Source organism: Coloeus monedula (assembly GCF_965178545.1).
Source record: "Coloeus monedula genome assembly, chromosome: 7".
Taxonomy (NCBI): domain Eukaryota; kingdom Metazoa; phylum Chordata; class Aves; order Passeriformes; family Corvidae; genus Coloeus; species Coloeus monedula.
This window is the reverse complement of record NC_138787.1, coordinates 28,119,389-28,242,434: the sequence shown is the minus strand read 5'-3', so window position 1 is coordinate 28,242,434 and position 123,046 is coordinate 28,119,389. Positions and strand designations below refer to the sequence as shown.

The following is a 123,046-nucleotide window of genomic DNA, read 5'->3' as shown; positions in this document are numbered from 1 at the left end:
CAGGAGCCCATCGCCCCTTTAACGGGGCGGAGCCCGGTGGAGAAGGGGCGCCCCCCGGCCCGTGCCAGGTGGTTTCGCCCGGCGGAGGGGCCGCCGCAGGGGGTGGGGGGGCGCGGCGCGGACCACGTGCTGCCCGGGGGGGGCCGCCGCGCGGCGGGGAGTGGGGGCGATGGGGTGGCCCCGGGGGATGGGGCACCCCTGGGGATGGAGCCTTCAGAACGTGTTTCAGATTATTTCCTAGAAGTTCTGGAGTTTTTGCTAATGCAGCGTGGAGGTTTCCCCTCAGCGGTTCGGCCAGGACTGTGACCAGTCCTCGGCTGCCCAGCGGGAACTGGAACCTTCAGGCAAACGCGCGCTTAAACCATTAAATTTATAAGAAAATTCTATATTTAAACACTGCCTGTAGCAGTGTATTAAATAAAGCAGAGCCGTCTACAAACGAACACTGTTAGTATTTATACACTGAACTAAGGCTGCGACTACAAAATGCAGTTTGTATTTTAAAGTCCTTCAAAGCCAGACGCGCAGCCTGTGCCGGGGCTCCGCGCTTCCATCTCTTTTCTTACGTGTTACTCCAGCCCCGGGGCACAAGCCCCGCTCCTTGGCAGCAATTAGAGGGCGGCACTTCACTGTGTTATTTCTTATTACATAAATATTTGTGTCCAAGCCAGTACTCGAGGAAAACCTCAAAAAAAAACTTCAGGAAAGGCAATATAAATTCTCAGTGCGTAGTGCCAGCTAAGAGTGGCAAAGCTCTGAGTAAAGGAGCTCCAGACCCCTTTAAAATCCCAGGATAACTGGGAATCCAGCCTACCTAATAGTCTGGGAAAGCAGATACTTGGGCTAAAGATAACACAGCATTTTCTATGCTCAGGTCTGAATCGCGGGCTGAGACACCCGGTCAGTCCCTGGCAGGTAGAGGAAGTGGCATAATGAAACCCATATTAACAGCTCAATATATATCGAGTTACCGTGATGTCATTTATTGAAACGGGGGGGGGGAGTATCAAAAAGCTGCCAGGTAATTGCCCACTATTTGTTGACGAAGCAAGAGGCTGATTTTACTAAATGTCTGTGTTGACAACAGAGCACTCTCCTGCCGCTGGGAGGAGCAGGGCGAGTTCTGAGGAAAGGTGAGATTCAGAAAGGTGAATCACAAAACGGGGGGGAATTTAGATACTTTTTATCCGAGGAGCAGGGACTATGCTTGCTCTCAGTCGGCTGTCATGAAATACCTGTGGGAGCTTGCAATAAAGTTCCCAAAGAAACCATACAAAATCTTAACTGTATTAACGTGGAAAAATAATTTATCTTGAGTATATGCAGATACCTGATGATTCTCAGTGCAGATCAACTAACTAATCGTTTGTATATCAAAGATGCTTAGTTTGTAGTGGAGATCTGTCAGGTAAATAGGAGTCTCCTTGCTATTAAGTCTACACCAATTCACATTCTCCTATAAGACCAAGAATTCTGGGGAATTCCCTGATTCTTGGACATTGTCCCTAAATTTTCTAACCATCTTCAACTATTCCTCAAATTGAGTTTCTTTCCACTCTGTCATTCACAAGCTCCCATGCTGGTACCAAGATTATTTCCTTCCTGTAGCTTCAGTGACACAAAAACTTAGTTGCTCATTTTTGCAATTTCTGCTTCACACCACCCTCTTGCTACTCTTCCTGTAATTACAGTCTACTCTTTCCTCACTCTTTGCTACTCAGATACAGTCCAAGTATGTACTCATTCAACTGTGTTATCTGTCACTTGTCTTATACCCAATCTTTCTATTCCAGTTTTAAACAAATCTCCTCCTAGTGGAATGCCTCTTCTTACGTCTGTTGTTATCCTTAAAGTGCTTTCCCGCTAGTTTATCTTTTTGTACTTCAAATCCAAACACCTTGTCCTCTCTTTAAAGTCCTGTATTAATCAGTGGAATTAAGAACATACCGGGGTCTCAGACTCTCATCCCTCCTGAGATTTTTGTCTTGCCTTCTGAGTCCTTTGATCATCTTTACCCACTTTTGTTTTGAACATCCCCTCACTTTTTGGCAGCAACCATTTCATCACGAGCTTCCATCTGGAATTTTTGTTCTTTACATCAGTATTTATCATACCCTCATCTTTTTGATCAGATTATAATCTCTACTGAACATTATCTCCAATACACTCCCTGTATACAAGACAATTTAGAAGTTATTATTCCATTATAGCAAATCTTGCAGCATTTAGATATTTTCAGGCAAAAACTTGGGCTGATGCTTTAACCAAGCAATTTAAATCCTGATAATTTAGCATCCTCTTCTAGTGCACAATCCATAGGGGTATATTTATGTCATACAATGTCAAGAAGGAAAATACAAGGTGAACATTATCTGGCATTGGACACATGTAAATGTGGCACAGCAAAACCATGTGTACAGTAGCAAGAAAATCACAAAAAAAATTTAAACTTTAAATTACTAAAGCACATCTTTATTTTGCAATTAAACAATTAAGATCCACAAGTAAACTATATATATATTTTCAAGTCTGTACCTAGACAACTATTTGTCAACTGAAATTAAATATATCCACAAAATATGCATAACAGCATTTTTTCACATAATAGAATGAAATTTTACTTAAGACTAAAACAAGACTTGTTAAATGTTAATTAGCATATTTATCCTGGGAACTGCTGGTTTTCGGTAGAAGTTAGTGTATAATTTTAATGGCAAGAAATTTCATTTTATCAAAATGAGGACAAATACATAAGGCCCTTTAAAGCATACAGTAGCTGCAGTGACAAAAGCTAATTTATTTTCACATTGTCCAGTGTTGACCAATTTCAAGTTTCCATCGTCTCCCATCAACCGCTGCTTAGCCAAGATGGAGCATTTAGGTTGTTGGTTTGTTTTTTTTTTTCCCTCCCCCTCATGTGCTTTTAAACAAATTTATAGGCAGAAGTCTACTTATGGGAAGAGCCTTTGCACCCCCCCAATATTAATAAAGATACACAAGAGTTAGAACAACAAAAGAGCTATTTAACTCTGAGACGATTTACTCCACACTTGCAGTCCGTCATTCAGCAGTATGAAACTGAGATGAAATTTGACAACTGAAAGCCACAGCTGGAAATGCAAATTAATTACCAGAAGTAGCTGGCAAAAATATTGCCACCATCTGTTAATCTTGTTAATAATGATCTAAATAATACTCTTCCCTTTGTATTTACACATAGTATAGCACCTGTTACATAAAAAAAACCCCCAAACCTTACACAAACAGCCCTGCCAAACTGACTGGTTAAAATGGGATCACTGGTAAATGAAGCAAACCAAATGGAAAACAAATCTGGATACACTGGATAAGATAAAACCTTCACTCTCTTACCTTAATTTTCCTGTAAGATTATTCTGGGTTGTTACTGTGGTGCCACAACGTACTGAGATAATTGCACTGGATCATTTAAAGTCTAGTCCTTGTGGATATATTCTAGTTAAAGAACAAAACAGCTTAACATAAACTGTTTAACCCTTTCACTCAGGTCTCGGGCCCCTGGCCTAGGTGCAAAAGGGTGACAACTTCCTTAAACTTTGTTGTGCATTATCTTATCAAAATTCAAATAAGTTAAGTAAAAAAAAAAAAAAAAGAATACTGATTTCCAGGTAATTTATCTAATGTTAAAAAAAATGCTTAGCAGAAACATTTACAGTAAACATAGCTCATTTGCAGCTAGCTCAGAGAGATCACAGAGATAAATTTACAAGTACCCTGTAAGTTTCTATTTGCACCTTTTTTTTTTTCCTTTTTTTTTTTGTGTTCCCCCCCCCCCCCCAAATGCAGGCTTCATATTCATTTTAAGACAGGAAAATTGAGATGATAGAATTATCTTATTAATAGCTATTTTCTGAAAATCCCTCAGAAACACATGAACAATCAACAAGAAATGGTTAGAACAACAGAAAGCATTCATACCAGGGTGTAATCCAAGTCATCTCTGTACAGAAACCCATTAAGCATCTCTCCAAACCCAATTTATTTTGTCCAAACGTTCAGTCAGTAGTAAGCATGAGATAAAGTGCTACTATTTAAACATCAAAATACTTTGAAAAAAATTATCCTTTAAAAGCTTGCTAAATACAAAATACCACAACCAACAAGCTGCCAGCCAGTCCGTGACCCATAGTTCATGCTACAGCAGACTAGAGTCAGATATTTTAGTGGTTTTTAAAAATAAGGCTACTAATCAAAATGTCTAAATTTTTAAACTTGAATATTTCACTGTATTTTTAAAGTAAGTCATTTATCTCTCCTTTAATACCATTGAGATCTCAATGAGCAAAACACACCAAAGCCAATAGCCAGAACTTACAGCCTGTGTACCAGATCAAAACTTGTAGCTGGAGAAGCCCTATGAAAAGATAGACACTTGTGGGAGTAACAAGCACAGAGGTAAAATCCAGTGATAAGGAACTGGCCTTCCTTGCAGACTTCTAAACAAACAAGTGAGTTTCAATGTCTAAGTGCAGTGGGATAACAGAGACCAGACAGAACAGTTAAACTGAAACAAATCAACCATTTCCTCCTTCTAACAGCTTCCCAATCACCACTAATTGTAAATCCCTGCACATTCATGCAAGATCCACCGTTAATCAATGAATATTTTTTTACCAGATCTTAATACTGGATCCTAGCACTAGAAGTAGCAACGGGAAAGAACTTCTTCAGTCTCAAGACAAAAGATGGGTACTAAAATGGGCAAATACACCCAACCCAGCTAACTGGGGACCTGAGATGTAAGTGACAAAAAGACTGCAACCAGCATTAGAGGACACCATTCCTGTCCTTGGTGGAAGTCCAAGTATGTGAAATTTTCATGTGGACCATAATCAAATCACTCCCTTTATCCTCAGGCCTGAGGGGCTTGCTGATTGACTGCAAAGTGGCTTTACAGTCAAAACTACAGCACATGTACTGGACAACCTTGCTTTTGCTTGGAAATTGGTGGATCTGTAGAGCTTTTCATGCTCATGCTAATTCCCTGAGCCATCAAACATCACCCACACACCTGCACAGACACTGCATAAGCATAAAAATATCACATAATTCAGCTCCACAGCATACCTGGAGCTCCAACATCTCTATGCCAGACCTTCCCTTCTTCCTGTTTCCCTGGGCAGTGCAACTGCAGCACATCCGCTGCATTTTGGCCCTTCCACGGGTACTAAGAAGCTTTTTGGAAGGTCTCCACGGAAAGTTGCCAGCTACACAAGTTCTGTAACAAACTCCTCATGTTCCTTAATGTCCCAACTGCTTTCTCACACTTTCTTTAATAGATGGTGTGCCACACTGTAATCAGATATTCTAGAAGAAGTGTTATTGCTTCATCTATATGGCGTATAAGCTTTCAAGATTTAACAGAGAAATGTGGAAGAAATGTCAGCTAGCATTAAATCTAGTGAGAAAAAATATCAGGCATTCTCTTTTTCATAACTGGGAGAGAATAATAAAAATAAAACACATAAAAGCAGTATTTTACTGCTTAAGACCTACAGGTGACTGAAAATACCAAATGCTTCCAAATTCAGGATAAATGAACTTTTTAGTTCTCAGTTATGTGGGATATTTAACGCAGTATTTCTCAAAGTGGACTGGCTGACAATCTGTAGGTGCTTTATTAAACAATACCTGCATCTTATTTCATATTTAGCAAAACCAAAAAAAGCTCTCAAAAACACTCAAAGCCCCCACTAGAGCCCCATGTCTTTCTACTTTGTATTAAAAAAACCCCTTCGGATCCATTTTAAACAAGAGATGGTAATGGTAGTTTTCAATCTGAACCTAAAAGTAAAAACGAAAGTCTTAACATTTTACATTGGCACAAAATTGTAATAATATTGCTCTTATTTACAATGAAATTTACTTTTTTTTTTCTTAGCTGGATTTATATCATGGAAGTGTTACAAACATACTCTTTCCCACACCCACCCAACATTTTTCCTAATCAAATGGTATGAAAATAATTATTCATAAAATCCAACAGTCGTAACACCAATCACATATAAGTCTATAAGTCATTATGTCTGAAAGATACATTCATGTTTTGTACAGCATGAAACATACAAAAACTTCTTTAAAAAACTCTTAAGGATGATACAGATCTTCATAACCCAAAGTAAAATATTAAGCAGTTTTGCTTTTTTTGGCCGTATAAAAATATTTTAAAGGCCATTTATACCACAACAGGTAGAAAAATTTAAATGACTGACTTATGGTGCAGAAAGGATTCAGTGCTATCTCTTTCCCAAGCAGTTTTTGGTTACCTTTATCCTGGCTTTGAAGAAGTCAAAAGCCACTTGAGTTGCTGATGGCCAATTAACTAAGAATATGTACTTTGTTCCATTTTTTTCCCCAGTGCAACTAGTTAATAAACTACAAGTCAGTGCAGAGGAAAATTTTGCAGAGACCTATTTTTCTTGCCTGTGTTTGTAATCAAAACAGCAATGACAGATGACCAATACATATCCCACACTTAATTGTGGTATAAATGGGACTTTTGAACTCGAACTGCTTTGGCAATTTTACATAAGAATATTTAAATATGTGACAAAGCAACAATATATAATGCTGCTATAACCTCAGTTTCTGATTTCCCTCAGAATAACAGGACAAACGATATTTTTGTTTACAACTTAACTATGAAGAAAATTTCTTTCAGTATAATGGATGAATTATTTTACTTTTTGGACATTAAGTGCTGAGTTCAATATAACCTTCTAACTAGCCAGCAACTCAGCTAATAACCTCATCACGTGGAAGTTAAAGAATTATAAAAAAGAATTTTTATTTGTTGCAAATGGCTTACAATAGAACTGAGATTAAAGCTACCATATTACTCTTCCTCAGTTCAGTTCAGATCCAGAGATTCTTGTAAAATTTATTTTTCACTGAGGGATAATATTGACTTAAGCATCAAATCTAGAAATATAAGTAACAGGGCCACAGCCCTCCTAATATTATTTTATTTTCTAAAAATATTTAAAACTCTATCTTCCATTTGGCATTGTGGTTCATGTTCATTACTAAGTCATAAGCCAGGATTTCATGTTGCCTGAATCCCTTTTCATTTAATAGTTCATAGCTGATCTGTTTCAAATGTCCATAGAACACAGTATATTATACAATATAATTCTTCAATAGTTAAAAATTATTTAGCATAGAACTTTCCATTTTAATTCTATGCTATATATATAGCTTACAACAAAATTTAATGGATAAACATTTTCAGGAAACCAATACAATAAATTAAAACTTTTAAATAGAGGGCACAAAGTTATGCTGTCACAGGGCAGTCAAAGAAGTGACTGTTTTTTTCTTACAGTATATTACACTGGGTACCTTGCTTCTGACTTGGTTTCTCCTACGCTAGAAAAATACTAAAAAATTGGGACATTTATGCATCTTTAGAATGAGCTCAGATACTGTATCAGACAGACATTTCTTACAAATCTTCTACCTACTTAAATAAGAAGCAACCCATACCAAGTGGAACAATTTTGCACAAGCATAACAGAAGGCGACTGGGGTCATTACAAAAGTAAAATTAATTTCTGGGATAACTTCATAGTGTTCTCTTCCCTTCTCCCCTCCAAACAAATAAAAGAAAACAAAAGGCAGACCTGTACGAACATGGCTTGAAATCAACTATGAGAACATAACAAGTTAGTTAGAAGGTAAGGGAATTAAATCACAACTGATTGTAAGTTCAACTTAATTATCAGTGCTATTAAAGAGTTACGTCTAATTGAGTAAAACAGCTATTCTCAATAAAAGGATAAAACAAAGTATCAGCTTCTAATGACCTACCAGCATTTCATAGTCAGATGCTAGTAAGTTACTGGTTGGAAGGAATGTGCCAGATTTTTCACATAATTACAACACAGCAGCATACAATGCTCATTCATTAAATTGGCAGAGGTGCTTTGCCTACAGAGAGTAGCACACAGGTACTTGTAAAAGGAAAGAGGGAATGGTATTTCCATGACCCCTTGTGTTAACACATTCTAAGCACCAAGGGCCGTTTTTAAAATCTGAACCCATTAAGATAAATATGACAGGACAATACCACCCCCATGGAATCATGAGTGCCTTTCACTGGATGTACACTGTAAGTCTCAAGGCACTTAAGGGGTTAAGACATAATGCATGCACTAGTTCCCATCACATTAATCTGAAGTCACATGAATCAGAATACACCAGTGTATGACACACAAGCTGTGTCAAAGAAATGCTGCTTATTTTTATGTTGGTTTTTAAAAATGTTTATTGTTATTATTTTGTACAAGATGCTGGTAAGTGGGCATTATGCAGCTACTGCTGGGTTAACAGATGCCAGCTCTCCTCTAACAACCAGCTGGTCTCTAGTAAGGGTGTAGGACAAAGTGGGCTGCATCAGTAGGCAGTGTGTATCTATCTAGTATTGGCAATATTGCTAATGTTGTAAAAAACAAAACTGTGAGAGTCTGTACATAGTAAATAAACCTAGCACTGGAAAAAGACCATGGCTTAGTGTGTTTTTCATTTGTTTTTAATTTTAAGAGACATGGGTGTAAAACAGGGTGAAATAATTCCAAGCCTTGTTTGTAGCAATTCAACCAGAAGCGCAGTATATGGCACTACAATGAAATATCGTAGATTACCCTGAACACAATTAGTTCTTACAGTTTATGGTTTGTTCGGAGCAAATCACGAAAATAAAGTCTTCAAACAGATGAAGGTTAGAAGAGTTTCAGAGACTGATTTTGTTTCAACGTAAAGTGCAACAGTGCTGAAGTTTTCAAAGTCCTTTGTCAATTCTTTGCTGTACTTCACTATCATTTCCTGCAAGCAGTATTATGGCACAAAGAACGTTGCCAGTTCATTATAGAGGACAGGATTCCTCAATCGATATCATAGGTTTTTTGCTCTTTACTTATGCAGTGATGCTTGTAAAGGTTTAATAAATCCTTCTTCATACACCTTCAAAATAGCTTCACATACAAATCTGTACTGACTCTGAAAAGGAAAGTAGATTCAGTAAATTGAAAAGAAATGTAATTGAAAAATGTCATTTGGAAGCAGAAAAGGCCTCTAAGATTTCCCCATCCCATTCTCTTCACAGGCCAAGAACTGTGCTTCAAAGTTAGTTTAGGGAACCCAACACAAAAGGAACTTCAGATGAGAGCATTTTGCTTCTCAACAGAAGAATAGGATGAAGGGTACTTTGAAATACATGCCAAAAGTCATACCTACAAACCCAGTATTATTATTGTTACAACATCACCTATTTAGTAATTTTCTGCTCTTTATTTCCTTGATGAAATTCACTGACCTGATGTTTCCACGCCCTTAGATTTAGAAGTCATAGTTTCAAAGCACTTTTTCATACTTACATTAACTCTGGCATGTAACTGGCATCTCCCTCTCAGAATCTGATACAAAAGAAAACTGTTTCATGTTTGAAAAACCCAGAACTCCTGTTTCTTAACACTATATAATGTCTAACTCCTCAATGAATCCAGGTCTAGCACCTGCATACACAGAGGCCACTAAAGGTTTGTTTTAAACAAATCATAGTTAAAAACCCCGACAGTAATCAAATTAGAATATAATGAAAACAAACCGAAATAATTGCAAAGCACCACAACTCCCGTTGCATCCTGCACAATGTGTCTATGCTGGTTAGAACTCCAGCACACCTGCACTGTCAGGGTCGTGGAACGGCCCTCTCTGTGCAGTAGAGTTAGTGATGTCAGATCTTAAAAGGGAACGTTGACATATCCAGCACTAGAATCATTATTTACTGTCCTGTGGCGTGTATATGGAGCAGTTCCGTTTCTCCCCATCTGGGTAAAATCTGTGTTTTCCCCGCGCTCCCGAGGGCGCCTGAGCTGGCCGCGCACAGCGCCCCCCGGCGGACAGCCAGTGAATCCCTCGGGACACACGACCCCAGCACCAGGCTGCCAAAGGAGAAACGGGAACAGCTGATGCTCATGAAACCTTAAAAAACCCAATTCCTTTATTAGACCTTCTCCCTCTCATGCACTAAACACCTGCTTTTCACTGAATCTTGAAAATTTTGGTTTTCTAAAAAAAATAAGGAGACCAGATGATATTTAGCACATAATGTGAAAAAATACAGTTAAAACCCTTACCACTGCAACTCCTACCTTTACTAATAACATTTCTTCCCCTCTACATATGGTAGAGAGACAGCTATTCATCCTGTAGAACTGTCACAAACAGCAAGAGCCATCCTTTGCTATTTTTCATGTATCATCACCTTTCTCATCCTTCCTGTGCTACCTGAATAATACAACTTTTTAGTGAAATATGAATACTGGAACATGAATTCAGCTGCACCGAATGACTGATGACCTAGAAATGGAGACACATACATACTTTTGGTCAGTCTTAGTACTCTCTGAATAACACAAAAGGTTTACTCAGATTTGATCAGAGGAACGGCAGCAGGGACATGAAAATTACTATAGCAAGTAATAACCTTCAGGTAATTGTGATTTGATATTGGATCTAGTGCCTTTTCTCCTTCAAGATACTTTCTCTAAATGCTGTATACTAGGAGTAAAACTATATCAATTTGATTACTCCTTCAAAAAAATAAAAAACTTGGAACTATCCAAAGTCTGGAACAACCGAAAGCCCAAGTTGGTTTTTTTTTCTTTCTGAAAGACAACACAACTCAACCTTTTCACCCTTTACAGGTACTTTCTAAAAACGTAAACCCAAACTGCTCTTACAGATAAGCAATACCTGACTGATATAATAACAAGTTTCTAAATCTGTTCTGAAACACTTACAAGTCTGAAATACACATGAATTATCTCACAAAACTCAAACATTACAGGTGCATGAAAAGTTCTGGTATCTTAAGGTACATCAGATGTCATGAAAGCCCCAAAAGAATCCTTGTACTGAGTTACCTTCTTAGACTAAATGTACTTATGATTGCTTTGATGCATTTTGCATCAGATTTAATAACACTGATTTTTAAAACTATTATTTTTCTGTAATTTCCCTTTAAGTCACTACAGGGCATAGTAAAGGCTTGCTTCCATTACAACTAAGGCAACATAAAATCACTGAATTTCATCACTGAAGTTTTTTCTTGCATGTCTTGATTCTTTCTGTCTTTATGTTTTATACTACTCCCATTCCTAACACCTGGAATCAGGCTTCTGCTTTCTCCTCTGAGTGATTTTTACATTGCTGAAAATTGACCCTTTTTGTCATTATTTGCCAAGTATCCTTCAAACAGCTGCTGCTTTTTTTTCAAGTTTTCTCTGTAGAAATTTAAAGAATTGCTCTTTCCAACAGCCTTAGGAATTTATTCTTGCCTGGAGCCAAGGCTACAGCTACACTGGGTAAAGGTGATCTCTGCAATATGATCAACAAGTATATTAAAAATGCATCCAATGTGACTAGATCATACAAAATTACTGTTCTGCAACACAGAACAGCAGGGATGATACTCACAGGTGTTTGGATCATCATGGCTCTTTGATCTCTCATAGTTCTTACAATATCTAGTGGATAAACAGGCTGATTGCACTCAATGAGACACATCGCTGTCTCCATCGTGATCAGAACCCCTGTCCGTCCAATCCCAGCACTGAAACAGCAAAAAAAAAAAAAAAAAGTGGAAAATGAAATCAAGTGTCTGGAGTACAGTTCATTCTTAAAGACCTTCCTTCTCATGGATTCTCAGGGCTGATCATGACTCCCATACTGCTGGGGCAGGGGTTAGACTGGTTGTGTCTGCGTCTGGAAGCAGCCTCTGTCCTGCCTGAACAGGGCAGTACAGAACTGCCATTCCTTGGAAGAGGAACTGCCTCACCTAGCCATTCCCCTGAGCAGAACTTAGAGAGATGTTTATTAAGATCACCTTATAAACCACACTAACATCTAGAGGATAACAAAACATGAGCATATGCTGGGCACGTTGCGCCAGTTTGAGCATTACTGAAATGATGTTTTCTGCAATGTTGGGCCAATAAAATAATAATCATGTCCTTCATGTGATCCATACCTTCTTATATCCAAATAAGGAAAAGAACAATTACTAGAAGCCTCTGTAAGATGACAATAAGGATTGTTTTCTTGTTATTAAAAAGTACAATCTAGATCTAGATTGCATAGATTGAAAAGGAATATATAATAGCAATCCCTTTGAAGACAACGAAGTACCATAACATACACATCTCCGAATGCAAGATTATCAAGAGAGCTTACAGACAAACATTTTTTTCCCTTAAAAATAAAACAAATCTGAAGATTTATCTACTTTGTTTTATATACACATATGCTTTTCCAGAAGTAGCAAGCCTTAAGGATTGAATATTTAACCATGAATTTGATGATCAGTTTCAAATTTTTCAATTAATGCTGCACTTTTGAAATAGAAAACAAATGTTTCCCCATATTGGAATATAGGGCCAAATACATATTTTGAAATGCCAGCATTATCCCAACTCATACAATAAATCAAAATATTTGTAGCTAAAGTGATTAATATAAACATTTCAAACTCTGAAAGTTACTTGTTCTGATTTTAAAGAGTAACTTCAAATTAAGTCTGGCTAAACAACTATTTAAATCTTTGTCCAGGAGGTGGCATTAAAGCTACTCTATGTTTCAGTGATGTCATAAGAATTTTAGGACAAGATGTAAATGTGCTGGTTATATAAAATGATTCAGTAGTATTTCATATTTCTATAATTTATACATATAGAATTTAAATGCAGAATGCTTTACCAAGCAGGAACAAACAGTAACTGTCAAAGAACCTAATGACTCATTTCACAACTTCAAAAGATTCGGAGAAGGACAAGAACGATGGAAAATGTGATAATTTCCCTATGATAAACATAAGGTAGGATACGACTCTTCAGCTTGGAAAAAGAAATCACTGACTGATGGAGCAGAGCACTGAAACATGAGGGCATGAAAATCATGAAGGGCACGGACAGGATGGGTGGTTCATCATGTCATGGTGAATTTACAGAATTAGAAACTGTTCAACAAAACCAGTAAGACCTTATAAAGATAAAAATAACCACAAGACACAATATCAGAAACGAGTGGCTTGTGAAGCTCAATATAACAAAAACCTTTCCAATTCTTTAAGGTCTTTGTTGCCTTATAATCTCTGTGGGTTTGGACCATTTTGTTTTTAAATTATTATTGTACAAAATACAATAATTTTCTACTAGCTACTTGGAGTCCTCGCACTAAAGCTGGTAGCTTAGTCCTGAAAACAAATTTTGTTACACTGATGCCCTGCCCTATTATACTGAAGAGATGTTAAAAATAGAGTGCATGCACCATATGGAGGAACACCTGGGCTCCTTCTGCTTGACACCCTGATGGAATTTGGTCATACTTCCCAACAGCCACCAAGTTGGGCCAATGAAGTAAATTATGTTCAACTGTGATATCCCATCTCTTTTCTTCTGTGAAACCTAAATTTTTCATACAAGTTTCAATTACACATGGAAATTATCAGTTTGGAGCTGAATTGATGCCTCCTTGAGATAAATGAAACTGTTCCTACTCTCCAACGTTGTTGCAATGTTTCTGTAGACTTGCATGCTTTATATCATAGAGATTGTATATGGCTGCCATTTTCACCATTTTTTCACAATGATATTAACCAGAAGTACATCAATAATGGGAGCTGAAAAACAGTATCAATTAAGACACTGACATTCTGGTACTAGTTTCACTAGTCACTAAGATTCACCCTGACCTGCATAAAACAGAACTTGAGAGCAGAACTAACAAAATACAATTTCTGATACACAAGGTGGGTTTTTCTTTTTCTTTCATCTCCTTCAATAAATGTCTAGTTTACCTGTAGTCTTTATTTTATCCCTTACACTTCCCAGCTTCTTTCTGAAAGGAACAATACATGCCTGACTCAGGAACAGTAACTGTCTGGGGAGTATTCAGGAACTGAGAGGTAAAATATTATTCACAGAACTGTTCTCCAAGACTTGTGATAGCACATGTTCCTTTGAAAACAACTGACATTATTCTAGTTTGCTAATTAGTTATTCTAAAATGATTAAGATTTTGAAATTCACTACAGGAATGTAGAATGCTATTAAAAAAGTACTGCACAAGAAAAAAACCACGTTTCACGTGTACATAAAGATCTAAACAACAGTTATTTTAATTCATGACGAAGGTAAATTGTTGAGAAAACTGTCTTACCTTAATGTATGTATCATAATATCATGTACTGTAAGACTGCAGATTTGAGAAAAAATGTCTTTTAATCAATCTTTCCATAAACCACCCACATTCTCCACTATGGATCATTTATACAGCTATTCTAGAGCTTGGTAGAATAGGAACCTGCTCCTCATGGTTACCAAGTATCTTTTGCCATTTCCCTGAATTATTATGTATATTGTTAAGCATTTAAACTGTAAACAAAACACTCCAGCAAAATCCCTGCACAGATCAACACATGTTGCTATCCAAAATTTTGCTTACTGAAATGTGATTACCATGTTAAATATTTGTTTTATTTCAATGTTGAGTTTTCCTGTCATCCCCTAAGCAGATACAATTAAATATTTATTTCAAGAACAAAGCACAGAACAGCTATTTGATGATAAAAAGTTCACTTTAATGATTTACTAAAGTTGGAAAAAAAATTGATACCTGCAGTGAACAACAACAGGTTCTTCTCTGCCAGCCCTCTTCTTTCGCACAAGACACACAAAATCTAGGAAATCGCTGGAATCATCAGGAACCCCATGATCAGGCCATGCTATGTACTGGATTTGTGTCAGCTGGCGGCTTTCCTCTTTCTAATCAGAAACATTAATCAAGGGTAATTCAGGTCCCATTAAAAAACCCCCCAAAAATAGTAATTAAAAAAATCGATAGTACATTTATAGCAACTTGTACCCATAATCAAAGTGGCTTCAGGCAACTAGCAGTGCTTTATTAGTGTTAACCATTGGTCATCCTGGATTTTATAATTACTTTTGGGTTTTTTTGCTTAAAAGGAAAAAGGAAATCCACAAATGCCTACATCTTCAACAGGTTAAAAAAATTACACAGCCCATAATAGCAAAGGATAGTTCAAGGATACCAACAATCTAACTGAACACTAGATGTACAAGAAGGTGGCCATATTCTTAGCAAACCAAATTTAACAGAATGAGATAGTATCTTACAAGATCAAATACCAGAACTAGGGTAGGGAGGGGAGATCAGACATAAAAGCTTTCCTTCAGACCCTGTGTGAACAGCAGCATTGTTTTGCCTTCATCTCCACTTCCTACACCTACAATGCACAATGACTTTGTTTCCCACTCCCTCCTGGCCCTTGCTCTGATATCACAAATATAATCAATTGGCCTCTGCTTAGGGCAGGGGACAGCCCGGGCAACCAGAGTCACATTTCAAAAGAAAAGGAGCTACTGCACTTTAAATAGCCTTTAGGCATTGAATCGTTTACAGAGATTCCACGGCTGATAGCAGATGAGCAATTGTCTCAACAGGACACAGGGTAGGAATTTTAACTACACATTGACTAAAAGGCAGCTCTATAAAACTGGCTTTTCATCTGGTTACCCAAGCAATGAGAAATAAATATGTGAACTAAATTCCAGGTACTCATTTCCAAACATTTCCGAGATTGAAATGCTGGTTGGGGAGGCTCTGAAAACTACCCATGCCCTGAAAATCATGCAATGCATGTTAAAAAAGGTCCTTGCTTGCATGTAGTCACCACTCCAGATTCATCCTTCTCTCAGCAGGATTTATGTTCTGTCTTCTTGCACATATTGTTCAAGATGGAATTATTAAGAACTGTTTGCCTCTACAATACTTTCAGTTGTGATGATGAAACACCTCTAACACCTCATGTTCTGAAAACATCAAGGGAATAACAAGTTTCTCAACTTCTTTTATTACTTTTTTCTTTGGCCAGGTTATGAAAGACACCAGTAAAAACTTTTAGGATAAATAATGTATCTTTCATGTGATCCAATTAATAGGATTATGAAAATTAAATCTCTGTGATATTTTTGCTTATGAAAGATTTGTTATCATTCTATGGACAAAATCTCTCCTAGGTAAGTACATGACAATATGAGTAGTTTTCTAGAGGGTTCTAGAAATAAATAGTTCCATTTATATGGCTATGCCACCAAGTTGAAAAGAAAGTCTAAGTACGTTTTAGGTAGTATCCAAGGATTCTGCAGGTTAATACGTGAAAACATATTATGATTTTACCTCCAGATTAGTCAATGTCATTTCTCGAAAGACATAAGCAGGATTTCCTTCTTCTGAATGGCAGGTAATCTGGAAATTCCCATAGGATGAGCTTCCTGACGGCTCTGGCCAGTACTGATGGCATTTAACCTAAGGCCAACACATTTTTAAAGATGCCTGTGTTTAAATTCAGAGTATTATTTTCATTTTCTCTAGTCTTTAAACCTTTGTTTGTTACAGATTATTTTGATCATTTTGTAATCACTATTAATTTACTTACCAAGTAGACTTTGTTACCTAATTACTGTTTATAAAATAAGGTATCACAGAGATTTCCTGTTTCTCTTTTCAAGAGGACACATGCACCAGCTCTTGCAGTTAGTTTAACTGAAGATGGATGCCTTTAACTTCCATTACAATTTTTTTAAGAGCTTATCTACAAATATTCCATCTTAACACTTGAGTGACAAAGATGCTGCTTTATAAACATTTCTGACCTCCAAGATCCTAATGTGACCTTCTCAAAGTACATTTATATGGGAAAAGAACAAATGAAAAAAAAAAAAGGAGATAAGCAACAAAAAAAGTTGCTATGCTAATGCAGAAAATAGGGGGATGAAGATGGTGGACTTCAAAGACTCCCAATCAAGTCCTCAAACGTGAATGAAAACTTCAAACACTATGACTTCTGATGTATGGCTTAAATGCCTAATTACAGAGGTCATTTCAGCTCAAGTGTACTTTTGCATTTCCAACCCACCTGGCATTCTTTAAGAGCAGCCAGATATGCAGACTTCCTGCTCCACTGAGACATCCCGGCATGCAGTGGGATAGTGATGTCAGAAGCCTCATGATCAGCTTTAGAGCAGGGAGTCTGCCTATGGGTATAAGACAGGTAAGTCTTTTTATTTCATTATTAAGCAGTTCTCCAAAGAACTCCACAAATACCATTATTGAAGGGGTGGGGGAACCTCAGAGAACTGCTATTGCAAGTCTGTTCTTAGCAGATCTGCAAAGAAAACTCAGAGTAAAAGGGCACTTGTACTGAAATTTCCTCTAATCATGTTTATTTGGGAGCAGGCAGCATCATGCAAACATTGAGTCACTGAAAAATGGTTTAAAAACACTGCAACTCCCCTTCAATTATTTTAATTCTATTTAGAGTCCTGACCTCACAGCAAATATATGGTTATTAAAAAGTCAGAATATATACAGACAGCTGAACTGCAGTTCAAGTTGATCAGAACAGCCACAACCCACTATAAATCCATCTTCAAAAGAAATCCTGATATGGAGGAATTCCACTACACTATTATTCCAGACTGTCATTTCTGTCCACACACTTAACCAGCCAGTGCTAGTGGGAATGCTCCAGACTAAACCAAGTAACTCTGGAAGTACACTGTGTGTATGACCAGACTTGATTGTTTTGCCTATCTCCAAAGGATAAAACTGCATAAAACCCAAAGCTGTCAAGGAAAAACTACAGCTTAAACCACAACCAAACAAGCCACAAAATACACCTGAGGCCTTTTACAGCACCATACACAGTGACTAATTTTGACTCTAATTACTTTTTTGTTAGTATTCTATTTTTACACATTTTAAATACAAATTAAAGGACAATGATTATTTCATATGATTAAACAAATCTTTATAGACACAGAATAACATTTTATGGAAAATTTTAGATTTCAAGTTTTAAGAAAATCCTTGATAAGACAGCCATCCAGGCATGGGATATTAACACTACAAAGCTGTGTTAGGCTGCCTTAAAAATTAATCTCACTACATACATATCAAAGAAGTACTCAACAAAAACTGATTCAACTTCTTGGAGTTCCCTCATTTGAAGTTTAGAGAAAAAAATCCTATGAAGGTAAATTCTAGATGCCTTTTACTTCACAAAAAAAGAACCAAACAAAGCAGACTAAAAATATTTTAAGAAATACATGAAGACTTAAGTGCATTTCAGGACTGAACAAAGTTTAAATAACAGCTGCATTAACAACACCAGAAGATTTAAAATCTAGGACTCATCATTGCAGACGTATTAGGAATGCACTGCTTTTATGAAAAACAGTTACAGAATGATAGAACAGTTTGGGTTGGAAGGGACCTTTGAAGGCCATCCAGTCCAATCCCCTGCAATGAGCAGGAACGTCTCCAACTAGATTTGAGTTGCTCTGAGCCCCATCCAACCTGACCTTGAATGTTTCCAGAGATGGACATTCACCACCTCTCTGGGCACCTTGTCCAACTTGTGTATTTCACCACCCACATTGTAAAAAATTTCTTCCTTCTATCTCCTCAACCTACACTCATCTAGTTAAAAGCAATTTCCTCTTATCCCCTTGTCATATTTTATGCCACAATGGTATATTCCTCTAATCTTTTAAAGGCTAATCACCAACAGTTTTTTAGAAGATTATGGAAGTGATATTTAAGGAAATGTTCTACTTACTCTGCCCCGTTCAACTTGAGTTGTTAACATTACAACCATAGAAGAGCCTTGCTCCCAAGTCATCTGCCAAAAATCAGGACATGTGTTCGGTAATGGACCTTGACAAGCAATGTACTGGTTTATTATTGTGGAAGAAGGGATTTCCATCTAAGAGAAGACAAAGTAATTATTTCAATTCCTACAGCAAATGGAAGGCAGGCATCAGACATTTACAGTTTAGTAACTAATAGATTAAAAAAACATCCATGACATTAATTCTATTTCTTAAAGGCTAGCAAGCACAAATTGGCACAGATAAAGATTCTTTAAGTGTTTCACATGCAAAATTACTACAAAAATTCAAATACACTTTTCATACGAACTGACAGTCAGGTAATTGCCATAATGAAGATTAATGGTTGAAAAAAGAAGTAACAGAGCAGTTGGCAAATAATTCAGGTGCAAATACTTCTTGCTCTGTGGGTTTTTGACACTAGGGTGTTAACACTGATCTCAGAATTTAGTATCTGCTTTTTTTCATTAAAGTAAGTAGCTGTAATTTTGCTGTTACTAACAATGAAAAAAACAAGATGCAAAAGAAAGTGATGCCAAATTAAACTTTACTGTTGTTGAACACAACTGTTAGAAAAGTAATCAGAAAAGAATTAATTGCTCTGGAGAGGGCTGGCTTCAGTTATCATTTCTTTACTTTCAGTCACCATTCTTCATTAAATGTGGGGCTAGACTTTAATATTTATGAAAAGACGTGCCACAAAACATTAGAAAGTAAGTTTATCTACAGGGAATTTCAAACCACCTGACTAGAGGTTTAGTAGCCATTCTAGCCTGAACTAAATTTATAAAAAATAGATTTTTTAAATTAATTTTTTCATTGAAAAACTGTAAAATTACTTAATGTCAGAAGCACTTCTGAAAAATACAACTCACATTTATATAATTTGCATTGATGTAATCTTCATTACTTTTTAAAATAACCCGTGTAGCATCATCTGAAAAAAAATTTAGAAAGATGTTACAGTATTATTTACTAACCACAGTGAAATACTTTTAGAGCACATATACAAATAGAAGTACTTACAAGGCGAAATGTCTCTGTATCTATTTTTGGAAATGTTTTGAGGTAATCTGGCACAAGACATTGTCATTCCAGGCTTTTTCCTATACAATTGCTAAAAGACAAAGCTGATGGTCAGAACATAATAGATGCAACAGACTCATTATTATATTCTTTGCCTAAATAGAATTTTTCTAAAAAGAGGTGCTTTTCAGAACAAAAACTACTGAGCAACAGTAGCTTCAACAGACATGAAAATACTTTTAAAAATAAAGCACTATAAATTTAGTTATGCTCTGGGATCACTGAAAATGACCAAGATGTAACCAAGATTTGTTTTAAGACAAAGTGAATGTTAAATTTCAAGCTTCCATTAGAACATTGATCCCGAGAAAAAGTAATATTATACACTGATATGTGAACTCACTGATACTGACATCCCACTTGGTCATCTGGGGCAAGCAGATTGTGTCATGTATAGGCATCTACCTACGTTGCAGGTAGATTTTTTGGGTTTTTTTCCTTCTGTATTCCAGCAACTGTAGAGCAAATCCTGGATACCTCGCACTTTTCCTGCACAGGAATTGCCTTGGAGAGGTTTCTGCCCTTTCATGCCTTAGTCATGCATTGCCACAACCCTTGTGCTACAAAAAATATCAGTGAAATGATCCAGGTTCAAAAAAAAGCACTTTAAAAAACTTTCGTACACTGAACTTGCTAGAGAGAACAAAAACTTATATTAAAGGAGAATTTTAAATAACTTAGAAAAAATCTGCTCTTTCTAAACATAAAAGGAAATTTTACCGAAGTTCTTAAAGAATGGTATGTAAAATACATTTTATAAACTTATATTGCAAAATATAATGCTAGGTGTCCATTTGGTGAGGAATTCACAGAATTCGTACTGCTGTGTTTTACAAAGCTACTGCTTCCCGCTTTAAGCCACTTATTCTCATGCATTTAAGATGGATATCACCAAGGCACAAGTCTGTGCTGAAGAAAGACCATGGCTATCAGCAGCTTAGGGCCCCACAGGAAGTGCACTACTATTCTGAAATATGTCAATAAAAATCAACTATTTATAAAATACACAGTTACATTAACCTTTAACATTAGGGCAGTAGTTTCATTGGTTATTTTACCTTCCCTCTTTGAGAATGCCCACAAAATGTCAACAGCTCGGTGTCATTCAGTTTCTACAGCAACTTAGGTATGGAGTGGAAGGCCTGAGTACAGAACACGTATTTTGGTAGACATTCTGCAGCCTTCATCTTTATTAAAATATTTTATTAGCATGTCCCTGATAACCTCAAAAAGTGTAAGTAATAAATAAAGCTATTTATGAAATGAAAACCTAGGATTAGGCATTCTTAAGTTTGCACATACAATACAGGTTTGATTTTTTCCTTTGGTTATTTTTCTTTTGAGAGTGTAAGACAATTGTTTTGCTAAAAGATGCTGACTGTACGGAGATTTAATTGAAAACTGCTCTGTTAAAATAACTGCTATCCCAAAAGACTTGGAACTTGCATCCAGCTCCAGGCGATACAGTACTTACATCAAACTGAGCCAAGACAGTTCCAGTGATAAGCCCCTCTGCTAACTGAATCATGGATTCCCTCAGAGCATTATCATCTTGATGGACACCATCAAGTGGAGATTTCTCAGGGATGTACTGAAAATCAGGCTCGCTCTCCAGCTTCTCCTCCACAACATCATAGACAGCTAGAACAAGCAAAGGTATGAATGCTCTGACTGAAGATGCTGTTTGACTAAAGTTAGCTCTAGATCATTTATTTAAAACAGCAAAAACACCACATTCCTCCTGTAGAAAAACACACATTTATTAGCACATTGATTTTAGTCCCCATCAGCAAGGACAGATAGCCTTTACTGATCATTATAATCAACAATAAAACTTTTGGTTTTGGTGTAAAAGTAACTTTATGTCAAAGCACCATCACTGACCATTAAAATTTTTATCAAAACTCACGTTATACCCTGCCTCGTAACTCCCTAATCTCAGAATCTCACATCATACCTCTGATGTCATCACAGCTGCACTTACATTTTACTTACAATTCACTTAGAACTCATTTTAGGCTTCAGTAATTAGGGCACGATGTGCAGACCACCTGAGAAAATTGCATTAATATGTGGCATTATAAAGCCTTGCCTGTAAACTCGGAAATCTTCTGCTACACGTAACAGAGACATGTGGTGTTCAAAAGCCTCTTTTTAAATTATATCACATCACTACAAAGGAGGAAACTGGCAACTCCTCACTTCTACAACTCACATGTTTTTCTCCAGAATACAAAGATAATCAACACACAAAGGGAAAGACAGTTTGTTTTAGCAAATTTGCAAACAAAGCTCACAATTTTGTCTGAAAAAGAAAGTAAGACCACAAAAACTGCAAGAGAACTTACACACAGAATGACAGGACATGTAAACGTGGAGTGCAAATTAGCAAGCAAGGGAAAAAGTTTTATAAGGTGGGTGAGGTACTCTGCAAAAGTAATTTCAATTATTCCAATTAAACATCAGTATTTTTCATTTTGCTTTTTCCTCTCCAACTCTGTTATAGTTAGGAGATGCAGCAGAATTAAACCCAGTGCCCATCTGCTGGCTACAATCCAACAGTGTATTTTGCGAATACATTGCATAAGCTTTTATTTAGACTGCATTTTAGCACTTCTACTAAGCCTCCTCAAGTAGAAACATTACCAGTGGTTTTGAATTGTTTTAAAAATGTATGGAAGTATTTTGTATATACTGACCTCCAAAGTCATCCAAACACTGGATTATTTGGTGAGGGGGTTTTGTTTGTGTTTGGTTTAAATTTTCCTTAAGGGAATAACAGTAACCTCATGAAATACATTCAATATCCATATAGCTTTCTGGACACTTTTATCAATGAGTTTAAATTAGCTCTCTGTTAGAAATATTTGATCTCTGACTTTTTTATTAGTTTTCAACACCTAGTTATACACAGCTCCTTAGGTATGGGATCTATACACTGTGTTGTTCCAATTCCTTTTCAGGGAAGGGAGTTCTTTCTTGAAGGTTAAACATGCCATCCCAGGACACAAAATGGAGGTTAGAAAACAAGAGCAGGGTGTGGACTTTTATTTTTAATTATGATATACAAGTCACTCACCATTGGGTCGAACTAGGAGCACAAGTTCCCCTGAGTGTCTCTCACAGCTAGCTTTAATAAACATTACAACTTGGTCATGGGTATGCTCTGCTATATCCCTGCCGTTAATCAGCACAACCTGGTCCCCTTCATTCAAACGAGGGACACAGAGATCAGCCTGCAAGGTTGGGGGAAAAGCACAAAACCATCTGTAACACAAGCCATTACCAATTTCTTACCTTAAAATAACAATTTAAAGTAACTATACTTGGGCTCTTGAATCCTAACAGCCCCGTTGCTATGGTTGCTGTACTGTATTCAAATGATAAATCTAAGCATTACACAATACACAGGCAGTGCCATTCCCATGAAGGAATCCATTTGCAGCTGGGAGGTGACTGGCACTGTAACATGTCTCTCAGCAGCAGTTACCCTACCCCTCAGCTGATGCAGAAAGCTCCTCTGTTTGAATCACGCTTTGTATAGGCAATTAAAAAGCAGGATGTTTTTATCTTTGAAGGGATAGGAGTAACATGGCAAAACCTTGTCCAAATCAATTTCACAGGCTTATATGCTTCAGGTCTAAAATACCTAAACATGGTAATGGCAAAATACAATGCACAACTCCCAGTAATCCCAGAGAGAAGAATCGGGTAATAAAAATTGTTATTATAATTGCAGCCTAAATGTCATTGCAGAAGAGAGAGAGCACAAGCCATCACCAACAATCTTCTCCCTACAGAGTGAATGTTTCAAGCCAAAATTATTCACATTATTAAATATCTCAGGGATAATCATTAACAAGAATGGTGATTTTGGCAAAAATTTCAATAGTTTCAAAGAGTAAAAAAAAAAACCCCAAACCCCCAAAAAACTAGCCTGCAAAAGAAAGAACTTCTTAAAGTTCTTAAATAAGCAAATAAATGGTTAACTCCACTCTAACTCTCAAAGGTATAGACAGAGCTGACTCCAGTCAGTTGAATACCAGGTCAGTATTTCTGGCAATAAATTGACAAATATTGTGCCTAGTTAGAAGACACTCTTACAGTCACTAAACAGCAGTAACAACATGCAATCAGACCTGATGAATGATTCATAGTGTCTGGTTTTAATCTACATCTTGGCTTTACTCAGCTACATCTGTCACTAAAGTAAGACATTTGCTATTTTAGTTATTTTTAACACTTTTTCAATATGTAATTTATGTGAAATTACTGAATGTCTGTATCTAAAAAAAGTAATAAAGTAGAAGTATTTTTAGGATGGCACAGCTCAAGTACCAGTGCATACTGAGCATCTGTAATGCCCTGTAATTTTCAGAAATTAAACTTTGTTTCAGTAGGAAAAAAATACTTTTGAGGATTGAAGAACTTTAAAAAATACATTATAAAGCCCCATCAAATTCCTACGGCACATAACTTGCTTTGTTCTGATAATGTTATAGCAAAAACTGATTTTCATAGGCAGCTATGAAATAATTTATCATTTTCAATACATCTTTCAAGATACACAGATATCGCTACCAAGTTTGCTTTTTTGATGACTTACAGGTGTTCCTGGAGCTACCCTGGACACTATTACCGGCATCTTCTGATCATATCCACCCTTTAAAAACAAATCAAATTAGTAATAAGTCCCAAATGTCAAAAAATAACCTTAATAAATGTGAAAGGAATAGATGTACTGTTACCTTTACATTGAAGCCAAACCTTCCATTCTCATCTGGTTTCATTCTGATCATAACAAGATTGTCATGGGGGACACCACCATTGGGCTAGTAGACAAAAGTGATATTATATTAGGACGTATTTTGATCACAGGCTTTGAGGATATTGTATCTAATAATTCTGCAGTTTCCTCGTCAAATAGTTGCTCCTGGACACTTGAGAAAACATGAAGCAGTAACACAAACATCTTGGATTTGCATAAAAGGGAAGAATTACACCTTGAAGAGTCTTGGACATAACTAAGTTAAAGGTGTGTTCTGTCAAAGCAAGCTCAAAGTAAGAAAGAATATTAGAAAAGACTACCTGGCTTCAAAATTCTAAGAAAAACAGCTTACTAAATGGGAACTTCTTAAATTCTTTTTAATTAAGACCACAGTGAAAAGCTGGCATAAGAATGTAATACAATGAAAAGGAAGATAATTGAAGGTGTCCTTTTTTTTGTATTAACAGCAATATGCCAGTAGTAGGCAAGGAAATCTTGGTAGCCTATCCCTTACTCTCGTTCCAGTGTAGTGGAGTATGAGGGGAGACATATGCTCTGCACTGATTCAACTCTGAAAATTTTAGCTGTGTTCTTCTTGGTCTTATTTGGATCACAACAACACTGTTAAAGGAAATACCAATAAACTGAGGAATACTAGATATCTTTTTAACCTGAAAAATACCAACTTAGTGCATTAAAGTGATTTTTACTTGGTTCCCATCTTTACTTATTTCACAGACTGAACATTAGCTAGTATTTCTATAGTTCCTGCAGTGAGGATGCAAAGTAATAAAGAAATGTGTTTTAAGGAAGTTTTCAATGCTACCAGTTACAGCAAAGCATAAAACTCATACTCAGAAAAATAAAAAATAAACTTAGAAAAGCAAATATTTTTTATGTAAGAAAGTTCAGAACCAGGGGTTATACTAGGTTAAAGAAGTATGCACAACTTGGCTCATTAAAAGTTAACTCAACTGCAGGTGTCTTCTGTTCTTGGTTAAAACAAAACAAAGTTTGCCAAATGCATTCACAGAAATGAAAAAGTAAAAAATTAGGAAAAGGAAAGTAACGGCTCAAGAAATGTTAATGAGAAGGTAGGGTCTTAGGAAGCCTGATCATATACCCATCATTTCAGCCTGTGCTCACTGGCATGGGGGATCAGACACAATGAACATCAACCAAGTGCTCACCTGCAGTGTTCGGCAGCTTTTGTGCCACTGCATTCCCCAGAGAGAAAGGAGTAATTTCCTGCTTTAAGATGCTGTTTTGAGCAGAAGTTTATAATGAAAAATGTGCAGAGAGCACTGTATGCCATCATTAATGTGTTTGACTGAAGGGACTATGGCCACACCTGTTTTCAAATACTTCTGACAGACTGGATACTTAGGGACTGCAGATGGAGTAAAAAAGTTGCCTTTCCCATATGTATCCTACTACCTTTCTACGCAGACTCTCCATACATGCAACAGACAAAGGTAATTCAGTAGCTTTATGCAGTGAAAATGATGAGGGGTTTTCTTTGAAATATTTGAGATGGTACAGCAGACTTTAGTGGTGCAGGAACCTGAATTCTGGTCAGAAAAGCAACTTTGAAACAAAGCAACATTCCAAAATTTCAATCATGTTATGCTCCTTTTTCTGTAGTCCCCAAAATAAAAAGTCATCAGCAGACCAAATCAGATGTTCAATTACAACAGTGTGCTGCCTTCAGCGAGATTGCTTAAATGGGTCCCACTGGAGCACAGCAAACAATCACACTGACAGTGCACAGAGAAAAAAAACCAATCTCATTCACGCAGCTGTGTTGGTTTTGCAAAACTAAAAGGAGTTAAAAAAACAACTGAAAGTTATTTTTGTCAATTTGGTAAAGATAACAGAATACAGGACAGAAAAACTTGATGACTAAAGTAGTGTTATCTTTCAAAACAGAACAGTACTTCAATGTGACTCAGGTAAGCACTGGCTGAAGACAAAGCTGTTACAAATTTCTGTTTCATTACTAATTAAACTAAAAATTTTTACAACATTCCCAAAACACTCAAAAATTTAAAAGTTTCACTTTTGAGTCTTTTATTAAAACCCCAGCTATGAAACTAAACAGCAGTTTTATGGGAATCTTAACTTTGTTATAAGGCCTGAGAGAACACCCTAGATTTACAGAATGCAAATAAAATAAATTAAGGCATTTCTAAATATCAGTTTGGGGAGGTGACTCAAAACTTAGAATGCCGGAGGTTGACAAAACTGTTTACATGGCATTTGCTACATCTGGATGTTAAACAGTTTTCCCATCCTGCAACATGTTTCTTGTCCCACATCAGTATAAAATCAAGAACCCTGGAAAACTTCTGGAAGGACAAAAATCACAAAAATGGTCAGGGAGATCTCACCTCAGTCAGACAATCAACTGACTACCTTACTCATCTCACACATGCTTGATTGTGGAAGAAGAACTTTTTGCTCATATTTTTATATTTGCTGTCACGGGTCTCTTGATAGACTCTTTCTTGGAAATTCTGGTGAGAAATGCAACCACAGACTCAGGAAGCCTCTCCTGATAAAACCACTCTAGAAGCTGGTAGGCATTTTCAGGTTTAGCCTTTTAGCTAAAGCTAGATTAAACACCTGCAGTGTCTTCTTTAAAATCGATGGCAAATGACTTCTCAAAGAGGAGGTTAGGTAGAAATTTCTGTATGTGCTGAAAAGCTAATGATCAAAATGTGTGCATAACCATCCCAACGTAGTGATTTGTTGTCAACTGACAAAGCACTACTCCAGCAGGTGGAAAAACCAGCAGGACCCAGAGAAGGCACAGTATGGGTAACAGAAATGCTGCAAGGTAATGCGCAAAAACAGCAGCTCTGAAATGCCTCAGAACCAAGCTGATGTAAAACAGGACTATCATTCTGATAAAAAGCAGAATGGTTCAACTGGATTAAAAAACTTACAGTGGATTTTTCAGGTGATGCAGGAACATCAAATGTTTCATTAATATGGTTATCCAGTTCTTGCTGTGAGTGTGAATGATGAATTTGGTTCCAACTGTTCTTTTTAAACTGTTTGGGTGGTAACGCTGGAGGCTGCCCATCTATAGGAGTCTCTTGAGATCTAAAGACCAAAATAGAAGTATGAAGTGGAATAATCATGAGATATTGACACATTCTTTCAGGGTTGCAAATAAACTGAAAATGTTAGAAGAAACTCAAGAGTTTGAGAGATGAATGTATGCATTTTTAGAACCTCAAAAATGTAGTGCATTAGAATATACTGGCAGTCTATGTTTGCACCTGTTGAAGCATTTTTCTTGAAAGCAACCGTACACAGAACCAGCAAGTTCATCTTTTACCTATGACCTTTTTAAAAAATGGTTTTAGCATGCTTAACCCACTACTTCTGATCTGCAAGCACTCTATTCTAGATTAATGAAAATGTTCTCTGTGTTTTCATATAATATGGAGAATTTACTTTTCTTAGTCCTTTTGGAATAAAAGCTTAACTGTGTAATTTGTATTACATAAATGTATGATTCATTTTTCATTATATGGATTTATATTTAAGAATTAAGAACAACATTTGGAAAGGCTCAAAAGAGCTCACAGTTCCCATTAACTTGGTTTGATGCCAGTTTCTAAATACCAGCAGGATACGTTGTTCTCCACAGGCACCCCACTAAAAGGTGCTATTATGTCATTTAACAACTTCAGACAACAGCCCACTGATACCAGATCCATAAACCATCAAATATGAAGCTACAGGTTATAGCTAAATCTAAACAGAATGCTACCATGAAAAATGGGGGTGTCTGTTCTTTCACCCACATCCCTGGCTGCTTCCTTGAAGAACTGGTGCTCCTCCCTTGGCTCAGGCAGCTTACACCAAGCAACTAAAAATACACTGACTTTTTGGACAAGTCTGAGTCCTCTGGTTTATCTCAGGAGTGACCACCACACAGTGAGGGAAGGACACTTGCAGAGGCAAAAGCAGGACACTGCTCCTTTCGTTATCAGAAAGCAGTAGTGGCAACTCATCACATAACTCCCTCCAAAATGCACACGTAGCCACGTGAACAGCTCTGCTGCATTTAGTGGTCCTGCCTCAGTGAACTGTTAGCAGGGCAAGACTCTCAGTATGAGACTGCAAAACAGTTCAAGTTGATGCAAATCAGAAAACTTAAGGCACACATCAAACTCCATACCATGTAATTTGTCTCTGTGCAATTCAAGAAAGGCTGCTCCCAGATACATGTTCTAAAATAAAAAAACTCTGAGCAAAACTGAGTATAGTGATTTCTATAAAAAAGGATGAACCTCTTTCACAAAACATGAAAACTGGGAAATAGAACACTACACTTTGAAACGCCAAACATTTTCTGCTTCAGTTTTAAAAAAATTAGTCAATATTCTTAGAAAACAAAACTGGTAACATTTTTGTCAGTCTATGAAAACAGCACATTTGAAAAGATCCCAACAATATTTTTCTCTATTTTTCTGCTTAATTTCAACTTTCAGAAAATATTTTTTTCATGAAGTGTTAAAAGAAAAAAAAAGTACTAATTATTCAGTCTGATGTCTGAAGACCTCATGTTCAAAACACACTCGGAAAGAAAAATAGTATTTCTTAACACTTTTCAATGCAAGTAACAGAAAAAAGCACATTTCATTTTTCAAGATAAGCAGCTTTTCTAAATTCATTTTTGTGGGGAGAAAAATATGATGATTGTCAACATTTGCAAAACAAATCTGCGAGGCAGCTATAAACTATTTAGACATTGACTTACAAAGGTCACACAGAGATTTTTAGCTGCCTATGCATTCATTCATTCAAGTCTGGCACAGATTACTCAGCCTTTTAAGTTATGTATTTTCCTGCAATTACTCCTGAGAGTTTTAAACCAAAGAAAAAAAGGAACAGAAAACACGAATAGAAACACAAAAGAAGTTATTCTGATAAAAGTAGAAGATGGACCTTATGTTTGACTAGATGTCTGTACATACATGTCAACAAACACAAATAAATTCCTACCGAACACACAAACTTACAGAAAAGATTTGAAAAGTTACTTAAATGAGCACTTTACAAGCAGCAGTGCAAGTACTGTCATATATTAGCATAATGAATTGTGAGAACTAACAATCAAGCCTTGGGCATAAACTTCACTGCTTTATATTTGCCCAGTCAGCTTTGAATTTCCTTATGAATGATCAGACAATGGCAGTGAAAGTAGCCTATTTTGCAGGCAAAGCAGCTCTCTGTTACTGAATTCAGCAATTTACATAATAATAAAATAACACACAAACCCTGGCACTAGCAAGTTTTGGGTATTTTTGTTACAGATATCCGGTCTCATCTTTTTAATATATTTAGCAAAAGTTTCATACAACACCCCCATAAATTTATTAAACTAAACACTTATCACGTGCTTTTAGAATTTGAGGTTATAATTACCTCAGGATACTACATGCTCAAATCTCTCAATTTAGTTTTGAATAGGACATGCAGATGGAGAAAAGATGTGCAGTTAAAGGTTATATTAGCTAAGCTGTAATGTCCTTCTGAACTGCATGGGAACTGTTAATTTCTATTGCTATGTTGATTCCAAACTGATCACTGAACCTACTGCCAGTCAGGTTAGCCCCTCTTTTTCACACATATAAATTTGATCAATAAATTAAAGTTTCTGACAAATTAGCACATGGACTACTCAAATCTTTTAAGCCAGAAGGGTCAAATTGGTTAAGACATAGCTTTTTGGACAGTGGAACAGTATAATTTAAAATTATGTATCTAATATTAACTTCATGCTTACTATTTTCCTTCACAAATGCCAAATCTCGGATCAATAACATCACCTAAACCTTCAAAAGACCTTAATGGGATTCATATGTTTTTGACAGTCAACATCCTCATTCTTAAAAATATCTTGTACTAGAGATCTATACTGGGATATTAAATTTCACTTTTAAGCTTCCAACAAGAGGAAAAAAACCCAAAAACTGAACCCATAACACTTGGTGATGGAAGAGCAATACTTTTCTTGCTTGGGCATAAAAAGCGCAAAACCATTAAAAAAAAAACCAGCCAGAGTTGCACAAGTAATGTACAAAACCACTTCCTCTCTTTCTAAGACTTATTTCTATGGTGACTTACTCAAGAAATCAAACACTAAATAAACAAATCCTAAGAACACTCAGGAAGATCTTGTACAACTTAGAGTAAAGGCATATGAATAAAAGAGAGTATTTAAGAATGGTGCTTACTTCACTGTATCACTCTCCCATTCAGTAAGGGTTTCTCATAACTGACTTCAGCTGGAAGTCTTGGAACAGAAGGAACCTGACCCTGTGTGGCCTTTGGACAACAAAACTCTAATATGAGAAAAGATTCAGAAGTGGCCCAGTTCTGAGAGTCCCTTGACATGTGAATAGGTTAAAAAGTCCACCAAAAAAGGAGAACTTACATGGTTAGGTCAAATTACTATCACATAACCCTGCAAGTTAAATAACTAGCTGAGGGTCAAGTTGTAACTATCGTAGCCTATTGTAAAATGTGTCATGCAATATTTTATAAAACTTTAAAAATTTTGTATTCTATTTCCCTCCTTACACATAGTTGTTAAAACTGGAAGTACAGTGTAAGCAAGGTTTTAAAACTGTGTTTAAATAGCTTCTCAGAGTCATCTTTCCTGAAACATACCATTTGTTTATAAACATGTAATTAGGTATTTGCTGTGCTCTAATGGTTTTGAAACCAGCTGCACAATTTCCCTGCTAACAGAGATTATACAGAATTATGAGGGCATGTCTGGCATTAAATGTATAGCTATACTCAGAGGGTCCAGTGGCAGTGATAAAATGGTATATATTGCACCTTTTTTCCCAATTAACCTGTACTCTGAGCAAAATTATTTCAGTATCTTTGAATAACTCAATGTGTTTTTTTGTTTGTCTTCCTTCTGGACCTAATACACAATAACAGTTTTTATTTTGTCCACCATATCTTAAAGTAAGTAAGCTTAAAGTATAAAGTATTTTCAGCATAATAGAAAGAAAAAAAAAAAAAAAAAAAAGCAGCCCGACAGTGTCATATTAAAAAAATAAGCTCTGTAACAATATACAAAATACACTAGCAATGTCCAAATGTTGTTGTGCCAAAAAGGTATTTTGGCTACATAGTTTGTAGAGCTCATATTCTCACTCATACTTCTGTGCCTTGACAAAAGCAACATTTCCAAACTCGTGGGAATTAAAACTTTACTTCGATTCTATCAAAACCCCAACTTTTGCTTCCACATCCAGACACTGATGGTCACATTACAGCAAACCCACACCTCGGGTTGGTGGGGATGGTATTGTAATCCTGAACCTGGAATATGCCAGGTACAGGTCTTCAGCTCTGGATCATCTAGCTCCTTCTCACAATAAGACCTATACTAATACTCCCTAAGTAACAGCCACCTTTTATTAAATTGCCCGGCTCTCCCTGACTCCACGTTTAACAATAAATTCTTCAAGGCCAAGATTTCTGACTTCTCTTCAGAAGCCCTGCATGCCACAGTGGTGTGGTAAGAGCAGAACTTACGGGGATGATTCCAGTATGATGCTGTTGGCCTGGGTGGAAGATGGAGATCTGTGATTTACAAATACTTCACTCGGGGAGGTGTGAACCATGTGATCCACTAAATGTCCAACTGATGAGGGTCGTAACCGGGCTCCTTCTTGAGTGAAGGCAGAGTTGCGACTAAGAGGGAAAACAGAGCAGTGCAGTGTGACATGAATATTCTTGTTATTCTACATTTCTGATACCACCCACTAAAATGGGATGCTAAAAATATGATTTTGTCTCAGTGCAAGCACATGTTTATACATATATTTTTATTAAAATTTCAAAAATCACTGAAACAATTATGTTGTCTGATCAAGATATATTTCATTATTTTATTTTTTTAAGTGTTCAAAAATTATTTTAATGAACACTAAGGGCTATTTAAAAATTTATTTACTTTTAATTAAAGAAGTCTGAAATCATTATGGTCCAATGAACAAGCTGACAAGCCCAGTCAACAAGAAGAAACATGGATTCCCAAGAAGACAAATCCTGGCTCTGTTCATGGCAGAACTTAACCTTAAGTTAAGTAACATTTAGATGAACAATTTATTCCCTGCATCTTCCCCATAATGAATCATAAGCTTTGCACTGAGAGTCTTATCATTTCTGGAATCCAGTATTTTCCCATTTGAAAACTAGCATGACAATATTAAAATTCTTTTAAACATGCATGATTAAGTTTGTTATGCTTTAAGCATCATTATTGCACAATTTTTCAGTAATTTTTAAATGCCACATATATTTACAACATTAATCTTGTGAATATTATGCTGCAGAATCTTAAAATCTTCTCATTTATGCAATACAAAATTAAGTAATACTGATTCTTAAGCCAGTTTCAGCACACTGAGAAAACTGGTCACCTTCCAAGAGAAATCAGGAATGTTTTTTCACTAACTTAAAACAGAAGGCTCTATGTGAAAAGAGTGAACGCAGAAAGGAAAGGCAGAAAAATTGAGAGGAATAAACCTGCAAGGATTTCCAATTAAGTAATTTTCCCCAGTGTTTTAAAAAGTGGTATTAACCAAAATAAATTATTTTTAAAATATCACATAGATTTTACCATCAGGGTCTTTTTTTTTAAACCAAATTAATAACTTAGTTTTAACTGTGCTTGAGAAAACTCAAGCTCTCAAATTTAGGGTAGTGTGATACATCTTAAACTTTTTATAGGTCAAGTGAGAAGCACCTAAAACTCGCCCCTAAATACTTATTTTTATCTGAAGCTACGTGTTACAGAGAATCATTTGGCACAGAATTTTTGAAGCTATTTGTATACATAACACATTAATCCTTTTATGACATAAGCAGGTCACTCACATGAGAGGCAGGGAGTCATTTCTAGGGAGAGATTTGATGCTACTCACTGATTTGGGGTTCCAGGTGGAGACCGTGATGGGAGGCTCTGTGTTTCCAACCTATCGTCAGACAGCGAGTTCCTACTCACTACTTCCCAATCCATCCCACTCATTAATTTCCGTGCCAAGGGTTTACTGGGGGATCTAGAAGAAGAAGAAAGTAAAATGGCTAACCAAAAATTATATGGTGTAAGAACAAAATTACATAAAACTCACCACAATGAAACTGATGTTCTATCATAGGAAACCAAATGATATGTAAGAAAGGAAATGTAATAATGCAAAGCTACATTTACATGGGCAGTTCTGTATTTTCTCCATCTACTGTACTTCATTTGCTGTACTTTGAATAGAAGGCCATTGAAATAGCAATAAACTACTGTTGGCTGCGAGGGAGACAGGCAAGCAGACTCTGAACTCGCTAAACTTCTAATGCCTCAAAGACAATCTGACTCAAACAGAATAATCATTGAGAGATCTGAACTTAAAAATGTAGATCAAAACGAACCAAATAAACAAACAAAAAAACCTCCTCTAAGTAACACAATTGTTTAGCCACCTCAGAAAAAATAAAGCAGTGAAAACAGCAGGCCAAAAAAACTCCCAAAGACTTTGAAGAACTGAAAGTGGGGTAAGCATCAACATGACAACAGAATTACCAAGTTTTGCTTACACGTCAGGGGTTCCCATCAAGATGACATGCCTTCTCCCAGAACATGCCCTGTCACTTGTCAGGCAGATGCAACAATACTATTTAACTATTTGAACTCCTTTGTGGGTAACAGAACTTCATTTGGTTCTGTGCCAGAAATGTCCTTCAGGTTAAAGGTCATTATCACCAGGGCTTTTATACAAAAGGAATTCTATATTCTACTCGTTGTCCTTTCTTGACATTAACAAAACTTTTTCTTCCCATTCTCCAGTCATTCCAGGATGCCTACAATCTCCTGCTGTTTCTTTCACCTATTTCTTAAGCACAAATGAAACCATACTTGTAATCTCTCATTAAATACATTTCCCTTTTATATTGGAAATCATCAAATGAATCACCCGAGGTTGCTTTTTTCTTAGCATTGCATTGGATGGTTCAGTCATCCTGCAACTGAACATACCCGGACTTTCACTGTTTGTTGTTTTCAACTGAAAATTCTTCAGCTGACAACAAAAAATAATTTTAAACAATTCATACATGTTCTGTATACTTTGTGTTACTGGGTTTTTACTTTACTTCTACTGCTTTGATGGTCCTACATAGTCCAGATTTCTTCTCTATCATTACCCAAACCGTCTCTTGGTTCCAGTGATACTTCAATCTTTTGTGACATGATAATTTCATTTCCATTTGCCTTCCTATTCTATCTGTAAATTCTCTGGCTTTGCATAATGAGGTGACAACATATTATTGTATCAGCAGCACAGCTCCATACACCCATATCACAAAATAATTTCTGGCTTTACTGTCCTTGTGACACGTGATAACGTCTTTATCTTTGTCATTATTACTGGTTTACTGAAAGAGCAACTCCAGAAAGAAGGAACTTAAAAAAATTAAAGAACTACCTGCACACAAACTACATCCTCTGAAAATGAGAAGCCTGATTACAAATGTATTTTTGCTTCTCAGAGAACTTAAAACTCAATGCAAGTAAACACCTCGAGCAGATAATATTGTCCTCAATATTATCAAAAAAGTCTAAAATAACTATCAACCAAGCATTACATTGAATAAGCTTCACATACAGAAGTAAGATGTCAACACTGTTCGATACTAAAGGAGTGGTGGTCTGCGTGTGGAGGGTTTATTTTTATTTTTACCCCACCAAGCAGTTCTGAACATCTATTGCATTCTGCTTTGCTGCTCTAAATTTCTGACAAATTTCAAGCAGTTAAGTGAGATGGGCTATTCTAAATAATACTGTTTCAGGTGTTATTCCACCTGAGGGAAAATATCTAATAGTATATTGATATTTGAAAACAGGGAAAATATAAATTAATTCCTCAGGAGAAGCACGTCCAGCTTCTTAGAACGCTTCACTGTATTTAAGTATTAATTTGATTTGAAAAATAATTAGCTTGGTATCGTACCAATTAAATCAAAATTCTGATTTCTGTTATTTGCTTCAAACGTGAGCAACTCAAACTACTTATATATCTTTCTTCACAAACATGTAAATGTGAGCAGTTCTGAACAGGTAAAATAACATGAAACTGAAATAGCAGAACTGAAATGCATGTCTAATTCTAGCCTTTAATTATAATTTTATTAATCAGAGCTATGATTAGCTGGACCCTGCTGACAGCTGTTTGCAGCCAGCAGATGAGCACCAAGAGCCAGTTCTTCCAAGAGGTGGATTCTATTACCAACCAAAGAACAGTCTGAGGGAAAAAAGAACATAATATAACCAATGCTGAATTAGGTAAATACAGGACAGCAGATATAGTATTTGCTGACAGACATGTAAAGGCATCTACTGAACCTCATTTACCTCCAGTGAAAAAGCAAAAAATGGAATGTAGGAAAATTGGGGGGGCGGGGGGGGGGTGGGGTGGGGAGGCTTTTCTTTATTTGACATTCAACAACAGCGAAAGTGCACCATCCTTGCCTCTGTGAAACTAGATAAATTACAAAGAGAGACACAGGAGTATATAGGGTGGAGAAAAAAAAAACAACAAGTTTTTCCAAAAACTACAGTTTTGACTGCTTCAAAAACCCCACTGCTTTGTATCTTAAGCCACGGTCTGCAACTATGTTTATGCAAACTTCCTCAATCTACACAACAAACGAACACAACTCTAAAATGAGCAAAGCATCACCTTCTTCCTTATCAAAATATCCAATGTCAAGAAAACACTCACCTTTTACTGTGGATAGGGTCTGATCTTTCAGAAGTAATACCTTACCACCATGATAAAGAGCTGCAGTGTTTATCACCAAAGCTTCGTTTCAATTATTTTATTAACAGCTCTAACCTCAGAGTCCCACCCACTCATGTTTGTTGCCCCAATTTCCTGTCTTTGCAGTAATTTCAAAGAAAAAATTACCACACTGCAGCATTGAACTTCTTAGTGCTGTGGCTTTTTCATTTTAGTTCTCTTGTCAACACTTCTAAATCTAACAATAATTTTTTTAAATTAACATTCAAGATTTGTTGTGACATATACCTACAAATTTGTCCTGTATGTCTGATTTCTAACAATATTAAAATAACCTTCTTATGTCAGAGTGCACCTGAGGAGATGAGAGAGAGAAAAACCTAGCTGTAAAAAACTTTCAAAATTGAAATTCTAAATTTCACCTCTGTCTGCTCAGCTGGGATGCTTCTATTGCACCCAGCACAGGGCACTGATAGTTAACAGCACAAGACATTTTCAGATTTAATTTTGGTGTACCTGCAGGGACATTCTTAAGAAAGTTGGGAGCAGCTCCATCTATTTGAGTAGCAAGAGAAACTGAAAACTTTATCTGCCCCTGAGTCTTATGAGCTGCAATGTTACAGCAAATACAAAAAAAACCACCCCAAACACCCAAAACTGAGTAGCAGGGATGAAATGGATGAAATAACATAATGCAACTAAAAAACCCCATGACATAATATTAGCTCAGCTACAGTACAGAAAAGCCTTCAAAGACAGAATTTGTTTGGCATCCCACAGCTGAAGGGCTAAAATCTTGCAGAAGCTGGGAAAGAACAAAGGTGTTGTTTGGGAATACAGGTGGGAATTTTAAAAATTATTTCTGTCCCAAAAAGAAACATAACCTGGAGCCACAGCCCTGCTTTGTATTTTGACAAGAAGTACAGGGAACGCATTTCTCAGCAAAACTGACAAATATTGCTGCAGACCAAGAAACTGAAACTATACACAAATCTGCATGGTACATCACACAAATGACATAAGCAATTTAAAACACCTGAGAAATTATTTAATTAACCCGAATAAGTGCATAATTGAAGCAAGATTGAATTTTTGGAAACAGACTGCAGTTTAATGAAGGGAGTTTGCAGACACAAATGACTGACATCCACTCACTCAAAACTCCCTTCTCTCAGCCCCCATGCACACCAGAACTGAACGGCACTAGAATATTTTGCAAGGACTTTATGAGAAAGTAGTGCCCTTTAAGAATTCTCTCAATTAATGACTTTTACCTTTTTTACTCTTATTATCTACTTTTATTAAGTTTCTGGGAATTCTTACAGGGTTTTGTGGATTGAGAATATCCTGCAATAAATGAGGCCAAGAGAACAGCTGTAATGAAAATGACAGAAAAAACCACCCCAAAACACCTAAACAATGGCAGCAACAGCCTTCAGAATGCTGAACTTAGTGTTGCACAAAGATTAAGAAAACAGCACCTACATAATGTATGCAATTTATTACAGTATATAGCCTTCACGGTAATAATTTCATTTTAAAAAATGAAATGTAAATATTTCTATGATTTGGAAAAAAAAAAATCTTTCAGTTAATTTTAAAGTAAAATCCTGAGAACAAACAGCTAAGCCTGCTTCCTGTAGGTTAAAACTGCTTGTTTTATTCAAATGGCTGTTGAAAAATTTTATTTCCCTGTCTCGTACTCTGCACCTACGTTCCACTCAGCATGCAAAGGCCACATCGGCTCGTCATTGCTTGTGGCGATCACCATTTCCCAACTTAGAACAAACAGATCACTCAAGTAACATCTCTATGTAACTCTCTGTGTTCATGTTCTTACCATGAAATCATTAAAAGGTTTGCTGAGATAGTATTATTTCAAATAAGGCAGTTTCTAATTAGATACTGTTAAGAAATCCAAGTGTCAGTCTGGATAACCCTACCAAAAAACCACCAGAAACATTTTTTAAACTGATCTTGAATAAATCTTCTTATGTAATAAAAATAAAAGCAACAGCAATTATTTAAATCTATGTGCCCACCTAATTCTCAAGAAAGACCTTGAAAAGCAACCAAAACAAGCCCACTGCCTGAAAGCTTAAAAAGCTGTTCAACACCACCATGACTTTGTCTGATAAAGGCACACCATGAAAGAGAAAGGCAGGTTCCAGGAATAAAACCCCCACCACACCCAGAAAATCTCAGAAAACAAAATTTATCCTCTGTATGAATACAAAAGGGCTGACATCTACTCAGTATGTCAGCTTGAAATGCAAATATTTAGAAGACAATTAATGTTCTTAGATTAAGTTTCTTGCAAAACACTGTTCTAGAAATGCCTTCTATTTCAAGCTTTTTTCACTCTTGAAAATATTAAAAGGTCTTTAAAATTTAAAATACATTAATTGCACACTGTCATGAGGAAGACATGAAGAAGCAGCAGCTGATTTATCAGAAGTCTTTTGAGATGTATTTGTTACAATACACCATTATTTCATTTCACTGACATAAACACATACGCCTCAGACATCAGTCATCAACATTCCTAAGAAACTCAAAATCTGTGCATAAATGCTCTATTCCTTAATCAAAAAAGCAACAGTGGAAAATAAAATTCCGGACAGAAGAGCCAAGCACTTTATTAACTAAAAAAAACCAAGATTTATGAAAATAAGCGCAGTTCTAGCCATGGCTTTTGATTTTATTGACTTCATTGATTTTATCCAACTGTATATATTATAAACTAGAAGTGACCCCCAGCAGCACTTCCTGGGTTTTGCTGCAAAGGGAAGAGTGCCATCTACTGCATAAGAGTTTCTGAAATGATAAAAACACTCCTCAAAGCAAAGTATCAGCTCTCCTCCACCCAGCTGACTTGTGGGCAACTGCCAAGTTCAGAGTGCAACAAGAAAAATAGTTTTTAACTGATTCATAGCTGTCATTTAGCAAAGTAAAGCTCACCTGTCACAGTGTTGAGCCTCTGAGTACTAAAAAAAGTTGCTCCAAGTACAAATCTAAATTCACTCAGATCCCCAAAGTCAATCAAATAGAGTAAAAAATAATTTTACATAGAAAAAAATGGGTTTATAAAATCTACTTGTTGAACCAGCATGTTACAGCATTTCTGCCTCTCAAACCTAGTATGGATCCGTCTATGGTGGGCCTAGCTAAAAAGCCAAATTATAATGCACAGGGGAAAAGAAGGGGTGGAAACAGGGCAGGAAATCAAGGCAGAATTCACCAATGCTCTTAAAAACCACTGTCAGCAGGCTCTTGGGAAGGTTGCTGGACTTATTACTAGAAGTCTGCATGCATAAATTTGCAGTCCAGAGTTCCTTAAGGGGCAAAAAGACATCTTGGATCTCAGTAAAAGTAGAAGCACAAAAAAGGGACAGAGCTGCCCCCTCCCCACAAGGATTCTATTAATGATCAGAGCAGACTGCCAAGTGGATGTAGAAGCTGTCTTACTTTTGAAAACAGCATCATAATTTCTCAAGAAAGAACTAAATCTATGTCTTGACTGTTTTATTGTAATCACTAAACTCCTCAGGAGCCTGGAATAAAATTAAGTAATGTATTCTTGATTAGCCAACTACTCTGTGACCAAATACCTTCAGAAGCAGCTCACTTTTCATAGCAAAGCACCTCATTGAGACTACAGTGATAAAGCTGTTCTCACAAGTAAGACTCACTGTACATATTCTAAAGGAAATACACACATACAGTTGCAGGTTATTATCACATAAAAATACCCATTAACTCAGTATTTTAATGGAGTATTTTAACAGCAGGAGACCATTCTTTGCTATAAAAACAGCACAAAGAGGGCTAATACATGTAACAACAAACTACATAGACTGAAGGCTATTCTGAATTTTGTAAATATATAAAGGGGGAAATATTAAAGAATATAAGTTACTTACCTTGCAAATACCCTGTCTTTATTTGCTCTCTCTTTACCATACTGCACTGATTGGACCTCTGTTCTCCCACTGGAAAGCAAAAAAAAAAAATCAAACTGCTAAATCCAATATGATTAAATACCAATTTCTTGCTTAAAATGGAACCATCTCAACAAAATGCCTAAATTCTGTTTTCAGTCATGCTCAAGCAGTTGCCCATGCTTCAGTACAGTGGAACCTTAGAAAGCATTTGGTAAAAACGTAGGTCTTCTTTCCAATTAATTTTAGATATAACAAAAGCTCTCCCTTCCATTTGCTTTTTTATTCAAAGCAACAAGAAATATCTGCTTGGATCTTTGGGTAACACTTAACACTTAATCATACTTCATGCTATAGCCACTGTCAAAAACTTACAGTATCTCTTCCATACCCTTCCTAAACTATTCTCTGAATTGCTAATAACTTAGTTGCTACTTAGTTTAGCAAAATACCACAAAAAAAATACATGATAAGCACATTAGGATTGTATTCTTCTATGCAACTTGTCAAAACTAAGTTTAGATCTTGGAACTTGCTGACTTTTCATAAAAGACCAGATGTCTTGTGTCAAATCAAAGATTCTTTACACTACTTCATAATTTCTCTTCTAGAAAAAAAATACGATTTTTGAGTGTCTATCAGCACTTAAGAATTGGTGACAAGATACCAGCAAGACTTGCTCTTGCAGCCACTTCCCCATTAATAACTTCAGACCAAGCACAGAGCCTCCTATAGGGAGATTTACATAAGGAAACCAAAGAATTATCTATTTCCACATTCATATTACGGAACTACTGGATGTGTGAAGACCTGAGCCAGCTGGAATCTCATGAAATTCAGTGAAGGAAAATGCAAAGACTTGCAACTGAGGGGGAATAACCCCATGCACAGGCTGAGTGTCAACTGGTTGGAGAGCAGGTTTTCCCAGCACAGGTGAGAGCACATCTGGAATGCTGGGTGGAGTTCCAGAGCCCTCCAAGTCAAGCAAAGAGCCACAAAGACAACTAAGGGTCTGCAGCATCTGATGGATGGGGAAAGGTTGAAAGAGCTGGGACTGTTCAGCCTCAGGAAGAGAAGGCTCAGGACGATCAAACACCACAAAGGAAAAGTAAAAAATACAGCCAGACACTTCTTAAGGGAGCCCAGAGACAGGACAAGAGACAATCGGCACAAACAGAAATATGAGAGATCTTACTCTTGCAGGCAGCAAGGACAGGGCTACAAAACAACAACATCCTCACCACCCACCCAAACAAAAAAAAGTTTTTACTGTAAGATAGTTTAACACTGAACCAGGTTGCTCAGAGATGGTGCAGTTTTGCTCCTTGGAGACATTCAAAACGTGGCTGGATACTCTCCTAGGCAACCTGCTACAGTGGACCCTGTTAGAACAGGGCATTGGACCCGACAGCGTCCAGAGCTGTCTTCCAACCTCTGACATGCTGTGATTCCAGGAAATGTCTCTTTCCAAACCTGCTGCCTGCTAAATTGCTGGGGTTACACACTTTTAACTCCAAGAAGTAAGCTGGCTGTATTTGCCTCTATTGCTTTCCAATAACTCTATCATTGTATTTGTCCTTCTATAACTGCTACTAATAACTGATTTAAGGTTTTCAGAGAATCAATGTTCCTGCTCTTTCCTTCTCTCTGTGCAATTTATTTTGCATTTTTGGGCACTGAACTTTATCTGCTATTTTATTGCCTACTCACCCCTCATTGTGAAATACCACCAAAACCAAAACCCTGTATCACTCCAGTGGTAACTTCCCTCCGTTGTGAAAAAGGAATCTACTTGTTTCCCATCTGATTATAAAAGAGATGCTAATACACAATAAAACTCTCCATGATTTTTCGTGAGTATTTGGTGAGGAATATTATTAAAACCACTTTGAAAAATACAATGTACAGAAGTCACCTTTTCCTACTAACAGTCTTCTAGATCCCACTTGGAAGCTTAAAAAAAAAAAAAAACAAAACAAACCAAATTTGCTTTAAAATTTGCTGTATAGAAGTATTTTAAACCAATGGAAATAGCTTATGTAACAATTTAATAGTTCAACAATTTCATGTCCTCAATTTCTTTCAGAAGTGGAGATAATTCTGTCTAGCCCTGTCAGTTCAGTATTTTATTGGCTTGTTTTGATCATAGAAATGTTGGCTAGAAGTATCTAGTCCAATCTCCTGCTAACACTAGATCACCTCTGGCCATGGCTTAGTCTAGCTGAGTTTTGAAAGCCTCCACTAACAAAGATCCCACAGCCAGTCCAAGTAACTTGTTTCAGCACACATTGTTCTGAGAAACCCACACACTTTGCCTCATGTCCACCCCGAATCTTTAAGATGAAGTCTCACCTGCCTGTTACCAGCCCCTTTGGATCCATCAGTACTGACATTGCCCTTGAAGTAGCTTTAGGCTTGCTACTGAATTCCCCCTTAGCTTCCTCTTCACCAGATTAAACAAGCCCAGTGCTCTTACCCCCTCTTTGCATGCTATATTATTGCCTCTTGACAACCTCTCAAACTACTTGCAGAAATTCCAGCCTTTTGGCTGTTTCAGCAACTTTAATGACCTTCCCCATTTTTAGGCAGTTTCCCTTCTCATCTCATGTTAAGTTGAATGTCATCATCAAAGAGCTATTCTGTAATAGCAACCACAGTGATTCAGATTCAAAATCTTCACAGAAATGAAAAAGCTCCCTGAAATTCTCTACAGCAACATTGAGTCAAGTCTCAAACGCTGTTCAGGATCATAGAATGCTGTTTCTCAAATGGGTACTGGGAATTCTGGTCAAAAAACAGATGCTATAAACAGTTAGCCACTGAATTACTTTCCTCTTTATACATTTATGCAATTCACAAATGTGACAGAAATAGCCTGTTATTGTGTTTTCTAGCTTTTCATCATGTCCCTTTGTACGTCACAGACACTAGTGCCATTCTAGATGGATGATTAGTAGTAGCTCTGTTATTCTCTATTTCAGGCACAATTTAAACCATTGGCATTCTGCATTACTTGCAAAGGCAGTTAATTCAGTCACCGAACAGAGATATATTTTTTAAAATAAAAACCATAAAATAACAATACCCAACACCACCCACTCCAGCATTATGGGGATTATAGTTATTACACAGTCATTCTGTGCACCTCCAAGCTTCTTGCCTATTATTTTAAGTTCATCCTTAAAGGTTATGGATTTAATTTCCTCCTTATTTTCTAAAGCTCTGGTTTTGATACAGAACATGTATGTCCTTTGTCTTCACCTAATTCCTATTTGTATATATGTAGATAAGTGGGTTTTACTTGTACGAGCTTCTTTTCAGTAATTCGTATTTGGTATTAACTTAGGTCGGTCTTGTTGCTGTTGCTGCACACAGCATCTGAGACTCAACGGTTTTCAAAAACACCAGGTCAAAGGCTTTGAAGTTTTGAGACAACATTTTTAAGATAAACATAACCCAGCAGGAAAACAGGCCAAGAAATGAACCTTGGGAGACAATCTCAGAGTACCAGTGCAATAACGGCCACTAATAATATAATAATTATATTTTCAAGCCATCTTAAAAAATTACCAACATTTGAAACTTCGGCCAACAGGGAAGGGGAACAGTTGCAGGATTCAAAGACTTGAATTATGTTTTAATATAGAGTCTAGATAATTCCCTATGTTTACTGATGAGCTGCCTATTCACTCATATTCTTTCCCACACATTTCAAATCAGCACTTACCAGTACCGGAACTTGGAACCCAAAGTGAAATAATGTGCAAAAAAGTTCTTCTGAGGGGGCAGTGGTCTGTCCAAACGGAAGAACGTGTGATGCTCAACACAAGCTTTCCACAAATTCTTACATGCTCGGTAATTCACCATATTGAATCCCAATAATGTTTCTCTAGATTCATGCTAAAAAATGAGAAAAATATATTTCAGGTAAGAATTATTTCAAGTTACTTTTGAAACTAAGATAAATATTGTTGACTTTGGGGCATTTTTTTTAAATCATGCTTTTTGAAGTGGTACTCTAATTTTCTATTAACTTTATGTACAACAAACCCTTTTAAAATACCTTTACAATTTCTTTGAAGAATTTTTTTTTGTTCCCCTGGGTTGTGGTTTTTTTTTTTAAAGAGCCTGCTCAAAGGTTAACAGTCTGTTTAGTCATCTAGAAACAAGTCTAAAAGGTATGACCCAAACTACATGAAAATGATTCCATGATCTGAGAGCTCAAAGACAATGTGCCTCTCTGTTCAAAACTACAGTCAAGATGAGCAATTGTCATGCACATGTGGCAGCTGGAGATTGGAAACAGGTATTGATTTCAAGAGCAACTGATGTGCCTGCTTCTAAATGATTCATTAAATTCCTGGGAAATGCAAGAAGCAAAATAGCAAAGCAAGCTAAGCTACTCTGCCTGTTGAGAGAGCTTGATAAAAACCCTCTGTATGTCCAGAAATATCATCAGCATTCTTCTTTCTCTTCCCAGTACTAAATTCTCCCCAACATTTTGCACACCTTAACTGATTTCACTTAGTAGTAAAGTCCTTTTCCAAGTTAAGCTTTTGTTGGTGTGCTCATCTTTAGATCTGATGAGAAACCAAGGCAGATACCTGCAATTCTTCACCCAGTGTTGTATTCAGGAACAAGAATGACACTGTATTTTCAGCTACATGACAAATTTAAGGTAAAATAAAATGGATTTAAAACAAACAGCAAACTCTTAAGTATTTATTGATGATATTTAAGAAATTATATCCAAGAAACTAAACACTGATATTTTAATTCAATTACAAATATTACTTATATCTGTTCTTAATTTCCAAGTTTTGCCAATTGCTCTCTGTATTTTCTAGACATGTGAACAGAAGCATTTAAAAATTACAAGTCAGAAACAAGATAACAGAAATTAAGTCCATTACCTATGCAGTCATAAAAAGCTTTATCAACAATGTAAAAGGCAAACAATATAAACAAGGTAGATTACTATTCTGCAAGAGAGCAACTATGTAAAATTATGGACTGCTCTCATCTGGATCCAGTAAAGGATGAAACAGCTAAGATTTTAGATTCTAACAAAAAGTTCTCATGATGTAGCAAATTTTCATGTTCTGTCAGCCTTTTGAACAGTTGGAAAAGAAAAATTGACAAGTTATATGAGCTGATGATCATGCATTTTAATGTCATTCAAAGTATTATAATTATGGGTTGGGAAAAAAAAATATAACCTGCTTTTTCCCCTAGTTTGTATTCCAGAAAATGAGCTGATCGGAATTTCATGCCACCATCTGATCAGTAGATCAGACATGAAGCATGAAGGAAGAGCTGGTATGGCAGGATGAGAAGGAGCTGCAAAAGATCAACTTAATTGTAATTCGAGACAGCACTTTCACAGGAACTTGGTGCGCTAGAGCTTTAAAGGTACCTTAACAATAGTTCTATTCATAGCTTTTAAAGCTTTCATTGCAGTGCGGGGAGAACTGATTCTCAAACCCTTCCCCTTCATCTCAATTACAGCTAGGAAACATTGTTTAAGATAAAGAATAATATATGATATTGGCTCCTAAGTGCACTCATCCTTCCCCTATTCACCCTTGCAGGCTCTGTAATATTCCAGTGTAACTTGGGCACCTGAAATTCATCTTTGCTGATGATTCTGGGGCACAAGATCTGGTTCTACTGCTGAATTTAGAACAAGGTTGCCCCTGTCTTCCCTGAAAACAGCAGGCTTGAATCAATGTGGGCTCAGCGTAAGACCCCAAGCTGACATTAGTAATGTCCATGGTACTTCAGCCAAAAGCACATAAAGTAACAGGACAATTACACCGCAGCCCTGCAGCCCATGGAATGCTTTTACAGCACAAGGCTCCAGCAAGATGCACAATGCTCTATGGTATTGACAACGACATACAGGCATTTCAGGGGGTTATGTCTGTTGAGATCAGTGTTAGAAGACTACCTCATGGAGCCACAGCACGATTCTGTTCCAAAATTTTTATCTTACTAATTGTGTCTGTGGTTTCTATTAAAGAGAAGAAAACAGTCTGCTTGCTATGGAAAGGAAGAGGGAAGCAGCTGGGATGCAATACTGGTAATGAAGCTCTGGGCCCCAGCACAAAACTACAGTAAGACAAATAGAGGTAGGGTATAGTCAAGTCCAAGTCATCTTTGTGGTTCCTATTATTAAAAAAAGGCAAAACAAACAAAAAAGCAGACTGGACACTGGTGCTCCTCTCACACAGAACAGCTCAGTACTTGAACAAGCACCTTGAGTGGGGCCATTCATTCAAACCTACCTTTGCCTGCCTTGAAACAGTGACTCCACAGCAGATCTCTTGCTGCTCAGGAAAGAAACTGGGTTGAAAAACTTACTTGCTAATGAAACCCTTTTACTTTGGCTAAGCAAGGAAAAATCCCAGAAAAAAGCACTAATTCCCTACCCCATCTCAGAAAGACAAGACTTGTGCTTTACAAGGGCAGATGCTCCCCATACTCAACATATTTCAGAAACAGTGGGCAAAAGTCCTGTGAAAGCTTAAATGCAGCACAGATACTTCTGCCAGTAGTATTTGCTATTCACAAAAAAAGTGCAACACTAACTTTGATAGGATTAGGCAGCAATTAAGTAGGCATCTAATGAATGCCAGTGCTACTTAAGATCAAATATGTGCTTGGGCAGATAAGCCCATGCATCACCTTGTGATTTCAGACCAAGTTTTTCTAAAAGTCAGTCAAAAAAAGTCGAAGCTCAAAGCACAAACTTCAGATACATAAACTATAACTTAAAAAAATAAAATCAATTTTTTTGGCCACTCACTGAAACTAGGTTTCAGTTATGGCCAGAAACCTATCATCTTGTTTAGTTCCAGATTCAAGTCATTTTTCAATAGACATATGGCCTCCAAAAGAGCAAAAGAAAATGCTGAACAGCTTCTTTGGCTGTCAAAGAATCAAGACCACAAAAACATGCTGGATGGCATTAAGAGCTTGATGCTGGCTATTGATATTACTACAACTAAATCGTGCAACTAAATAGAACCAGAGAAGTTTAAGGAAACATCTAGAAAAATGAAACTACTGAATTATTCTCAAACAGCTTCAAACATGTAAGGGAAGCAGCATACAGAACAGGCAGAACAAAGGCAGATACAGTGGAAAAACCTGCTATTGAAGTAATGGCTCAGGGGGCTCCTAATGTTGGAGGAATAAGTCCTACATATAACATACTTTCCCCCCACAAAACCATAAAACAACAATGGAAAAAAAAATCTACTCCAGTGGATATATGCTCCAGCTATATGATTGTCAGAATACTCCACCATACTCAAGATTGTATTATACCACCACTGGAAAACAACTATGACATTAAACTGCTTCATCTCACTTCATTTAAGTGATTTATTTAAACACAGATTTAATCTAATAAAAGTAGGCAAATAGTTCTTTACTTATGTTGATGCCTTTAAGCTATGCCAAGTCAGGGAATAAATTTAATAGGTGATTACAAGATAAGGCACTTGCACTTTTGAGGACAGTTACAATTAAAAGCTCTCAACACTCATTAGCAGCATCTGAAAAATATCTTTTTATGATTATAGAAAAGTGTATATAGCCCAGCTGGGAAAAAATAAAACCAGTGAAACATTCCTTTCCCAAGTCCACTAACTTAATATTCTACAGCATCTCAGCTTTGCATTCAAATAACTGCGGTTTCTCAGATGTACAATTTGTTACATATTTACACACAAGTTTGAAACACATCATCAGCATACCATGAATGTATTTCCCCTGCCACATCATAAATAGGTGATTTAAAATATGCACTCAAAGCACTAGACCAGAGATATTTTACATACCAAATGTGCAATCACTGAGTCACTTCACCTAGTTTCTGCTGCCTAAAGAGAGTCATTTAGGCTCCCTTTATTGTTAATGGGAGTGAAAGCAAAAGGAAGAATATACCACCAGAGAGCAACTTAACCCATCCTAAAATGTACTTCCAGTTCAGATGTTCCAGCCTTCGCACCTTTGTGTGTGATTACTACAGAGGAAGTCTAACAGTGAGCCTTGGGGAGCCAAGTAACCATGAACAGAAAATACATTCTTTTAACCTAACTGAAGCTGAATATAGGTGAGATGAATCTTATCCTATGAATCTAGTCAGGGAAAGTAAATCTGGAAACAAGAATTTTAATATTAGCTGTGATTAAAAAATTAGTTTAAGTAGGACTTCTTTGGAAGCCAAATTTGAACTTTGATCTTAAGATATTCACTACTTGGAATGAATGAAAATTAAGTTCTTGCCACCAGTTTTCATCTGATATTCAGAGTTTAAAGAAAAACACTATAAGGCTTTTTAATTTGTTGGCTTGGATAAGATGTCTCAGAAGAGAAATTACATTCATTATAAAAACTACATTCTCATGCAAGTAACAATATGTAGAGTATTAAAAGGTAACAGGGAAACAAGATGAGAAAGCTATCTTTGTATTACCTTCTCTTATAAGCAGATTTTTTTTCTGCAGAAAATAGAGGAAACAGTCAAGTACACAGTATGCAATCCTACTTTATATCTAGGTATCTTAATGTTCAAGGTCCTGAAATCTGCTACCACAGCATTTTCATCAAGTTCTGATTTAGAAAGCAACTGCAGTTCATAATTTCTGAATTCCAAATAAAACTCCAAATTCTCATCTCACATGCAAATACCATTTCCTGCAACTGTAATGGAAGTTACACACACTGGTATCAAGACAAAATTTGACCTCCGGGCTGTCAGAGATCAGCTTGCCTTTGAGAACAAGCATGTAGCTCCAGTGGGGTTTTACAAAAATGCTGTGTCCCCACAATACAACATTCCCCCCCATCTTTTTTGTATCACCATTTTTCTGCCCATGTTGCATAATGTCTGCTCACATTGACAGACACTCCTGTTCACTTCATGATTTTATTTAAGATACACCTGTTGTGTACCTGTACGACCCCTGTTTTCAGCATTAGTACTAGTCACCAGACATTGGCCTGATCTGACAGAACAGGTGTTTCCTCTTCATATTTTTCTTGTTTAACCATATTGTCCCTAAACCTGGAACAGCCCTATAGTACTCAAGATGCATTTCTGCACAGAATCATCTTTTATATCCAGTCTGTAACTCTGTATTTCAGGTCTTCAAATCATAGAGTCATCGAACATTAAGGGTTGGAAGAGACCTTAAAGATCATGTAATCCCAACCCACCTGCCATGGGCAGGGACATCTCCCACCAAAACAGGTTGCTCAAGGCGTTGTCCAACCTGGCCTTGAGCACTGCCAGGGCTGTGGCACCCACAGCCTGTTCCACTGTCTCACCACCTTCACAATAAATCCTTTCAGTTGTAAGAATTGCACAAAACCTCTTAACTAATCTGATGAGTTAATCACATAGTCATATTTTTAATAAATTTCTCCATCTTCCCCCAGTGCTATGTCTGTGATGGAAGCTCATCTCTTGGGGGCACAGAACAATCCATTTCTTGCTGAATTAAATGCACAGTGGTCCTGTGGTGCTTCATGGGATAGCAAACACGTCAAGCAGTGAAACATTCAGCTCCAACCTTTTCCATAAGAAATTCAGAAGTAGGCATAAAAATTTACCACATGTAATTTAGAAAGTACAAAGAAATTCTTATCTCTTCTATTTAAATATAAGTAATAAAGTCATCATGTATTACCAAATCTGAATAATAGAAATCAACATGTTTATCAAACATTAACTTACAAGCATATATGTAACTGAAGCAGCATTAAGCGCTACCTTTAGTTTTAATTTGGTTCTTATGACATTTAAATTTAATATTGATTTACTTGCAACCTTTTCCACATTTATCTTCCATAAACAAGTTACATTTCCTGCATACAAATGCAAAACTAAAAGGATCTAAAATATAAGGCAAATCAAATTTAAAAAAAAATCTTATAAAGCATTGTAATCATCTACTTGAAACATGAAACAGCCAGAATGTTGGTGAAACTGGACTTTTAATTGCAGACAAAACCAAGAATCAACATAGTATCAGTCAGTATAATGCAGATATATGGTAGAAATGATTTCATTGCTTTCAGATCAAATTTAAGATAGTACTCACCAATTCTTTCCTAAGTTGAATAAAAAACTGCTTGCACTTAAAAGAAATTTTTACAATCTTCAACCTAAATGAAAAATAAAACCACAATATTTAAACATTTCATATACTGAATCATGGTTAAAGGCTTAAATACACCTACTAAAAATATACTTTCTAGAGAGATGAGATTTCATTTCCATAGACAAAAAGTAAGGTATCAAAGATTAAATAAAATAGTTTGTATAATTTGAAATTTATGGGCTGTGTATTTACATTATCCATCAAATTCAGTTGTTTACATCCTAAACCCAAGGCAGTTGCTAATTTTGGTATCTTTTCCCCATTCCAAAGCCCAAAGAGCCTTTCTATCCCCAGGTCATTCCAGGCAGATGATCTCTTTTCTGAGGCTGCTTTCATTATCCCTCAGAATATGAAAAAATCCTTTGAGCTTCACCTGATCCCTGAAAGACATTATTTCTCTATGTTCTTACACATCTTTAAATATAACCAGAACTTGTTTTAGTAAAATAGCTAAGATAAGATATAAGCACAGAGATAGGACTCACGACCTTGGTTTTTATAAAGTTAACGAAAATAATCACACTATTAAGAGGAAAATAATATTTACAGTATCACATGACAGGGAAAAATCTGCCTACAGATCTGTTCACCTTTCAAGTTACCTATAAATATATGAAATACTGACAGTAATTCCAGACTGTTTTGGGTGGTCACTCTAATACTAGTTATGCAACATGGCAAAAGACAGGCTGTATTTCCATCACAATCTAATTATATACTTTTTCAAAGAAATGTAGTATGAGGATAGTCAACGTATTTTATTAAATATACAGGAGTATCACTTTGGTCAAGAAAAAAGTGAGGTTCAAACTGTACAAAGAAAAACATGGTAACTTTCGTTACTTGAAAAATGAACAACTGATACAATACTGCAAAAGGACTGGAATTACTACTTGCATATTTATCACTTGCTGAATAAAAAACCCTTTAGACCAGGAAGGATGAGAAGCAAAACATTACAGACACCTAAGTTGGATATCTTCTTCTTAACTTAATCAAATAAAGACATTTTTCTTCAGGGGATTATTCAGAGCAGGAACCTAAGTGGAATGTCCTAATTAGTTGGGAGAGTCTCTATCTGCAGTAACATAAGGGCATTCTCTGAACATTAGTGTTTAAATTATGCTTGTTTACATCTTTTCCCATTTCTTTTTCCTTTCCTAGCCTTGCCATTAGTTTAACAGTTAACAATAACAAAAAAAAAAAAGGGAGCAGCAATAACTGTCCTATTTGTTAGTCTGGGTTTTTTTAAAATTCTTAACAAGTTCTTGCTATCAGAGTTAGTTTCTCAAGGATTTGGAACTTTAAGGGGAGTTACATCTTATGTACTGAAATCAAATTATTCCCCTGGCAATGCATCAATCTTCTTAGAACCTCCTGCGACAAAAAATTGCTTAAGGGTAATGTAGTCTGGATCTTATATTTGCTGGACAGGACACACACTAGTGATTATTAACAGTCTGACTGTGGGAAAAACAGAAAAAAAATTAGTAGACTATTTAGGCTGCAGTTAATCAACAAGTATGTTATTACTAATTTCCTAAAATTTTGGTGTACAGTGCAATTAAAAGAACATTTTAATATATACCTTTTCTAAAAAAAGAGTTCCATACACTCTGCAACATACCTGATTTGCTTAGCAATTATTCCGTTTATAAAAACATTTACTATCTTTTATTCTTTGGGTTTCTTCTTCTGCTAAAGAAATTACTGCCTTTGGTGCTTTACAAACTCAGAGTAAGAATAATACATACGGAGTTTTAATCTCATCTCATAATTTAGGCTCACAGAGTGAGGTCAGCTGATTTTTAAGACTGAAACCATTTGGAACAGACTCAAAGCTGTAACATTAGCCAGTAAGGTCTAACTCAAATCAAAAGAGCTGCCATTCAAGTATAAAGAAATGACTCAGCAAAGCTCATTCTCAGCTATTTAAAAAAAAATACAGCAAATAAGAGAATACTCAATACTGCTAATACCCTGCTAGGCACTAAATGAGCATATCCATACTCAGCCCAAGGAAAAGGCATGTCTGCCTACGTTTCCTTTCTCTGACTGTTGGCAATGCTGCATATCCAAGGAGAAGCATAAGAACAGGCAGGCATCAGTATTACTTTCCTGGTATGATTTTCCCATCTACAGTCACCTCAGACATCCTAAATAATAAAATATATATTTTTAAACGAAGAGATATTTAAAAGTCCTAGTCTAAAATGCAGATTGTACTCAAAACACATGGAAGGAGTCTCATGATACCAAGCCCTGGTTCTCACTAAGAGCTTTACCACCCTGACCCTTGGGAGGGTGATAAGGCAGGACTTGAGCAATCCAGCAAATTTCTTGAGCAAGACCTCTTTGGCACAGGTTCTGGACCAGTCACCCAGGGAAGATGCTCTTGGTAGCCCAAGTCACAAACAAGAAAGGATTGTCCAGATTTAGTAGCCAAAGACAAATTTGGCTCCAGCAACTGTGAGACGGCGAAGTTACAGATTTTAAAGTGGAGGGACGCAGCAGACTAAACCATTGGTTCATGAGAGGAAACTCCAGTTTGTTCATTGTTCTGGTGGGCAAAATCCCACAGAAGCTGCCTTTTGGTCACAGGAACAGAGGACAGACAGCCAGTCTTAAAGGACAATCTTCTCAATCCAGAACAATCCTGATGTGCTAGAAAACATGCCAGCATGAGAAGAGGACAGCCAAGACAGAACTGCTGACGGGGCTCAAACACAAAAGGAAGTGTACAAGATACATAAGCAGGACTAGAGACCAAGGAGGAACACTGTACTACCTAATCATTCAGGGATAAAACTAGGAAATCCACAGCACAACTGCAGTTTCAACTGGCACTGGATGCAAAAGGCAATAAAGCTTTCCAGAGATACATCAACCACAAACAACAGGCAAAGGAAAGCACGTTTCCAACTGCTGAGCAGGTGGTCTAGTAACAAAGGAAAGGCTGACATACTCCATGACTTCTCCTTTGGTCTTTAATCTCCTTGGATTCCCAGGTCTCTGTGCCTGGTAGCAAAGTCTAGGGAAAGGAGGAATTATCTACAGTACAGGAAGATCAAGTTAGGACACATGGGATAAAAGGCAGTGTCCTTTGTTTTCCCCTATTTCTAACTTGTCTTCCTCCTGTTTAACTTCTCCCCATGATCAAAAGGTTCAAAAAAAGCAATTCAGATATTATATCAAATTAAGAGGGAGAGGGCAAAGGCATTGTACTTGATTGTTCTCTAAGCAATACAGTTAAATCTTTATTTCCTCCCACATATATGCGTGTCTAGCCTCTCACTCATCTCAAAACTCAGCTTCGGGAGTACTGAAACATGGGTATCCAGATATCCACTGGACCCATAAAGCACTGGGAAGACATTACACAGCTCCAGTTGTACAGGAGCAAGAAGAAGTGGAAGCAAAAGGAAGAGGTAACAGTACAACTGGCACAGGAGCAGCAGCATGATTATGGATAAAAAGAAAGGGTAATAGGTCTATTACTGAGCTATATTGTGGAAACTGGTATTTCAGATTATTACTCATAGCAAAAGAAAGCCTCTAACAGGGTGAAATGGGGAAGGGTGCTTCTTTTTTTTCTTTGTAAAGACCAATTTTGGTGGTAACTATAGTCTTCACAGGAAGAAATTAATACCCCTGATGTCAGCTGATATGGTTGAATACAAGGAAGAACTGTTTAGGTAATTACACACATACAAAAAACCACACTAAGAATTTAGATCAGCATCCCTGGCATGCAAACAATATGAAGCAGAACTCACAGAAACCTCCAACTTCCATTAGGGATGTGTAGCTTAATTATGACTTAGATCGTACATACTCAGTAATTTACCAGTGTGCTTTACAGAACCTATTTCTACTACTGCTGTTTTCCCCAAAATAACAGCAGTAAAATCAGACTGAAATAAAACCTTCCTTATTATTACACCACTCAATTTATAAAGCAGCCTTAGCCTAGAAATGGCTCCAACATTTCAAAACTCTCACCACATGAAGGATATCTTTCCTAGAATGTGTCACTATTATAAAGGCAGGTCTGACTGACCAGTACAGTAGTTTCACACTTATCATTGCAAGATCCTGTTTTAATTTACCCTATAATCATGAAGACTGGAAATTTACATGCTTTGTCTCAGACTTACTTTTCTTCAAATAACATATAAGTAAAATGTTCACCATGTTCAGTTGTACTGGCTGCAGATAACACTTTGATATAGCTTCGTTTTTTCTTTCTCTCTGAAAATCTACTAGAATTCAATCACACTGTTTCTCAGCTTGGTAAACCACAAAATATGTAACACCCTACAATGAACCTTGAGACTAAGCTTAGCACAGAACCAGAGTATCTCAGAAACTCACTGGGTTGCAGAAAAGATCAAGTGCACATCAGCAGCAAACAAAAATGCAAAATCAGTAGCAAATGAACAGTTCTCATCATTTCTCTAGGACAAACAGCTTTTGTGCCTGGTGAACTAATGTCTGTTATGATAATCTCATATGACTGACTTCACCCACTCAGAATGCAGCTATAGCAACTCAGTGACACAAGTAGTAAGGCTGTCAAAGTGGATTCCAGGCAAAGGAAACCAAGGGAAGGTTACTTCTGCAGGAACTACAAAAGGCATCGGGGAAGGTGATACAACTTCTGTAGAGCACCACAGAGCACTTCTAAAGAGCACTACAGAAGCCACAGTACAGAAAAAAATTTCTCTTTCTTTCCTGATCATATAAGAATAAAGAGTAGGATCCCAGCTTAAGCAGTAGGATATTTAATGGGGATAAGTCCATCTTTACAGAACAGCTTTAAAACTATTTCAGATAAAAGAAATAAATGACAGCATTTTCTGCACTAAATGCACTATCATAAAAATTATTATCTAAGGATGAAGAGATGATAATATCCTGAATGCTCCACCTCAGCTATTCAGAAGTACCATAACTACATTAAATTTAAAATTACAATTAACTTACAAGTCACAAAACAGGTAAGAGAAGTCAATCTCCAGGTTAATATTTTTCAATTCAACTGTGTCTTTAAAGACTGTAAGCTGGACAATCACACTGGCCCAGGCTATACAGTTAATTAAATATTAAGTATGCTTACAAACGGAATTAAAATTCATTACCGTTTCATTAGAGTATCAAAGTTGTTTAACAGCACAGCATGCAGACCAGGACAAAACCCCACCAAAATATTCCCCATAGCACAACATAAGATAAATAATTTCAACATGATATGATACAACTCAAGTTTCAGTCTTTCTCAGAGTGGTAAAAATATTTTGAAATAGCAAATAAAAACATTAAACAGCTGTCCTTACCACTGAAAGGTGTTAATTCGTACTCTGTTCTTAAAAATTAGTATTCCACCTGACATCACTCCAATCATTATTTCATTGTTACTCTGATCCTTTAAAAGAAAAGAGAAAATTACTTGGAAGAACAAAATAAATATCTCTTGAGACTTCATATGTATTTATTCTCATCTCCCTCAAAACACACAAATTAATGTGGAAGGCAATGTGTTTTAATAAGACAAATAAGAAATTAAATTATTCACTCATATTAAGGACAAACCTGAATGTTTGCTCTGAGTTCCTTATAAGTTACCACAAAAATTTAACTTCTCAAGTTAGATCGCCTTTCAAGAACTTTGAAGAAATAAATACAAAAGTATTCTAGTTTATTAAGAACAGCAGCACTAATAGACTGGTTTGGCAATTGCTACACTAAAAGCAACCAGCAACTTCAATTCCTACCTGAAAGGAAATTGCAATCTCAGAACACAGAGAGGACAGATTCTAAAACAAACAATACTGTAAGCATATTTAAATAGCACATTTTTCCTGAAATATCTTCGCACTCTAATCAAGCACATGCTATAGAACTCTCAATATGTGTGCAAAAGCAGTGGATACAAGTGAGCAGCTAAGTGGGGTACATTTCCAATTCTATTCCAACTTTCTCTAGCCTTAGGGTATAGGACAAGAATACTTAAAAACTAGGCATGTCAATTACTAAAAATAATGTTATTTAGAGGCTTTGCAGAAATGGTAGCACTGTACTGACATGTTAAGATCATTTGAGTTAAGAGCTTGAGCTACTTGCTTTACCAGGTAAAACTAACACTCTATCAAATTATAGTACCTGACATTCACAGTTCACTCTATATTTTCATGATTTATAATTTGGTTCTAGTAGGAACCAAATTAAATATTTTCAAAGCTGACAGATCCTTAAATATCAAATGCACATTCAACAAGCACATTTTTCTTATTCATCAGTAGCCAACTGAACTGGCATTCAAGCCAACAAAGCTCAACCTGACTGACACGCAGATAACTAAGCACAAATTTAAGTGAAGAAATACCCTCACTAGAGTGAAATAGTGGATATTCAATCGGTAAATCCCAGTTAGGCACCTAATAAGATAATATTTTTTTCTTTTTTTCTCTTGTTAGCAGAAGCCAGGAAGGCTCACTAAAAAGGAAAGTGTATTTTTCCATAAATCTCAGATGAATCCATCTTTACATTGCAACACCAGTTCATCCAGACTTACCCTTGCATAGTGCAATTCAACTCCATAAAGTTCTAAGGTACGTGCTGTATTGAGATAATTGAACTCTGCTTCTGCAGGAGACAACCCTCTGAAAGAAAGCAGCTAAATCAGAAATGTTCTAACACGACCTCCCACATCAGGCTCCCCAGTGAGCGCAGACAGAAAATCTGCGTTCATTTTACTACTTCTACCCCCACCCAAAAATTTTAACAGAAAATAATGTTTCCACAAGAACCGAGTCTTGACAAGCGCCCACAACACATTTTATTTTAAAGCACTTTATCATTTAAATGTTTGTGGAGCCCTAGAATCTGGAAATTAGTTTTACAATCCTGTTTTTGGCATTGGTAATTTAAATTACCATCAATTCATTTAAATGTCTTTACCCTAGCTAAGAGAATTTTCTAAGCCTTTATCTGAAATGTAACATAACATTCAGTAGTTTTGAAAGCAACAAACATGCCCCAATCAAGCAAATGTTTTACAAATACTGCTTATATTTTGTTAAAATTAGCTGTAACAAAAGGCACTGAAGTTCTAAAATATGAAGGAACCATCACTGGAAAGTACCACAATGTTACATACTGAAAAAAAAAATATTTTCCATTGCTTCATTGCCTTTTCCTCTTTCAGAAAGGTCACAGACTTGCACACAGGAAAGAGCAGATATTGAAGAAAAGGACTTTGTTACTTCTAAAGTAACTCTTTTACTAGTGAGAGCATCATGACAACAAAGCCCTTATGCTCAGAACATTCCCCCAAGACTGAAAGAAACTCTTAAAGAAAATATATCCAGCTAAGTTAATATCCTAGATAATACACACAAGTACTGTTTTCAGAGCACCTTTAACTTAACATGTTCATTATTTAACTAATTTAAATATGGATATTCTGTATAGACCATCAATGGTATTTATTATACAGATAATCTCCAAAGAAATCACATTATCTTAAAAAAGCCAACCAAAACCAACCAACCAATCAAAAAACCCAACACCCCACCCACCCTGAAACCTTTAAGAAAAAATACTATTTTGTTTTATATAATAGCACAGCATCAGCAGTCAGGATTTGACAAAGTCAGTATCTTCTGATGTAAATCCTTACATGTGCTGCTGATGTAATTTTGCTATTTCTTTTTCAAAGTCTTGAGGCTGGCTAGGGATGAAAGAATATTCTGAGAGGTAGCCTGGCAAGTTTTCTGAATGGTTGTAGTCTCCCAGCTCGGCTAAAATATTAAAAAGAGAGGTTATTGTTTATCACTGATGTACTTGGCATTGTGCAATGCCCCCAAATTCACATGAGTCTGCTCCCACATAATTTATGATCTACAGCAAACAAAAAGAGAGAAGACATTTGAACTCCCCTTTTCCACTTTGAATAAACAGTCACATTCTCAGTGAACACCATGGAAATTATTTAGAGAGAGCTTTGATTATGCCCTTATGAAGGAAGTTTGTAATGTTTAATTTTTAATAGACAAATTAATCCATAAATGCTGTTATTACAGCTAGCACTAAGTAGGATATATATATATATATGTAGGATAGTATTCAATTTTTCTTTTATTGTATTCAATTTTTCTTTTATTATTTTACCTTTGCTTGTTTTCATGTGATTACACAATTTTATTCTTTTAACACTACAACTGCTACTTCATCATGAAGATCTGCAAAAACCACCAACTCATTCTGCAGCAAGATACATTCAGAAGCATTAGAAAAATATTTTTTGCACATTCAGTTGTATGTACGGAAAGAAGTACACATACGTACATCTACACTGAAATCACTAAAAGTGTATTTACGTAATTTCTAACACTTTCCTAAAATTATAAGAAATAAATTACACTCACATTTGTCAGAAAAAAACCCATATAAACAACATTTGCTAAAAATACAGTCTTTGATGCCTTTGTAAATACAGTAGAAAAAAATTCAGCTTTAAATATCTCCAATCCCTGTAACAGATCTACAGTGATAGATAAGAAACATAAAATGAAAAGTGGAAAGATAACACTAACACATCATGATATGGGGTCCTGGGCAGGCCTAGTGACACTGACAAGACGGATGAAGGCACTTACGGAGCAGGAGGATGAGGAAAGGAAGGGAGGGTAGGAAAAAGCTCTGAGTCACTTGCATCACCACAAACAAATCCTATTTTAAATAATTTAAAAACTAGAAAATTGGGCCAGATTTTATAACAGAATGCATTCCTTGCTGAAATCCAAGGGTAAAGGACTGAGATCTGTATCTGCTATTTACATATATTTATAAAGAATATAGGAAGTTTATTACTAGGCAGGTACAGAAAACATTAGATAGAGCTCTGTATGCTGAAGAACTTAATGGCAGAAGGATCTCATGGATAAATGTAAATACAATACACTGTGCATGCCCACCAATTCTACAATATTAAAAAAAAAAAACCCATAGTGCATTCTTAATACCCTAAAATGTTATCAAGTTTTCATAGTTCCTGTTACATTATCAAATACTTTATCTCTTCTAAGACAACTCCCTATGGCATGACAGCATTTGCAGTACATTTTTCAGGCAGCTGAAGTGTGGGAGTTTTAAGAGAAACAAGTCTATTGATTGACCTAGAAAAAGGTGACCACTTAACAAAACCATGCACAAAACATGACATTAACATTACTACATATTTTTAATGAAAATATTAACATGGACACTATTTGTCCAATATGTACAAAGTATACAAAGTACTAATGTGGATGTAAGTATCTTTAACAGTAGAAAAACACATGATTATAGATGAATATATCAGGATTGCTTAACTCAATTTAAGTTTATGAAGAAAAACTGAGTGAGGAAGAAAACTAAATCTCAGTTTTCAAGACTCATCTACTCACTGGATGGCTTAAAATTGCCAAGATGGGTATTGAACTTTTTGGCCAGATATGACCAGAATTCCCTTTTCCACACTTATTTGGAAGTACACTGTATGGTATGTTAAAAATGTTTTAGTGTCTTAAGAAATACTTCTTAGTATCATTCTCAAGGCAAAAGCCACAACTCTACGCCTCAGAATACCCAGGAATAAAAGAGTATTGATTTGGGGCTTTCTAACAGCATGGCTTTAAGTATTTTTTCCATCTCCAATTCAGCAAAATATGCTGGGGGAGGACAACCAATCAATTTCCTTAATCATGAGAAAATTAGCACCATGCCCACAAACACCACAATATAATGCCATACAAAGTGCATTCTTTAGAAACTAATCAATAAGACTTTTTATATATTTCAGTACTAACAAGTATACAAACATTAATTATACTTACATTGAACAGCATAGGAAGCCAGAAGAGCAGCAGTATTGTAAGGACAGGGCAATCTGTTTTGTTTTTAAAATAAGAAATAAATAAAATTACGTGTTTCATATGACATTTGGCTATTTTGAAAACCCTAGTCTTTTAGAGTCTATGGACAAATTTGACAGGTAATTATTATAAACACTTCAACTTGCACAGACAGTTATTTATTCTTAATATATTTTTATTTTTGCGGGCAAAATCTCTCATTATTAAGTTTTTCTTGACCAAATTTACATTTAATGTTTAATACAGCAAAAATGTCTTACCTTCCAGTAAGAATGTCCTGCTTAATTTGCAAAAAGTACTGGTACCTTATTTAGAGAAGCAAATAAAAAAACTATAATTAAAAATAAAATTATTACATAATTTTTCATCAATTTAATGCATTTTTCTTTCATTTAGTGCAAAACAAACTTGGCATTCTGCATGCTATTTCTTAAACTCTAATGGGAAAGAAATGAAACTCCGCCTAGTAAAATAATAATACAACTTTGTAAATTAAATTACTTACAGGCTATGAAGTCATACATTATATTTCATGAAAAGGCTACAAATTTCACATTCTTCCTGCTTTGTACAGCAACCACAAGTTGAAGTTTGCATCTGTATATGGAGGTACCCTCATAGGAATGATTTCTACTCCAGGTAGACAGAATTAATTTATTTTCACTGAGTGTTTGATACTACCGTGTTTTCATTTATCTTAATTATTCTTAGTATTTTGAAGTTACATTGTTATTACAAAAGTTGTGGACTCTATTATGTCAAACACCTCTCAATTAACTTCCCTTGAACTTCCACAAAGTTTTTCTTTTAATTATGATGTGAAAAAAGCTTGTTTTAGAAATTAATCTAGTTTTTCCATGCCCACTCTTTCAAGTCAGGAAGGAGATGGATATAAGAAAAGGAATGGCCAAACACTTTAAAACAAACTATTTCCCACCAAACAGGGGCAGCAGAAACACCATGACTTAAAAACTCCAACAAGCCTGAAAGTACAAACAAGTTTCTCTCTAAATTACTTCCTTTGTTTCTCCAACAAAACCCAAATATTCTGTTAACGTATCAGAATGAGTCTTTTGTTCATTCCATTTAGTTCCTTCATATTGCACTCAGAGGTTTTAGAAAATTTCAACAAAGTATCATGTTTACATAAAGTGGCAAATCACACTAGAGACTGCAATGGGGTAACAAACAAGACTTATCAAGATGGCAGGATATTAGCAAAAGCTTAGATTTTCAGAAGAAAAATCCTTGCAACAGAGCATAAAAGCTGCTGTAGAATTTGTCTCTACTGCCTTTTTAATTTTTTAGTAATAGCTACACTGAGTGGCAAATTTAAACATCATTCCTGCTTTCTTATAAATTTATTTTGGCTTGGAACCTCCTACATTATTACTATAATAATAATAATCTGGTTTCCTTCTTGTAGTTCTGACTTAAAAGCTGGGCTATACCCATTAATTATAAACACCAACATTACATACAAAAAGCATCTAATATTAAATATTTCCCAATAATAACTTAAATTAAGACATTAAAGCCAAAAAATACCACTTTATTACACTTAACATGATTTCTTGTAACTGTGTGGTCTTCAAAAAGTGGATTAGCTATCACTTTAAAGGCTTCCATAGACATTTACAAATACACACACAGAAATCCAATAATTTACAAGCTATATAACAGTAGAAAGGTAAAACATTCCATGTTTGAAAGAAAATGAGGGAAAACATTTGTGAACTGACAAGCTAAAATTAGTCCCTGTGCTCAGCTACTACAAAACCATCAAAGATTCTTTAAGTGACCAGAAAGGCAAGAAGCTTAGTTTAAAAGGTATTAACCTCAAGAAGTTAAACCTTAGACACGAGCCAGGCTTTAGAGACCTCAAAATACTTCAAATACTTAAAATGCATATTGAAACAAGATGATAGATAAAGCAAAGTTTCTTTACCAATTAATAAATGCAATAAATTACAAGTTAAATTTATATATTAAATGGATATGCTTCACATGCTTTGCTTGAGCATCTCTTCACAAACATACAGCTGCACCTCCAATTTATTTTTCTTTTTTTGGTATAAAGCTTTATTAGAAGTATTTCTTGGTAAAAAGGACATCTTGGTTAAGGGACACCAAGCAAAAACACGTTCTGTCCACTGTTTTCAGTGAACAGTGAGGTTAATGGCTCGTTAGCCAACCACCCCAGTTTGAACACTGAAGCCTCACATATTATTGAGCAAAATGGGAAATCAATAGAAGCTTTAGCAAAGCAGATCAGCAAAAGCCTGAACAACTGACTCCACTAAACAACAAAGGCAGCACTGCATTGCCATGTTTTCATCTTGCTTATACAGCTGTAGCTAGGAAAGGGCAGGACAGAATTATCGCTAATGGAGTCAACGTCAATAAGCAATTCTTCCTGCCATGAGGAGAACTAATGAAGCTTCATTGCCTCCCAAGACAAGCTCCTGAAGCGAAGCTCTCCAACACACACTGAGCTCGCGCCGACCTCTCCTGACCTGGGGCATTCAAACCTGCCTCGCGCACGTGAATTCACAGAGGTCTAACAAGACCCGAGCTTGCACTGAACCTTTCCCTGACATCCATTCACACTGCTTCATGTGTCAAACCAATCGTCTGTTCTCATGGAATTTGTAAAAAAGGAGCATTTTTGAATGCTGGAATTGTCAGAAGCTTGCACTTTCTTTTCTTTTTTTTGAGGTGGGAATACTGATTATGCGAAAGGACCCATATTTGTGACATGGCATCCAAACTTCACTCCAAAAAAGCCCATGGATAACTCTCTCTTATAAGAATTTCAAATACAAATCAGTTTTCTCAGGGGCAACTAGGCCTATTAGCAAAAAAGGCAGAGCTGACCTAGATAAAGAAATCATACATTATTTCTCATTTAAAAGAAAGCTGCATTTATAGCTTTGGATTTAGAGAATAGCACTTGAACAATTTTCTGCTTTATGGTTTACTTCACACTGATCAACATTTATCCTTTTTTTCACCTCCTCAGGAATATAACATATTTTACTTTAATTCAAATAACATGTTTTTCGTTATTTTGATAGAATAAATTGACAAATTTTCCTTGAGTAAATATTTCAGTAAAACAAAGTCTCATCCAGGATCTCTGGGACTCATTTTAGTGAATTCTGTCTGCATAGATATGTGCAAAATTTTGTCCAAAATATGACAAATCAAAAGAAATGAAAAACAAATGTGGACTGAAATTTTCAGTGTTTTGGTACTTAGGTTTCAAAAGCTATCCTCAATAATTTTTTTGAATGGGGCTGACCTGTTTTCAGAATGGCCGACATCCAAAAATTCCAATCTGTCAAATCATGCCATTTATCTAGAGGGCCAGAAGTAATTAAAAATATGGAAAATTTGAGGCATTTCTTCAGGGCCTAATTGCAATTCACAAGCCTCCTATTTTGATTCACACTGAGCATTTCCTTCAACAGATTTCCATACACTGCTATCAAAATAAGCTTCTGTGATTCAAACTAGCACTACAACCATAGAGAGATTAATTTCATTAATACTAAGCAGAAAACTGGGGGGGAGGAGGGTATAAAGAAAATGCAGAATGCTCAGCAATTTTTTAGTCACAAAGGAGAACACAAGTAAGGATAGAATTAAATTTGTACTTATTGGTAAATACTGGGATTAAGTTTTTCCTCTGTTATCTATTTTCCCCTTTTCTGTTTCTACTTGGTAGTATTTGCTTCATGTAGTTACTTCATTTTGTATATAAATTCGTAAATTTATTCACAGAGGCTTTTTGTTATATTTACTTGGTACAACTGCCTAGTTCATATCTAATTATTAGAGAAAATTAGAAGCTTATACATACAACAAGAATGAGCTAAAAGAAAATTTCCATGTTATACCTTAAAGAAATTAATGATTGTTCTAGAAAAGTATTTTATTGACAAAGCAGCCAGACCTACCTTGTATATTCTTCTTGGAGCTTGTTTGGGTCACTTACAAAAAACTTAACTCTGAAATTCAGACTGTGAGGAGATCCTCCTATGGTCAAGAAAAGTTATTTCTAATTAATCAGAGCACCCTGGAAAAATAGCGTAATAACAATAGATGAATTGACGAAATACATACATTACTCACTTTTTAATTGTTTCCTGATAGGTTTGTTTGGATCCAGCCACCTCTGGAAAGAGACAAATTATAACACCAACTTCAGAGAAATAAAGTACAAATCATAGCCTTATACATCAAGAAACTGGTGCTTTTCTATTACTTTTTACTTGGTCTTTTACCAAAATGTCTCACTGGCATACACAGGCTTATTACTGATTCTGGAGACATCACCACTATCATCAATTGCTACTACTCTTCTTCCCCCAACATTAACATATGTTGTCCAGATACCTGTTTTACAGCAATAATTCTACTCTGAGTTGCTTCTTTGATTGTCACAGGAGCCTGAGAGAGGTCAGAACCCAATTTTGCTGTGTTTAACAACCTTCAGCTACTCTTTAAGAAGAACTACCTGTGGCAGCGAAGAGCTGTAAGCAGGCTCATTTACTCAACTGAGAAGTTAATTTAACTACTTCCAGTACTTCTGACTCTGGATTTTGCAGGTCTGGCACATCCAGGGAGTGGTCCCACTGGTTCACAGGTTCTCTTCAAATTCTCAGCCTGAGTGTCAGCATTGGTACATCACTAACTGGGATCTTGGAAACCAGAGACTCAGCACTCAGCCTACTGGATTAAGGACTACAGAATAATTTTACTAAACAGTGCCACATCTTGAACATTTCTACAGGAGAACACTGCTTTGTACAGGCAAAACTTTATAAAAACCAATGTGGCAAATTTCAGATAAAAGTATGGCTGCCCGGAGAGTTCTGCAAATTGCTTAAACCACTGCCCATCAGCAACCCAGCAGTCTCTGTACATATCAACATAGTCCACCTAACTCCGAATTCCATCTTTGGCATCAATGCTGTTCAGTTCCTCATGCTACCTTGCAAGGCAAGTCCACAAGCCTCAGGAAATGGTTATATGGGAACAGTTCCTATGGAGTGACAGACATCTAACCTTGTACAGTATGTGACTCCCTCACACTTATCGCAGAGCTTTTTATTTTTTCAGGTGAGGGAGGAGGAAGTAAACACACAGGTACCTGAGCTACCTGACACACACTATGGATCTAAAGCTAGCCCTGTGTCATTTTATTCATGAGGAATAACAAATAATGATAATTAGATCTATGAGCTGTATCTTTGCAGTAATTAACTCAAGAGGAAGTAAAGAGACAGTTTGATACAGCCTCAAAAGCGTGATTATCTAAGAAAATAAAGCTTCATACAGGATCAATTAATTTTTAAGACTAATGTAAAGGCTTAAAGAACACTCTAGCCAGAGATATATATGAACTCTATATAAGAATCTTTCAAAACATGTTGAAAGATACTTGACTTTTACTTTGATATTAATATTATTAAAAAAACCCAAGGCTTCTGCAATTCATGAGATCCACGTTTAAACACAATGCTGGAGGTTTCACACTCAATTAGCAGGATCCCCTTCTGGTGCATTAACTGTATCTTAGCAATACTCTGCTGTGTTATTTCACAAATAACTAGAATATTTGTTAATCCAGTATGGTTTCCTTGTCCAAATGAACCAAGTGTAAAAGTAAACGTATCAAAAACTGAAATTAAGTCAAACCCATACATTCTTCAAGCTTGCATGACTAATAATGGTAACATCTCTTTTTAGCTCTGACACACTGTGTTCATGGCAACTAGATACGCGCTGAAGAGACAAAATATTGAGAAAAAAACCATACAAAAACTTTAAAGTATGTGCTGGTATCAAATACTTAAGTCATTCTTTCAGACTAACCCTTAACCAGATCTTTCTATTACAGTGTTGTGTTCATATGCTTCCAGACAGATAAACTAAAAGAAAGAGAGCTTAGAGGTCTAGTCTACCCTTTGGAAAGCCAGATAAATTTCTGAGTGTCGAGTAAAATATTGAGTGATATTCAATTAAATATTTCTTGAACAAAGCTGAAAAATAATTCAGCCTTTTCTTCTGCTTGCGTATGTTTCTTCAGCCTGGAATAAAGCTTAGAATAAAAATACTACAGAGGCCAGCCCACCAATGTCTTACCAGAACTATCACCAAGTGAATGTGGCTGACTTTCGATACACAAGTTGGGAGGTTAAGTTTTGACCCCATCACTGTGCTGCACATATAATAAGAACTAGGTAAAGAACTATAAGGAGCAATACTTAGCTAAATTGCACTTTAAAACAAGTATTGACCATTTGATACCTATAAAAGAAAGTATCCAAGGAATGTTCTTTATGCAGTCATGATCTCCATAGTACCACTGTAACTAGTGCAGTAAATGTTACATTTGCATCTCTTTATTTCCACTGGTGATTTACAGAGTTTCAGTTGTGTAGAATTTCCTTTCAATTAAAGTCCATGAACTATTGCAAATACTCATTTTCAAGGGAGTCCCTTCTTTCTTAAGGTGATGAGATGACTGCCCTTGTCAGATAGTGGACTATATGAAGCACTGTTAAAAGATCACCAGGTATCTGGGCGAGAAATGGAAACTCCATGCATGAAAATCTAAAATCCCCTTGCTATTCTGTAAATCCTAATGACAAAAACAAACAAACAAACCACTGAACAAATTTAAAACATATTTACTATTTTTAACAATGATAATGCAATCTAGCAAACAGATACAATAAAACACGCAATATCCTTTTAAGGTATTACTTCATAAGCACAGAACTCAGTATTTTACTCCAAGCCTGTGACTATTAACATGTAGCTTTATCACAACTACAAGATGATACAGGCCCTCGCAAATGACACAGCTGGGGAAGGTGGCACAATCTTGCAATGGTTTCTATTTACCTCTCTTTAAATAACACAGAGGACAGTGATGAACATGCTTATGATTTTTAAAACTGTACTTATAAAACAGAGTCAACTTACAGGGTTATCAGTAGATTCATCAGCCAACTGTAAACCAAAGTAATCTCTCTCTGTCAAATCGAGATGCTTGAAGACTACGTCCAATAGAACTTGGCCCTGATCATGTTTCTGCAGAGAACAAATACAGACCTTTTCTTTAATGAACAAATACATAACTGGACATACATATTTCAGGCAGGTAGAACACATACAAATTCTTTCAGATGTGCTCTAGCAGCAGTATTTTAAATATCACAAAGTGTATCCCAGCAGCACTATTTTTAAATGAGCTTCATCTCTCTTCTTGAAACATATGTAGGGAAATCATTTTTCTTCTCTGTCATTTTCTGACAGTAAGAACTTCTCACTTCTCAGCTAGCTACATGATTATTTCTGAAAGCCTTTCATTAGCCAAATTTGATATTTAAAAGGAGTACTGAAAAACAGAAAAGAAAAAAAAGTTCAGGAATTAATAAAGAACTTGGTGCAAACAAGAATCTTGTTTGGGCCACTGAATTCAAATGTACAGGTCTGTACAAATTATTCTCCCTTATCTGAAAAATCTATTCCTGATTTTAAATGAACCAGCATATTGAAAATGTTTCCAAAGTTTAATGGCAGAGATATCTGGAACAGCCAAATATCTAACCAAGACGTGTCATTTACATATGTTCTAAGATAGCACTTCACTCTAAATGAATTAATTTAAATTAACTGAGTAACAGTAACACTTCTTTTCAGAGAGAAGTGAACAAACTTGATTTCTACTACAGGGACAAATGTTACCCACAAAATGATACAAAAAGAAATCTGTAGTTGTTAGTACCTAGCAATTTTTTGCCTAACCTGAAAATACTGCCAACACAGTAACTGAAACGCTGAGTGTGTCAATATAACAGGACTCACTAAACACATTTGGTGAAATCTGAAGGGAATTTCCCAAAGAAGTTAAAGTGTCACAGCACCTTGAAATACAAAAGACAAGCAAAATTCTGCAAGAACTGTCAAACAAGAAGAAATATGAAAGAGATGATTGATACATTTTCCACTCAGATTTTCTACTTTTCTGTCACCAAGCAGAGAAGCTTCTAGTAATCTTCTAGGTGCCAAGTATTATTGCTGCTGCTGTGGATTTGATACATCTTGCCTTGTTTACTGTAGGCAGTAAGATATTGTAGAGTTTTAAAACAAAAAATCCCTGCTGTTCTGCTCCCAGAGGACCTCACTTTGCATAGAGATTATATAACAATTTACCTTTACATCTGTTAAAATAGAAGTATGTAACTAAAAGATCAAGATAAGGTTGCAAGAATTTCATTAATATCCATATAAGAGAAAAATCTACAAACCTACCTCCAGACATTCGTTAACATCTAAGAGCATCCTATCAAAACGAACTTTTTTGTTCAGATGAAATTACACTGAAGTTGAATAAACTGTCAGAGGCAGTTACTTGGGCCTAAAAACTCCTAGAAGCACAATAATTTATTTCATAATAATTTAAAAAGTAGAGAAGAGTTATCCACAAATTATGTTTGAAATAATCCCAGGAGGACAATCATACCCATAGCTCTGCACATAAGTTGAAATTACATAAGGGATATAGTTCGGGTCCCATATAAATCCGGCTAAATTGAAGTGACCTAAGAATTGCTGTATTTACTTTGCAAAAGACCTTATTTCTTTTGAAAATGCTAGAGAAAATTTCTTGATCTTTAACAAAATGTAGCACCATTGTTAAAAAGTTCACCACTGAAAAATTTACTTCACAAATTACTAAAAGCAAGCACAGAAAAAACCAGATTTTAACACAATAAATGTTCAATAGCATAAATGCATTCAGCCTTTTTTATATACAATCCAAATATATTCACTTTAATTTTTACTAAATTAGGAGTTTCTATTATATTTTGAAATAAACCAATAATCAGTTCAGGTTTTACAGCAAATAAAACTAATTTTAAAATTACATAGCAACACTAATTGCCTCTTGGCACTTTTCTCACATAGATTTAAATAAGAACACAAACTAAGACCTTATAACAGTAACTACCAGAAAATGGGAGATGTCTGGAACCCAAGTTTGGCCTTGCAATTACCACAGCTGACATGTTACTTCCTCAAACAATATGCAGATACCATCTCTGTAGCTTTTTCCAATCTAATCCTGACAATGTATACTGTTTCTTAAATACATTATGTTTCCTAATGAAAAAGCTTAGAACTGGCTGATCAGTCTGAATTAAGAAATACAGAACATCATTTCACGACCGCAAGGAAGGTATTTGTCCTGCAAATTGAGCAGCAAATTTGGTAAGAGAAGACAGGTTTCAACATGAAGCATTTGTTTGGTTCACAGTGTTTTACTCAGTGCAAAATAAAGATAAGCATCTAGCAAAACCAGACCTCAGCTTAACCCATCTCTGACATTTATGTAAGTGTTGCAGCTTGCCAAAGCAGGTGAAGGTCACAATCCTGCTTGTTGAGAAAGATCCAAAATATTTGTAATACTATCATAACATTGAGTAGCTGCACAAAAAAAAAGTATGATAGCAAGTTTAAAAATCTGATTTTTTTTATAAAAAAGCAAACCCAATACATGTAGATGAGCATAAAAAGAAGCTTGCTTTGTTGCTATAGATACAAGTTAAACATTATTTCCTCATAAAATAGGAAATAATGAAAACATGTATGAAAAATGGAAACTACCTAACACAAAACTGCAGGAATTAGACACGAAAACATCCACTTTTTCTCTGAACTGAAGAATTAGACAGTTATATGTACTTGTTAGTCATTGCTGAAGGCAGAGTCTCTCAGAAATTTTGGCCTTTTAGAACAGATTTGACTTAAACACTAGACATCAACATGTTAACTGTACTTTATGAACTGTTTATCATCTAGTACCACTAGATACTTACAGATTCATTTCTAACTGCAAAATGATTGTCACTTGTTCACAAACACCATGTTTGAAAATTGAGGCAGACACCTGCAGTCACACAGGTTTGATGCCTGCCACCCTCTTCTCACTCTGCATTACTGACATTCTGGTTTTGTTGCTGCCAACAGAACTGGCTGCATCCACAGCAAACACCACGAGATATTGCTGCCATATCAGCCCAAACAAATTTGGACTTCTGATGACAGAGGAAGGGGACGACAGGTTCTGGGCTTTCCTGGAGCAGGTCACAGCTCTGCAGCTCACATGTTTGTGGGATGCTGTGCTGCTCCCTCACTACTGACAACACAGGAACCTTTCCCCTCGTAGCTCACCGCAATGCCTGGGCTGCTGCTCCGGGAGGTGCATTCCCTAACACTGCACAACTGTCTCCTTTCCTTCTACAGCTGATGCTATTATTTTAATCTTTCTTTGTCAAAGAAAAAAGGGCAAGTAATTAAGTAACGCTGGAGATTAAATTATTAAAAATTTTAACTTCTAAAATTATAAGGGGGTGGTATGGGGTTTTTTTGTTTGGTTGGTTCTTTTCTTGTTTCATTTGAGTTATTTTACAGGTTTTCAGATTTTACTTCCATTAGAGTGTAAATTCATTAAGTTTGAAGAAAGTTCTGGGATAGTAAAGGCTCCATATTGAAACATTTGTCCATGACCACTAACCTTGCTCACAGAACAACCCATCCCATCTACCTTGACTTAGTTTCCCCCCAAGTTTAGTGTTATCCCTAGTGTTATCTGTGTACTGGCTTTCAGGGAGTACAAGTAACCCAGCCTGCATGGAAAAGATATAGTTTGTTTAAACAAGCAATTAAAACAAATTAAAGTAATTTGATCTTGAAGAAACAGTTTTACGGGGATGCAAATCATCCTGATCATGTTGTTACGTCAGCCTCCTTTCTTCCAGCTACGTGTTCTATTGAAGTCTACTTTTCAGGATTGAAGGAAGATTTCTTCATTTGGTAAGCAGAGCATTTTAGAGAAAGGATTTCTACTCCTCAAACATATGCACAGGTTAATTCCAACTGATTCTTCTGCCTGGAACGAATGCAGCCTTTGTCTGGCTACAATCCATGGGGATTATCTGGTTTGATTAGTTACGCTCTCTACAAGGTAAGGCTTAGCACAAAGGTGCCTTTCTTGCAGATCAATGGAAAGGGCTGGCTGAAATGTGAACTTAGAACATCACATAAATTATCAAGAGACACAGTCTGTGATCAGCACTTTGCTGTTGGAGAATTAGCATTTGCTGTTGGAGAAACAGCATTTGAGTACATTTTTATTAATACACCACTGCATCCTCCAGATGATTAAGTTTTACAATCATTAGCATACAGAATACCTATAGCAATCACCAGGAGGGGAAAAAAAAGCGCTAATTTATTTGATGTTATCTTTGTTCTTCCTATTTTGAAAACAATTCCATACATATTTATGGCTAACTATAGTGTCAACCACAATAAAGTAAAACAAAGCTATAAAACCTGAGAACCTGTACACCATGTAGGTTACACTTGCTATGAATGAATACTTTATTACTCCCTATTTGTGAAAAAACAGACTGAGGCTAAGACATGAGATCAGAATGTTCAGCACCAAGGAACTTTTTATTTCCTAGACTCAGTTTTAACAGACAAACTTGCAGGCTGATTTGTATAAGCAGTAAATCATGATCCATGCAACTAAAATATTTAGTACACTAGGGAGGTGGTAAGAACATATTACATAATTTTTTCTTGGGAGACACAGAACAGACATTTGAGGATTTATACCTGGTGATTCTGCTTTTCTGAGTGGCACTCATGTCCTCTAAAAACATACAGCTTTTCAACACCTAGACCGAAGAGAAGCACATCTCCCATATCTACTGCCCAACAATTATTCCTTATTTTACCCACTTCTTATTTTCCTTGTAAGAAAAAACTGCAAGACAGATACTTTAATGGAGAACTCATGCACCAGAAAGCAAAGATGACAACATTTACAACTTCTTATGCACTTCTAATGCTTTATATCCAACTACATTTTGCATATACTGCATTTTGGCAGGCAGTATAGACTGGGAAACTCTTAGCAAGGATGAGACATTAAGCGATACAGAAAAGGGGAAAGGATATAGAAAAAATTACCCCAGAAGGGAAATGAGGCTTGATGTTGATAAATTAGTCTTTGAACATTCATCCCTCAGCTCCATCATCCAAAATTCCCACACTTTACTACTCAGAAGTCCTGAAAAATTAAGCATTTTTTGAATGAACTACAAAAATGCCTCAAGAGAATATCCAAAACCCTTCTATCTTGACTGATGTATCTAAAACAAATAACCACCAGATCTGCCTCTGAACCTTAAGCCTCTTGACTTTGGATCCTTACAAGTTTTTGCCAGGTAACAGATTTCACTTTGGATGAGCAGATGCAGGCTCTAACCACTGACTACAGAACTGCAGAATGCAATCCCTCTCACAAATCTTCCCTGAAACATTCAAATATATCAATACCCTTACTGGAAACTGGATATCAGAATTCAATATAATTACTGAGCATCAGAACTTTTTCAAATTGTCTGAATTAGACTTGTCCACGTAGACTTGACAACTGCTTCACTTCCTCACTTCCCATCTGAAGTCTCACAGCCTTATTTGATACTCATACACTCCATTTGCTGAAGTTCAACTTCCTTTGGAAAAATTTTAATAATCATGCCACCTGTTAACTTTTACCATCGCGCATTATTCAACCTTTCTCCATATAAGTCATCAATTCTATAGCTTAAAAAGTAAAAGTAGAGTTCTACTACCACAGGAAAACCTACAGCTTCTTTCCTGTTGAGTTCTGGTTCTCCTCACACAAAGATGACCTTAAACGCTTTAATGTTTTCTTGTGAGGTCCTTGCCAATTTTTCATGGGTTTTTTTTTTCCTCAAGAAGTTGGAAGAAAGGGTTGTACTTGTGTAACATATACACAGCACCATGCACATTTTCATTTTAACTCTTTAACAAGATTACAGATTAGAAAATGGTATGAATAACCCATTTTATATTCCAGGTTCATGCATAAAAGTTGATTTTTTTCCATTAGCAGTTCTCAGCAACAGTATTCAGCAACCACCTTTCCATTTTCCTTCCTGCCATTCTCATTAGTGTAGCAGAAGGTGGTGAGCTTAAGTGAGGGAAATGACAGAAGAAGAATACTATCTGAAAAAAGCAGAGCAGGGAGATACTTTAAGATGGTAGCTGTGACCAAGTATAACCATACAGGTGATTCAACACAGTCAGCTACACAGCTTTGGGAAGAGTTCCCACTCCACCTTACTCGTGGCTCAAAATACAAAAACCAAAATGCAGCAGAACAAAAGCTTCATTCAACTCAATGGCAAAACTGTCCTCCATTTCCACTGGACAACTTTAATCCATGAAGAGAATTACTAGAAATAAATTATGCTTTGTACACTGGATTTTGAAATGAAAATGTGTTAGTATTACAGAGGATGCCAGAATGACTAAGTTCACAGTAACACTGTGGACGTGTACAAGCATGCCTGCCTGAACACAACTTCCCCTTTTATTCGCTACTTAACACTGTTTGAAAGTCAAACTCCAGCCATCCAAATGCAGCAAAGGACAGCAAGCCTGGGATATTGATTTGCAATAAGCCAGATACTGATTTGCAATAAACCCATTACTTACATTAACTCTGAAAGCTTGTACAGTGTTATCCAGGAGAAGAATGTTGCAGACCACCTCCGTATGCTGCCTGTCTCGTGCCAGCTCAGATGCTCGTACATTGTAGGTTCTGCCAGCAGGCAATCGGAAACGTGCGGTCATTACTGTCCACACAGGTCTACACGCAAAACAAACAGAAAATTTAGTAAGAGCCCAAAAAATGCAAATCCAAGAATGTCTCACTTCAAAGAAAGGTGAACACACAGCAAGTTCATTATTTAAAAACTCCATTATAAACAAAAGAAAAATGAATACTAAATTCACAGTAACCAATAACAAAACAATGTATTACAAGTTACAACACAACCTTATACCAAAATACCCAGTCCCTTACTTTCTGCCCATTGTCCACACCCTCCCTATCTTAAGGTTGTTTTGTGGGTTTGCTGTTTTTTTGTTGGGTTTTTTTGGTTTGTTTTTAAAGATTCACAACAATGTTTTCAATTCAAAAAGTATTGGAATTGTTGGGCATCATGGCTACCAGCTTCCCGATACTAGATGCAATTAAGTAACTAATTTCAGTGCAAAACAGCAAAAAAAAATGCTTACATAAAAAGCTTTATAGAGAAAAAGAAAACAGCAAACACACAAGACTTTGATGCATTATTCTGCATCAAGGCCTGTGCATTCACTGTAAAATCATTAAACATGAGAATGCACAGTGGTAACAAAAACATCAGCATTGTTTTCCCCCCCTTTTTTTAAAATTACAACACGAATAGTTTAATGTTTGTCAAATACTGAATCTTCTATGTCAATTTGTTTGGATTTACACATCTAGTTTGGGAGCACAAACAATTCTTATCCTCTCAGTAAGCAACCGTGACCATCACAAGCCTACATCCTGTGCTGAGAGCCGATAAATAAAATGCAAGAATTTGCTTTCACTTTTCAAATCTAAGATACTGACGATTATCATCCAGCCCCAGTCCAGCACAGTCCTTATGTGCCCACCTGAAACTATCAGCTCTATCCAATGATACCAGCTACTTCGTTAAGTGCCTCACAGGATCAGGGCCTGTAATTCACTTAATTACACACTCAGCAAACTATTTCTACATCCTTTGACAAGGGTGTAAGCAAACAAAGTTTCATAAATTAAGTAGAGAATATGTTGAGACATAATGTACCTTATGACTAGAGTAAAAGAACACAGCTATTCTCAAAACTGAATATAAAACGATTGATTTTCCTTATCTTGCATACGATTATGAAGGCTTCAAACACATCTACACATTAGCTTCACATTTGAGGAGGGGGAAGGGAGCATAACACAAAAAAAAAAAAAAAAAAAAAAAAAAAAAAGAGAATTTAGCAGAGGACAGCAAACATGCCAGTAGTGAGAGCTTGCATGGATCATAAGAGGTATCTGCACCCCTATATACATAAACAAAGAGGGAGGGGTAAGAAATGAAAGATCAATCCCTCCTAAAAAGTTGGTAACTTAGATACATAGGCTCTCATGGGAAAGTGGAAGACCAAGATCCAAGCTGGGACTTTACAGATTTTCTTTTTTACATCTTTCCACTGCCTCCATACAACCTCCTGAGCAACTCCCCTAAAAATCCCTGAGGTATTTTGCTTTTCTAGATCACATCTTCAGCACTTTAAGTATGACCACACACCTCAGACAAAAAAATCTTCTTGATAATAATCCATCCGTGCAAAATGCTTCAGTTTTGACTTACCCAGCATTTTGAGTACTTGCTTCCTCACCAGACAGCTTTTTTATTTTGGCTACTCAGTCACTCTGGCTTCAGAACTGCAACGCTGTATTCACGTAGAACTACAGCAAGTTTATTTTTGTTTTCCTAAACTAACATGACGAACTGAATGATACAGATACCAGATAAAGCCACCAGCTATGAAATTTACGACAGTGTCTTAATGACCAATTTATGCAAAATTGTGCTGCAAACATTAAAGCTCTCAAGTAAAGCCTTAAAACAAAGTCCATCTGACAACTCCTCGTGGAGAGGCTGCTTCTGCTATACCTGCTACAGATGTCAAAAATATAAAGCAGGAGACAACCTTAAACAGAGAAGGAGAACCTCCATACCAGTGATCCGAGCAAACCACATAAAATTTAACAGTGTTTTGCCACACAGACACAATCTAAAAGCCAAGCTCCTTACCAATCATAATGGCACAAAGGTTGGCATTATCAGTGCAGAACTGATAACTACTGCCAAGATTTTAGGATGGTATCTGCTGCTGACCTGAAACTAAGAAGGTTTCAGAAAAGCACACAATTAGATTAAAACCAGTTTCTCCATACCACAGAAACAACCCTTAGGCAGGCATATTTTACAAGGATTTGAGAAAGTAACAAATCAACCAAGAAACAGTGAGTGTAATCTTCAGAGCACTTTTCCACAAATGCAAACACTAGTGCACAAAGGACTGGTCAGCTTTCAAGTAAGTACTGCAGGCCTCACAAATCCATTTGGTAGTGAGCTAGGAGGGTCTAACTCAACAATACAGTTTTGCAGCAGAAGGGAAAAAAAACCCCAAGACTTGTTAAAAGCTAGAAACCATCATGTTTTAAGAGACGAAAAAGGCAAGTCTCACCTTTTCTTCTGTTCTTTCCTCTATTCTTGTCTTATTTGCTGATCAAGACAAGACCAGCAATACTTCTTCCTTCCTCATCATCGCCTTAAACTAGACAGAAAACTTCTGAGTTTCAGACACAGCAATAAATCCGTAAGAGTGAGCAAAAAGAACATAATCCCTCAGCGACCCTCAAAATCCTTTAACACCATGAAAGCATTCACTCTGTCCCTTCAACAGACCCAACCTGCAGATCTATCACAGTTCTTGCTGTAACACAGATCATCCTTGCTCCAGCCAAACAAAAACCACTGCATAGTTAGACAACAACTGGATTTTTCTCAATGTACATAAATGAAATTATCAAACTCAAGAAAGAAGGCACTGTATTATGAGTTTGCTATGGAAACAGGAGCAACTATATTGGGCCAGAACAACAGCTCATGTAGCTCGCAGACTGGAAGGGCAACGCCTTCTCCACTTTAAGGAGGAAAGAAACAAATAGGACACACACACTTCTCATGCTGTTCCACAGTGTGGAGTTTAGCATCTTCCTGGCGTGAAGCTCATATTCCCACCATGCTGGACATAAGTCATTCACAAATGTTTTCTTCATGGACTAAGAAACTATGTTTTGTACTTTCAGATTATGCATTGAAACATTATATTCCATGTCCCACATAAAATACACAGTAGTTGGAACCACCATCTCATAACAGACAAGTTTCTTGCATGAAACTAAGAGTTTTTGCAACTACAGAACACAGTTTTACAAGAAAAATGACTGAAATCCTGAAATGCATCTACAAAATGGAAATACAACAGCCATGAAAGTGATAGAGAGGAAGGTAACCAAAGACTGTCTTCTGAAAAACACATTCAAAGTTACTCTTTCCCTACATATCAGCAAAGAAACTATGGAATTATGTAGGGAATATGTTAAAACACTTCACCATCACATACACTTTCAAAAATACTCCTCCTTCTAAGATCTGCCAGGGTTATTACATGGAACTGCTTTGTGGCCAATCATATGCACACCACCCATATTTAAGCCTCTATCAGCACATGCACACTTAACAAGAAGGACACAGTTGTTAAGCACAGATAGACCCTGCAATTACTGGTTTTACTGACACACTTGTTTTACAGCATAATTGGCCCCAAATGGTATCCGTATCATCTTCATTACTTCTTTCTTCCAGCAATAGATGCACCAAGAACACAGACAGTATTATGTCTCCCAAACACGTACTGCCATTCTTGCTGTATATTTTGAAAACTTACTAATAGTGAGATGGCTACCTACTGCTTATAAGATTACAAATTATAGCTGATTTCCTAACAAATACTGATATATAAAATGAGAAAATCTGGTAGAAATTCAGCTACACTCACTGCATACTTCTGCAATAAAAATATTATAGCTAAATATAATATAGTATGGAATAAATAGAGGACTGATTTACAAAGTAAAATCTTCATCCCCAAAAGAAATAGAAATAAAAACAAAAGCTGAGACTTAACCAAAAAACCAGTTTGAGAACAACTGGTTTAAAAGCAGGTTAACTTAAGCAAGGTACTACTGTGTGTGCATATCCATGCCATGGGCAGTGCCTTGGCCACTTACGCTAAAATATTTCTATACATGCAGGTGGATTATTTAAATTTGACTTAAGATTAATCTTCGCATATGACGGAGATTTTCTGCTTTTAATTTTTCAGTGTCTTCTGCTAAGCATGTAATATTTAGGTGTGTGAATTAACAATCAAAAGAACATGCTGCTACAGCAACTGGAGAAGGACAGAACTTGTGCAATGTAACTCCACTTACCTCTCAGGTCTGTGGAGGGAGTAAGTTGTACATTTCCTGCCTGAGCTCAGGTTTCAAGTGGTGAAGCAATTCCAGGGAGTGTTCCCTATCAAAGGGCAGAACATTCCTGCAATACTGGCTTGGTTAGGGCACTAAAGAGCATACAGAAGCTTCGCAAGTGAATTTTCGGCATCCTTTATTCTGTTATGTAAATGTATACAGTATAACGACAATTTGCTTGGGCTTACAATAAACTAACTGATTTTAAGCAGCTTAATAAATAAGCAGTTGGTTAAGCAGGTAATTAACTGAAATTTAATTTATCCAAGAGTGCAGCCAATTTGCTGACTTGATGTGAACTTTCTTTAAAAGAACTCTTGATGTAATGCACAGAAAAACAACCACCTTAACACATTACTGTAGGCACATGTGCATGCAAGGACATGAGAAATTTCATTTTCCATGGCTCATCTAAAGCAGCTAAAGAAGCTCACGCATTGCCAGATTTCCATTTGTTTAGAAGCTTCTATTTTAGCAACCCAGAAGGCACGGATTTGCACTGTGGCCCACCTGCTCGTTTGGGTCCAACACAGTACATGAATTTCTTACAAGAAGTAGAAAAGTAGGTCAGACTCATAGAAGACCCACATCCTTATAACATGATGCCGCTTGAATATGTGCGGATCCCATTGTTACTAACATTATCCAGGCAACCTAATTTTATACTTATATCTATCTGAAAAAAAACCCTATTAAAAGTACAAAGACAATCTTGAAGGTTTAAACAGAGTAATACAATATACTGCAATTCAAACAAACCCTGGGGTATGCCTAGAGCCCATCTTCACATACATTTACTGAAAACATGCTAGTGACACCACATAAAATGTTTTAATCCAAACTAGTTTGAAAATGCTAAACATTAGCTGGTTGTGCATGTTTCTGAGGGAATTCCACATTAATTCCAAAGAAAAGGTTTGAATTTTTTATCTAAAATTTGTTTTGAAAGCTTTCAGCAATTCTGATACAGTACACAGCTTCAGGACATTCCTTATAAATAAAAGCAGAGTAGAAATGCACTTTTATTTAGGTGAATCGACCCATGCACTACAATCCTGAACTTGTTCCAATGGGAGTTGGACTTGATGATCCTTGCAGGTCCCTCCCAACTCAGGATATTCTACGATTCTGTGATTCCTTCCTGCTTTCTGCTGACCAAATAATGGAAAGTATCCATCATTCATTAAAGTTGATATGTAAACATTGGCTTATTTCACTTTGCAGTCACCAGGTGCAAGGCTTCCAGCAAGACTTCTAGCCAGGCAACAGCATGATTAGTGATTCCAGGCTCTATCAAACCCTTCTGTTTTATTCCTAAGTTTATATAATATCAGTTATATATAAATTGACCACATTCATTCTACTTGGAAGATCATGTAACTCCTGAAAAGTTATCGTATGGCCACTTACTAAACTTTCCCTAAAACTTCCCTGAAAAAGAGGGATATCACATTTTTACTGTTGACCAACTGGGACAGTTACTGGGACTGTGCAGTGTAACTACAGCCACTGATTCTTCAATGCTACTGCATTCCCAGACAGTTGTGGAAAGAGAGCACTGGATACAAGGAGATACTGGCTTTGGAAGTTAGGAAGCTGACTCCTCAACTTCACTCCATTGGTGGGCAACCAGACTGTGCTCTCTTTAGCCTGGTACCTGCATGGGGCTGGCAGTTCCAAGACTCCAAACTCTCCTGCTCCCAGGTCAGGGAGTCCTGCATCCTTCCTTACAGCCTGACCCTGAGCACTCTCCACGCTTCCTGTGTGAAAACAGTACACAGAATTTAGTTGATATGCAGCTGCTTCTACACATTCCTCCAAGATTTCTGCTATCTGCAGACACTCTGACCTGCTTGATCAAATCCCTCATGGATGCCAGAAGCAAAGAACAGCAAAAGAAAATCCTACTGCACTTCTGAAAGCCATAAAGAGAAACGCACTCATGTGCTCCTCAAATATCCATTATCTGACCTGCATTTCAATGAAAAAGGTACTCTTAAATCCTCCTTTTCCACATCATCAATCCTCAATCATAGGAAGAGCCAAATGTAACAAAAAAAGCATTGGTTCTTAAAGTATCTGTGACAGTTTCTGAAAATTTTGGGCCCAAAGCTCAACAGCTGAGAGAAAAGAAGTTGAATTTAGCCCCTCTCCTCCACCATCAGTTTTTCCTATACATGAACCAGTAGCAGAGAACTAATTTGATACTCTAGCCATTTACTCAGGTAAGTTTCTAAGATTGTTAATGCATCTCATTTTATGAACATAAGGATTTCACGGGGTTGGCTGTGGATTTCAGTGCAGTCTTGATGCCTAATTAGTAAGTATTCTCAGTTAAAAAAATTACTCAAGGACTTCTTTTTAAATTAAGACATCCTTGAATAATGCTTTTTATCTACTTCTCTGAAAAGGGGTTTCAAATCTGAACAACTGCTGTGTGATATCAAGCAAGATTTTTGCTGTTAAAATCACATAATTACTAATAGAGGCACAGGTTAAAGATGAAACACCTTGCTCTGTCACTCCCAGATTTTCATACTTTCTAATGTAAAAATAATAACTAATGAGTGTTCAGTCACTCTACACAGGATAGTGGCAAATCTGTTAGAGACAGCTGGAGGCTGTACACCAGAACACAGCAAATTACTGAGATAGTACTGTAGCAACCAACTATTTCCTCTGAAAAATAAACTATATGGACAATTTGACAATTCCCTCCCTTGCTCCTCCCTGCCCCCAAGAAGAAGGGCACAGCTAACAGAGAAGCCTATTATAAGTGACACTTGTATCTAATTAAATGTCAATACTCATTATGCTTGAAACTGCATGCACCACACTCCCAAAAAAGCCTCTCAATTTCACCTGATCCCTTTCTGTTTTGAGTCTGAAGTGGGACAGTACAGGAAGACTGTTACGTGCTTTACTTTACTCCTGTATGTAACATTTCAGGAAACACAGAATGGCAAGATAAAATTCATTAGTTTGAGATTACAACAACTGCCAGCAGTTTAAGAGCAATACTAAGAAAAGAAAAAAAAAAAAAAGAGCTCTTACAAACCATGCCATCAACACTGACAATTATTTTGAACCTAAAACCTTTATGTCCTCCCTTTTTATGCTCAGTCATGTTTCTCATGCAGACAGTAACCTTTCCATCTTTACTGTCCAGGGCTCTAGATGAGATAACAGCCTGAGAAGATATTAAAATTTCTTTGGCAAGGAAAAAAGTTTAAAAAAAAAAAAAAAAAAGGCAAATAGACTTACAAATTCCAAACAGCTCAATATGGTTCATTTTAAACGCATTTTTAAGCTTCAGATTTACTCTTAGTGAACACCCATCCAAACCACATTACCGTTTCAGAGTGTCAGAGATGCTGAAGAAATTCAACCACTAAAATAAAAGCCTGCAGCCAAGAAAGAGCTAGAATTAAAACAGTCAGACCCTTTTTCCCCCCATCCTACTTCATCAGGGCCCCCACTTCCCTTTTCACTGCAACAGTCCTACAGGCCAGAGTGTGAACAAATGCAAAGACAACAGAAAGCCTCCTTCCAGCTAGTTCCTGCCAGCTCATGGCTCAGTACCCACTGACCTGATGATAACAATACTGCAGAAGAGCAGGACCTTTGCATCACTTTCAAATGATGCAAGAAATATGTCCAGAGTGCACATGCCTTTAGGCAAAGCTTCACAGCCAGCACCTATGGTTATTCACAACCAACACAAACCCATCTGTCCTGCAGGTGACACACTGAAGTCATGATCAGACTGGAAACATCATATGAATTTGTGCAGCTGTTTTGTTTCTGACCTGAAGACTTTTCATTTCTAGGTGCTACTCGGGTTACGGAAGTTTTATGAAACAAGTCACATACATTTGAACAAGATGTGTGAAGAACGCCACATGAGGTTTCAGAGATTACTTTTGAGCAAAAATATAGAAAATTTCTCTACAATATGCAATACACCCATACACACCTTAAGAAACCAGAAAAAAGCACACTTATCACTCTATTAAGCAATGGACTGTAATTGATCTTCAGGAATCACCTGATCACAGTGTGACTCCTTTACAGAATGGTTTAGGAAAGCCGTATCATGGTGTGAAGAAACAGAGAGAAGACAGCTGAGGCTAGAAATGTCTTTAAATAATGATATTGCTATCATTTAAGGCCTGTTATGTGAAAACACAAGTTGATGGCAAGCACCAGCTACAGCAGTGCCAGCTTGTGAGGCAGGAAGGCCACAGAGGGAAGAAGCCCCGGGTGCACAGCTGTGGCCATGGCACAACTCACGACACTTCAGCTGGGGCCAGGCGGCAAACACACAGAGGCTCTGTAGCAGCAGCAGACCACATTCCTGCAACAAGCCATTGAGGATGGAAAGGACAAAACTAGCAAGGAAAAAAATTAAATCTAAACTTACTTTAAAAAAAGCCAACCAATCCCTGTGGAAGGGCAGATAGCTGAAGAAGTCAGTAAATGATATGTCTGCCAGGAAAAAAACAAAACACCAGGAACAGGAGCACTGTTTAAATATCACTAAATGGTGACTTCAACTATCCTCCTATATTTAAAAAATACTATAAATTAAACAAATATACAAATGCATTTATAGGACATAAAACTTCATTTCCTAGTATGCAGCTGTCCGCTTATGATATTTGGAGGTGTTTATCATGTGTGAAGATTACTAGGAATAAATAGAAAAGTTTTCCAAGTGAGTTCCACCTCCATTATTTTAAACTCGATTCTATCCATAACCTGCCCTTGTTTGAAAATAGCATTAAAAATGCTAATCCATGACCCCCACACAGATGATTACAACATCCAACTCTTCCCATTCCTGGAGCTGGATCTCTTATTCTTGCTTTTATGACTCAATGCTATAATAGGATGTAATAAATGAAGACTATAACGAAACATTACTAAAATATCTCGATAGAGACTTCTCAAAATAAATCTGCAGTACTTTTAAAAATGTGTTCCTAAACTAGGTTAAGTAGATTTAAATAGATCTTTCATTATAGGGAAATCTGGCTCTGATACAACTCTAAGATCAGGAAGCCTAAATATTTACCTATCAAAAGAAAAAAGACCTGAAATCCATGCAAGTTCAGACAAAGTACAATCAGAAGCACCAGGTGATAACAACTTAGTATTTACTATCTCGCTTAAGGGGAGGAGGGAGGGAGAGGAAGAACATAGACCCCCACCCCCCCCCCCCCCCCCCCACCTCAAACACCCAAATCCAAATTTCTTCCTCCAGTTTTCCTCAAAGGTATCAAGGCATAACTAAATTTGATTCCCCTTTCCAATATGACTTAAAAGAAGACTTCTTCACCTATTAAAAAAAGGACTTTACAGTTCTGTACAGACCCAGTAGAAAACAAAAGTTCCTTAGTATATAAAAGGAGTCTTTTAAATTTTTGAGCTTTTAATGACAATGCTCAACTGCCTGTAGCTAGAATAACCAAGTACAGTCCTTTCATGACACTAATTATTAACAGCTCTAAACTTGAGCAACAGCCTGACTACACACGCTGAATCGAGGAAACGTAGCAAGTGAAAATTAGGTTCTCATTTCAGCTTTTCCATCTACAAATAAGAGGGCTTTTTAAACACAATTTAAGAAATCAAAAAGAGGAAAGTTACATGCAAATAACTGCTGGTCTTCAACAGTTGTACACAATTAAGCAGATAAAAGGGGTAAAACACCAAATGATGCAAAGTTACACATTCTAATCTGATGTGTCTGTAAATGAACACAAGTCCCATATCCTGTATGCTGTACGAGCCTCAACCACAATTATCTGAAAACAACACAGACAGAAAACATACGATGGATAATATCTGTGGGCTTGCTATGAGCCACTTGAGCACTCACACATCAATACTGCTGCACACTGAAGGACCCACAAGTCCAGGGAAGCCAGTGGAACTGGCAGCTGTACTTCCAGCCATGGCATCTGTGTTGTGAAGCTTTTGAAATTAAAGGCAGTCTGAACTGAAAACAAACCGGCAAAATTCAGAAAAAGCTTTTCCTCTACTCATAGCCAACTTCAAGTTGAATTTTGGCTGGCACTAAAACTGAGGTATTAGACAGGGGGAGGAAAAGTTGTCTATATATTTTGTTCAGAGTTGCTAAACCTAAGCCAAATTATCTCCAATAGATTTAAGCACAGCAGATGCTAATTCTATGGCTCAGTGTAACCAACTGGACACCTTCCATCAAAATTAGTTTTTAATGCAAAATGCCATTGCCATAAAAAATAGAAATTTTCACATGGAAAATTTCAGTTTTGCCAAAACCCACCAATTTTCTGCTGGAAACACTAAAATAATGCCTATCTGGCTACCTGTCTGGAAAATGCTTGTCAACTCCGCTTCTTCCTCCAGCAGAAAACAAACCAAGGGATGTCTTCTGCCAGTGCTGCCCAGAAAAGTGACCTCACTCCATCCGTGGCCCTGGCTTTCAGCCACCCTGCCTTGCACTCCGGGCACTTGGCCTCTCCACAGCGCTGTGGCTGTGAAAGGGAGCAGGTCGCATTTTGGTTGGCCATGGGATGAGCACTGAAGAGACCCCAAAGCACACCAGGGAACTGGAACAAGTTGCTCCTGCATGAGGCAAGATCAGTTTTGCTGGTGCACCTGCCCAGTTGCAAAAGAACCATCCTATTTTACATCATCCCAAATGTTAAGGCCTCCTTTTATTTATTTATTTATTTACTACATTTTACAAGTTCGCCTCAGCTTAAGTAAGTATTCTTCTGACTTGCCTCTGCCTCCTCTCAAAGACTTTTTTTATAGGAAACAATTTCCATTTTCAAGCCAGTTCGAGACTAGAAACTCAAAATTATGTGAATAAATCTGACTCATGTTCAAAGAATTAAATCATGATCATTCACATGCAATGGAATTTTTAAAAGGAAAAAAAAAATCACAGTTTTGTGGGTTTAGTTTCTTCAGCAAAGTATCTTAAAGATGTCTGTATACCCCATATTTGTATGTTGTACAAACCCACTTTGTAACAACTGTATCTGTACTTCTTACAAAGTGAAACTCTGAGCCAAACCAAAAGGTTTCCAAAATTGTGGCATACTGACCTGAACAGTCACACCCTGTCACGGTTTTTGACATGCAGACTGAAGACCTCCTGCACTCATCTTTATGCATTCAGAGTTTTGTAAATTGTTAAACTACACTCAAGTTTGGACACAAATGAGTAAGAAGATAGATTATCTTCACTCATATGTCTAAGAGTATCTAAAAATACTTTTCCTTTTGGGATTGATTTTCTTCTCTTGAAAATAAATTGACAAATTTACAGAAGCATCTGTAAAAAAAAAGCTGGAAGCAAACATAATGCAAGAGGAAAGACAAGATCCAAAGTCACATAAAAGTTTATAATTCTTACCAGGGTTCATCAAACCAGACTTCCAAAAAACCCTTAAAGTTCTATATTTTTGTTTCTGAATATGACTGTTTTCTTGCTTTTAGCTTTTGTTCTTCATAAAATTAGACAGTAATACTTGAAAGTTTCCACAAAATTAACCTAACAAAAATAGCAGACACTATTAATGGTGTGAAAAGCAACATAACACTGTCAAGGCTAATTATGAATATACTGTGGGGGGGGAAGGTGGGGAGCAGAAATCCCTACATTCCTACATCCAAGAAGTAAAGGCACAAAGTTGAAGGTATACAATTGGAAAAGGCAAAAAAGCTAAAAAGACAGTTTTTAATGCACTACAGCTCCAGAATAAAGATACCATGTTACCCAAGTGAAACTAAAATTCACTGACAAACTGTATTTCTGTATTATACAGCTCATCTATTCAATCTCAGACCTTTAATGAGAAGTTATATTTCTTTTACTAGCATATTAGCAAATCACTTTACAGGTATAGAGTATAAATTTTCTATATAGAAAAAAGCCATCTAGTGTATTTACATTTAATAAAACATCAACTGAGAAAAATTATCTATTTTGCTTGGAGCTGGAAACTTCTACAATGAGCTTCCATTCAGAACTAGCAAGAAACTTTCAGTTTGGTTGGTCTGAGATTAATTAAATGCAATTATTCTACTATTTACTGAGTTTATTTTTAGAAGGAAAACAACTTCTACCATCTCCTCTAATGCATTCACGTTCAGGAAGACACAGAGGCTTTAATACTTGTTTATCATATTGGCTCAGTTCAGTATCAAGTTTCACATCTACTGAAAAAACAGGCACCTAACCATGGTACAACCAGTTATTCAACTAAAAACAAAGCAATGAAAGAAACATCACAACTCCAGTGGAATAAAACATTGCCAAGAAGGGCAAATGAACCCACCCATGCAGAGTTTGTGTACGCTGAAATTAAAGAGCAAAAGGCTATTAAAAGGAGAAAGTACTACAAAATTATAAAAGGCTATTTATAGGCTTCATGTCATGCTACTATTTAATCACACTGCTATTTATGCTTTCTCTCACGTATTTACCACCTCTAAACAAGAACAAAACCTCGAATGCAGTTTAATCACCTGCATATCACAGGGCCTTCAGCTGCACTTACTTAGTTCTCTGCTGCTCCCAAGAACTTTATTTCATCTGGCCAAATCGATTTCCTGCACACACCCCCTGCCACAACACAATGTGGGAAGGAAGGGCCCATCGGCCCTCGTGATGCCTTGACAGTAATCTAATTACCTCTATTCTTCCTTGTAACACAACCAGAGGTGTGGAAGGACCCTGTAAAAATATGTTCTCTGTCACTAAAGCTGCAGTATGGTTCAAATCCCCACTCTGAGCCTCTTCACTGTGCTGCAGCTGAAAGCACACAGTTACGTCTCAGCTGCGAGGATGGGGGCAAGTTCAGGTTTTGATTTTTTCCCCTACCACAACTCTAAATGCCAACTTCATTGTAACCACAGCCCAATACAGAAGCCCACACGTCATCATGGCAAATGTTCTCCAACTTGTGGTACGAAAGACCGAACCAATTTTTTTTTCTTCTTCTCAATAAAGCCTAATCCTAAGAAAACCATGCTGTCAGAGATGATTACATACCTAGTCACTAAACTCTGAGTAAGTTTAACACAAATAAGCTTTTCTACTATATTGCCTATAACTGACATCTGCATCTTCACATTAAAATAATCCAATCACAATAGTTGCTCTCAGAAGTCGTCTTAATCCACTGATTAATTTAGCTTTCTTTGCCAGGGAATCCTACTACTTGCATAATAAATTATTGTTAAAAATGAACTTATGCTACTTTACTGTTCAACTGTATACAGGAGAGATTGCCATGTTCTGGCCTTTAACAATCTTTTCCCACTATATTAAAACTAAGGACATAGCATTCTTTTTCTCCTTGAAGTCAAAGGACTAAAGCTGTAGACTTGATTTAAGAGCCCTGTATGCAAACTAATTCACCTTTCAACAGAGAGCAGCTTTACAAAATCCTTGGCAAAACCCCCATTTAGATAGTCTCTTCCACTATACTGCAGCTAATAGAGATTACTGTAAGAGACCAGAAGCAATTATAGCCCCCAAGCTGTTAGAAACCAGAAGTTTGCAGGGCTGTCCCATCTTCCCTGCAGTGAGTTCTCTGCTGCCCCAGGCAAGTGCTCAGCTCCTGAGCCCCACCTCTGCTGAGCCAGGGGCTATGCAAGGCAGCAGGTCTGAATGACAGATTTGAACCAATTTCCTCGGTGCTCTCAGCTCTCCTTTCATTCTACTGAAAAAGTCCTTCACGTAATGTGTGATTATGTTGGATGTCTCTCTGTTTCAAACTCGTAACAAACATTGGAAGCATGTGGTAGCCTATGAAAACCTGACAGCAGAGACCTAACGAAAGGCTTAGTGAGCCTGTCTGCAGCGAAGTTGGCACACTGTAAATGCCAGAAAGGAATTTCATGGTCAAAATAAAAAGGTAATGTGAATCTGCAAGAAAAAACATATGATTTCCGAGCCACTCTGCAATGACAGCATAAGAAACAGTCACAGTGTAAAACTCACCCTGGTACCACATTTGTTATTTTTATACAACAGTATTCTGTTGTATAAAATAACAGCATAAAAAGACTCCAAGGCTACCTGAGAAGCGTCTCAGTTACACAAGTCAATTTTTATTATAGTAGACCTTCAGTATTTGGAAATTCATACAAGCTTTATGTAGACATGCTGATGTTAAACCCCTATGAAAGACGGCAACAGCTCCTCAGTCAGAACTAAGCACAGAACCTGTGCTGCAGTCCTTAAATCTAGGACATAACTATATCCTCAGGTGTAATTATGGCTCAAGCCACACACAGCAGAGGACTTAGTCAGTAGACTACTTTCTGTGCAGCATTTCAGTTCTCAAGGATCTCTATGACCCATACTTACAGTGTGAATTGCTTTGTGGAGATGCAAATCTCTGACAAATGAACTCTGAAACTCCTCCAAGCCTGTAGAGCCAAAATCTCAAATCTTTTCACAGCAATTATAAACGTAAGTGTCCCTACAGAGCAAAAGATTTCAGAATGCACCCAAGTTTCCCAGCTTCTTACCCTTTTGGTAAAGGTGAGAATAAAGATTTTTGGCTGTTGTCTATAAAAGAAGTGGAAGGGAAGCTGCCAGCAAGTACAATCACCACTTCCTTAAATACCTTTCCTTTAAATCCATTATTAAACACTTTTTTTTTTGCTCAACTGCAAAGCAGTCAGCATTCTGGGACAGATTCATTTCTCTTTTCTAAAAGGGAACAGAAGCTACTGTGGGAGAAAAAGACAAGCCACAACCTCTCAAAGTACAGAGCACAAATGACTGTATGTCCAGTGTTGCCTCTGAGTAATGCCATACACAGAGGCTGTTGATAGTCAAAGGAAGAACATCTCGAATTCAACCTGGGGTCAGCCTGGGCCAGCACCAAATTACTGGCAGTCCTTAGAAGAAATGTCACCATTAGATCAGGTGTGATTACTACTCACCACTAGTGCTACCTTGAACAAATGAGAAATTTTACCTGCAAGAATAATTCAGTAAGCAAACCTCAAAAATAATGAATGAAGCAAGTTTTGAGAAAATTCTGGATTAGTTTTCCAAAAGCTCTAAAAGCGTTTTCTCAAGACGTTTATGTTTCATATAAAGGAAAATGCAGTTGTAAAATTTCCCAGTACAATTCTTGCTTACATTCAGAGTTCATTTAGTCATAATAAAAAGCTCTAAGGTATCAACACAGACTTGCACAGAAATGCAAACAAGTTACAATAATGAATATTTGAGTTTTAATGAATACCGTTACAGTCAAAAACCAGCCCATTATGTTAATAATATAAAAAATACAATTTTTTTCAATATACTTTCTTGTTTTATAAAGATACATGGTCTCCCTTTGGAGAATCCTTCTATAAATATTTGACATGAAAAGCAAGATTTTTTGTCTTAGCAAGTATGTTGTGATTCCTGACAGAAATAATAGATAACAATGGACAGTGGAGATACCACACTGTTAAGCTGAACATAAAACTGTTAAGTTTATGTTATCAGACATTTAAATGGGGTCCTTTAAAAGTCATTAGGCCTCATCAGACAATTTAAATAATATATTAATTAAGTAATCTCAAAATAGCCTGGCTCGTGCTCCTGTTGTTTTCCCTGGAAAGGCAGGTACAAACATGGGTCAGATTCACAGGCTGATGCTTACAGATTCACAGGTTGATGACATAGCCATGCTGAAGCTACAAAGGTAATAATTCATCACTAAAACCATCAGTCCCTGTACCATTCACTTCCTGCAAATACTCCAGATCTCTTCCATGTATGTTCTTTCCATCTCAAGACCCTAACACAGTCCCCCTTCTAACTGTTCAATTCCCTTCATCACTCAAATCCTTCCCTACATTTTGTCCATTTCTCTAGTCACATTTCAACTTTCCTCCGGCTTACTCGATGCCCTACTCGTTTGGGGTGGGTACAGAAGATGGCAACAAAAGAAATCACACAAATGTGCCCAAAATGCACAGAAAATCAAACAAGTTCCACCAGGAGGCAAGAAGAAAAACCGTAGCCAAGAGACAAGAACAATGCCCAAGTCTGCTCCCAAGCTTAATACAGAGATGCCAGGTACATCCATAGTCAGAGTCACAGATGTAAGTGTCTCATGTATTCTGCTGAGACGCTTTCTATATGGCTATGAATGGAAGAGATGAATGGCAACATAATCACTTATGCAGCATTAACAAAAACCATTAAAAGGCTTTTAAATTTTACACATTTTAACATGCGGTACAGAAAGATTTCCACACCATTACAAAAACCTGTAAAGAACCTGCAAAGTCAGGTTACTTCACCCTGTCTCCTGCATGCATACATTTTGACTTAAATCTGTGTTTTAGAACTTCTCCCTACTTCATTTTTCTATTATCTTCACCAACAAAATTAATTCAATGCCTGTAATGCTTAGGGACAACCTCCTTCAAAAAAAAAAAGACCTTCAGAACAGAAGACCCAGAAGGAAAACTGATTAAGTACAAGTTTATTCTCAATGTGCACAAACATGTTGGCAGTGATATGAGTAAGTCCAGTAGTTAAGTTTTCTGATACTTAAAAAGAGAAGAAAGCTTTGTATCTATCAAGCTGGACATGGATATCTAATGGTTGGACTTGATCTTTAGAGGTTTTTCCCAACCTCAACAATTCTACAATTCCAAGTGTGAAGAGACACTCAGATGATAAAAGATTAGACTCGTCTTTTCTTTACAGTGAAAATATTGTAAAAAGTGCACTGAGAAGGAACAGTGTACCAATATACAAATGAAGATGGCATTAAAAGGCAACAAGCTCTCAGAGTCAGCACATTTGCACTGCTCCTCTTGGGCACTGTGTTTAAAAACTCTGTTCATTCATATACCCCTGCAGTCAGGCCCAAAGGCTTTCTTACACCTGCTTCTTTAGGCCCTCTTTTGTAATTAAACTCAGCTTTCCCAAACTCTTTACATCTAGAGCATCCCAGAATTAAAAGGCTACAGAAGAGAGACATATGGCAGGATATGGAATGTGCACATTAACAAAGAAAACCAAGCAACTGGCTTCTGCTATTTTCCAGTGTCTATTCACCCACACTTTTCCCTGCTGGCAGCTCTGCAGCACAGCCCAGTTCCCCTAGAAGCAGCTGCAGGAGCCACAGGTGGAAGCAACAGGAGTGTTGGTCTGCAAGGAGAGTCTCTCTGAACAGTGGTACTATGCTTAGCTGAGGACACAAAGCTCTTCCCCATGCTCCCATAAATGCTCAAAAGAGATATTAAAATGAAGACACTAGTATCACTCAAGCAATAGCCACCACACTCACCAATGAGACACAGCCACCTTCTCTCTAAAGAGCATGACAGACCCATGAGAGTGTCACAGATCAGACTCAGTTCTTCTGGGGAACCAAGTCTTTCAATACAAGAAGTACTTTAAATCAGGACTTTAGAAAATTCAGTATTTTCAAAAGCTTCCTCTTTACAAAGATTTACAGACCAGCCCAGCATAGTAAGGCTCACCAAGGGCAGAGGGTCAAACCAAAACCACTGGCTTCTTAGCTCAGTTTTCCCAGTTATGTCCTCTCTGAAACAATCAGGGGATCAGTGACAGAGATGAACAACCTTGCCATATTATGAAGAGGCAAAAAACTTCAACCCACAAAAAGGAAAGGATTCTTTTCCCATTACAGGTTAAACCTGGGAACAAATGTAGCAACTACATTCTTTAACAGAATAAAAAAGGAGATCTGAAACCACTACATATGCATTATGATTACGCAGAGCACTCTGTCCAACAAAATCCAGATTGAATTGATCCTTTTGAACTCCACCCACTACATCTGCAGCATTAGCAATACTGACTTCAGAACAAGTACACCTGAGCAAGTGTTTGTAGCCATGATAGACACATATGGAGTAGCCACCTAGGCACAACCATGCAGTTGTTGAAATGGGGTAACAACAAGAGAATTCAACAGTCTCAGAACTGTCAGCACACTAACACCAATGATACCACACCATGAAATTGCTAATACCTTATGTGGAAAGATGTGACAACATACAATTTGTTCCCTAGATCACAGGAAGGAGATCCTGGTGACCCGTGACTGGAAATGTTTCGGTAGCTCCAGGAAGTTCCAAAGAGAGTAAAAACAGATGAATGAGTCCTTTTACAGTCCAGTAAAGGTTTGCCAAGTTTCAGCTTTGTCCACTGCTGGAAGAGGTCCTCTCCTCAGAAGTCAGTGTTAGTGGGTCCAATACTGGAGTCTGTGAAACCAGAGAACAAAGGTGAGGCAGCTCCAGATGGATCACACATTACTGAACTGAGGCTGCCAGGAATATGCACTGCCCATGGAACAGTGGGCGGCCAGTTCCATGCACCATGACACTCCTTCAGCATTAGTCCATAGCAGGGTATCTCAAGCTGAAGAGTTTCTGAAGAGTTCTTCAGTTCTGACTATTCAGAGGAGAGATATGTATCAAGGCTTGTCCTTTCCAAATGCAGAAGCTGATGTCAGGATGCTCTGGCAATTTCTTAAGAATGATGAGCATGATGTTATTAGGTACATCAGAGAGAGACGCAATGGTAAAGAGCTTAATACCACCACATTAACCTTATGAAAAGTAGCCCCCCACTCTCCCAGAACCAGCACAGCATGCTTATTTACCAGGTCAATGAAAAATCTGAGGGAGCTTCTTAGCAGCTAAGACTATGAAGAATCTACAGTGTCCATCTGAGAATTTGCTGCTCTCAAATTCTTAAAGCTAGAGCCCAGAGAGCAGAAATCCCTGTTATTTAACACAAAATCAGCAAGAAGCTTGTGTCTGCTACTGACAGGCAGGCAGACTGCTAGGAGCTATTCTGATTCCTCATGAAGGATGTAACATAAGCATTATTAAATAACAGACGTGTCCATCTGTCCTCTGGAAGTATATAAAGAGAAACACAAATTAGAATTTCTTCACAGTCTTAGATCATCCGCCTTTCTGTAAGAAAATCTGCTGAAAAAAACAGAGAGAAATGAAAAGGTGCCAACTAGACTGAACAAGTGCTGACAGAGCTCATGAAAGTGCAGAAAAATCTCATCTAGCTCTCAAGAAATCCAAAATAAGTAACTCAAGAGCACATACACCCAAACCTACAGCTAATGCATACTTTGTGGTAGGCTCTGTTTTTTAACAGATATATAGGCATATATACATATATACATGTACATCTCTGTGACATGGTGGTCACTAAGGCAAAATAACTCAAAAAATCTAGGACTGACCACTGATATTTCTGCCACTATATATTCTATTAAGCCACTTCATAAGATTACTGTAATACGCCGCTGAAACATGATATGGGAATATGCTGGTAGCTGGAGTAGGAGCAGCCATGCCACCATTACATAGCAAGTTTTAATACCACTACAAATCTGGTTCTTACATTTCATCTTGCAGTTCCATGGACTGATGAATTTTTAGTCTCAACCACAAGGGATGAGAAAAGTGTTAAAATTGTAGGTGTTTGAACATTTATCTAAAATTCACTTTTGTAGTTAGCTTGTTTTCCTGTTTTGTTGGCTTCACTAAGAAGTTTCCTTCAATTTTCTACTGAATATGATTGAGAGTTTAAGAGAATAAAAAATTGCTTTCCAGCGTAACTACATCAGAGTTAAAGATGATCAGAGAGCTATTACTTAAATGGCTGTTTTCAGAACACTTACAGATAAAAACACAACATCTATGGAAAGTATTTGAAATCTAGGTAGGGCAACAGGAGACACACAGAAAACTGAAAATTTGTCAGCAACATTTAGCTGAAGAGAACACAACCATTGTCTCCACTGGCAGCAATTCAAGAGAAGTATTACCTGAGAAAACTGAGAGCAACTCCTGAATGAAGATCATGCTTTCCTTTCAGTCGGGAAAAAAGAAGAGTGTTCAAGGGCTTATGGAAAAGAGCAGGCAGCAGGATCCATGTTACCAGCAGGCACCAGCAACACAGAACTGATACAGGCTAAAAAGACGTTATACAACTACTGAGAACAGGAGGAAGGTGATGGAAAGATCTCCCAGAGGAGTGCTGCCAGCCTGATGACACAGGCATCAGATCCCCAAGCGTACACATAATAAGGCTGTAGGATATTTTGGGAGAAGATCTAGAGAGGAACCCACAAAATGTCATATTTATTTACACTTTATATGCCACAGACAGTTTGCTTTCCATTTCCAGTTTGGAGTTATACTTCAAGACACTGGAATTTAGTGGTTCACTTTCATCAGGACAGTGCATGAATTCTTGGTGTTAAACTTTGGAAAATGACCCATTTACTGAAAAAAACCCAATACTGAATGATCATGTGTAACCTGAGTGAGCTCACGTTTGTTTCAGTGCATTAAGCTCAGATTCCTGTTTTACTTCATAGCTCAATCTTTTAAAGAACCAAACATTGATTCTTTTGTCCTAGAAACAAACGGAAATTTGGAAAGTCAGTAACTGGGACTATGATACGCAGAAAGAAGCCATGGACAAGACAATGAACTACAGTTCATATGACCGACCAGAGGGTAACTAATATCATTCCTTTCTGAAAGGATGTACACACCAAGCTGCAGAAACTGTCTCCATGGTGTGCATCATACTGTTAAACAACGCCACTTTTTCTCTTACTTTTTCCCAAATAAGTACAGGAATAGAGGGAACAATAATATACATGAATTTTTAAGAGCAACAAAAAGATATTCTTACATTAGGTGAGACATTTTGAGACTTCAACACATGCAGACACACCATTACACACAGGCTTGGGTCAAGTCTATTTACATAGGAGAACACAGAACTGGATTTAGAAGTGAATTCGTATTTTTTGTGGGCTTTAACCTAAGACCAGTTTTGAAAATTACCATATTTGCAGATAACTTCAGATGTATACGTTCCCATTTCAGTGTCAGTTTAATATCTGTAGAGTAAAACTAACATCCCCCAACAAACACAGAAACAAGAAAAAACCGCCAAACACTTTTATAATGCTTGTTAATAACTTGACCGCAAACTAATGAAATGCATCTCTGTAGACTTAGGAAAAGGAAGGGATTCTTTAGTGCATTTGTTTACCAAGAGCATCTCGTGATTGATTTCAGGGACATGAAATATCATGTTGTCAAGATATCCAGTAACTGCTGGAAAGACACTATGAAAGCAGATTAGGTTGCATTACATTTTTTTTGTTACCAATGATTCTACCAAAATGGCTTAAAGTTTTTCAAATTTCAGAATAAGCAGGTACCATACCGTACTGATTTGGACAACTACTGATTTAAGTATTTTTTTTAAAACTTATACATATCCAACCCCAACAGCTTACCAGTCTAAAACTCACTGTAATTACTTTATGGGTGACAGTACAGGTTTAGCTAATGATGCCCACACAAATGATTCAAATAGGTTTTCAACATATCCTGAGGACAACAGGCTCCACCTCCTGCACACACTGAGGCTTTCTATTGACGTTGTTATTGATCACTTATTAGAAGAAAGAGATTAACAAGGAGCTTCAGAAAATATGTTAAGCAGCAAGGGGGAGAGGGAAAGAGGTTAAGGAAAAAAGCAGCAGAGATCAGGATTTCCAGAAGTAGGATGCGACAACGTCACAGACAACTACACTTTACTCTGACAAACTCTTTTTATTTTGACATAACCTGGCACTGTTAGCTAACACAGCATCCCTGACCCACTCCTGAGTCTGGCCTCTCGCTTTCAGCCTTGCATCATCCTCTCCCTACTGCTGACATAGCCATTTGTACAGCCATATGGTAAACCAGAGTGGGGAAATAAGCAACACAATTTTGGCAAAATTATTCCTCAGTCAGACCAATTCCCCAATATGACTCACTGTGCAGCGGCAAAAGCACTACAGCAGCACAAGGAGGGCAGCAGGTGGCCATGAGGAGAGGAAGGCTTCCTTCATGGTCAAAACAAGGAAAAGAGTAAAGGTATTAGCATCCAGCTAAGGGAGTATCATTCGTTCATTCATTTTGTTAAAAGCCATCTCCAGAAACGAACAAAAAGGTGAAAAATGGTGAAAAGATGAGGAAAATGTGAAGATAAATTCAAAACTGAAGCTTTCAACTGTGTATTTACTGAATTTGGGGCAGAACACAACCAGATAAAATAGGGTAATAACTAGAATCATTGATAGGATAATAATTTTTTAAATGATGAAGCTAAAGCAAACATTTCAAGTGATGAAAAAAATCTAAGGAAGTGTGCAAATTAAAAAGGGATTAAGAATGATGATAAATGGAATGGAAGGAGATGAAGGTGCAAAAACAGAGGGGCAATCACAAAAAGAGACAACAGCACATTCTTCCTTGAAGCACTGGAGACCAGAAATTTCATGTATTCCCCACCACTTCCATAGCTACTTATGGACTATCACAATAAAAGTATGACTTCATTAAAAAACCAAAGCATACATCAAACCTGTTAACTTCCATATGTCAGTGCTGAAATAACGTCATTCTGTGTTTATCCAAATCATCATATATATATATATACACCTGAAACTGTTGCATCATTTCCCTACTTATCTGCTAAAGTCCTCCCATAAAATTTCCTGCATTATTTAGGTCCCTTTCACCACAGAACACACAAGGACTTGCATACAATACAGCAAACAATGACAATGAAGAATCATTGGGAAGAAACAAGTGGCGTGTGATTTGTTTTGTGGTGTCTGAATCATTAATTTGTATTTTGTTTCAGGAGATGCCAGGGGAGAGGTTAAGACTACAGTGTCAATGCAGACAATTCTGAAAAGGTCAAGTTCCCCAAAACATCATGAAAATTCAGTGATAAAATGCAGCCAAAGACATAACGTGACAGAGGTGATGGAGATTGACAGAAAACTACTCTAAAAGGCTCCCTGTACTGTTTCATCTGAAGGCGGTGCAATGTCTGGCGTATCAAACAAAATGGAATGGTAGTTACCAATGCAGACATCAGAGACGTTTTATTGAAGCTGTGCTTAACTACAGAAAGAAAATGAACAGAATACACACTGAAGTGCTAAATCTGACCTAAACCCCTCTTTCTGTTTGTGCATTAAGAGGTCTTCAAAAGTACAATGTGGCTAAACAGAATCCATAATGAGCAGCAAGACTCATCCTACTGTGTCTGTACTGGTAGAAGACTTCCACAGAACCTGGTATTTGCTGCACTTTCTATCTTCAAATTTATATACTCAGTAGGCGTACAAAAAAATTTCTCCTTTTATCCAGTGATCTCAGAGTTTGACTGGGAAACGATTTCTCATTTATAAAGGAGTAGAACAAGATGCAGAAAACCAAGTAATTTGCCTGTCATTACACAGTGAGTCAGTGGCAGCAGCCCACACTGGTCATACATCTCTTGCTGTTCTTATCAGGTACTGGCATTAGAATAAGGTCTTTTATAATAGTTACATCCATATGTATCAACAACATGATCCTCACAATTTCAAATTTATGTTCGCTCTTTCTTTTGCTCAGAAAATGAACACTAAGCTTATACAATGCACTCTATTTAAAAGATAACACATTAGTGCCTTCCTCTTTCAGCCCAGTATTTCTTTGACTGAAAGATACCAGAAATGCTTTTGGGTTTCAGTTTACCAGGAGCATTTAAAAATAGTTAAATATTCTACACGATAAAAGTTACAGCTATCAGTACCTACATGTTAAAACCAAACAAACCTAGGAATGGATTTATAATCAGTTTGTATGTGGCTACATCAAGGAAGGTTCACTGCACACAGGATACAAGTCTTACACTCTCCATGTTATTCATCACTGTCAGGATTACTGAGTTCCGGATCTTTTATCTGATCCAAGTGAGCACTCCCGTTCTTATCTGCAGCACGTGCTGTGCCAGCCTTTTTGATGCAAAATTTTTCTCCCTGTGGTATGAAAAGTGACTAGTGCATGAGGGGTGGGGGGGAGAATGATGATGACAGTACAAATGAACAAGGAACAGTAACACATAAACAAAAGATAAATTGTTAGAAAAAAGGTTAATTTATGCAACTCAAAGAAAAAAAATTCTTCTAGTTAACAAGCTGTCGCAGCGGGGATTACTGCAACAAGTATATTTCAAACCAGGAGTCCTGTGGAAACCGAAGTAGATATGGACAGATTCGTGGTAGATGTTGCAGAGATGTTTATTTCACCAGCCGCATGGCCGGGGCTCAGCTCAGGAACTCCCCGGTCCCGGGACCCCAGGGTCCTTGGCCACACCGGGAAACACAAACCAACCAATGGGAAATGAGACTGACCAGGGGCCAGGAGACCCCGTGTCTCCCCCCCAGGGCCCCTCTCCCAGGGCTCCATGGCAGGGGGAGGAGACCCCAACATCTCACCCGTTTTATTTTAATAAAAGGAGAATGAAAACGATTGGATAAACATAACAAGAACAGTTTCAAGACAAAACAAGACACTCTCTTGAGTCTTTAAATGTCCAATCAGATTCTGTGGAACATCTTAGGGCTGACAAAAGGGAGACAGAACTCTCTGGGCATGCTCTGTGGGGAAACTGAGGCAGGAGAGGGTTTAATTTCTTCCCTCCCCCTTTTCATCCCCCCCTCGGTACTGGAGAGGAATTGTAGGGAAATGGAATTGTATAGGGAAGCCATGGGGTGAAAAACGGATTAGGAATAAACTGGGGATAGGGCAAACTTAGGAAGGGGTTCATATTGGGTATAGGGTAAAAGGGGGAAGTAGGCTGTGGGTAGGGAAATTGCTGGGATGGATATCGTTTATAATTTTGTGCATAACGGCTGCCTTTGACTGGAATACCTCCAGGCCCAGTAACATTTGCTGCTTGTAAACCCTTCTTTCCTTGCACTATATCAAACTGTACAACTTCTCCATCTCCTACACTTTGCAGGTAATTTTTAGGGTTATTCCTTTTAATGGCAGTTCTATGGATGAACAGATCTCCCCCTGTATCATCTCGTGTTATAAATCCGTAGTTGTTTTTTACATTGTACCATTTCACAGTTCCTGTGACTTTCGTGGCTACAACTCCTCCTATCACGTGCTTGAGTGTTCGTCGTGGCTGCTGGTCCCGCGTGGCTGCTGCCTCGCCAGCTCCGACGTCTCGGCCGGGCCCCGCATTGCGGCTGCTCCGGCGTGTCTGGGCTCTGCGCGGCCCCGCGTTGCCATCGCTGCTGGCCCCATGCCCTGTGAGTGGTTCCGCTCCGCCAACTCCACGCTGCTTTGGGTGCAGCCCAGTTTCGGCTTGGTGCTGTGCTGCGCGGCTTCTCGTGTCGCTGTGGAAAGCGCCGCTTCTCCCTCCGCAGGGCTCTCCGAGCCGTGTGCTCAGAGGGGGCTGCCACGCCGATGCCCGGTTCCTGGCTGCTCGTGGCCCACGGCACCCGCGGCGCCTGTGGCATCGCTCCCTCACTCGCGGCCGCGTGGCCGGGGACCCCGAGACAGGGATGGGGTCCGTGATAAGGAGCGCGCTCCCGAGGGGGCCGGGTGCATCCAGCACAGGCACCTCCGCCGGCACGGCTGCAGTCATGTGCTCCTGGGATGGCGGCCGCGCAGTCTCGGCCACGGGATAAGTATGATCTTCTGCTTTAGGGGTAATGGGACCGTTCAAATGCTCCTCAAGGGCTTCCCTGATTATAAGGTATGCACGGCAAGCTTCTCTTTGATCCCATACTTTATCCCAGATCTCATCCCAGAAACACCCCTCACAAGATACAGGAGGTTCGATATCAAAAAGTAAGTCTCGAGAAACACAGGGGAACCTTTTGAAAAGCCAGATGAAAAAGTGTTCTAGATCTCCCGGTTGCATTACTTTTTTGTTTTGTTGTTCAAGGATTTCTTTTACTTCTAGATACATTTTTCTCTGTGGCTCAGAGAGCCCCATTTCCCACGATTCTTCCATAGTCCAGAGAGAATATCCAAACCAAGATGAGAAGAGAGAGGTCTAGAGTGGTTATTTTACTCACGAATTGTCCTCAGGGATCGGTATCTTGCTCGCATTCCTCCACCAGTTTGTCGCAGCGGGGATTACTGCAACAAGTATATTTCAAACCAGGAGTCCTGTGGAAACCGAAGTAGATATGGACAGATTCGTGGTAGATGTTGCAGAGATGTTTATTTCACCAGCCGCATGGCCGGGGCTCAGCTCAGGAACTCCCCGGTCCCGGGACCCCAGGGTCCTTGGCCACACCGGGAAACACAAACCAACCAATGGGAAATGAGACTGACCAGGGGCCAGGAGACCCCGTGTCTCCCCCCCAGGGCCCCTCTCCCAGGGCTCCATGGCAGGGGGAGGAGACCCCAACAACAAGCAATCCTTGAATCCCACAGAACTTGGCATAAATTCTATTATCCCTTAAGCATATCATCTTTGGCACACAATCACAGGAAAGATTGGATTTTATCTTGATCAATGACTTTGGCAGACCTTTCCAAAAAGAAAGACTGTTGTAATTGGTGCTAATACATTTTCCTACAACCAGCCTCTGCCTCTGCAGCAGAACTTTCACTTAAGTTTCTTACTGTGTGCTCAGTTTTACTATTTGCCAAAATATTGATGGAGTCTAGACTTTTAATTCACAATTATTTTTCTTATCCTGCAGATGTCCATGTCCAAATAGATAAACTTATATTGAAAATAATCATTGCCACTTTTGCCAATGAAAGACAAAGAATGATATTCTGATGTGTGGAAATACAGTGGTTGTGCTATGGAGAGTTTCATGCCAGTGCATTCAACAGAACTGGCTTAAAGCTTTCAGCTCAGGCAGCAGGGGGTGGGTAGTCAAGGCCAAGCTGATTATGTAGCTGCTTGATATATCTCCTCCCAGCTGATATGTCATGTAACTGTACAGGGATGGAGTCCAAAGACCTGTAACTGATGCCCAGTTGTGGATAAATCAGAAAAGCAGCAGCAGCTGAAGGAGTAAGAAAGCAGGATCTGCTCCTTCCAAACATCTGTCATTATTGGATCTTTCTAAGAGTTATTTGAATGTAGCATCCTGGATCTTGACCCACTGTATGATTGCTTCTGCTGCACCATGCCAATCTAAAGCCTATCAACCCACACCACCAATGAGCACACACCCCCATCACACCCTGGTGACAGAAGATCATTACGTGTGGCACTGGACTTGGAAAGGCAAAGGCAGTTGGAGGAAACAACCTCCCCCTAGGAATGCTGCAGGCTCCCCACAGGAGTGGGGAGCAGCCCCACCTATATACATGCTCTTAAGCTTCTGATGTATGAATACAACTCTTAAGCTGCCAGTGAAGGTATACATTTCCCTAAAAAGGCAAAGTATGGATAACATTTAGAATAATTATATCTTTAAAATGCACTTTGGAATCTGCATAGCCATAGATAACCTTGCTTCACAGAGTTTGCAGTGCTCAAGGGATGTGTTACTGCTATAGTCAATAGCAGTCAATACAGCAGTGAGAAGAGCTGAGGGGACATGGGCTTAACTGTGCATGGCTAAGCTAACATCTTCTGGAAAATGACTACCAGGCATCCGTGTAGGTCTTGGAACAGTAATTGCTACAGAAGAAAAATATTTATACACAGTAGCCAATGTTTAATTGGGCCTAGGGAAAGGAGAAGAAAGATCCCTATACATTTTCAGCTGCACCTGTCTATTAGACAGCCTAGTTAGCTTTAGGTTACAAACGGAAAGACGACTTTCCAGAGAGCAAATAAGACTCTTCAAAAACAATTTAACTGGTATAGAAACCAATGTTTTCTTTCTAAAACAGAGACTGACCCAGAAATAATATTTTAAATTTACTTCTCATTAAAAAAGTTGTAAGTAGTTAGGAGTCCAAGTTATATACAATTTTTTAACAATCCCATGATATGTATTCACTTCTTACCCGTTCAAATATTATGTTCCATACATATTGATACTTTCCACTTCCCTGTATTTTGATAAAAATATATATATAGCATAATAGACTGATAATCTTATTGAAATACGCTGTAAATCTGAACAAGGACACAAATGTTAAGAGTGAGCAGTAATTAGCGGTGTTGCCACATTAGTCCATTTGACATTCAGATTCAGATGTTCCTGTTGATCGGCCTTTTGTCTGTCCTAATAGGGCACCAGTAGCAGCATTCGTTTCCAGAGAAACCAACCTCAGCTGGTTTCAGCACAAACCTCTTCAAGTAAGAGGCCATTATTTCAGTTTGTTGTCATAAGGTCGGTAAATCAAGATACCAGTATATCAAGATATAATACAGATCACTGTTAAAATGGAGATTCTAACATTGACACTAAAACTGTGAATGTGTCTTATCAGTTGATATCCAATTTATGCAATTCTTTTTTAAAATTAAGACCTTTCAAAGCTCTCACAGAATGCTTTTTCTTTCCAGGTGTATTCTCATACAAAAAGCAAAGTCTGGAAAGAACTGCACAAGAGAACCTGTCTTAGAAGACTGAAGTATTTCTTAGAAAATACCTTTATAAATACATTTTTTAAAATATAATCTTATGTTCTATAGACACAAATGAATTTGACTCTTACCATGACAAGTTTACCAGACAAAAAATTTTAAAATTCTGCACTGAAGCTTTTTCCCCCAATAAATTCACAATCACCCCTAGTTTGTGCTGTGGGTGAGACTTCCAGAGCTGCTGTCCTCAATTCTCTTCTGTTATCCAAGACAGCAATAAAGATCATTAGCCAGTGCAAGAGTGGGTGCAGAAACTCTTCTAATACACTTTGCTCTAATGGTGACCCACAGATAAGTATTAGGTGGGTTATCCTTGCTTGTGCTTTGCATTGGGAGCTATTACTTACATCACTATCACCATTCCCAAATTCCTTTCCTACTCGCCAATTCATGACTCAAATTCAAGGAGAAGTTCTTACGCCTGAAATACTTGATTTTGTATTATTAAATAGCATTAATTTTTTGAGTACTCAAATCTTGAGTTTATCTTATTTGCCTTATGGGGTAATCCAGTTCTCTGATATACTAAAATTTTTTCTGAACTCTGTATTATCTACAGCTTTCAATAAGGAGAGACATAAATGAGATAGGATTAATTTCAAGACTCATTTTTGAAGAGCATGACTAATAATGCTTTTAGAATATAACAGTCTGCAGGGCTCTCTCTGGTCAGCTTCTGATCCAATTTATGCTTTCTCTGCTGATCCCAGTAGTTTTCACAACCCCTCATGGACACTGTATCCAGTCACTTATGGAAATGTACATTCGAGCTACTTCATTCCCAGTAACACATGCTTAAATCTAGCAAAAAGTGTCATCAGTGTGTTCAGAACATAACAACACTTATTCTTAAAAATTAAGTTAGAAAACTGTTTTCTGAAAACATAAATTTCCTTTATAAGTTCGGACAATTTCTATATCTATCAAGCAGGCATAATTCACTGCAAAAATACAGAAATTGCATACAAGGTGGCTATACACCGATTCTGCTGAAAAGGATCTTAGAAGGTAAGTGGGAAGGAAAGAGAGTATTTTTAGTAGGTCATAAGATACAAACATAAACCAACTATGTCATACTGTTGTAGAGAGGGAATTCCTCATATGAGGATACTGAGTCAGGCGCACAGCCCACGGGACAGATGAAGGTCCTCTCTCATGATTCTCAGTATTGCAAAACCTCAAACAGATTCAGTTTTAAGCTTCCTAAACCAGATGCAGGTTAAATAAGAACAGTCAAGAGCCTGTTCCAATACCAAGCAGTACCAAAATGAAACACGTGAAAAAACAGAATAATAAACGAAAAAGAATTCAGATTACTTCATCCAATACTGCAGAAATTGAATGTATTACAGCTTTTTTCAAGCACTTGGAAACACAATTTTTATCCATATATAGCTGATGGAATGTTTATTAAGACACTCAATGTTACACCTATTAGATAGTAGCTTTAGTTTTTTTTATCATGGTATGGAGGAGTCCAACACACTCACAGACCCTGCCCTGGCAGAAGAAAGCACTTCTGGAAGAGGAATGACAAGTACAAAACACAGTAAAGTGGTCAGGGAAGGATTTGGCTCAAACTTAGGACTGTATTTTTTGGTCCCTGAGATAAATTTTTAACAACCTGTTCTACAAGCAGGGTGTATACTTGTATATACTTTGAAACCATGGTCAATAAAAGGGATTACCTGACAATATGGAGCTATGAAACACAGTGTGCTGTACCAAGCAATAACTTATTTCTTGCTTATTTCTATAATTATATTTAATTTTATCCACGTTTCAGGTTTTCTGGCACCTACTTGCATGAGCTGGATAGATTGCTTCTTGCTCAGTCTTCCCCATCTCCTACCCCTTCTGGTATTTTCTGGGGGGCTCTTCCTCTTCTATTTCTCCCTCTTGCATTCAAAACAAATTACAAACATTTGATGCAAAATGTATCAAAATGTTTCTGATATATTTGAGGTTGCCTGTGTAAGAGCAGCAGTGCAAAAGAGGATTAGTAATATCCACAATGGTTTCAAATAAAACATGAAGTATTGGGTTTGTCTTGCTTACTGTCATAAACTGTATTTCATAAAGAAGCAGAAAACAGATAAACCTAAAAACACAGAAGGATGCTTGCTTTTAGACAAATCTAAAATGATTTTTTGCCCTTTAGCATAACCAAGTTTCCGTAAAGAAACCATTTTTAGATGCCCATTATAATTTCTTCCATCTTATAAATTTGTTACATTCAAAGCACCTACAAGAACAGAGGAAGGGCAAGAATGCGTTTTAGGGAAAAAAAAGCCATGTTTAATAAACTTCAAACATTAGGCTTACAAATTGTGCCAGCAACGTTCCATTATCTTGTTTCGATAAATGCTGAACAATCTGGGAAATTAAAAGAAGCTTCACATTGCAGTGACAAAATTAAGATAGGTTTCGGTGCACCTATCAGTCAGCTGAAATGCAGAACATTAACATACTAACTTTGTGGATCCTTGAATGACATAAGTGTCAAGATGAAAGCAGCTGACTCAAATGCAATCTGAATTAGACAGAAGTGGAAAAGGAAATGGAGAAGAACTTTGAGGAACCAACAGAAGATCCAACTTCACTTTCTATACTATTTTTTTTAAGGTAACACCGTAACAGCACTCAAATCCTAAACGCATGTAATTCCAAATGACAACACTGAACACTAATGGCCCTGCAGTTATGACATTGTCTGTGTTACCAATCTTGCTCCTCACCATACTCTACCTTGCCTCTCTTTCCCCTCATCACCACCAAAACACTTCTCAAGGTACAGGGTAAATTTCATCTGAGTCTTTCCACTCCAAGTGTTAGGACAGGGAAGGACTAGAGACAGGCCATACTTCCTACGTCTCCACCGAGCTGAAATGTTTCTCAAGTGCCAAAACATGCACCTGCTCATGCATCAAGGTCAGCGAGGAGGGGACTGTGGGTCTGCATCTCAAGGTGGCTGGACTGGTGGCAGCAAGTCTCAGCATCAGTTGGTTCTCAAGATGAAATTCCACAAAGAAGCTCTTAACACCTCCTTCTCCTCACACAGAACCAGACTGTCTGGTGAGCATGAATTAGGAGATTGGGAGGGTGGGGAAAGGTTACTGTCATCTAAAAGGCCCTGCTGGTAGCTTAACTTGGTTTTCTGAATTATCAGCAACAGAGAAAAATAAAACTAGAATACAGAAAAATCCATTAATCTGAGTACCCTGCTGACAACCAGAACAAAACTCTTCCCTTCCAGATGTGCTGCCCACCCCAGGTGGTAACACTGTACCCTTACCTGATGGAAACTGCATGCATGAGTTGCCCAAAAGCAACAACACTCAAAGTGTTCATTTATAAGGCAGTAAAGCACTACTGAACACAAAGTGCTGTATTTCACATCACATCATCTTTGAGCTACTTCAAAAGAAAAACACCATCAATTTTCTAATGCTTCTGGTGTGCCCAAACCACCTCCTTGGAGATAATCTCACTTTCTAGAACCCACCTAAGAACTTCAGGATCAAAAGGACTGTTCCAGACAACATGGCCTGAGGTGTAATGTGAACATAAAAGCCTGGAAGTACTTCCAGTGTAAGCCTGCACTACCACAGGTTGGTCACTTCTGTGGTTGTTAGCATCAGAAAATTGAGCATTTTGGAGGGGAGGATATGCTTTACACTATCAGTTGAACAGATAAAAATTAACCAAACAACTCCATTCTTTGAAGACTTTTTTTTATATTTTCACCACAATATAAGAACAGGAGACTATGCTTAACATTTGGTTGACCTCTAAGGAAAAATCCACTAGTGAATATTTCACTGACAACCTTTGCACAGAGCTCAACATGCAAATTAACATGAATAGAGCTTGAGAGAAAAGATTAAAATTACACTGTTTTGGAATGGTGAATGTAAATACATCATTTTCAAATGAAACTGTCAAACATCTTGTTGTGGTGGTAAAAACCAAATCACTATGCAAAATGATAATACAAGAAAAGTCAATTGTATGTTTCTAATAATAAATGCTCTTATGGCTTTTGAAGTCACAAAAAACCTCTTGGCTGAATTGAAGCATTGATTTCTGTAGTTATTTATGTGCAGTTCCTATTAGAATTCTATTGAATTCCTTGAATGGTGAATGGAAGTGCTTTTGAAAACACACACAAAAACTGTTAAACAAGGGACAAAATAAATGGAGAGTGTCGCATTGCCAAAAAAAGTTTCAAAAAGTCAACAGAACATTTCAACATTTTTTGAAGTGCAAGCATGTATGACATGGTTTGACAGAAAATAAGTCTAATACAAAAACAATACACAAAATATATTTCCCCATCACTCTTGAAGAGGAGCACTTTGCTTCTCAAACATTATTTCTAAATAACTTGCAATACTCTTAAAATATAATCTATAGTAAAACATAGTTGTATTGTTAGAGAATTTTAAAATGCTATCACTCCATCTTTTTGTCCACTATACACCCAATATGATGATATTTTATTTACTATGTATACAGATATATCTGAAGTGTACAATGTATGTTAATTACGCTAGGAAAATAAGGATATTTATACATTGCCAAAAGAAAAGGTTTCACTGTGGGTTTTTCTGAGTACTAACAAGAGACATTTAAGTCTGGAAAGCAGGTTTTTAGAATGTAGATTTCTGTTTACAGCAGAAAAATAATAACATTAATAAGTTTATCTTCAGAACTTCTGTATCAGCCTATTTTTAAGTGAAACCACGTTTTGTTTTCTCATGGGAAGTAATGAACACTTCTGAAGAAATCTTACCATAGAGTGCTCTTCAACAACTTAAGTAGTATCTTATTTTGAAGCAATTTAAAATTATTATTATAGCACTACTCAATACATCTAAAGATTCTTTTTTTTTTTTCTATTTTTCCTAATTACTCATCGCAACTCATTCTGCTGAACGATGGCAACTCCTTTGAATCTGCAGTTACACATCTTTGTCCCTAACACAATGACATGATTGCTATCATGTGCTGCTCTCTGATGAGATCTCTGGTCATATAACACATCCCAGTGTAGTACACAACTGCTGCAGCACACACAGTTATCATGGCACACCACAACACAAAATATATTCAAATTAATATGAAAGACTTCAGTGGGAAATGCCTTTTGCAGATACCACAGTAGCTACAATCATTTCCCACAACAGTTGGAATGAACCTGTCTGGCAGACATATGAAAAAAAATACTGTAAAGAGGTGGATTGGAAAATGCTTACATCAATGTAACTTAGAAATAGAAAACAGGGATTTGACAAAGTAGCTTTACTGGCAACATAAGTTCTATTCAAAGGTGGCTGAACATGAGCTGAAGTTTCAGATGTTAATCAGGTTTCTCTTTCAAGCTACTCTCTCACATACATTTCATTAGTATAATTTCAACAAAGCACTTTTATTTGTTTTCTCAGGACGGTGTATGTGCTTCCAATGCCAAAGAAGTTATTATCTGTATCACCCTTATGCAGAGAAGAATGCTTTTATGAAAATCCTGCAGAAAGCATCTAGCATTAATGAGCTCACATATAGCTTTCCTGTAAAAGGAGGGAGAACATATGTAACTGGGGAGAGGACAGCACCAGGATCATTAAAAGGAGGCAATGCTTCTGCTAGTAACTACAACAGAGTCTTTTAATTGCTTACTTCAGTTTTATTAAATAGCTTACAGCTATCTAGAGAATTTCCAATCTTTCATTTAATTAATCTCACGAATGAAGGTCTCCTGCAGGAATTTCCTCTTGGAGGACTTTTTGTCAGACGTTCATTTTCAATCTATTTTCTAGTCCTCTACTGAGGAATTCTAAGTGTAACTGTATATATACATCCTTAGTGGTTACTCACACCTCATTTTCTTACTGTATGTCTCTCCATCTTTCAAGTGGCATGTTTTTGAAAGCAGAGATATTTTAATTAATATCTTTATTATGTCTGTTATTCAATTCCATAAAATTTACTTAACTATTGCAAAGCTTGAAAATAATCCAGAGTTTCTGCAAGCATGGGGATTGTGGAAAGTCAAAACCAGCTTTACCAAAAGAACCCAGGCAGCATCCACCATACTGCATCCCTCCCCAGGGGCACACACAGGCACTTTCCCAAGCAGATCTAGGAACTGTAGAACAAAATAGTCAAATCTATACTGTGAGATAAGGGGAGAGACAGTATCCTCAATACCTTAAGTCTCTTAAGTAATAGCAAACCTATTAAGTGAAGATGCCCAAAAATTGTAACCACATCACACCACCCAGAACAGCAAAGCAAAGTCAGGTTTTCCCAACAACAAATTCCAAAATTATTTCTGTAGCCTAAATTTGAATATCTGAAGTTTTAAAAATTCAAGCCACTTCCAGCCTGAGTAGTTTACAAATTTAACTTACATGACACATGTTAATATATCATACAATAAAAGGAGAAGCAAAATATTAATCAGTGAAGGGTTAAGAAAGGTAAGAAACTTTTGTCACCATTAGTGGTCGATCCCTCCTCCCCTAGTTGCATGTACAGCTTGAGAAGAGGTGACAGAACCACAACTGTAACAGACCTTAGTACTGAAGGATCTACATAAGCAGTCTAATTTAAGCTCACAGGAAACAAGTAAGCCAAAAAAATATTCAAATCATTTTGAGGTAAGACCCCATAAGACAACCATCTGGTCTGCTTGTTCCATTGTAATACCTCTTCTGCATTTCAGTTTCTCCCTCCTGTGGTTGTGTGTACCACAGTAATTTCAGCACAGTAACTTCCCAACAGATCATGAGATTTGCTGACACAAAAAAAAAAAAAAATTACCTTTCCCTTTTCACTGTGTTTACCAAAACCCTACATATTTTAAAACTATTGCAGGGCAGCTTTCTTTTTCCTCTTTCCCCTCTTCTCTATCCCGATTTAGACAAAAATTATACACCCCTTCAGTTTTAGAGGCAGACAAATTCCAGTCTTTCAAAACCTTTTTTTCCACATTACATCCTTCCAAATATTAAAGAGATCTGCTCCACAGAAAGCAGGTGCACTTGGATGAGCTAACAGGACGCCCTATCTTCTTACAGAGTCAACACACAAGCCTAAAACATAGTAAATGGGGAATTACTCGTAGATTAGGATTCCCAAGACTCATCCACAGCCTCATTTGCACTCAAGTACTAAAAACAGACTGTGGCATCAATCCTAACTGAATCCTACCTCCCAAAAAAAAAGGCAAGAGCCTCTTCCAAGGGAAGTCTTAACAGCAGTTCACTGGAGGTTACAGGCCACAGATTTAAAACTCAAATGCCAAGTTCCATAAAATTTTATTTTTAAGTCAAACTCATTGATACACATCCCTTCTCCAAAAGTAGAGCTCTTCTAAATAAGGGCACTCTATAAACTCAGGAAAACATTTTAAGAGCAGTACTGAGGCTATATGCAGTTTAGAGACAATACAAAACTGGCATAAGCAGCACACATACACAGTTCGTATGGGAAAAAACAACTTACAATGCAACACATCACTGGACATCAGCATCGGTCATCTTTAACCCTATTTACACATCAAAAGATAAAAATATGTCTCACTTTTTCAGATGACATTAAAGGCTTGTTGCATGTATCAAGACAGACAAATGCAAAGTGACATATGCTAATTTTAACTCTCTCCAAAGCCAATTTTTCATGGGAAGACTGCAGGTTTTTTCCCCAAAAACATCTCTGAATTCACTGACAAGGTTAATGGAAACAAAACAAACCCAGTTTTATTATGGGATCTTCCTCCTAAATTATTTGTCATTTTTTTAAGCAAAAGCATTGAATCATTGCTGTAAAATCTGAGAAGCATTACTTTTTTTCTGTACCAAGAGAAATACATCACATTTTGGATTATCTTTTTGTTCAAATCAGTTATAAGAACTTTAATTACAATTACAATTAACATGTTTTGCAACTTATAACTATTTGACATGGCTTAGGAAAATATAAGGGAAATACTGGAAGAAAATATTATAAATAAAGAAAATGTAAGGGAAAGCACCATCATGAAATTATCTCTTGGTCCAGATAAAAAAACCATTCTAACATGGAAGTTCAGAGAGCATTAATAGCAATAATTGTTCTTCCACTGACTGGTATATTTTCCATGTGCTCTTATTGACCATGTGGTAATTTCTCTACCTGAAGGACAGGAATTAACATTTCTAGTTCTATTCAAGTCTGAACTAAGTGTGAAGTTACTTCAGCACTGCATCTCTGTCAGCACATACGAGAGAGCACAAGTTCTGCTATGTCACACCTGAATCCCTCCTTTTAAAAACACAGCTTTGCAGTGTTACCAAATCCACTTGCTTTACTCTTTTGCAAACACCACCTTCCACTGTGACCAGAAAACACAGGAATCTTGCTTGTTAACCTCCTCCAAAACAAAGTATGCCAGCCTATCTCTGAGACAAAGGAGCCACAGCAGGCTCTTTTACCAGCTGCTGCTCTGGTTTACATGGACACTGATCTGCTGCAGATAGAGTTTCAGTTTTTGGTTTCAAACCTGACCAATGCCATAAAAAAAAAAAATAGCAGACAACTTGACTAAGAATCGTTTTCTCATCTAAGAAAACACCACTTATGTAACTTTCATTGCACTCGATTAACACTTAAGTTTCAGAGTAGTACTGATATAACTCATTTCTGTCTTTTGCAGCAGACACAAAACATTGTTTGAAGGGTTGGTTGATTGGGTTTTTGGGGGTGGTGGTTTGTAGGTCAGGGAGATGTTGGTACACAAATGCAAAAAACTGGCCAAAGGACTCAGGAAAAGCTAAAGTACACTCAACTGTCTTAAAGGTTAATATCCTTTTGGAGACAAAATGAGGGTCACTTGCTTAACCCAAGCGCATTTAACAGCACAAAACCAAATCAATTAAAATTGTTACTCCTATCAAACACCAAAAAAGAGCTTACATTTAATTTTTTTACAATTAGCTTATTAAAACTATCAAACAAAACAGCAAAATCACACAGAACTTAATACCTTCTGACTAGAACATCATCCCAAGAAAAAGCACCAGTTAGAACGTTTTGAGTAGCAGATATTTAGTGATTTTTAATTTAAAGACTAAAACCCAGGTTAATAAGAGAACTTACTACATCCTCCTTAAATCTAATCTACAGCATTCTAATTAAAAAAAAATCCAAGTATGAAAATGTTAATCTGTAGCAGCACTACGTTTGATTGTCATTTGAAGATCTGGGCTCTTGGTCATGCAGAATAATTCAGTTATTATTCTCTAATCTAGTTACCCTGAAAAAGATAAGAAATACCCAGAAAGGCAATGTAAGAATGCACATGCCATAGGAAGTGGATTGTCTATTTCTTCCTCTTTAATCTTAGGGTCAGAAGGAAAACTGAGAAGTGGCAATGAAGAGCTCACTTCACACCCCAATCAGTGAAAATATTTCCCAAAGCATTCTTCATTACAGATCATAAGTACTCATAATTAAAAGACTGTTTATTTTTAAATGGATATTAGCCATTTCCCCCTTCCTCATGTAACTGTAGAGATGGCAGTGTCTCATAAACCACACAAATGGAACTGCATTTATCATCCAACAGTCACTGTGAACTTGTCCAAGTAATTACAGTGTGAGACAAAGTAGTGTGCCAAGAGAGGTCCAGTTGCATCACCCTACCAAGCCTTTTTTTGAAGGTGCATAAACTGAGAAAGGAGGAGCCGGTTCAATTCTCACATTTCACAGAGAAATTCACTGAGTTGTGTTTGTCTGATCTACCTGAGAACCTCTGTGACCATAAACTGCAATATTGTCTGGCATGTACTGGGACACTGTGCATACAACCAGCACAGACTTCAGTGTGCTGTTAACCACATTCTTTTAACTTACACATCTGGACATTGAATTCTGGTAAGACAGCACATCAATAAAACTTCTGGGAACCCGTTAACTGCTATAAACTTGAAGTAATTTATTTTGTAAGTGACAAACTAGTTTTCTAATAATTCTGAAATTCTCCAAAATAAGGATGGAGATTTTGAATATGTACCTGCATATATAATACTATAATAATTACATGTAGTAAAAAAAACTCATAAGAAACTCCAAAATTTTAGAAATTAAAGGTTTTCAAAAGCGTACAGAAAATTGTAATCCACTGAAGTAGCACAAAAACAAGTCCTGAAGGAAAAACAGCCTCTGTTCCCAAACAAGCATATATCAACAGCTGGTCCAGACAGCAAAGATCTGCTGTTGATTACCAGCCCACTGCTGAGCTCCTTGGATTTTTTTCTCCTGCTCAGGCCATTCTCCCCTCTCTTTTCTCTTCCACCTTCACAGTTCCTTCATTCCCCCATGAACAATTCCGTATTATATACATACACAAACCATTTTTACAGTTATTTAGGTTGGAGCACATTAAAACCCATGAGAATTTTGTCTGGCCATTTTATGAAAAGTGACAACACCAGAGTGAAAGTGTGGTATTAAAAAAAAAAAAAAAAAAAAGCACAGTCAACCATCTGCTGAAACATTCTCTTGTTTGACCACTTTATAATTGGTGAGAATGGAAGTGAGGTGACACAGCAACAGGATGTGAAGGCATGGGATTCATATGATCTTGCACCAAATTTAAACCCAAACTGGGGGAGGGAGGGAGCAATGCACATTCATGACGAATCAGAGGATCAAACTATTGGTAGTAAGAAGACCCAAGAAGACAAACCATAGAAATGTACTATTTATCAGTTTAAGGAAAATAGTCTTAACATTGACTCCAACAACAAAAAAAACCATGCACATGACTACCGTTTGTTTTAATTAAAGTTTTGACCAGTTGAAAAGTTAAAACAGAATATCCAATCCACTATAATTTTCAGAAGACATTTACCCAACCCACTGACTACATCCAAAGTCTGAACTGCCTGGAGCAAGCTATTCTGTTTCCCACATGCAGGTGAGCTTATGGCTGACCCATCCTGGTTATCTTCCCCTCCAGTTTAACTTCCACTCAATTCTCCAGAACACGCCTGCAGAGCGTGCATATGTGCACATAAACCAATGCACAAAACTCCCACGTACACTCAACAAACTCCTCATAAAGTAACAACCATGAATAATGACCCAGTGAAATGGAACCCCCAGATGCTGCTCAGGACCTTTCAGCAGTGCTGTTACAATATGAAAGAAATCTTTTACAAGTCCCTTTATCCCCGAGTAATCATGTCACACACCATTGTATCAGGCTGCCAGCCCTGGAGCCCTGCATGCCCAGAAGCCCCTGACATCACACAAACACAACCAGTCACACACAGCAAAGGAGGCCTGTGTTTGTCCTGACGTCTACTGAGTCACAGCCAATGTTTGAGCTTAAGTTCCTGCAGCAACTTTTGCGTAGGGATCCCTCTGCCCAAACAGGGGTCACTGCAGGATCTGAGCCAAAATTATGTACGCTGAGTATTAACTTACCATATATTTCAAATATGCTAATGGCAGTGACATGTAAATAGTACTATATGAACTCTGCTCATAAACAGAGAGCTCATCCTCTCCACAGAGTCATTAGCACTACTTCTAAGATTACAGGATTTTGGTTTTTATTCATGCCTTACAAATATAACTGCTAATAACAAATTAATTCTAATCACAGAAAAACAGTATTGGCTGAACTTTCCTGCTGCTATAGTGAAAGTGTACCCAACCCTGACAGTATTTTTAGCAAGGGTGTTCCATCAATACTGCTATGTACAACCCAAATTAGACACTAACAGGACATGAGAATTGTAAAGCATGGCAACAAACAATACATTCCATGGACAATTTTGCTGAACAAGAAGTAACCATCAAGTACACTCTAAATAGGTAAATCAGATTCCAAACAAATTTAACTGCAAACATAAGGAAAACATACTGAAAGGTGAAATTATTTAATACATTTCTGCTAGTAAGGAAAATGCATTTGTATTTCAATGTTTAATCTGACTTTAAAAAAACTACAATTAAAAACACACATCATCTAAAAATACAAAGAAACTGTAATGACAACAAAATTATAGCAAAAAAGTCAGACCAATAGTACATTTCTGAGTTTATAAAGCATAAACTTGCCCGGGAAACATATTGACACACATGTACATATTTGTAAGCTTATCACCCAGAATCCTATTTTATCAACATGGTGCAAGCCAGAGTCATGCCAATATGTAAAAACAACTTTTTAGGTCAGTGAAGCAAGAAATCCATTGTCAAGAAAATGGCATCCATAAGATTACAATACTGAATATATTATGTTCAAGCAATGAACTGGAAAACTTTCCTACAATATACGTATCTAATAAAAAATGGGTTTACCAATTCTAATGTAACTCATTCCTGTACGCCTGCAACGCACATTTACAATGTGACGAGCACACAATGTCTGCATGCGTGTGAACACGTCGGTGGCTCCCAACATTACAGAGCACTTATTTGCCAAAACAAGCAGGCAAACGTGCAGTCACAAAACCCCCTTACCACAGAACTGAGTTTAGCTCAGGGCAAGAGAAATGCCCCGTGGGTGAGCAAATGTATGTGCACACTGCAGTCTAACAATTACTCTTGAGCTGAGATCCATTAGCACTTCTATAACACACAAATATTTTCTGTCTCACAGTTCAAAAAAATTTTAACAGCTTGGCCACACTGAAGTCCTGGATGGGTGTAAATAGCACCATAAAGTTCATTCACGTGTATTTTGCATCTGAACGATGTGTAACAGACCAGAGGTGGGAACATTTCACGTACACTGGCAGCTATCTAGTTTTAGCTACTAGGTCTTCGAGATTTTTGAAAGGAAAAAGACGTTATTCCTCTTCCAGCCGGTGCTGCACCAGCATGCACGAGTTAACCCATCACCAGGTACACGGAAAGCCTCTGTCGCATATAGACACAGCGATTATACAAGCCTTCTGCTCGAGGGAGACACTAAAAATGTACCAGAGGAATGCAACGACAGCACTCAAACCTATTTTCCCTGCCCATAACCAGGGCAACGCGCACATGTGCCTAGAAAGCACAGGATCGCAAAGTTTTATATTAAACACGCTAAAATAAAAATGCGTTTCAGGCGTTCGGCAGAGTTCACCGCATTTCAGAGACCCCGACCTGCCCCCGCAGCTCGTTCCCCTCGAGGCTGTTTACGCGCCTTCCCCCCCACTCCAGCTCCACACAGCCCCCACACCCCCTTCATCAGTGGGGAGCCGGCTCTCCTGCTTTATTCGGAGGGGGGAACCGGAGGGAGAGCGCACACACGCGCTTCCCCCCCTCCCCAAAAGGGCTCAGGGCAGAGCCGCTCTCCGCCCGCGGCGACCTGAGCGCAAAGTTGCGGGAGGGGGGGCGGCCCGGGGGGGGTCACAGCACAGAGACGCGGCTCGCAACACCCCTCGTCCCCCCAGCCCGGAGCCCCGAGCGCGCCGGCGGCCGCCTTTACCTTCATGTAACATCCACGTCCTGGTTCCAGATGGAGCGGGGAGCGCGGAGGGAAGAGGCGCGGGGGCTGCGCGCTCGCGCCGCTGCCGCCCCGCGCGACCCCCAACCCGCCTCCGCGGGCGCGCGCACGGGCACGCGCGCCGCAGACGCTCGGGCACGCGCAGCGCCCGCACCCCCCCCGCGGGAGCGGGATCGAGACCGGGAGCGGAGACGCCGCTCGCCGCCCCCCCCTCAGTCTTCCTGCAGCGCCCGCCCGAGCCGCAGCCTCGGGAGCAGCAACAGCAGCCGCCCCGCGCCCCGCCGCAGCGGCGAGCGCCGCATCGTACTGCGGTGGCTGGGCGAGGGAGCGGGGGGAGGAGGGGGGGAAAGAGCTGGGGAAGAAGGGGACGGAGGAGCCCCGGGGGGAAGGCGGAGGACACCCCCACCCTCCGGCCTCTCCTTCCCCCCACTCCTCACAGCGACCGGCCGGAGGGGCCGCGAGGGCCGGGGCTCTCCCTCACGGGGCGCGGCACTGCCTCGCACGGACCGACGGCTGCCTTGCTCCCGGCCGGGAGGCAAAAGGGACCGGGGGTAGCTGGAGCGGCGGGGCGCTGCAGAGGCGCCTTCTCTGCCGGCGAACGAGCGAGCGCCCGTGGGGGAGGAGAGGGGAGGACCTGCAGCCTCCTCCCCTCATCGCCGCCCTCCCGCCCGCCTCACGCGGGCAGCATAGCAACCGACATGGCAGCTGCGCAGTCAGCCGGCGGCGGGCGGGAGGCGGCCCCCGAGAGCTCGCGAGAGCCGAAGGGGGGCGGGCGCTGTGCGCTCCTTTCTATTGGCCTTGTCGTGTGTCCGTAAAAGGGAGGGGCAGGACCGAGAGTGCGTCTGGCGGTCTGATTGGCTGGATCTGCCATGGCTGCCGAGGCGGGAGGCGGGCGGCGACAGTCGCTGGTTCTGCTTGGGTTTCGCTGCTTTCCCTTGCCTTTGGGACGGGGTCCTGCTGAGGGAGGTTGTGCCCGTGGAACCGCAGGCTCATCTTCTGACCCTCGCCCTTCGGAGGGAGAAAATGAGCCACAGAGGAGCAGGGGAGGTGTCTTAATGTCGTCACCCTCCGTCTTGGTCACATGGCCACCCAGCCTCAGCCTGCAAATGTCCCAGGGGGTCATTACTGCCTGTAGGTCCTTGCTGAGCTTTCCACAGTATAAGATGTATTGTGCCTCTTGGCCCCATAAAGATAGTCATATGTGGCCCATGGGAAGTTTTGCGTTCAATGACGTGGTTTAACACAACTCGGTCCTTTGATGTACTTACACTGTGTATGAAAGAGTTTGGTTAAAAATGTCTTTTAATGTCCACTTGACTAAAATACAACCTCTCACAACAAGCTCTTTACCTAATAACAGACACATAGAATATATAGAATCATTTAGGCTGGGAAAGACCCTTAAGATTACTGAGTCCAATGTTTGGGAATGAGTTCTTGGATTTCACAATTAAATTCTTAACCATAGCAAGATGTGGAGTAATACTGAAGGAGTTAGCATGTTCTCTTCCAATTAGGAAGCTTTCTAAAATCTCATTCGTTTGATGTTTGCAAACCTTATACATATTGCCAACCTACATTGTTCTTGTGCCAGTTTTGTTCTTTCGCTTAAGTAGTCCTTCCCTCTTAGCAGTGTTTTCCCCCAATTACTTTTAATAAAGCAATCGTATGCCCTCCATGTTAATAGGCTTAATAATCCAAGGACCTGTAACCTCTCCCATTTCCTGAATGAGTATTAGAATATACAGGATATTCCACATCACTTCTTTCAGGAACAAGTTGAATCAGGGGTGAGAAGACTGAATTTGGGTAAGGCAATCAAGCAGAAATTTCAGATCACAATCTCTGGACCACTTTTATATAACAGATTTCTTAATGATAACAAGTAGAAAAGTTACAAGTTGCTGAGATTTACATTTTATTAACAAAAGTCTATAAGATGACAAAGCTTGAAACGTGAATGATTCCCCTGGATTGAACAATTTCTAGACTGATGATTTCATAAGGCCCCAAAATAATACAGCATCAGTAATGCCATTCCTTACTACATTCATGTTTGTCCAGCTCTTCTTGAACATCTCTGTAGTTATAGAGACAAACTTTCTGTGGTGCATGTAGAGACATCCAGCAACTGCATCCTGCATTTGTGAGCTGCTGCCAGCCTCTTGAGCAGGGCATATGTTCTTCTGTGCATTACAGGCATCCTTAGCTGCAGAGCTGTCTTGGTTTCCTGATAATTCAGATCACGTCAAATTTAGTCACAAATTGCATACATAGATTTTAATCCATTTGCACTTAAGCTTCCAATTCTGCCTCTCACATTTTCATATCATTTTCTTGTGCACGGTTTGTGTTAAACATACAGTTATGCTCAATTTGAGAAGAACAATAATACATTACTTTCAGCAGAGTGTGATAGAGCAGCAACCCAAACCACTCAGTGTGGTGACCGTGGGACTACACAACATTGTTTTGGCAAATGTAACCTTGCACTGTTACAAAGGGATTTGTTTTGTTGATCTAACACAAAATCAGTGACCGTACAGATACTATATATACATTCCAAAGTTATTTCCTTGCAATGCATTGTCTTTTCTGCATTTTGTTGTTTACAGAAGACTTGATTCAAAGCCCTAAATCAAGGCAGTGGAAGATTCCCACCATTTGCAGAGTACTTCAGGTCAGGCCTACTTTGCAAGAGCGCTAAACACATATTGAGACAAAGTTCTCCAGCTCATGCTCTTACAACAGCAGCGGAGCAGAATTGCACTGTGGGATGTTTGAGTGCAGACATTGCTCAGACCTTACAATGCAGAGTTCAGCAAAAAACTTACTTTGCAGAATTCTGAGATCTATGTTGTATACCCTGAGCAATCACTTCCCAAAATTATGAATGAAAGAGAGAAAGCAAACTGAAATGTCACTTTGTTATTATTTACTTGAAAGTGCACATTCCTTTCTCATGTAAAAAGTGCATTCAGCTCAATTCTCTTTCAGGAGCATGGCTCTTTCATATAACAGCAAATTTTTGGCTGTTGTCTGCCTGTATACACGAGCAATGAAAGCTGAATTTTGTGAAGATATTTTGCATAGCAAGAGTTTAATTTTCAAACCAGTGCATGGGGATTTATCTGTACTCTGTTGATGCATTTTGGGGAGGATATGTTATCTCATGACTTGTGTCCTGCTAGTTAAACACCAGTATCTTAAACCATTTTGTACAAGTTAAATGTCTTGTGTAAATATAGAAGCATACAAAAGCTTCTGCCTTACCTAACAGATCTGTGGTATATGTTTGTGCCAACAACCTTATTACTCATGCAAGACCTGCCAACCAAGCTGTGATAATTTATGTGAGAAAAATGTATATTAAAAATGTGAATGGGATTTTAAGCTTCTCACTGAAATACATGCAAACTGCTTTGTGGCCAAGAAGACGCACTTAAACACTGCATTAAAGCAATTCAAGATAAATGACTCTCGCCACAGGTGGAGTTTAGCTGTGAAAAGAGGAGACAAGGCACTTAATCTTAACGTTAAGCTTGATCAAGCATAATATGTTTATAAGCAGATACATTTTCTATAAATTAGGGTCCTAATTCAGCAAAGCCCTTAGAACATACACACGTTACTCAGGGAACAACCTTAAAGTTGGCCAAATCCCATGCGGGAAGTGCCACTGCTCAGCATAAATGGCAGAGAAGTTTGTGCTGGAACATGGCTTTGGGATACATCCATAGTCCATAGTATGGACATAAATACTGAACGTGGGTGTTTGGCAGTGTCCTAAGCTAGGGGGACAGAATAATTTCACTGCCTGGGACAGGGACTCATTTTTTCTTTAAGTTTGTGCAATACCTGGTGCCATAGGGCTCCACAGTACTAATTGTTAGAACACTGCAAAACAGTAATTTGTGGTAATAAGCCTGTTGCAGCTATCATCCAATCTGGAGGTTGGCTGTATTCCTTTTATAAATATATTTAACAGATAATGCTCAGAAATACACTGAGACTGAAAGGGAATGGAAACATCAGTACTTAAAGTTTCTGGACCATATTTCTCTAAGTCCTTTTTTCTTCAGCCAGCTTTTGACAAACTCCTTTGCCTTTAATGCACATCAGAATACCACAATGTTGAACTTCTAGATAGCCACTGCAAATAGCCGAGCCTTTTTATGAAGTCCACTTGTGCATTCACTTGTGGAATACTGTTATTTTCTGCTTCTGTCCAAAAGGAGTACCATAAACTCTGGCAAGTAGCATAAACTCTGGAAAAAAACCCATAATAAACCAGCTCAAAAAATATTTTGAAGCATGAAATTTTTTCCAAACACATCAAGAACAGATCTGCCAGAGAATGTGAGGAAGTAGCAGGCAACAGAGATATAACAGAAGCATTCAGGGGAAACAGGAGAAACTAAGTACTTTTTTCCCATCACTGTTCTTTATGGCAGATTTTGAGGTGATTGCCACAACAAAACCTTTTTAGGGGCACGGTCAGAAAAAAACATGTTTGCAAAACTGAGTACCTGTGGTTTTGGAGCCAATCAGTGAACTGTACAGTACCTGACTGCCAGGACAATGTGTTTTTCACCCCAGGGTTCAAAAGGAACTTGGATCTGAAATCTCCAATCTATTAACTGTGCTTTGTAATTTATGGTTTGGAGTGAACTCAGTTCTGGAGGAGTAGAAATTTTTAGACAAGACTTCAGAGAAAACAGAAATGACAAACCAGTCAGTCTAACACATGGCTCATCACCACGTAATGAGAAGTAGAAACTGCAAACCTGGTAGTGCTTTAAAAATGTCAGCAAAGTCAGCAAACATTGATGAAGAGGGGCTGGCTTATGTAGACTTTGTACAAACACTGGGACACCAGAGTCCTCAGCAATAATCAACTCCCTGTCGGAAGAAGACCAAGGTTGTACCATCTTCTGCTATCTTCTTCCTCCTCTCCTCTTCCCACCTTGCTTTCACTCTCAATCTAATTTCCACAGAAAGGAAATCCAAATGTATGGGACTCAGGGAGACACAGAGTATGTTCGGGGTATCTTCCAAGCCTGACTGCTAAAGAAACTGCAGACACGATGTGAAGAACATTTAACATGCAGCCTGGATGAAGTAATCATGTATAAAGATTTCCCCAAACAGTTTTACAAAGCACAGGAGGGGAGCTCTCTTTGGGATTGGTAACTGCTGCAAAGGGAAGAAAGACGGGTAAATGATCACAAAGAAGGGAGCAACCAGTGAGATTCCAAACGCACCTGAGCTTTACAACCTATTCACAAGTGGTAAGTGAAACAGGATTAGACAGTGTTTTCTATGGATTCACAATTATTCAGGAAAACCAAAACTGCTGACACAAAGTAGCCAAAAGAAAAAACAACATGATAAAGATGGAGTAGGTGATAAAATAGCAGCTAAAATGCAATGATCACAAATGTCAGTGAAAGGAAAACAAAAAAAAAATCTCTACTAGTGCAACATAGTAGGTGCTAATTAGTTCATATCAGTCAGCAAAGGTATCTTGAAGTCACTATGGATAGTTTTCTGAAATTGTTATCTCAGTGCTCAGAGAGGCAGTTAGGACTGATAAGGACAGAAGAGAATGAAAAAGCAGCAATAAAATAAAATGCTACTGTATTAATCTTCAGGAATAATGTTCTGTCCTTTAATACGAGACAAAATTCTGCTTATAGCATCTTGATATGCGGTAGCATCTTCAGCATTGGAAAAACATGAAAAAACAGGAAAAAGAGTGACTAGATTGACCAGAAAGATGGAATTCCTTCTAAGATGGATGAAGTACTCTGGAACTACTTAGAAAATAGATGAGAAATGGGAGATGTAATACAGGTATCAAAAATCAAGTCTGACTTGGGAAAGGTGAACAGGGAACAATTACTCATTTCTTATGAGAACAACGATGAATCTAAGAATATTTTTTCAGATGGAAGTGTAAAACAAGCAAAAGGAAGTACTATTTAAAGAACATCTACTTAATTTGGATAATTCATCATCATGAGATCTTTTAGATGCCAAAAATACTTAGGGCTACAAGAAGTTCTTAGACAAATTAACAGAAAAACAGGCGGCTTTGCAGAGAAATGGACAGAGCCTCCAATTCTGTCCTTAGATAGTCAGAGATTGAACTAGTAAATAGGAGGAAAAATTAAGCTGTAACTGTTTTGTCCTCATATTTCTGTTGTAGGCAACTGCAGGGCACCAGGTTACCTGGACTTTGGTGTGACTTGGTGTCGCTGTTGTAGCAGGGACGGCGAGAAAACCAACACAGGCTTTGGTCTAGGAAGGAATGGAATTACTTATTTCCAAACTCATTTATATAACCTGGTTCGTTTGAATGGCATAAGGTTCTTGGTCTTTTGACCATCTACCTCTTAGAATGATTGGTTAAACTATACAACACTCATTTCAAAATATTTCTCCAGTCAAACTACATAACAAACAACAAGTGCAAAATAAAAAAT

The 123,046-nt window shown here is 37.7% G+C and overlaps 1 protein-coding gene across 6 annotated transcripts; it reads right to left on the bottom strand.

Moving 5' to 3' along the window:
* Window positions 1–2,450: 2,450 nt before the first annotated feature.
* PTPN4 (protein tyrosine phosphatase non-receptor type 4) lies at window positions 2,451–117,142 on the bottom strand. 6 transcript variants are annotated; one of them, XR_014226590.1, is made up of 28 exons: window positions 116,541–117,142; window positions 74,136–74,289; window positions 67,515–67,622; window positions 64,653–64,695; window positions 64,478–64,556; window positions 60,776–60,820; window positions 60,477–60,529; window positions 58,280–58,400; window positions 57,173–57,260; window positions 55,935–56,023; window positions 50,539–50,602; window positions 44,151–44,323; window positions 40,406–40,474; window positions 33,618–33,752; window positions 32,224–32,382; window positions 27,594–27,753; window positions 24,626–24,709; window positions 24,484–24,540; window positions 22,957–23,113; window positions 21,352–21,518; window positions 19,818–19,908; window positions 19,667–19,728; window positions 18,740–18,886; window positions 16,297–16,425; window positions 14,713–14,861; window positions 11,518–11,653; window positions 10,191–10,398; window positions 2,451–9,036 (listed from the first exon to the last, which is right to left on the bottom strand). XR_014226590.1 is itself a non-coding variant. In XM_082285431.1 (27 exons), the coding sequence occupies exons 2-27, from the start codon at window positions 74,271–74,273 to the stop codon at window positions 8,950–8,952; spliced, it is 2,790 nt and encodes a 929-aa protein (XP_082141557.1). In that variant the 5' UTR covers window positions 74,274–74,289; window positions 116,541–117,142; the 3' UTR covers window positions 2,451–8,949. The 6 variants fall into 6 exon arrangements, 5 of the variants coding, with proteins under 5 accessions (XP_082141557.1, XP_082141558.1, XP_082141554.1 ...); XM_082285431.1 differs by lacking the exon at window positions 10,191–10,398; XM_082285432.1 differs by lacking the exons at window positions 10,191–10,398; window positions 116,541–117,142 and adding an exon at window positions 94,452–94,537.
* Window positions 117,143–123,046: the final 5,904 nt, after the last annotated feature.

Excerpts from the sequence above, each read along its gene's own strand:
- PTPN4 (XM_082285428.1), bottom strand. The coding sequence starts at position 74,273 with ATGACCGCACGTTTCCGATTGCCTGCTGGCAGAACCTACAATGTACGA. Across the intron at positions 21,519-22,956 it reads GCTCCTAGTTCGACCCAATG|CTGTCTATGATGTTGTGGAG; the intron begins GTGAGTGACTTG and ends TGCTTGTTCTAG. Across the intron at positions 18,887-19,666 it reads TCAATGCAAATTATATAAAT|ATGGAAATCCCTTCTTCCAC; the intron begins GTGAGTTGTATT and ends GTCTTCTCTTAG.